The following is a 144179-nucleotide window of genomic DNA, read 5'->3' as shown; positions in this document are numbered from 1 at the left end:
CACGCGCGCGCACACACACACACACACGCAAGTGGAGGAGGGGCGGAGAGAGAGAGAAAATCCCAAACAGGCACCTTCAGCACCCTCAACCCAGGGCTCGGACCCAGGAACCATGAGATTATGACTTGAGCTGAGATTAAGAGTCAGACGCTTAACTGACTGAACCACCCAGGCACCCATCAAAAAGGTCTTATTATGACAGCCCTCTGAGATATATTAAAATCGACTCTTATTTTTTTCATTGCGAAGTTCTTCCAACAATCAATTCATGGATATTTGTGATTTCTCATGTTAGCCTCTGGTTTCTCAGAGCTCCACTTACAGACCTCTCCCTGATACAGACCTATTAAGCTGAAGATTCTTCTAAGGCAGAAATAAAAACAGCCTATGAAGCTCTCTCTCCCACATCTGGTTCAAGGGCAGTACTCACACATCCATTACTTTGACAAACTCTTGGAATATAGGTTCATCCTTTCTTCCTGCAGCCACTTCTCCTCTGGCTGTTTCCTTTCTTCCTTTGACTTCTAGGATGAGGGCCAGACCCCCGTCCACTGTATCCCCCACTCTACAAAGTCTGTAACTCTCCAAGGGGTGTGTCAGACTCTTCTCTCCCTAAGATGAGCAGAAGAGGGAAGAACCCCTCCAGGGAGGCAAGTAAACTTTCAATAAAGCAGTGTCCCTCTGTCTTCAAAATAAATAAACAAACAAACAAATGAATGAATAAATAAATAAAAAATGAACAAAACTCTTTCATATGTCCTCTGCTTGTCCAAACTCTGCCCCTTTTATATCCTCCTTGGGTGTTAGGATCTCAAGAGATCTGAGGCATGTTACTAGGAGAATATATTGGAAACCTGAATTTTGCTCTTGCCTTTTATTTTGGTGACCAATATCTATCCTACCTTTATTTTGGTGACCAAAATCTATCCTACCACTTGGCATGCTAAGTGGTCAGAGACATCAACTCTTGAATTTCATGTTCTTATCCTATACATACAGTCTCCATTTTGTGAGCTTTATTAACTTTATTAAACTCCATTTAATCTTTAGAGGGAGAAATGAGGGAAGAGATTAATGGATAGAGAAATTAGCATTGACTAAATCCTTGCCATGTCTCAGGTGTTAAGTACGTTCCCATGTATTCTTTAGCTGTTCCAGCCATCCAGTGAAAAACACTTTATCATCCCTATTATCTTCTGCTAGTGAGCAAACCAAGACTCAAAGAGGGTGTTATTTACACAGAGCGACTCTGCCAATGAGCACAGAAGCAAAGATTGGACACCTTCATCTGAGTGAACCCTAAGCCTGAGATACATGATATCTCAGTTATATCATTTTTTTATATAGAGTAAACTAAAAATTTTAAATATTTATTTATTTATTTTGGCAGAGTGCAAGTGCACATGTGTTAGCAGGGGAGGGGCAGAAAGAGAGGGAGAGCCCCATGTCAGTGCGGAGCCGCATGTGGGACTCGATCTCATGATCCCAAGATCATGACTTGAACAGAAATCAAGAGCCAGATGCTTAACCAGCTGAGCCATCCAGACACTCCCAGAATAACATAATTTAAAATATATTTCCCATCATCCTCCCCTCCCACCCCAAGGATATGCTCTGGAACCAATAAACCTGGCTCAAATCCAAGCTTTTACACTTGACTTTGGGTGAGTTAGTTAGCTTTTGTGTGCCTCAGTTCCTCATTTGTAAAAATAGGAATAACAACAATGATACCAACAATATAGAGTTTTAAATGATTACTTTAAAAAATAATTTTCACCAGCTTCACTGGGGAGCAGGTCAGTGGAGCTGTCGTGCTGCCACGATGGAATCTGATCCTATCATAGGGTTTTTATGAGGATTAAATAGGTTGATATTTGTATATTTCATGAAATAGTGGAAGAAAAGATCAAGAAAAGATCACTAGACTTTGAATCAAGATCCATGACATTTGAATTGAAGTCCTTTATTCATTAGTTAATGAATGGCTTTGGGAGAACCACCTAAACGACCTTGGTGTCTTAACTATGAAAATATTTACTTCTGGGCGCCTGGGTGGCCCAGCTGGTTGAGCGTCCAACTCTTGACTTCAGCCCAGGTCATGAACTCACAGTTCATGGGTTTGAGACCTGCTTCAGGCTCTGAGCTGACAGCACAGAACCTCCTTGGAATTCTCCCTCTCTCACTCTCTCTCTGCCCCTCTACCACTCACTCTTGTCTCTCACTCTATCTCTCAAAATAAATACATAAAATAAAAAATTAATATATATATTTTCCATTTTATTTTTAAAATATATTTATTTTTAAATAATATTTAAATATCTGATATTTAAATAAATTCTTAATATTCTATTTTAATATTTTATCGAATATTTACTTATGTAATATTTCAATAAACAATTTTTAATGATATTAAATAAATAATATTTAAGTAAGTAATTTATTTTTTTATTTTTTTTTTTTTATAATTTTTTTTTTTTCAACGTTTATTTATTTTTGGGACAGAGAGAGACAGAGCATGAACGGGGGAGGGGCAGAGAGAGAGGGAGACACAGAATCGGAAACAGGCTCCAGGCTCCGAGCCATCAGCCCAGAGCCTGACGCGGGGCTCGAACTCACGGACCGCGAGATCGTGACCTGGCTGAAGTCGGACGCTTAACCGACTGCGCCACCCAGGCGCCCCAGTAATTTATTTTTTAAAAATATACATATTTTTCTGTTTTATCAGGACAAAGTCAACTCCTGAATATGTGCTGTACAGAGTAAAAGGGTGAGCATCCTACATGCAACCAAAAGGCAAGATCAAGTTATAGGACCCCGCCCCATGGCTGCCACTCCCTGTGAGCCCAGTTCTGTACTGTCTTTTCAGTTCATGTCTTCCCAGATGGGGTCTCAGTAAAGAATACAAAGTCATGAAGGAGATGAGCTTCTGGAAAGTCTTCATACCTGAGTCTTCATACATGAGTTCTCCAAGTGATGTGGCTAGAAAAGAAGACTAAAGTGGTCCTGACTGAATATTAATTTAGCTACAACCATATACAGTGCAGTTTATAGTATAGGAAGAAAAAGGTATCTATTGTCACCCGTGAGTGGGTTACAATCTCTTGCATCAATGAAGGGATACATGGTAGGTTTAAAGAGCAAGCTTTAGAAGATTGCTCCTGAAATTAAAAATCCAGGGGCGCCTGGGTGGCGCAGTCGGTTAAGCTTCCGACTTCAGCCAGGTCACGATCTCGCGGTCCGTGAGTTCGAGCCCCGCGTCGGGCTCTGGGCTGATGGCTCAGAGCCTGGAGCCTGTTTCAGATTCTGTGCCTCCCTCTCTCTGTGACCCTCCCCCGTTCATGCTCTGTCTCTCTCTGTCTCAAAAATAAATAAACGTTGAAAAAAAAAAAATTTAAAAATCTGGAAAAAAATAAATATTGCAACACATTTACCCTAGAGAATGGTGATACTGTTCCATAGGATAGTCCTTGATATTGTTTCAAAGTTGATTTTAGAACAGCTTCCAGTTTTATTGGTCAGGAGCTAGAGCTGCTCCTTAAACTGTGCTAACAGGGTAAAGGTTTGCAGAATCAGAGAAATCTTGCAGGTTTAAGTTCCTCAAGTTACTAAGGAATATCTCAGCAGGGCAGAAACCTGATACAGAACTAGGCTTTGTTAGAAAAACCTTCCTTTGTCACTCACCAACCTTATAACTTTAAGAGTCCTTCTTCCCTTTGTCATTTTTTTTTTTGCTTCATATTACAATTAGTGATATATCTGTTATCAGACTGTGAGTTATTTCTAGCCAGAAACTCTTCTCCCTCTGAGTTTCTCAGCACCAGCAAACACTATGTCTTTCGTGTGGGATAAAATATAAATGTTTATTGAATAAGTAAAAGTACGTGTATCTTTCTATGTATATATGTATATACTCATTCTAAGATACTACCCTCCTGGGGCGCCTGGGTGGCTCAGTTGGTTGAGCGTCCGACTTTGGCTCAGGTCATGATCTCACAGCGCATGAGTTCGTGCCCCGTGTTAGGCTCTGTGCTGACCGCTCAGAGCCTGGAGCCTGCTTCGGATTCTGTGTCTCCCTCTCACTCTACCCCAACCCACTTGCATTCTGTCTCTGTCTCTCTCAAAAATAAATAAACATTTAAAAAAAAAGATACTACCTTCCTACCTATTTTCCACTGACCCTCATATATGTTTTAGTTCATATTATTCTAGGTTTTTTTATAGACTAGATTGAGCTCTATTTAGAATACACACACACACACACACACACACACTCTTTTCTCTATCTCTCTCTGTAATGCACACCTTTTCCCCAAGGAATTAATCAAAGCAAATAAATCAAAGTCCACAGAAACCAGAAAAAAATATTATAAACTTAGTCCCTAATTAATATTCATAGATCTATTGTTATATTTGATTACAAAGTCCTTTAAAATGTGTTAATTGTAACAAGTAAAGTTTTATGATCAGTAGCCTTGACTGGTTAAATGTACATTATGATCATTAAATCATACAAATCCCCAGAAACTTGATGGTGTACCTATTGGAGAAGTAACGTTGAACTAAAACCAAGGTTTCCAAGTTGATTATTTTAACCAAATTGTCCATATCAAGCACATCTCCCTTCGACAGATTTGCTGTTCATGATGGTAGAACATACATGCAAGAGACTACAATAAAAACTTACAGGAAAGTAACAATGAGTAAATTCTTCTAAAATAATCCTGTTTACAATTCTGTTGTGACTAATTCTCGCTGATAATTGATTTTGTGCTTAAATCTCAGAGGAATGTACAGTGTTTCGCAATTCTTGAAATTCTTAGTTGTTTTCAAGGAAGCAATTGTAATCAGTGGATGGGAGCTGACTGAATCTAAGGAATGATTATTCTTTACAATAGGAAAGCCCAGCAGAGTTGATACTATTTGAATGCTTCCTAAACCCTATTTGAACATTTCTCAGATTGAACTCACTATTTTCCTCCAGAAATGTGCTCTTCCTTTTATGTTTCTTGCCTCCGTCAATATATTACTTTCCTTCTAATCAACAAAGCTTGACAGTCCTGAATTAGCCTTGATTCCTTCTTTCTTGTCACCAGCCACATGTAATGGATCAATTATACTAGAAAATGCTTCCATGCCTTGCTTTTCTCCCTGCCACCGGCTCAGGCCTTTTTCTTCTTTTTCCTCCTGCAATAATCTTCTAACTGGCCATCCCCTCTCAACTACATTTTCTGTAATACCACTGGATTTATCTTTCTAAAACGCTAATGTGCTTACATTGCTTTCCAGAGAAAAACATTTTTTTTTAATAAACTGTTTTTGAAAGCACAGGTGTCTGTCTACCACTGACTGCATCTGGCCAATAGGCCTGTTATGTTTGGTCCATCGTGTGAAAAAACAAAAACCAGTGCTATGGGTCAACATTTAATAATTTGGAGAATTAATATCTGACGCTCACCGCTTTTCCTGAGAAAGAGAAACTGGCAACATCGGGGTAACCTTTTCCTGCCAGGCTGATTTGCTGTCCCCGCGTCATCTTCCAAATGTGAAGCTTCTCCATTTCCCTACAGTCCCCACTACTCCTTATTATCTCCACGTGTCCTTAGCAATGACAGCATTTCCTCAGGCGCCACTTGTCATGGCTGTTTTACTGTAGTTTATCTTATACCCAAACTCATTTCCTCGAATGTATCCTCATGCCCATCTTCTTTAGCACAGTATCCAGGGCCCCCATAAACTGGCTTCACCTTATTCTCATTTTTACCTTCCTCTGTTTCCCACCTTACGCTTTACCCATTATCAAACTGCACCCTAGTCCTAGAACAGGTCTAAGCCAGGGATACAGCATACAGGATAAGCCCAGAATGTCTGCAGGCAAACTTATTTTTATTAGTTCTGTTACTTTGGACAAATACCGAAACTTTCTGTGCCTTGGGTATTTCATTTGTAAACTAGAGACGGCAGTGACTTCCTCATATGATCGCGGTGAGGATTGAAAAGTTAATACACGTGAATACTGTCTTGTTAATACCTCATATGTACTCAGCAAATGTTTGTGAGTGTTGGTTTTCCACCAGAAGTCTTACTCGTTATCTATATTATCATCTGAATATCAAGCTGAGCGCTCTGCAAATATTCACTCGTCAGAAAAAGTTTGTCACTGAAACAAAAATGAAATCCATGGGTTTTTCTTTGCTGTACCTAGGAATTATGAGATAAATTAAAATCTTAAAAAGCGTCACGTGCGATCCATTTACTGGACAAGTTAAAAAAAATTAAGGTGGAAATGAAATATTTTTTCCAAGAACAGTTCATGTGGCAGAACAAGCACCAGCCTGTCAACATGGTGACCCTGAACTTGTGCCTCCTTCTTCCTTTGCCATATCCATGAGGGACAGCTACATTCAAATGCAGTGGGGTCCCATAGGCAGGGCTCTTAGAAAGTAAATACCTGCCTGTGCGATCACACCGCGACTAGTACTAAAGGACTCATGAGGGAGAAGACGGCAGCATCTGTAGGGCTAGGGACAATAATTTATAAAATTCAGCACTTCTTTTGTGTGGAAGATTCAGAACGCCATCATGTTTCTCTTATCCCATATCCCCTCCTTATCACTAGACCATCACTGAGAACTGCCACGTAGTATGCTCAAAACAAATACTTGCAGAATGAATAATTAAGCACAAGTAATATGCCTCATGTTAAATAGCCACAGGGAACCATTATTTCAGCCTAGAATATTTTGAGTTCCATTCTTGGCATCCTTCATTTCATTCTTTTTTTTTTTAATGTTTATTTACTTTTGAGAGAGAGAGAACAGTGTGACTAGGGGAGGGGCAGAGAGAGGGGGACGCTGAATCCGAAGCAGGCTCCAGGCTCTGAGCTGTCAGCACAGAGCCTGATGTGGGGCTCAAACCCAGGAACCGTGAGATCATGACCTCAGCCAAAGTCAAGCACCTAATCAACTGAGCCACCCAGGTGCCCTCTTTTTTTTTTTCATTTTTCTTTTTTCTTTTGTTAATGTTTTATTTATTTTTGAGAGAGTGAGAACACGAGTTGGGGAAAGGCAGAGAGGGAGACAGAATCCCAGGCCGACTCCACACTATGAGTACAGGGCCTGAGGCGGGGCTCGAACTCACCAACCCTGAGATCATGACCTGAGCCGAAACCAAGAGTTTGACGCTGAAGTAGCTAAGACACCCAGGCACCCCACCATCCTTCATTTCAACACATCTCATGATGGGTAGCTTCTCATTACTAATCCAGGCAGGTTTATTCCAATTCTACTGAACCACTTATATTTCATTCAGCATTTCTTACAATTCTGACCTTACATGATCTTCCTTCATACCTAGAAGTGTTTTCTTTGATTTCTATTCTTTCTTTCTTAAACAGAACTGAATTTTCTCATCCCCCCTGCCCCCTCTTTTAGGTTGAGGGCCTTAAGTCTTTGGTCCCAGAGCCAACCCCATCTGCATAGCTTTCGTATATTACCCCTTATAGTCTGCTCATATCTCCATTCACAGAACATGGTCTCCTTGGAGGCTCGGAAGTTGTGGCACCGTATTTTGTGGCCCCAGTACCTAGCACAGTTATCAGTAAGTTATAAACACTCAGTGGATATTTGTGGCATAAATGGGTGGAATGAAAGACACAAAAGTTCTAATGAGTGAAACTTGGAACTACAGAGATACTCAGAATATAGAATCAACAAATTGCCAGACGCACGTAACAACTCCTTGTCCAGGACCCATTGTTGCCCACTCCTAACACTTACCCTCTTGCCTTTAAACTCCACGCTGGCCACAGTAGACAGAAATGATTAATTCCCCGTAGATCTTTCTACCTGTGCCCTAGGCTATTTCTTCCACTTTCTATTATAAAGTTAGTTTGCCACTGCTCCCGATTTTCATTTTTCTAGCTCTGGGCATTGTTTCAAGACGAAAAACTTTCAATTTAGGCAGAGGTTTGTAGTTTCTCCCCAAACTAAGAGCCAGCATATGACAACAAGAGAAGGAATTTCAACAGTAGTTGGTCACGAAATAGATGTAATCTTGAGACCACATCAATATTGTCAAGCGCTCTTGTAGGCAAAGGTTGAAAAATGCATCCATGTGGGAGGTTTGGATTCAGAAGCCTAGAAGGTACAAGTTTAAAGGATCTGTGAGGAATGAAAAATTTAAAAGAAATTGGAACATCAGGGTTTGAGTACAAAATCTATTTCTTTGAAGAAGGGAGGGGAGTATGCTTTTTATTTCCAGCCTCAGACTATCTCATAAGAAAGCAAACTCAAGACTAGGTGAGAATTGTGTAGCTTCCTTCTGTCAAAACATATTGCTACTTATAGGCTTAGGATGCTGCCAATAAAACATTTCTTCAACCCTCGAGGTTCTACAAGAATAGACTCTTGGATAAGATTATTGTTAACAGCACAAGTGTTGATATAGCCACAAGTTAATAGCTACTGGCAAACAGCAGCCCTTTTTGTTCTGTATGAATAGTTCTTCCTCCACTGGTCTGCCAAACTAAGCACATTTGGTGTGTTTTCAAAGTGGCACACAGGAGGTCAATTCATTAATCATTCTCAAATAGTGGGAAACAGAGACTCCTGTCTTGGAAACCACTGGAAATGTAGCTCTTTCTGTTTTCAGTTTTAAGCTAGTAGGTGATTTTTTTCTCCTGTAAAAATTCCTTCCTTCCTTTTCTTGCTTCCTTGAGAGCTTCTACATGTCTCCCTTCTTTATGTGAGAATTCAAACTGCATCACTTTTAAGTAAACAATTGGGTGGGATTGGGAGAAAAGAGGGCATTTTTTTAAAAATCATAACTGACTCTATTCACATATAGTGTGTGAATACTTGATTAAAATTTATCTTTCCAAACTTTCGCCTGTTACGAAAGCCACTTCTGAAAGAAAGAGAAAGAAAGAAAGAAAGAAAGAAAGAAAGAAAGAAAGAAAAAGAAAGGAGGAAAGAAAGAAAGAAAGAAGAAAGAAAGGAGGAAAGAAAGAAAGAAGAAAGAAAGAAGAAAAAAAGAAAGCCACCTCTCTGGGTACACTAGTATGCTCAATGTTTACCCCTACTTACCTATCTTAGGAGGCCGGAGCATAAATGGAGATAGCTTGAAACTTCTCCCTGGTCTTTGAGTTCATCTTGCAAGCATGGGCTTGGGTGGCCGGTTGACTTGGTTGGAGGTCTGGCTCTACCTCTTGGTATGAGATGATGGATAACTTATATAACTTCTTGAAGCCTTGCCTTTCTCTTCTTTAAAATGCATATAATTATAGGAACCTACCCTCAGGGCAGTTGTGAGGCTATTTTTGATAATACATGTAAAATATTTTAGCACGGGAAGGAACGTTCTTTGTAATCTCTCTCTTCTCCACCCACGTTCCTTCCCTCCCCCCATGATTCTTTTTCTTCCTCTTCTTTCTCTTTTTCCTCTTCTCCTCACCTCCTCTTCCATTGTTCTCATTCCCCACACCTGAAACTTATCCCTTGACTCTACTTCCTTATATGAATGACACTAGGAAGCAATACTTATTTATTTTATTAGGGGCTCTAAACAGTGAAAGGCCAGGGGCTTTTTCTCCTAGCTTGAGTTCTATTTTCATTGAAAATAAACAATGCATTTTTTTTTACCCCTGAGGCATCTAACTGGAAAGGTCTCTGATTTTGGATGACACTGATGCAGCTGGCTCTTTTGTTTGATAGCGGACATCATATAGCTGAGCCTCTCGCATAACATCGGATGGAACACAAGAGGCTTTCCCTCTGCTCTCCAGATCTCTGGAAATGCACTATTTGTTTTGAAGGTCAGAGAGACTTGTGGGCAGTGATTGAATGCAGAGCGTCTAATGCTTGCCCACTTAGATTTGAGGCTTCCAAAGCTGATCAGGCAACAGAACTCTGACATTTTGTTTGTTTGCATGTGAATAGAAAACTCAAACATTGAAGTGATTTTGAGGCACTGCCCTATGTGGTCTCATCTTCCCTTATAAGCATCTCCCTCTGCAACCCCATCTTTGCTTTGAGTGTCCAGTTTGCCGGCTGTCCACAGTCTTATTCATTCCTTTACCTGAACCCACTGCAGCCCCAGCCTAATTCTTAGCACACTCACTGTTTCAAACAAAAACACAGACCAAACCAGTTGAAGAAAATAGTTTTCTTTCATTTTAGTCTATCTCATTCCAGTGCTCTCACTCCCTTCTGTAAATATCTGCTTCCCTTGTCCCCTCTCTCCTTGTATACTTGATGCATTGGCACACTTCTCAAAGTGTAATGCTTTCAGTAGATTTTTGATAGGCGTCTTTTAATAGATTTTTTTCCCAAGAAGAAACTGATTTTTTTTTCTTGGTTATATTACAACTAGTTGCTGGACTAAATGACCCAGGTCTAGCCTGGCCCAGGTACTAAGGATATCACCTGGTCCCATATCTGTAGGGGCCATTAGGACTACCAGGTGTGGCTTATCTTCTAAGCAGGAACTGGGCACCAATGTAAATACATGTCCCCACAGAGACATGATAGGTCCATATGTGACCCTAATGTCCTTTCTTATTCTTCACCTGACTTCATATTTCTCCAAACATTTCTTATATTTGCAATTAGATATTTTCCATACATAATGACTTTCTTTCCTTTTCTTGCCATTGCTCTCTAATGCTCATGTCTTCCCAAATCTATCACATTCTTTTTTCTCATGAATATTTGTGGCTTAGGTTTCTCACGGAGTCAGGTGATGAGAAAACCATTTAAGATCCATGAAAAAAATAAGCACAAAAAGAGTGGCAAGAAATGAGTACAGCTCATTCTAGAACTGAAAATGGATGATTTGATGATGCCACACACACTTGGGTCTGTCCTCTATCAATTGACCATCTCTCTGCCTAACCTTTACCACAATACCAGGCACATAGTGGGAGCCGCATATCTGATCAATGGATGACTGGATGCGTTCCTTTTCTTTCCTTAAAATCAGACCCAGACACAGGCACAGAAAAACGTTTGGCATGCATGTGATGATTTCACACTGGAGCAAGATTGGTTGACTTGGGCTAAGGATGTTAAGGGATGTTTCTATACTTGCGAATTGAATTATATACAACTTTATATATAATAGTAGTCAGGTACTTTCATACATTAAGACTAACACTTTAATGAATAGGTAAAAACAAAACAAAAAACAAAAAAACAAAAAACAACCAAAAACAAACAAACAAAAATGTGTGTCCACACAAAGTTGCAGAATTTCAGATTCAGCTCCCATGAGAACAGGGAGGTGAAGCGCTATGTTCAACCCTGGAAGCATCATCCCACAGAATTCTTTTGAATCCAGTGATGCTGGTTCAGATACCCTGGAGTTTTGGCTTTCACACTTACTAGCTGCAGGGTCTTGAGGAAGAACCTGAACCACATAGGGCCTTGGTTTGGCCATCCATATAATGGATAAGTATTAAAAACTACCTAAACTAGGTGATTGATTTGAAAAGTCCTTTGTATACTAGTGATTGATTTACTGAGCTGTTGGTTAGAATATGTAAAGCACTTAGAAAAATGCCTGGTAAATAGTAAACTCGTATTCTCTTTTGTCATTATTGGTAGCAGTGTTAACATTACTGAGCTTCATGTGTGTGTTGCTCACACAGGCAGAAGTATGCTTTGTAAATAGTTGCTGATCAATAATTAAGAAGAGCTCCAATTCATGAAATAAGTACATGACTTTATTCTTCCGGTTCACAGTAAAGTTTTTGCATCAAATTGTTGTTGTTTTTTTCATTTTCTATTTTTTCACTACTTGTAAAGATCGACATAGCCCACATTTATTTCCCAACATTTTGTTCCAAAGAATAGAAAATACCTCCTTAACTCACTGTGCTGTACACAATGCACAGAGATTGTCTTTTTCATGAGAAATCATACATTTTCTGGGTTCTTCACATGTTTTCTAATAACTGTCTTAGAAAAAACTGCCAGACTTGAGGCCATTCTTGAAGTGGGTGCAGTAAGGGATGAGGCTGGAAGGAAAATCTCCAACTGTTGCTGATTGTGTGTGGTCCTTCCTTCCCCTGGGGCCCCACCCTTCTCCTCCTGAAGACTTGCCAGTGGCATTTCACCAAGAAGGAATAATCTCCAGGGTGGCATTTTTCTCCCCAAAATGTGAGAAAAAGCATGCCTACAACAGAGGAGTTTCAGGACTGTTAACAAGGGTGACAGGTAAGGCTGGTGATTCTTATCTTCTCATTGTAAATTTCATGGATGCGTCTCTCTCCATTCTGGCATTCTTAAGTGGTGGGGCAGTGCTAAGAAAGTGTAGTTGCATTCACTCAGCCATTCATCAAACATTTACTGAGAATTCATCATGGACTAGGCAATGCAGTATAGCACTGTCGGGGGGAAAAGAATGTTACACAGTCCCATCCCTTGAAGGTAGTGGGAAAACGCAGAGTTATATGCTGAAGCACAGCAAGTAAATTTTGAAAGGCACGGTGTGCAGGGAGTACAAAAGAGTAGTTCCTGGGACAGACAAAGATGATGTACAAGAGAGGCAAAGTACTTTGAGGCAAAAGAGTGACAAATGCCAAGATGAAAAGGCCGAAGTTGTTCTTAGGGAGCAACTAGTAGAAGCTAAAGGAAAAGGCACAGGGGCGTGGCTCAGGAGACCAGGTGGAAGCAACAGGCAAGAGCCCATGGTGAAGGAGTTCACCTGGCATGCTAAAACATTTGCAAATTCCTGATACTGTGCAATGGGAAAGAATTAAAGAGATTTATTTATTTAGTTAGTTAGTTAGTTATGCAGGGAAGAAGGGCAGAGGGAGAGAGAGAGAGAGAGAGAGAGAGAGAGAGAGAGAGAGAGTTTTAAGCAGGCTCTAAGCTCAGCATGGAGCTGGACATGGGCTCTATCCCACAACCCTGGGATCATGACCTGAGCCAAAATTAAGAGTTGGATGCTCAATAGATTGAGCCACACAGGCACCCCCATTAAGGAGTTTTAAACAAGAAAAAGAGTTAATCTGTTTTGCATTCCAGAAACATGAGTCTAGCAACAGTTGTTGTTGTTGTTGTTGTTTTTCATGTTTATTTATTTTTGAGAGAGACAGAGACAGAGTGTGAGCAGGGGAGGAGCAGAGAGAAAGGGAGACAGAATCTGGAACAGGCTCCAGGCTCCGAGCTGTCAGCACAGAGCCCGATGTGGGGCTCGAACTCACAAACCGTGGGATCATGACCTGAGCCGAAGTTGGACGCTCAACCAACGGAGCCACCCAGGCACCCCTAGCCACAGTTTTAAATCTGGGTTTTATCTGTGTGTGTATGTGTTTGTGTGTGTTGGGGGAGGAGGCTGGGTAGAGTTGAGATGGGTTGATCAAATGGGAGGGTATAATAGTAATTCTACTGAGAAATGATATAGTCCTGAACTATGGGAAACCACAGAAGGATACAAAGGATGAGATGGTATAGGGTGTGAAAACAGTGTTAACAATGATCACCTGACAAATTCCTAGAAACACAAAGCCTTCAAGACTAAATAGAAGATCTGAATATGACTGTAATAACGAGATTGATGATTTTACTTATATAAGATGCATAGAGTAGTCAAAATTATAGGGACAGAAAATAGAATCATAGTTGCCAGATACTGGGGGGGGGGGGGTAGGGTGGGTATGGTAAATGGAGAATCACTGTTTAATGGATATAGAGTTCCAGTTTTTACAAGATGCAAAGAGCTATGAGGATGGTTGGGAGTGATATTTGTTCAACATTATGAGTGTATTTAAGGTCATTGAACTATACGTTTAAAATAGTGAAGACGATAAATTTAATGTTATGTGTATTTTGCCACAATAAAAAATTGGAAAAATGAAGAATGACCTGGATTCTGACCTGCACTCGCAGGTGGCTGGTGATATTCATCTTCTGATACAGAGGTGATGAGCTGGGCTGAGAGATAGTACCTTCCTTGTGCCTTTGGTCATTTTGAGAAAACACTGGAACTTTCATGCAGGCAGTCAGCATATTGGAGTTCATAGGAAGGTATTTTTCTGACATATTGGCCTTGTAATCAAATATATCCATTTTCTGCACATCTATGTGTGCACGATATTGCCACAGTAAGAAGATTCAAGGGATTAATGAATTTATAATGTAGGCAGTGCAGTACAGAGGGTAAGAAACAGATCCTTTTGCTACACTGTTGAATTTAATTTCCATCCCCATAACTGAACCCGCTATTTAACCTTGAGGAAATAGCTCTGAGAGCCTCTGTATTCTCATCTATAAAATGGGCCAAGAACACTACCTACGTCATAGCATTATTATAAAAATTTAATAAATTAATAATTGTAAAATGCTTGGACCTGTGGGTGATGTAAAGTATTAGTATTAGTAGAGATTATTATAATCAATGAGAGACACCAGGGACTGTTCGCAGTGGGAGAAAACAAGAACATTAAGAAGAGAATCCTGGGGAGCCCCAGCATTTAAAAGTAGAAGAACGAGCTGACAAAAAATTATAAAACAGAGAGACAGAGAGGAAGAACAAAGAGACCCAGCTTAATTGTGTTACTGAAGTCACTGGGGAAAACATTTTCTGCGAGTGTTTAATACGGGCTGATGCTGACACATAGCTCAGGTTTGATTAAAACTCAGGAGTGCCCTTGGATTTGTCAACATTGGTATTTTCCATGGGATGCTCAGATTTTCAGTAAGATGGCCAAGATCAGAGGGCTGAGGATGAATAAAGGATGAACAAGGATGTGAAAATGCTTGTGATGTGGTGCTCTTTCAAGAAGTTTGACAATGTGAGGAGGAGAAAGGTAGCTGGAGAAACACACAATGCAGAGAGAGTGTTTTGTTATTATTATTGGTGATCGTTGTTGTGTGAAGTTTATTTATTTATTTTGAGAGAGAGTGAGAGCAAGAACATGGGAGCAGGGGAGGGGCAGAGAAAGAGGGAGAGAAAGAATACCAAACAGGCTTCTGGCTGTCGGCGCAGATCCTAGCGTATGGCTTGACCTCATGATCATGAGATCATGACCTGAGCTGAAATCAAGAATCAGACGTTTCACAGGCTGAATCATCCAAGTGCTCTTTGTTGTTGTTTTGTTTTTTTTTTTATATGGGAGAATAATAATACACTTACAAAGCAAGCAGAAAGTAAGCTTGAAAATACACAAAAGAAAAGAAATGTATCAAACAAGTTCGTGATAAGAAAGAAATGAGGATTTTCTTTTCTTTCAATAGCACCAAAAAAAAAAAAAGCCTGGAACATCTGTTTTCCCTACACCATCTAACCCCAAACTGAATTCCTGACAAGGTCCTAACAGTCTATATTTTGAGATTTATGTTCTTCTGTGAGCAGACATCAGACTGAGGTGAATCTATACCCTTCACCTCTCCCTGTAGTCCTGTGGTTTTACTCCGTGCTGCCTAACACAGTAGCCATGAGCCTTCTGTGGTGATTTCAATTAAATTTTAAATTAAATTAAAAATTCAATCGCTCAGCTGCACTAACCACATTTCAAGACCATGTGTGTCCTGTGGTTCCTGCGTAAGGAAGCATAGGCACAGAACACTTTCCTTATCACAGATATTTCCTCTGGATGGTGCTGTTCCAGGAGACGAAAGAACCCCCATTTCTCTGTGGGATTTATCGCAGAGAGAGGACATCCTGATGTAGCTCACATCATCCTGTTGACTTTGAACCCTGTGAGCTTCCTCCCCACTGTGTGTCTTTTATTCACTTTCTCTGTGAAATCACTTTGTCTTTTAACCTCTAACAGCACCCTTGGGTGCCATTGTTCCTTTGGAAATCCTCTTCATTTGCCACAGGCCCCTCCCTTGAAGACTTCCTTGAACAGTCTCCGCCATTGACTGTGGAAAAACGATGCCAAACCGACCTCTTTTTCGAGCCCTATATTCTACCCCAGCATGTGTCCACCCTTTGTGCAGAATCTACCCCTGGGCTCCTTCCATTTTAAGTCAAAGGCAATGTGGCAAAGCAGTTCACCATGTGGACCAGCTGCCACAGCATTTTAGGTGTATGACATGGACAAGATTGGTCACCTCATGGGTAGTCACTTACCCCACTGGTGAAATGGGGATGAAAATGGTGCTTCAGTGGGTTTTATGAGGATTACGTTACACAGATCTGTCACATTCTTAGTGTGATACATCCTTAATTACACACTGTCATTCCTTACTTCCTCTCTTCCCTCATCTTTTCTTCTCTCTCTCTCTCTCTCTCTCTCTAGGTCTCTCTCTCCAGGACTATGTCAGAGGATATATTTGATTACAAGGCCAGAACCCTGAGTAAGCAGAAGTTGAAGTGTATACTGTTTTGCTACTTGTTGTACAACATAAAAGCTGGTGGGAGACAGGGGCTGGCCATGGCCCACTGGCTGCAGGACATGGCTTCTTAGCATGTCTCAGCCTTTTCCTTCATCCTGGCATGAATGCTGCTGTCATTGAGACTGATTCCTGCTGAAGAAAGAGGAAGACCTGGTGCTTGTCGAAGCAGGAAAAAGTTTTCCCCAGAAATCCCCAAGGAATCTGGAGGGTTGGCTTTCAGCTGTCCTGTCTTCAGTGCAGAGAAAGGCAGGGAACGTGGGTGAGAGTGGACTGGAGTGAAACAACGTGTAGATTCCTCCACAGTATAAAAGAGAAGTTCCTGTGTGTCCAGTTTTATTCCCATGGCACTTCTGTGACTTCATTTAATGGAAATTCTTCTCATTCTTTGAGGTATGTCTCAATGGCCATAGTAAAAATTCGAGAATCCCTTCTCCCTTCTCCCCGTTGTTCTGAGAACCTCACTCTAGCCTCTTGTATTTCCTATGTTCAATACGCGGGTGTAATGATACGTAACTGATAACTTAATTTTAGGTATGTGTCCATCTGAATATCATCATTATTAAAGCCTCTGGACTTAGCAACTCTTCATGTCTTCTTAAAAAACTCAATCAGGGGGCGCCTGGGTGGCTCCGTCAGTTAAGCGTCCGACTTCAGCTCAGGTCACGATCTCACGGTCCGTGAGTTCAAGCCCCGCGTCGGTCTCTGGGCCGATGGCTCAGAGCCTGGAGCCTGCTTCCAACTCTGTGTCTCCCTCTCTCTCTGCCCCTCCCCCATTCATGCTCTGTCTCTCTCTGTCTCAAAAATAAATAAATGTTAAAAAAAATAACAATAAAAACTAAATACTAAGGGCAAGAAAAAATTAAAAAAAACAAAAACAAAAAACAAAAACTCAATCAGTAGGTTAAAATTCAGTGTGGTTTCCCTCCATAGCTCTGACTCGGCATACTCGAGTATGTGGATTTTACATGTTAGAGACAGAGCATGCTTTTCAACATGAACCATAATACAATGGCATAAAAAGCTCTTTTCGTAAACAGATAATCAATACATTCAATTTTGTAATCATTTGTCTTCTTTAGATATTTTCTAAGTTTTCCTATCTGTGGAGTCCATTTTCAGACTAAGACCCGTGTAACTATTTTTCTATTTATTTGAACACATTCAGGCACGTTTCTGGACATATTGGATATCACATCTTGGAAAGTGTGACTATTCCTGACTATTTTTAACCTTTTCACATTTTATAGTTGTATTCATTCCCATAATTGCTTTAGTATTTAAAAAGATGAAAATATTAAGGAAAGAAAATGTATAGCTCAGAGAGGGTTTAATGCATTAAATGCTTTCTAACTTGGAGATCCTGTGAGTAATGTCAAAACTTATAGCCCATAGAGAGTTTCTTTGTAATGTCGAACATAAACATTGCCCATAAAGTCAAGACTCATGAGCAAGACACTCTGTGAAGAATGTTCAAAGACCCACCATACTTTTGACTAAGCAATACCAATGCTAAAGTTACAAACATCTGCTTAGAAGAGTTTTCCATTAAGGGCTGTTGGTTTACAAGGAAACATCGGAAGGAAATGTCACGTGTTTACTATTACATCATGCTAAAGACTTTCTACACCTCTGTTAGGCCCAAGGTACATGAGCTCAAAAACTCTTAATAAACTGTCACTGAAAGTGTCTCCACGTCATACAGGGGAGATTCCTGGAGGTTGTGTGTTGAAAGAAGGACAGCTGAGCCAGACTTGCACAATGGAAATTGTATTTTTAATTACAGTTTTAAAGTAAAGCCTGCATTGTGAGGGCCTCCAGTAAGCAATCTCTGTTGGGGGCGAGAGAAGGCAAAGAAAAACAAATCCAAATAAAGCAAAACAACTCCCAAACAAATATGATTCACAAAGCAAGTGTGAAAGGGAATGGTTCTCAGAACCATAAGTCACATATGTTAGGGCTTGTGTCTGTGCTTTGCAAGCTTCCAAAAAGGAGAATTGCTCTAGAGCAAAGTATCATATACCCAATAAAAGCGTGTATTAGACAGGAAGGCAGTGTCCCTTTCAGTGGCATATTGGTTTTTTGAGAGAAAACCATCTAATCAGTGTTATAAGCATAGCACTGGTGCTGTAAGCATGTCCCATAAAATGGGAAAGTATAGGAGAAAAGACACAGATTGTAGTTCTGATTCTGGTTCTTTTCAGTATGTGACCATGGGAGTCACTTGAGCTGTCTAAAAACTCAGTTTCATTAATTAAAAAAAAAATCCTCTGTGATATGCCAATCATGGGATTATTCCATTGTGAGAGGCAAATGCTGGCAGACGCTTACAGAAGTGCTTTGTGAAATGTAAACACTGAAATGATTATTTTGTAATCTTTTTTAACGGACTGTACAGGAAAATAAATAAGAGTTTTTGAGCAACAAAAAAAATCTGGATTTTGTACTTCAACTTTAGTTGAAATAAATGAAGAAATACTAAGTATTTTAAACAGAGAAATATTAAGTATTAAGATATTTACTACAAGATTTTGAACGCAGTTTCCAGATGTCTAAAAGATCATCTACTTTCTCAGTATTCCCTTGTGTAACCTACTGCAATTCAAAATAGTTTTCCTTTTTTGTTTGTTTCATATGTTATCTAAAACTGAGGCTACCCATGTTACAAATTTCCAAATTCTACTCTACAAAATTCCCATACTTTTCTTCATCCACTACTGTTTGTAACCTATAAATAAAAATTACTCAAGATAGGCTGGGGTGGGAACCCAGCCCACTGGCTTCCCATCCTGAAGCTATCATCAGGAACACTCATTTTTAACACAACAGAAAAGTACTTCAAAGAACCTAAGTTAAAGATACAAATAAACGAAAGGAAGTCACCACTTTCCATGTTTAAAGCTCTATTGTCTATAACTGGATTTCTTTCCAGAACCTCTGTTTGCTATCATGAGGTTACATATATTGTTATTCCAAAAAGGAATAACTCTCCTAATTTACCAAATTTATTTTAATACAATGATAAGTCCTATGAGGTACATCAGGCTTGATGCTTTTCTATAATCGAGTCTGTGCTGTCCCGTACTCTAACCACCAGGTATATATGGCTCTTTAAATTAAATTTTAAATTAATTAAAATTAAGTCAAATAAAAAACTCAGTTCTTTAATCACACTGTCAATATTTCATGTGTTCAGTGGCCGTTCATGTGTCTGGAGGGCTGCCATATTGATTACTGTTACAGAACATTTTCTTCAGTATAGGAAGTTCTATTGGGCCACCTCCTTTCCACTTGGTCCATGATGACGTCACCTTAAAAATGAATAAAGGAAAAGAAAAAAATGAATAAAGTTTCTAAACTATGACAGAAAAATCATTCCTAGTAACATAAAATTCATATCTGGGAAGAACAAGACAAACTAAATATTTGGCCCAGATTTCTGCCTTCCTCCAGATGAGATCATGTTATTCATATCTCCAAGGTGAAACAACTGGGGCCCAGAAATATCAGGTGACTGGTTCAAATTCATACTAAAAGGGTGTTAGACAGGGGACTTGAACTTGGGTCCCCTTTTCTTATTGCAATGTCTCTTTTTTAACTTCACATTGATCCTTCTCAATTCATCAGGCACCCTTAAAAGACAAAACCCAACAGGCTTCAATTTTATTGACTTTGATGATAATTCCTTGTAAAATTTAAAGCCAATAAGAAAATGTCTATGAGAACACATTCACAATAAAGCCATAAGCAAAAATACCACCTTGTTACCATGTATGATCCATAAAAAATAAATGCTAAAAGTAGCATGTGTCTATGTTCTACACACAGCAGCATATACCTTAGGTATATCATTTCACTAACACACATTTCAATAACGTACATAATATAAATTAGTATTATTATGCCAATTTCATAGATGAAGAAATGGCAACTTAAAGAGGTCAGGTAGCATCATGCCTAAATCCCCCACACTAGAAAGAAGCAGGTGTCCTAAAATTAAAATCCAGGTGTGTTTGACTGTAAAAGCTCATTTCTCCTTGCAGAGCACTTCATAGATACCCCCCTGTGAAAAATGAGCTGGGGAAAATATTCTCTAAGTTTTTATCATCTCTAACATTGCATAATGTTGTGTGTGTGTGTGTGTGTGTGTGTGTGTGACAGAACAATATTGTTTATACTGTTCATATGTCTGCTCCAATTTCCATTCTGATTGACTTATTCCAGGGAAATTAATTCATAGGACAAATTTCACAAAAGAGGAGGTTAGGGTAAAATGTAAAAGAGTGAGAATTTATCAGTTTATTAAGCGTAGATTTATCAAATATAGAGAGCAAACAGCTCCTCCTTGCTGTCTCTGCTCCTACTTGCTCTCCTTTTCTCTCTCTCTCCCTCCATCTCTCTTGTTCATACTCAACCTAATAAAGTTCAGTTTTACAAGTGTGGGTAATACTTACATCCAACAGGAGAGATGTGTTTTATGATTAGGAATGTTGGATGTAATATTCATTTTTTTTTCATTGCAAAACAAAACAATGGAAACAAATTTATTGACTGTTTCTTACGTTACAGAAATCGTGCCAGGTTTTAGCTACACAAAGATAAATCCAGCAGCATCTGTGGTGCGAGGGGCATATCCAGTATGTAACATCAGTGATGAATATAAACAATCCCAAACCAAATGATAACAACGTGGTAAAAACCCTTGAAATAAAAGGCTTTTTGGGACAAGTGTCTGTTGAGAGATTACAATCGCAATATGGATCATCATCCTGTTTATTCAAATAAATATTCATTCTACTGAAAGGGTTGCGATAGTAACAGGAATAAAACGAGTGTTCATTTCTAATATGTGTCTCATTCTATCCTGCCTCATCCTGGGTAAATGGCGAAGAGTCTACATAGAACGGTGGTGCCTTTTCACTTTGCCATATGTTTCTTACATGTACTAACCTAATGATGAGCTTCCTTTTAGAACATGGATGATTTGACTCCTACCTCATCTTATCTTGAAACACATAATGAAATGGATACATATGTTAGCAAGTGTCTGAGAACACACTGAGCGGGCCCATCATTATTCACAGAATGAAAATGTTAACATCGCTTTATGGCAATACGAAGAACGTTGCATATTAATGAAATTCTTTTATATTAAACGTTCACAGGCTGAAAAGTTGCCTCTAGCTCAGTTGATTCAAGCAACGAATGGGGTATATGATCTAGACAAACGTGCCCATCAATATCCTTATTCCTAGGCCAACTGTAAGCTGAGCATGTCTGTGCTGTTTTCCAGATGACCACCAAAAGAATTCATTCCTTTGGAACTGTTTCTCATAGTGCTGTATCTTTCAACTGATCAAATGCCTAGAGACTTGATGCTTTCAAACCATGTGGGAGCCATACATTGACATACCTTTTTCGAGCAGCTGATTAGCAGGACTTGTTATAGCCTTGCACAATTCATGCTCATAGAAAAAATCAAGAGCTAACACCACTGCCGCAGACTTTATTTCTATGTTTTCCCTATTAGATTTTCATAAGCCCATGTTACAACCAAATATTAACACCAAATACACAGTTTTAAATATTAATTTAAGAGAACTTGAGGGAAATCATATTACAACTTCTAGGACATTTAATTTAAAATGCTAAAAGAAAGTCGTTTTCCTTATATACCATGCTCATCTTTTTAGAAACAAGGGCATGCAAGCTGATTTTCATTTTTATTAAGTGATGACCTATAATTGTGGGATTCTCAGAGAGTCAGAAAGGAAAACCCACATACCGCGGGAAATGGATAAGTTCTTATTACTCAATAAGTTATTTTACTAAGGCTTGCTAATCATTTCACCCAACAACCAAAGGAATCTATTTATTTATTTATTTATTTGAACGTTTATTTATTTTTTTGGGACAGAGAGAGACAGAGCATGAACGGGGGAGGGGCAGAGAGAGAGGAAGACACAGAATCGGAAACAGGCTCCAGGCTCCGAGCCATCAGCCCAGAGCCTGACGCAGGGCTCGAACTCCCGGACCGCGAGATCGTGACCTGGCTGAAGTCGGACGCTTAACCGACTGCGCCACCCAGGCGCCCCCAAAGGAATCTATTTAAATACAATCTTCCTTTGCAATATTTTATGGATTTAAAAAGTAGTTCTCAGTATTTTCTAAGAACGAGGAAGCACTGGAAATCAGTTAAAGTCATAGTTACATTTTTTTTTAAATGGGGGGGACATTATGAGCGAGGACTGTCATTCCATTTTATTATTTATTTATTTTTATTTATGTTCTTTTACATCAGCACTTTGGTTTGGCAATATGATTTATTGTATTTTTCCAGAAATCCTTGGGAGATGCAATTATCTAGATTTTATTTCGTGATTTTTTTCTTCTTTCTTTCTTTCTTTCTTTCTTTCTTTCTTTCTTTCTTCTATTTTAGAAAACTGTTGGAGAAGTAACAAAAGCCACTGTCTCAGTTCAGAGGAAGGAAGTGAAAAGGCTGTGCGTTAAAACCCATACACAGCAGCTCTGGGGGTGAGGATGGGGCTTTAATTTGCTCTCTCCAAGTAGCCTGGCCACACAGAGCATAATCATTTTAGTCATTTCATTCCAAATCCTCAAAGCTTGTCCAAATCCACAGACACAGCTTCTTACTGCTTCAGATTGACCACTCGAAATCTCTTCCCTGTTCCCTTTCAGCTCTCCAACCTGCCAGTCATACAGAAACCACTTGCGGGTTCAAACATTATGACCTGGTGAACTAAGAGAGCATCTTTACAGTCACTTGAAAAAATCATGTCATGAGGTTAATGACCCTTGGAAGTTTAAATTACTTGGTTGCCTTAATCTTTGGAATTACTTGGTAGTGAGGGTCACTCTCTACTGGTTAATGCATTTATTTAGCCACAGTGTGGACACTCCCCACCCCCCCCCCCCACATACTAATTTTACAATAGTGAAAAGAAAACAAAATTTTTGCCAGCCTCAAATGTTGGCAAAGTGATCTATCAGACTTTAAATCAAAATCATTGATTCATGTTAGTTAATTTATTTAACTTCAACAGGGATTTGTTGATCATCTTCATCAGAATATTAAGTTTCTACCAATTAAGTAAATACTAACCAATGAATATAACAATGATAAATCCATCCAAGACTAGAGAGGAAAATAATGGTAAGGGGCTCCTTGTGGAGTTACAGTCTTAAATCATAGTTTGATTTTAAATATAGCCTCAAAAACCACAGCTCTATTTACTATAACCCCTACACTAAATGATAATGTTTTTTAAGAGAGGATATTCAAATTCATATATGTGAATTAAAATCCCATTGGAAATATTCTAGGCATTATGAAACTTTAGGTTACAAAAGGATATTTGCAACTCTCTGCTCCTTGCTTTTCCCATTATGGTGGCTTTGGTTCAAGTTCTCATTGTATTTGCAAAACTCTCCAAACACATATCTGTCTTTTGAATTTTTCCCCGTACATCCCCCTTTCATTGCAACATATGGCCACAGAATGGGCTACCTAAACTCCGTTTAATTTTATCCCCCTGCTTTAAATTCTCTGTTGCCCTTAACAAAGCCCAAGCCCCTTAGCCTGGCCCATGAGGTCACTAATAATCTGGTTTCTTCTCTGTCTCAATTGTTACCATTTGCCAACTCATGTATCTGAACAGTTCGTTTCCTATATACACAAACATACGCATGTACACATATGTATACACATGGCACTTTTCCATGCGCACATGTGTATACACACACACAAACACACAATGGATGTAGCAACTTTCTGACAACTATCAACACCAAACTAATGGAGCTATTTCAACAGAAACAATCTGAGCCAGCACAGTAGCCGTAGGCCTGCAGGTGATATGTAGGTTTTCTGGATTATTTTCTGTGAATTTTTGGTAATCAGGACTAACCTCTTGGCTGATAAAGCTTCCTTGAGGGTTTCTTGATTTGTTTTTATTTTGTATTTCATTTTAATATATCATGGAGAATGGAACAGTGGAATCTAAGGCATAGAGAAGGCCATCAGGGAATTCATTTCATGGGGATAATGAAGGTGTGTGGCCTTAATTTGTACTTCAATTTGGTGAGCCTGTAGAAAGAAATGATTTTTCTCCACATCTTTGTAAGGTTTTCTCAGCTAAATACAACATGTTAACATGTGATGGCTTTCCAGAATCTTCCTAAAGATAGTGAGAATACCCCTCTTCTCTCATTTACCTCTTCAGCCTCTTTTAGTTACTTTATAATGAGATACAGTATAATTGAATAAGAGTTAATTTGGTAAAAATTTATTCACATACACAGATGATCATTTAAGGATTATATAGGGGTCAGAATGCTGATTAGTTGATTTATATAAAAATGTGGGGGGATTATAACTGCTTTGCAGAAGATAGTCTAAAAACTCAAATGCTTTTAGCTGATATATTCTAATGCTAGCTATGAAATAAAGGACAACTGAAATAAATCAGTCACCATATCTTAGGTCTAAAACTTAAAATTATTCTTAAGTGTGTAAAATAATCAATTACTTTTTTTGTTTTAAAAGTCAACTTATTTCCTTTAGTGCCAGGAAAGCTAACATATAACAAGATGTAGTTATGTCAAGCAATATTGATAAAAGAAGCAAGCACAATCTTAGGAACGAACGCCTTGAAATTTCTATTTTAAGGTACCTAATTAAGCATTAGATTTAGCAATGTATTTTCTTGAGATTTCATTTAAAAATTATTTTAGAGACATTGTCTGGAATTCATCTCAGCATATGCTCATCTGAGGATAGTGACAACATTTCTTTTCATTATTTCTATATTTATGTATCTTACACCCTAGCTGTTTTCTATTCTTGCTTTAAACCTCTCATTTCATCCTTCAGAGTCCCAGCCATGCAGAAGTAAAATCAGGGCTTTTCTTGGAACACAAGGAATAATTTTCATGCTAGCTATTTTCCAATGTAATGTAGAGATGGGAAGAATCCACATCAGGACATACTTGCAAAACAATTTCCAAATGCATGTAACAAGGCTATATATGAGAAACAAATTTTTAAAAGAATGATACCTCGGGACACCTGGGTGGCTCAGTCCATTAGGTGTCCGATGTTGACTCCGGTCATAATCTCACAGTTCTCGAGTTTGAGCCTGGCATGGGCTCTGTGCTGACAGCTCAGAGCCTAGAGGCTGCTCTCGGATTTTGTGTCTCCCTCTCTCTCTGCCCCTCCCCTGCTCATGCTCTGTCTCTGTCTCTCTCTCAAGAATAAATAAACAGTAAAAAATTTAAAATATAAAGGAACGATACCTTTTCTAAATTGGTTGACAAACTTGTGGGGCAGTTGTGCAAGTCCTAATTCAACCTTTGGAAAGGTTTGGAAAACTCTCCTCTGCCAGATTTGTTAGCCTCACCTGTAGCAGGAGAGAAAATGTCGATCTTGCCCAATTCCACAGCCTGGTTCAAGGATAGGAACTTTATCCAGATTAGGAAAAATGGTCTTAAATTCTTGTTATTTCATTGGGGCATATTGGAGTAGTTTGACGTTATGATTAAAACCAAAACTCTTCAAAAGGAATGTGGTTGTAGGTTTCCATTGGCAATGAGAATCCCAAAAAAGGCAAAAAAGGTATTCACCAAAAATATTATAATATCTTCTGGCCTTTTGATATTGATTTTTTTCCCTCTCAAAGAGAAAGGGGATTGATTTTACAATATGCATGCATGTGTGTGTGTGTGTGTGTGTGTGTGTGTGTTAGTTTTAAGGACAAGATAATATTTGTGACCCATTTAGACATTCACATGGATAGGATAAAAGTTGGAAGGGGAATGGGTTGTTCTAAGAGAAGGAACGAGAATTACAGCCACCAAAGAACCATTTGCTATCCATTCCTATTTCCCAACTCCTTATGCCAAGCATTTTGAGAGTCAGGAACACTGGATTTGTAGTCCTTTATTACTACAAACAACCTTACAACTGGCTAAAAAAAAAAAAAACCTTGAATTATATAGGAAGTTTTAACTTGCACTCAACTCTAGAAAATCCTTGTGCACTTATCTTTGCAAAAGACACAGGAAAAATGGAAGACACATCACAGATTACGTGGGCTCCTTAATCCAATAAATATTTAACAATATTTTTTCTTTTTTAAAATCTATTTTTAAATTATTTCACTCATCAAGATATAATTTAAATAAAAAATCTGGAGTTTAAAACCTACTTAATCTTTAAAAACGGCAAAAAAATGTCAAAAATGAAAAAAAAACCTGCTTTGGAAGAAATATTATCTTTTTAAGTATCATTGATAACTTTTAGGTTTTGGTTAAAATATTTATTCAGTCTCCTAGTGTGAATTTTTAAGAGGGACACTAGAAAAAGAAACTGAAACAGAATGCTGTTTAGAATAAGGAATACATAGGGGTGCCTGGTGGCTCAGTCAGTTAAACGTCTAGCTTCAGCTCAGATCATGATCTCATGGTTGGTGGGTTTGATCCCCACATTGGGCTCTCTGCTGACAGCTCTGAGCCTGGAGCCCGCTTCAGATTCTGCTCTCTCTCTCTCTCTCTCTCTCTGCCCCTCTCTTCTTCATACTCTGTTTTTTGTCTGTCACAAAAATAAATAAACATTAAAAAAAATGCCTGGGTGGCTCAGTCGGTTAGGTGTCCAACTCTTGATTTCAGCTTCGGTCATGATCTCATGGTCAGAGCATTTGAGCGGGGAGTCAGGCTCTGCACTGCCAGTGTGGGGGCGGGGGGGTGGGGAGCGGGCAGGGGTGGGTTTCTCTATCTCTCTCCCTCTTTCTCTGCCCCTCCTGCATTCCCTACAAATAGGTGAAAAGAGAAGAAAATTATTCAAACAGGAGAAAAAATGTTACGAAAATATTGCTAAACAAAAAAAAGTGTTAGTAACAATAAAACACCACATTTCAATATCAAACACGTAGCAAATTTTTAAAAAGTTAATAACCTTAAGAGGCAAGGAAATTTACTATTACATACTTCTGGTAGTGATATAAATTCTATGGACCTATCTGGAAAGTAATTTGAAGTAGTCACTAAAAGCTTAAAAAGAGTTTCATACCCTTTAAATCAGTCACTGTATATCTAGGAATCTGTATTGAAGAAATGGCTAGAAATGTGAATAAAGATTTATGTAAGAATATATTCTTAATAAAACTCTAGTTGTAAGATTTTAGAAACACAATAAATTTCCAATAATGGATAATGACTAATAAATTATTGTGCACCCATATGATGTATGGTTGGTAGTAAAAAGGATTTTAAATATAATTTAAAAATTAAGCTTGACACTTCCATCTTCAGAGCTGAAGGCAGTCTCTGAAAGCAAACTGCCACATACGTAATTTTTCTTAAGTCATGGATAGATTATAGAAAGATGATAGGTATATGAAAGAAAGAAAAGAAAAGAGAAAGAAAGAAAGAAAGAAAGAAAGAAAGAAAGAAAGAAAGAAAGAAAGAAAAACACACAAGACAGATAGATTCCAGAAGACAAAACTTTTCCTGAGGAAGAATATAAAACAGTAGTTACAGTTTGGTGAAAGAATATTATCCCTCCAAGAGAATTCCTAAGAGAATTCTGCCGGCCTCACTTGGGATCACTCATGTGACCATAGTTGGCTGGGGATCTGGCTACTTCTGAGTGGTTAGGAGACCCTTGTACATGAATTTGGAGTTGGGGCTATCTGTCAGCTGCACCTTTCTCTCTATATGGTCTCTCATCATCAAGAATGCAAGCTTGGACTTCTCACAATAGATTCAAACAGCAGAAGTCTCAAAATGGAAGATACAAAGCCTCCTGAGGCTTTGCTCAGAAGGTACCAAACCTTGCTTCTGCATATTCTTTTGGCCAAAGCAAGTCATAGGGCAAACTCACATTTTAAGGGAGGAGAAATAGAGTCTATCTTGATGGAAGAGTTACAATATCATATTGCAAAGGGCATGCGTGCAGGAATGGAAGGAATTATTGCATCTATCTTGGAAATCTGATATATGTATAGTAATCCCCGTGTTGGTAGACTGGAATGGTATTGATGAATGATCATTGGCTGGAGTAGACCTCAGAGAAAAATTCCTCATTGTTAGGGAGAAGACCAGAATGGTAATCAAGCCACGCCATAGTTCATTCTTACAAGAGAGGTAGTTTGTTACTGGATATGGCTAAGACTTGAAGGTCCTTTGGATACAACACTGTCTAGATTTGGAGGAAAATAATTAAGCATGTTTAATGTACGCTAATATCCCTATCACCTTGAAAGACTGAGTGGTTGGTAGTAGTAAACACCATGTAGGAATCTGGAAGAACAAGATTACTATCGTCATGACAGTGGACCAATATCCACCGTGCAGGCTGTTCAGCAATGGTGTCATTTGGCCGAGATACAAAAAAAAAAAAAAAAAAAAAAAGGCACAGTGAATAATCAGATTATATAGTTCTTTCTCTCTTCACCTGGCTGGACTAAGAACTTCCCTACCACCAATCCTGGTTCTTGGAAATTCAAGCAAGATAAAGATCTTGTGTGAATGACTTTGGACTTGCTATTAATAGAGGATAAATAAGAAAGAAGATAAATTGCTAACATTTATTAAGTTTTTACCCAAATCAGACACTTTTCTAAATTCCTTAGAAATATTATCTCATTTATTCTTCTGAAAACTCCAGTGAGGTAGGTATGGTCATACCACCTCTTTCTTATCCGTATGTGCATATAATGTATGTAAATGAAATTATAAATGTTCCTTTTTGCCATATGTACTATATCACCACTTGACTGTATTGTACATGAAGACAGTACTAGATGTCTGTTCAAGAGAAGTTCATGCCAAGCAGACTCATCCTTGACTTATAGATTGCACACTGGGGTTATCTGAACCCACGGCTTCATACTTGACCTGCCTGGGTCCCCATACCATGGAACACAAAGCATCATAAATATCGCGAAGATGTGCTCATTCCTCCGTCCGTCAGGTTCATGACCTTGCCAAGTGGCACAGTGCTGGACAGAGCACTGAGGCAGAGGAAACACAGGGTGCCCTGGTTGCCTGGGACTACCTGAATGTTCATGCCTTCGTGACACTATCATTTGCCCCAAGCATCTTGTAACACAAACACCTACCTCCTTATTTGATACTATAGTTCACAGAGTACCTATACTTTTTCAAGTCAACCCCCTCAATCTAAGCCAAACTGTGCATTTGGGGGCCAGACTATGCCCTACAATATGGAAGAAAGTTGGCTGTATTAGCACTCAAGATAGAGAGGCTGCTGTGAACTTGTTTGAAAGAAGACATACGGAAATCACAGGGTACACGGCAAAGCATATATTTTATTGCTGATGTAAGGAATTTAAAAAGTGATTCTGACATTATATCCCTTTTTGGTGTGGAACCCTCCTATGATATATATTGCTCCCACTCTACTTTTATTACCAGTGGGAAAGCTGAGGCAGTGAGAAGTTAGCTCACTTTGCTGAGGTCACATAACTCATGAGGGAGGTGAGAGAATTTGAACACTCACAGAGTCTGAGTCCGGAGCCTGCACTCTCTGAAATACGTTATTTTTGGAGATGAATTTGACAGGGAATGATGATGGGTCAAATACTGGCCAGAGAATGAAGGAGAGTGAATTGTCAAGATGAATACGCCACGGTAACTTCTCCAAGATGGAAGGGGACCCGTCTGGGAGGAGAAGAACACACTGAGTTTAAGATGCCTTTAAGACATTTGAGGCATCAGGGACCCCAAATTTGACGCCAGTGAAGTTTTCTTACAAAACCACAAATGTTACATATTTGAATGACAAAGAAAAGTTTGGGCTGATTTAATATTGTATCTGGATTAATCAGAGTCGGATATGTACTTTTTAAATGCTTAACTTACTTAAACTTCAGGTTGAACAATTCATGGAGTTAAACATGCTAACTTGTGTCATGTGATGTTTTCTTCAAGTAGATTCAGTTAAAGAAGAGGCCGAAACTGCTATTTAAATCCTATTAGTGTGAGGTCTGTGCTGTAAGCTGAGTGCTTTTACTTTAGTGGAATTTCACTGTATCCGGTGTATCCTATTCCCGGCAGACACAGTCTTGCCTCCTAACTCTGTCACAACCTCTTGCATGTTATCCAGTGTCCTGTGTTGAGTTAGCAAGTGACGGGAAATCCCTCTAAAGATTACGGACTCTGGGAGTGCTGTTGCCTGACGAGAAGCTATCGAAAAGAACTGAAAGCGTATAATCCTGCTGGTTTTGTAGACAGCATTAGAGAATGAGGAACTGGCCCCCACTATGTAAACTATGAATTATAATTTTCTATCTTCATCCTTGCACATATCCCAGAGTTTAATTATACTCTGTCCATTACGAGTGCCTTGCCTGGGAATACTCCTACATCCTTTATATTGAAATATTTGTGATATTGACATCTAACATAGGTCTTGTGTATGTGTGTGTGTGTGTGTGTGTGTGGAGGGGGGGTAGGTAATAGGGAAACAGCTTTGTGGTTTCAAGATTATTTGGGAGGGCCAAGAAAGGATTGCGTTAATCTCTTTGTCATCCTCAATGTTTTCACTTCTTTCATCAGTACCTCCTGAATCCCGACTTGAAGTAAAAGAACTAGGTGAAGTGTTTGAAAGACTTCATTGAAAACAAGACAAAATAAAACACAAACAAAAAGAATGAAAACAACCCCCTCACAAAACTGTAACATATATCTTATATATATATATATATGTATGTATTATATTCACTCTTTAATCTTTTCACTGACTTCCCTGTGCGGGTGCCGATTACTGATACATTTTTTTCTTGTACTCAGAACTCCATCTCAGCATCTACTTGAAAGAAATCTACCAGTGACCATATCAAATATGATTCCAATCAAATAAAGCTTTGATGCTAAATGCTAAAAACAAACAACACAAAACAAAAGGAAACAAAAAGCCTGCAGCAGCTAAATCAGGGTATGGGAATTCCCCGCCTCCCCCTGCCCCACTGAACTATGGCAACCAGGCACCAGGCTTAGAAATCGTTCCTCCACTCCAGTCTCCTCATGACGAGTGGAAGCAGAGGTGGTCGTGACCTGCGCTCATGCTGAGCATATGGAGAGGGTCTGACTCGTGCTCTTTGCTCTATTTTGGTACTTCAGGGCTGCTCCAGGGTCAGTCACATGTAATCTCTCAAATTCACTCAAAACTTTAAATCCAAATGGTATACAATGAATGTTATAAATAACATATTTAAAATTTGCAATAAATGTTATGATTCATTCCCTAAATCCACTTCTGAAAGTCACGTCTACTTTGATTCCAAGGTAGCCTCCTTATAGGATTTGTGAAGAGAAGTTTGTAAATTAGATGAAAGCAGACTAGCTGTGTCAAAGAACAAGGCTTAGTCTGGTTAAGTAATCTCTCTTGCAACTTAATAAAACCCATTATGATGGGACTTTGGGTCTCAAAGAAAATGAAATTCTCTCAGCATTTGTGACTGACCAGCAGGCCTTTCAGATGAGCGCATATCCTTGATTAAAGGATTTAGGCCATGCTATGAGCTAAGTCGAGGGTCGCTGAGGTTTGCAGCTCAAGTGCCCTGGCTCAGAGAGATTTAGGATTTAAAATATACCATTCCAAAGCAAGTTATGTATGGTCTGCCGCAGGCGGTAGTTTTTAACTGAGGGTGATTTTGCTCCAGGAGACATTTGGCAATTCCTGAAGATCTTTTTTGGTTGTCACAACTGGTGGGTGCCAATGGCATCCAGTGGGTAGAGTCCAGGTATGTCACTAAACACCTTACCACGCAGAGAACGGCCCCCACAACAAAGAGTCATCTGACCGGAAATGTCAATAGCCTGGCTTTGGAGAAACACGGTTTTAATACCATTGTCCTGCTGATTTAACAGAATTGGCAAATCACACCAGAATGAGGCTTGGACCAGGAACTCCTAAAATGATGTTTGCTGTCATGAGTGAGTTCTTCTGACAGAGGTTCTGAAGAGCATTTTGACTTGATAACTGGGCTTGACTGCTTAGATCTTAATGCCACTTGCGTCACCTCGGCTAATTAGCTAGCACTCCTGCTCATATAAATGGAAGTTCCATGAGCACACTGGGAGAGAGAGGTTGACTCCATGATGAAATGAGGCTCGTCAAATTTGTTGTAATTAAAAACAGCTCAGATGTCTGTCCCCTGTAGAAATCTAAATGCTATTAACAGGAGTATCTATATGAAAAATAAAAATGGCATCAGATTAACTACTTTATGCTTTTTAGAAAGGTTAAAACTAAACATTAATTTTTAAAACATTGCCTCTTAGTTTCCTTCACACCTAGTATGTTTCATTAGATGCTCTCCATATTTTTTTTCCCTTTTATTAGCTGGAAAGAACATTTCACTTTGGCAACACGTCTTTGACTCCATTTCCATATTCTCCTTCAAATCTGAGGTTCAACACGATGCAAAGTTCCTATTAGATAACCATTCATACCCAGATCCTTGTATGCTACATACCCTCAGTCTTCTGGAAAATAGACTTGCATCTTCTAGACACAAAGCATGAATAACTGCTGTGATATCAGAGGTGCAAACAGAGGCATGGAAGCAGAAAAGATGATCATCCAACTCAAAGTGGTAAAAAAAAAATCTGCTAAATTCAGCGCTATTCGAACTGAATTTAGAAAGCTAAATGAATAAGGTAGAACAAGAAAGGGAGGTGGTGCAAGTAAGGAGGAATGGATACAACTAAGCATCTGAGGAAATACTGTAAGGCAGGCATTTCAACAACAAAAAAGTCCAAATATATTTTTATTTGGGCTAGTGTTCCAACCTGGATTCAAGTAGAGAAATAGTATAGCCTTACCGTTGCCTTTGGCTTCTATTAAAGAAATAAAATAAAATAAATAAATAAATAAACAAACAAACAAATAAATGAATAAAGTCATGCCTCCCTCCCCTTTCTGATTTTCCCAGGCAAAAGCTCTGTTAATACTGAAACATTTTTTTGCTTTACCTTCTAACTTTTTTTTATTTTACATCAGGGTGAAATTCATTTGAATAATATTCAAGAGGTTTCAAATTTACAGAAACTAGGATTCATTTCTGAATTAAGGTTAAACATTCTTATCTGTTCACAAAATTTTCAGATATATTCAAATTTAATTTTCTGAAACAAATACAGAGAAAAATACTCCATTCATTGAGCTAAAGAACCAGTCACCACAGCACATTCTTACAGAAGACCTTCTCCCTAATATTAAGGAGCCACTTCGGAGTCATTTATTTGCTTCCCTTACAGCCACCCAGCTGTTACTTCCATTTGTGGTCTTAGTGCTAATTGCATAATGTCCCTAATTTATACCCGCTGGTAGATCTGATCACCACATTACCTGGAGGGTAAGCTTTAATTACAGAAATTTCTGAACAAATTGTCTAAAGAGCTTGTTTAGCATGATTAAATGCAAGAGGGGTTTGCCCCCTCTTTTTTTTTTTTTTTTGAGAATGAACACTTACTTTATACTAAAACTTTGCAGATAGAAAACAACATCGGTTCTAATTAATGCCTATCAAATGAACAGCAACGTTACCCAAGAAAAGCAATTGAGTTCTGTTGTGTACAGCTGAAATATATGTGACTCAATGTTACATTTATTCAACAGCTTTTGGCATTTCTACTTCGCCTCTGTCAGAACTAACAAGGTGAAACGGCAAACTGATTGAAAAAGGATAAACTGTGAAAAGATGATACACTGATGTGCGATGCTAATTCAGCTGTGGCTTATGAAAAGAGATTAGAATCGCATGCTTTCTCACCTGCACATCTCCCGGCACTGGCACAAGCCAACATTAAATTAAACCTTCCATATTGCTAATAGGTAGCAAGATACCTTGTGAATTAATATACAGTCATTTCACATTCAACTGAAGTGCAAATGAGGTAAATATCATAATAGGATCAACAAACTTTGAGAATCTAAAAAAAACAATTAAGGTCAACTTCACTCTTTAGACGGAATACTTTGGCTTAATGTCAATGTCATAACGAAAGGCAATAAAATGTATTTGGCTGGGAGAGTTTAGAAAGCTCGGTCACTTCTTTATCAGCCTATGTGAAAAGTCTATTTTCTTAATCATCCGTCTTTTTTTTTTGGTACCTCCTCGGCTGGATCTCTGTTAGAAAATACATTAAGTTTAGAAATTGTATTCACTGTTTGAATACATAAGCAGGACATAGTAAAGTGTGATTGATTATCTGATTCTTTTGAGAAAACCTTTGAAAAGGACTATTTTTTTTTTGTATCCTCGTCACCAACTTTCTTAGTGACTATCAGCAGTGGCTGCACATTAAAATCACTTTTTAAAAATGCCACAGCTCACCCTAGACCAACCAAGTCTGATTATCTAGAGGTTTGTTGTAGACATACAATTTTTGAACAATGTTCCTCATACTTCTGATGTACAGCGAGTCTTGAAAAGCGACCAAGTGACATAATCATTGATTAAATTTCAATTTAAATAGTAATCTTTAATTGGAACTCTGGATTGAGTGTTAAATTACCAAGGTTATCATCCCATCTTGGCCACTATTTTATGAGGTGACCTCAGGCAAATCACTTAACTTCTTCCGGATCCAAGGATGGGTAATCTTTTATGTTTTTATTTAAGTTAAGGAATCAATTTTATTTTTATCATATGCCCTTTACCTCTAGTGTGCACTGCCCCAAAGAATAGAATGTACAATTTTCATGTACTTTTGTGTTCTCTTGTCATTAGGATATAATCTGTGCTGAAGTAAGTGGCAAGTAAAGAGATACTGTGCCTGATGACAGGCTCGCAGTACTTAATACAGCCTCTGCCTTTACCAATAAATGGCCTTCTCCCTTGTCCATCATGGAAACATCATGGGTATCAGTGATGTTGCAATTCTGTTTATCCAAGGGTGTAAAAGGACAATTCAATTTAGAATGAGCTGGACATGTATGAAAATTAAACACATAAATTCTTATTCATTATCTGAGCATTCATTGACTCACAGACTCACTTATGGTTTGATGAATTCAATGATTCATTCATTCATTCATTCATTCATCCAACACTTCATTCATTCATTCATTCATCCATTCATTCAAAAAGTATGTATTTGTCCGATAGCAGGTCAAGCAGTAGGCCTACAGCATCAGACGTCCCCAGTGGGACTGAACCCCTGCTGCCTATAGTGGTGACCACTCATTAATATCACACACCCTTAAATGGTTTCACTTCTTTACCTTTCGGGTTTCCCCAGATTAATGGACATTAATTCTAGGCCTTTTGGGGGAAATATTGGAAAAAATAAGTTATCCTTACTCTGGGGTTGCTCATAAAGTAGGATATTCATGCTAAACAGCAAACGGCCATTATGTCACCAGGAGGAAAGAGCTTCTTGAAATTGAGTCAATGAAGAGGAGAGTCACATGATAGAAAAAGTAAGACTGACACCATATGACATTGACTGAACCCTAGGATCTAACTATATCTGCAGCTAAATTTGTACTTTTCATATACATGAACCAACATATTCCTTTGTTTGGCTTAAATAAGGTGATTTATCATTTGCAAATACTACTCTAATATCTTGTCCCTAAAAAAGTTACATTTTTACCACTCCTTGCTTTTCACTAAAATTTATTCATTCATTCATTCTCATAAGACATAGGTTTAATATAAGACAATGACTATCTTTACTACTCATCTAAATAGTATAGCAGATCTTAAGGTGTTCTGTTAGTCAGTTCAGGTTGCCATAACAAAATATCATAGACCAGGTGGCTTAAAAAATAAACATTTATTTCCCAGTTCTGGAGTCTGAGAAGCCCAAGATCAAAGCGTGGCTCATTCACTTCATGGTGACAGCCCTCTTACTGCTTGACAGATCTCTGCTGTCTCATTGTGTTCTCACGTGGCCTTGCCTCAATGAGTGCGTGTGAAAAGAGATCTCTCTTCTTCTTCTTATATGCCCATGAATCCCATCATGAATCCCCTACCTCATGACCTCATCTAAACCTAATTAACTCCCAAAGGCTCAATCTTTAAATATCATCACAATGGGGCTTCAAAGCATGAATTTTGGGTGGACACAAACATTTAGTCCATAACAGATATTTACATAGTATCAGACATATGATGAGTTTTTTACTTTTATTTATTTTTAAATTTTTTAATGTTTATTTATTTTTGAGAGAGAGACAGAATGTGAGTGGGGGGAGGAACAGAGAGAGAGGGAGACACAGAATCCGAAGCAGGCTCCAGGCTCTGAGCTGTCAGCACAGAGCCTGATGCGGGGCTTGAACTCACGAACTGTGAGATCATGACCTGAGCTGAAGTCGGACGCTTACCGACTAAGCCACCCAGGCACCCCTATGATGAGTTTTTTAAACTCAATTTAAAAATTTCTAGGGGTGCTTACATGGCTCAGTCATTTAAGCATCTAACTCTCGATTTCCCCTCAGGTTTTGATCTCACAGTTTGTGAAATAGAGCCCTGCGTTGGGCTCTGCACTGAGCGCGGAGCCTGCTTGAGATTCATTCTCCTTCTCTCTCTGGCCCTCTCCTGCTCTCTCTCAAAATAAACAAATAAATCTTAAAAAAATAAAATAAAATAAAATTTCTATGTGCATCATGCAATGTATATATATATATATATATATGTATATAATACACACACACACACACACACATATATATTACGTATTTAACATTCCATCTTCCCTATAAAAAAAAATAATGGTCGTGAAACTACCTTACTTAAAATAGATTTAGGAAATTTGGACCCTTTCTATACATCTAAAATTAGTTTATCTAATAAATCAGGGTAAATAAATCTTTGGATTTTTTTCCATCGTTTGTAGAGTAATAATATAGATGTGATTGCAAAAGCTATGTAATTTTATGTTATTTTTTTCATTTCATATCATAAGAATTTTTCTTATTTCAAGATCTTGTCTTGGTAGTCATTAAAAAAAAATTGGTTGATATGACACTGAACTGGTGTGCCAGAGTTTACATCCGCAATTTATTTTTGAACTTTTTAACAATTACAAATGATACTGTGAAGAACAGCCCTTCAGTGTTTAGATTTGGTCACGTTCAAGATTGTTTTATTTTACTAATCAAAATATTATGAGTTTATTTGAAGCATATATTTATTCTAAAATGGTAAGTTGATTTATAGTGCAATCAATGATGTATGTTGTTCTTTATATCATCAACCCTTACCACCTATGGGTGTTATTTGTAAGATTTGCTGACTATTAAAAATACATATTCGTAGCCAATGATGGAAAAAGCATAGGAAAGTATAAAGAACTAAGTAAAAAAATCGCCGTAATTTCACCATCGTTATACCTTCTTACTGCTTTTTATACATTTGATTTTATGAAATTAGCATCATACTGAATACACATTGACTTTATTTAAAAAAAAAAAGCTCTACCAAGAGCTTTTTCCATTAAATCAATTACTTTAAAATCCATCAATAAACTATTGTGATTATTAAATTTCATAATTATGACCAAAATTAAAACATTTTTATTGGTTCGAGGCCATTTCTAAGTGTAGTTCTCACAAATGTTGCAATGAGAACTTTTCAGTGTATACTTTTAGCAACACATTTCAATAATTTATTAAAAATAAATTTTTAGGAGCACCTGGGTGGCTCATTTGGGTAAGCGTCAGACTTCAGCTCAGGTCGTGATCTGGAAGTTCATGGGTTTGAGCCCTGCACCCAGCTTCGCTCAGAAAGCTCGGTGGCAAGGGCAGGGGCAGGGGCTAGAGCCTGCTTCGGATTCTGTGTCTCCCTCTTTCTCCGTCCCGCCCCCGCTTGCACTCTGTCTCTCTCTTTCTCAAGAATTAAAACGTTAAAAAAAAACCTATACGAAAAATAAAGTTTTAGGTTTGAATTGTACAGTTGTATTCTGAATTCTTGATTTGTCAAACAGAAATTATTCAGAAAATCCTAGTATTTTTTTTTTGGACTATCACAACCAACTCAAGAGGTGGAAGAAAACAGAAAGAAAACACTCTAGTCTTGTCACTATTAAATAAAACACACGTATACACATATATTAAAATGATTTCCAAAAAACTCTTACATTAATCCTCTTTTTTTTTAGTTTTTGTTGTAAGCACTAAAAATATGTGAACATATGGACACAGAAAAATCATGAAAAATAAGCAACAGTAGTTATCAAAACAAAGCATGTCATATGTGCCTAATTATTTACCCAATAATCAGTTTTAGTGGTCATATTAGAACAAGCCATGAAATTTTAGGTAGAGCATTTGGTAGAATTTCACACACAAACTAACATGAAAATATTTCATATGACAAGTTGTCAAATCAAATTGTCTTGAAAGAGTCCCCTGTTAATCAAAACAGAGCCACTCTCAAAGCTAAGCCACTACTAAGTAGGTATTTCACAGCGTGATGACCATTGTTTTTAATTATTTCCTTGCTAACAGAATCTATATGCAAACAATTCCAGACACTAGTTAGAAGCCTCTAAAAAGACATACAGGAGTAATGGAAAAATCAGGAATCAGGTGAGACCTTTTTAGACGCAAGTGACAAACACACCATTCACTGATTTCACGTAAGAGAGAACTCTAGGAACGTTGCCAAATCCGGGCACACCTGCATCCAGGGTGTCACTTGATGTCACTGGGATCGCTTTCCTCTGTTTCTCTCTCATGCTATCCTTCCCCCCACCCGCCCCGCCCTCTTTCTCTCCATCTCTCTGTGCTCTAATTTCCTTTTTTTAAGTTTCATTCTTAGAGATTTTTTTTTCCAACAACAGCAAAAGACACAGCTATTGGCCATTTCCTTGTGATCTTATCTAAGTGAGAAAAGACATAGAGTTGTAGCAAGTGATGATTCTGGTTGGCCCAGCTAGAGTATACCAAACCCTATCTCCATGTCTGTGTATTCTTACAGGGCATATCTGAGTCATCTATTCCTAACATACCAAAGGAGATGATGTAAGGGCAGGAAAGTGGTGAGGCTATCCCTTAGCACATAGATGTAGATGATGGTTTCTAAAAAAAACAAACAAAGAAACAGAACAACGCTTTCCAGAAGAAGTGGGAAAGAACGAAATCAAGAAAGCACACATCCCTACAAAGGTATTGAGGAAAAGCAGAAAAGGGAGTTTGGGATATGTCGATTTTGGCTAGATCAGTATACAATCCTCACAGCCAAAGAGTGAGTTTATACCTGTATTATTTTTATTTTTATTTCTTTTATTTTTTAAGTTTATTTATTTGCTTTGAGAGAGAGAGAGAGAGAGAGAGAGAGAGAGAGAGAGAGAATCTCAACACAGCTGTGGGGAGCTGATGCGGGGCTTGACCTAAGAACCATGAGATCATGACCCAAGCCAAAATCTAGAGTAGGATGCCCAGCCGACTAAGCCACCCCGGTGCCCCTGTACCTATATTATTTTTAAAATAATTGTTTAAAAAGTATCTGCTCTAACTCCTACAGTATGCAATTAGCCATCCATGAATTTGACATTTTCATCAGAGGAGACTGGAGGGTAAGCACCTGCTTAAGAAATGTCTAGGAACCTGCTGAATATATCGGGACTCAAGTGCTAGTTAGCAGAAAACTACATCATTGACAGGATCTTCTGGGAACAAACTGCAGGTGCAGTGGCCCCTGAAGAGGTACAAGGAGTCCAAAGTAGGCTCAAGAGATCAACATAAAGTAGATCATCACTGTCTGACTGCTGAGTTTAGATCACAGTCATTTTTGAGGGAAAAAAGAATGCTTGAAAGAATAAAAGTGAGAATTACTAGCTGAATCCTATTGGCTCTGTTTCTCTGGAGAACATAGGCCAATACACTTAACTAGAATTAAGGAGAGTTTCAAGGAATTGACTCCATGATTGAGTGATGCTAATCACTCAGTAATTCATGAGAAATTAGGTAGACACTGATAGAGACTATGACAGAAAATTGATAACAGTTTGAACTTGAAATTTTTTTAAAAGAAATATGGAACCAAGTCTGTATGTAGAATCTCATGCTGGGCTTGGTTTCAGAGGTGGGTAAAACAAGAAAGGGAAGACAGTAAGGAAAGGAGAACAGCAGGCAGGGTAGGGCTTGAGTGGCATTTAGGACTTAGGTAGGAAAGAAAGGGGGAAATCCCAAAAGGAATACTGAAATGAGAGGATGGGTGTGGTTGAAAGAGCTGATAACAAAGAGGGCTGGAGCTAGATGGAACAGTGAGGCATAAAGTTTGTCTTTGGAATCAAGGCCAGCACATATATATATAGAGAGAGAGAGAGAGAGAGGGAGAGAGAGTAAATCTCAAACAAGGTCTGCACTATCAGCACAGAGCAGGACATGGGACTTGAACTCACGAACCGCGAGATAATAACCTGAGCCGAAATCTAGAGTTGGGCACTTAACTGACTAAGCCACTCAGGTACCCGCGTTCTCTCATTTTCAAGAGTCCTCCATGCTCCAGATATTTTTTGACATCTTCCTTTTTCTCTCATAATGTACCTGCTCCTCATCTTCCATTCATTCAGGGTCCTACTTCCTACCAAAATAATAAAATCACAAATAGACTCTAAGAAATTATAGGTGCCCTTCAGTTGGAACCTCTATGCATTGCCTTAGACCATATTTCAATGGACTTCAGCCATCATTTACCGAGTATCTACTAAATGCTAGGTACCTTGCCCGGCACCATGGGAGAGATGAGAAAGACAGAATTTGGGTCTCCAGGAAGTTAGGTGTAGAGATCAGAGTAAGGGCACAAGCTAATGTGATAAGGGATCATTTCAGGGTTGCAATGATGAGAAAGTAGTGATTGATTTTGCCAGGGAGAATCAGAGATGGCTGTATGGAGAAGCTGACATCTGTAAAGGAGGATCTGGAGTGGGGAAAGGATATATTAACTAAAGAGAAAAACATAAGCAAAGCAGACAAAACAGAAAGTGCTGGGTCTTCAGGAGAGTCTGCAGGTGACATTAACCGTGGGTAGGACAGGTCCGCTAAGCTGGTGGAGAAGTCATTGAGGCAACTTGTCAGTGACCCCTTTAAACACATGGAATCTAAAGTGGCAATCCTTTAAAATACTTGAGATAGTTTCTTCCTGCAAAAACTAGATACATAATAGGGTCAGCCAACTCTCTGTAATGTTTTAGGCCTTTCCACAACTCTTCTATTAGAACATGAAATCAGCCATAGAAAATATGGAAATAAACAGCAATGGCTGTGTGCCAGTAAAACTTTATTTACAAAACTAATCAGCTATTCTCCAATTTGAAGACCTCTTAATTCTGTTAAGACAATAGTTAGATTAGAAACTTCTGCACCGGAGAGGGAGAAAATGGTCTAATATTGCAGAGCCATAATTCAGGCCAAAAGGCAGCATGTCTATCTGTTTGCTTGATATACGCACATGCCCAAGACTTTTAATGTCCTTAAGGTAATTTTTCGTAATATTTCAATTTATATTTAATAAAATCAATGTGCTAATTTTTCCCAACTTGCAAACACAACTTTCCATACATTTTTAGTTAAAAAGGATTAGCCAGACCTTGACAGCAATAAGAGGTTTCAAGCCCTCTCTCAAAGTTTTCTTTTCTGTCTTATCTTCCCCTGTGGCAAACCTAGAAAATACTTTGCAATAAAAAGTCGATTTCCCTATGTTACAGATGGCCCAGATTTGCCTTGTATTCCCTGATGCATTTACCACTTTCTTTCTTTTCTTTTTTTCTTCCTTTCTTTTTTCTTTCTCTTTCTCTTTTTCTTTTTCTTTCTCTTTCTTTCTTTCTTTCTCTTTCTTTCTTTCTTTCTTTCTTTCTTTCTTTCTCTTCCTTTCATCTTTTCTTCCTTTCTTCCTTTACCTTTTTTTTTTTCAATTTGTACAGGATGACAAAGAAGGAAAAAAAACAGAACTTTCTGAGTAAGAAGGTGTAAGAAGGTTGAGTGGCAAAGAGATCAATGTAGTTTTCCCTAGAGCTTCCTGGGCAAAGCAAAGAAAATGCAGATAAGTGGGTTTGCTTGTCAGATACCAATTCACGTTGTGTCTACACAATGCTAGCATAGCTGGGAACACTGGCTTGATTTTTTTCTTCCACTTATTCAAATAACTACTTTAACACATTTTCCCACTCAATTGACCTTTGTTAGAGGTTGTAAAGATGCAGCCTGATGAAGCACCTTTGAGACCATTTTTTTTTTTCATCCTTTGCTTTTGTCCAAACAATGGCAAACAACTAAGGGCTTTATTTATTCTTTTTGTCCCCTGTGACTTTCGTTTTCATTTAGATGTTACAATATTTTCTACAGTTTCCTTATCTCTCTTCCAACTGCTACTTTCCCCAAAATAGTCTCACTTGAGATTTAGTCATGACTCTCTGTGTTAGCCACACGAATTCTATATCCCACTTCATTTAGTTGTTGATTTGCTGATTTTCCCAAGTGCAAAACATCTGAATGATTAAACCTCCTTTTTAGGATACTACTCTGTTCAGTTTTCTCACTAGTTTTGAAAGTGTCGTCAGATTAAAATGCGTAGGTAAATTGAGGATACTGATGGTCATGGTGAACTTCGCAAATTTAAAAAGTTTATCTAGAAATTCTTGGTACTTAAGGAAGAATATAATATAACTTTCTAATGTATGAATGACACATTACTTAAACTTTCCACAAAAGGGTTACATCTTATTTTGAGCAATATTATTTTTTAAAATGTTAAATTATTATAAATTAATATGCTATAGACATATGGTCAACCAGAACATCATTTTCCCCAGCTACTACATATGGAAAAAGAGTTTTCCTGAAATATATATATTTGCCTTTTCCACTGATCTCCTTATTAGCAAGCAGATAATCAATCTCCTTCCTTGTACTACCATTTTGTGGGTTAATTAAAGAGCTAGTAGCCTTATTCAAGGTCATTACTTCAGAGTGCCTTCTGAATTTCCCTATTCATCTCTTTCCTTTGTGTTCCCTTTGTGATTTAGATATAATCCATCCTGGCATTTCTATTTTAATGATGTGTTTATGGGTTTCCATAATCCTTAAGTGGTGAACTTTTCAAAAGCCAGGGTCATGTTTATTAATTTTTGAACTTTTGGTGCCTAGAACTGCAGCTGGCAACCTGGAGGTAATTATTTCCAAATGCATACATGTCTAGTACAGTGCACTGGTCAGACTATTAACATTTCCCAGTCTTTGGGGACAGTTATTAGAATTTGGCCCTTGGGTTACAAGGTAAATTTACCCTTAGGATACAGATAGGTAAATGGGAGAAGCGAAGCTATTTCTACAATGGAAAGGTGCTCCGCAGTTGCCATATTGTCATTTGAGAGGCTGGGCTTGTCCTAGCTTCATTATTTATTATTCGTTATTTATTGTTTATTATTTATTATTTCTGTGCAGAGGAGAAGTCCTTCAAATCTTGATCCACTCTACCGCAGGTTGTAAGTGGAGAGCTACAGGTTGATAGGTTTCTTAACCAGCTCACCACTGATTTAATTCCTGAACGTGGACAACGTGAGCTTAATTATCTTGAAACCTTTCAAAAGATGCTGACATTCTATGATGGAAGACAGCTACTCCTATACATAACTGACCTTTCAGAAGAGAAAGAATGCAATTCACATTAGTACTGTATATTTTGCCAACAGATTTACTTTTTTTTTAAGTTTTTATTTTATTTCTAGTTAGTTAACATACAGTGTTATATTAGTTTTGGTTGTACAATACAGTGATCCAACAATTCCATACATCACCTGGTGCTCATCACAAGTGCACTCCTTAAACCTTATCACCTAGTACTGGCTAGTTAGGAGGGAATATACCTTCGTAGCCAAGAGCAAAGAATCAGACAGTGTGAGTTCTGAGTTCAAATCTTGACTCTTACTCTTAACAAGTACGTGCCCTCTGGGTGCTAGTAATGTAAAGTGACTTGGTAAAATAAATCAATACCTGGACGATACGGTGTTGTCAAGATTCAATGTGACATAATCACAAAATAGCCACTGAGTGCTCAACATGGCTTCAAAGGAGAACAAGAGGACAGATAAAGTCTTTCTCATCAAGGAGCCTATGGCCCATTTACCCTCTAGAGTTAATACATTTAAAGACTGAGGATAGTGCTAGACATGAAGTAATCATTTTGCTGTTATTAGTATAATGAATAAATCACCCTATACTCCAACCATGCATTACAGATTACTCTTATATCACAAGTCTCTGATAGTCAATGGAAATCTGCACTGCTAAAATTTCGTATTGTTTTCTGAAAGGGGATGTGGCCAGAGGCTGCAGACATCTTGGACTTCAGGCCTAGGGAGAATTAAAATGCCAGAAAATATTAGCAAAATCAACCCCCATCCTCATAACTTACTGACAATTTTTTTTCCCTGGTTTCATCGTCTTCCTTTCATCTGTACTTCCCCATCAGCAGGTCCTCACCAACCATGGGTGGGAGGATATCCTTTGGAGGAAGCATGTGGAACAAGGTGTGGTATTGCACTTTCCTTATTTGGCAAAGAGGTTCAGTTTGTGTTTTTGAGGTTGATGGGAAGCAATACTGTACTTCATAACTTTGTCTCATCTTTCTCTTAATGGTTCTGAACAGGTCAACTGATATGCATAGTGTCTGATTGAAAAGAGGCTTTATTTGGCCCAGACATGAAGACTCCCAATGTTCCCTTAGTCTTCAAGGCATAAACAATTAAATATTTGGAATGTGTACCTTACAATAAAAAAATAAATAAATGGAATAATCTTTTATTGGTAAACAATTAATAGCCTACTAAAAGTTAAGCTAGAATGTCATCTTCTGATTTTCGTAGAGGGACAAAGTTTTATTTTGGACTTTTAAGATTTTCCAGTAGAGCCGGAATAATTATAGAATATATTTTGGAAGTAATATATTCAGGAATAAAATAATTCAACATGCAATAATTCAACTTGATAAATAGGTTAATTGTAAAAATGCCTGGTATGTAGATCTTTTCCCACCAAGACTTTTGAAATTTTAGAAAAACTCACAGTATTTATGTTTGTCACTTAAAGAATTTAAGGGGATTATTAATATTCAGTAACACGTACTAATTTCCTTTGAGGGGATATAATTTAGTGGCTATAAAATAAGCATTGGCATTGAAACTCAACAAACTTAGTTTAAATCTGGCTCTTCCCACTAACTTGTTATGTGACTTTAGAGAAATGATTTGATTTTGATTTTTCTTATCTGAAACATAGGACTGATGATATTGAATGCTTTAGTAGTACAATTAAGCGTTCCACAAAGATGATGTAGGGCAAAGGAATTAGACTGTATGACGACTATCTGAGAAGATTTTTTAAAAATAACAAAATACCTACACCTCTAATCCCTGACTTTCTGATATAATTGGTTTTGGGTGAGGCTGGGACATCAGTGTACATATATTTGTTTGCTTGTTTGTTTGTTTGTTTGTTTGTTGAAATCCAGATAGACATAGCCCCTACCCTTTATGGAGTGAGCATCATAGTAGATGAGATAGATGATGTAAGTAATGAAATAAATTGAATATGAGATTTGGAGTCAGACATATTTGTTATGACTTATACTACCTGTGTGTCCTTGGATAATAACTTAATTTCCCCCAGTCTCAACTTCCACGTTATATGAAGTAGGCACTAAAGTTAATGCATTTAACTTTAGCACAGTGATTTAGGACCACCAGATAGTAGGTGTCCCCTAAATAGTATCATTCGGCATAACTAAAAACTGTTATTGCTTATAGTTTTGCCTCAAAAAGATGCTATGGCTCTGATTCTCTGGGTCTACAAATACTTAATCACCGCAACTATAATATTTAAGGATGTATAATATAACTTTCCAAGGTTAAGAAAGGGCCTCAAAGGTTAAGAAAAATCACATTTCTATCTCATTAGTGTTGTCTGTGGCGGCAGGGGATAGGGGGGCACAGTTCTAGGCTTCTTTCCTGTTCCAACCCACTATGAGAAGGAAAGCTGATAAAAGCAGATAAAAAAGAGCCAGCCAGATGTCCGAGGCCAGATACTCCCCTTGCACCCTTTTGGTTTCTATAATCTTGCTTGCCTCTTGATTAGCCAACTGCCCACTTAGCGCAACCGATAAGTGCCACCTCCCTTGGGCCTTTTTTTTTTTCCTTGGGCCCTGCGATCTTGCCCACCTGTGAAGCCGATAGAAAGTTTCCAAGTATCCGGACACTGGCCAGGCATAAAACTAGGCCAGCGCCAGGGCTGGGAGCTCAACCTTTGGAGGTGACTTCGCTGGCCAGCACAGGTGCAGAATACAGTCTTTTCTGATTCTCCCAGTACGTGTCACTTGTCTCTTCCAAAGCGCCGAGTATTTGCTCTAACAACTACCACTATTGTCTGTACATGTTTATTTAAAATATATCCATCAATCATGTTCATAATTGATCTATATTTCAACATTCAGATGCAGCTAACAGCATCTTTTTTTATGATTTTATTTTAATGACCGTTGTGTATGTTTTAGGCTTCCACCTTACATCGTGTTGTATGTAATGATGTGTCAGAAATGTTGGTAAGCATGGAGAAAAACATGACCCAGCAGATGCCGTTACCCATACCAATGTCAGTTCAAGTTCTACTTTATTTCCGCCTAATACTGATAAACCTAGGGGCATCCTTATATAGGCTCTTGGTTCTTAATTAAAATATCACATTGCCTAGAGAAAAAAAATCTACTTTTCCATGTTTTTATCCTTTTATACAGAGTTCCAGAACGTTAAGATTATAGCTCTTGGCCTAAGAGTTTAACCTCATAGAAGCAGAGGGTGATTTTCACCATATCAAATCTGGTATTTATCATTTTTGGCAGGTTCCAGTTGCCAATGAAATTTCCTGGAAAATATGAAAGAAAGACATTGGCATATAAAGCACTCCTGATTTATGGTACAAGACCCTGGTTTTGAAATTATCCTGAGGGACAGTTTGGCTTAATTTTTATTTTTCTCTTGATTTTATACCTGAATGTGGTTAAGATAAACACTTTAATTGGAACAATTAATTAAAAATTAAGGACATGTTTACTCTGTATGAAGGCATAATTAAAGGTAAATTCCTCAGTTCTTTTCCTTTTTTCAGGTTCTTTCGTTTTGGCCCAAATCAGAGCATATGTATAAATCCTAAAAGAAGCCTCTTGATCGTGAAAATATAAGATATGATTATGAAATATGAAGCCTATTCCCAAACCTTTACATAACATTCAGAATTGCAATTCACCTTCAAGCAAGCTAAGAAACAGTCCTCCACCCCTGTTTCAGAAATCACATTCTGCTGGCCTTAATTTCCTAACAGTGGAAGTTGATGTTCACAGGTAGGGATTGACTAATCATTTCACCCAGAGTCCCACTTTTATGTTATTTTCCGCCTAGACGAGACCTTTCCTAAATTACATTTGCATTGAGGATTATTCTTCCGGGAGTACCATATTCATTATATAGCTACTATTGTGTTCAATCGCATTAAACCTAGAACGAACTCAGTACTCTCTGCCACCTGGGCATAAACCATTTGTTCAGTCTCAGTGTTTCACCCACATTATTTTCTCCTGGAGCCAGATACACTGAAAGTGCTCCATGCATTCATTATCTTGTGCCATGGCATACATCCTTCCCCTTGTTTGGAAGGGCCCTCCTCCTGCTCTATACCTAGGCAGACCAGTTAAAATGCCAGTTCCACACGGCCTTCTCTGATCATGAATTACTATAAATTTTCTTTTCCTTTGATTTTGTTATTTTTTTCTTGACCTTTAAATTAACCTTTACTGTTTAGTCTGTATTGTTACATTGTGTCATGTGTCTGCTTTGTTTCTCTTCAATTACGTTGCAAATTACTAGCAATACTTTTTCTCCTAAACGCACAAGAACACAAAACCTTTCTGTTTTTAATGTTTATTTATTTATTTGAAAGACAGAGAGGGAGACAGAGATCACAAGTGAGGGAGTGGTAAAAAGAGAGGGAAGGAGAGAATCCCAAGCAGGCTCCACACTGTCAGCACAGAGCCTGACACCAAGCTCGATCCCATGAACCACAAGATTATGACCTGAACTGAAATCAGGAGTCGGACACTCAATCAACTGAGTCGCCCAGGCATCCCCATAACTTTTCTTTTTCAACAGACTTTTATCAAGCGCTGCCAGGAACTCTGCTAGATATTCAGGACGCCTCAGAGAATAGAGTGTGCCCATTTGCAAAGATGTAAGTATTGCTGCTTTCTTTTCATAATTTGCTCAATTTTAGAAGAATGAAAGGTTGGGATAAGTTTTAATAGGCAAGTAATTATGACACATCCAATGACGTATTCAGTTCACTATCAGTGAGTCTTATCAGTTTGGCTTATTGTTAGAAATCCCTGGAGGGAAGGAGGAAATCAAATTAATAGTTACAGAACAACACACATTTATGTAGTCCTTTTCATCTAAATTTCACAGTGGATCTTGAAAGTTACTTAACCTCTTAGAGACTGCCTTTTAGTAAAGTAAAAAGATAAATGTATCAGAGAGTAGATGGCCTACCAGAAAAGTCTTGGTTTATCTGTCCATATCATTGAAAGTAATTTATTATTCAAGGACAAATGACATCTATGTTTTCTGAAGCCAAGTTGTCTGGAATATTTGGCATGAGGAAGAGGTTTTGACTCAAACAAAACACAAATTACCCTCTCAGTAAGTTGACCACAATTTTGTTTGAACATTGGTATATTGTTTTCCAGTAATTCTCTAATTCTCTGCTACCTCCTGGGAATCCTACAATTCCATCCAATTCTGACACTACTGGGAGTTATAGCAGACCACAGAGGTAAAGGGTGAATTCAGTCCCACAAGACTTCCCTCACTTCACATGCCAGCCACAGGGTCCCCAAGCTACCTGAACTTCTGCCCGGCTGACTATAAATTCTGAAGTTCCTTTGACCCACTCACCTTCTCCAGGCATGATAATTCACTAGAGTGATTCATAGAACTCAGGAATGCTCTGTACTTACAATTATAATTTTATTATGAAGGATGCAACTCAGGAAATGCCAACTGGAAGAAATCTGTAAGGCAAGGCATGTGTATATGGGTAGGTGGAGGGACATGTAGGGCTTCTGTGCCAAATTCTGGCATTCTACCCTCCCAGCACATTAAAGTGTTCACCAACGTAGAAGCCTCCCAGCCTTCTTTGTTCAAATGTTTCTACTGAAGTTTCAAGATGATAGCATGACTAATTGAATCATTAGCCATTGAGTGACTGAACTCAATCTCCCGAGTCTCTGCCCTCCTCAGAATCAGGGCTGATAGTTCCAACCTTCTAATCAGATGGTTGGTTTTTCTGGAAACCAGTCCCATTCCAAAGGTTTCTAGGGACCCAACAAGGGTCATCTTATTTGCATAAACCCAGGTATAGTCAAAACGGATCCATTATGAGTGAAAAAAGATATTCCTGTCACTCAGGGAATTCCAAGTGTATTAGGAGATCTGTGCCAGTAATCAAGACAAATGCATATATATATATATATATATATATATATATATATATGTATATATATTTTTTTTATCATACTACAGTTGGAAATACTAAGGGGCTTATAAACCAATGGCTGGGCCTCTCTGCTAATTTAATTGATGTGATTTAATTGATCTGTATTAGAGCCTCATCATGGGCATTTTTTTAAAAGATGTCCAGGTAATTCTAATGTTCTCCTAGGGTTGAAAATACTCTTTAAATATGGTGGGAATGGGACTATTACATATTTGATAGTCAATTGTCAAGTATTTGTTGAACTATACCCCATGTGCTATGCTAGATGCTTAGGAGGTAACGGTAAACTAGACATGCTCCTTTTCAAATGGAGCTTTAGTCCAATAGGAAAGTCAGAAATTACATATATATGGCAAATAGAATGGAGTTGGGGAGGTGAGGAAGTGAGGGGTAGGGCCAGAGGGGCTTCTTTAAAGAAAAGAGATTGATGGGAAATCTGTAAGAGTGAATAAGCGTCAAAGAAAAGCAAGGGGATTGTTTTTTTCTTCTTCTTTTAACATTTTTTTAGTTTATGTATTTATTTTTGAGGAAGAGACACAGAAAGTGAGCGAGGGAGGGTCAGAGAGAGAGGGAGAGAGAGAACCTCAAGCAGGCTACACACGGTCAGCATGGAGCCCAATGTGGGGCAAGAGGATTGCTTTTCTTGGCACTCACTTCTCAAAGTGAAGTTCATGGGAATAGTAGCATCAGCATCACCTAAGAGTTGTTAAAAATACAGAATATCAAGCCCATCGAATTAGAATCTACATTGTTCCCACATGAGCCTATGCAAAATCAAGTTGGAGAAGTCCAGCTTTTGGCACATCCCCAAAAGGAACTGCTTATAAATTCCTCAATGAGATCCCTAAAGCAGACTTGCTTCCTGTCCTTAAGAGAACTAATCATACAAATATTCCTATAATTCCATAAGCTACCCTAGGAACTTACCAATAAAATTCTTTTGCTTAAAATAGTAAGATTCACATTCTATTGTCTCTAAGAAAAGTACTTACGTAACATACAAGAGATTCCGTTCCCAAATTGCCAGGAAACAATGACTGAAACCGAAATTATGTCTCACATTTTAAATTCAATATTCAATAATATATTTCTAGCATCTCAAACATGATCTGAAATATTGTTCCTTCCCTTCATAATTTAATGCATATATAGTTTAAAACCAATTAGTTTTGACTGATACTCAGAATTTTGTGCTTTTGGTTAGCTAAAAAGTTTGTATCTTTTCTTCAAATGTTTAGTTTATGAGACTGATTACCTATTTACTTAGGAGTTAATTACCTATTGTTGTGCAAAACACCCCCAAAGTAATAGCTTAAGACAACACTATCTCACATTTTTCTTGGCTAGGCTCAGGAATGACTTAATTGGGTCATTTTTGCCCAGGGTACCTTCTGAGATTGCAGTCAAGATGCTGACTAGAGAATTGTAGTCATGTGAAGGCTTGCCTGGGGTTGAAGGATCTGATTCCAAGAAGGCTCACACCTATGGCTGACAGGTCAGTGCTGGTTGTTGGCAAGAGGCCTTAGTTACTCACCACATGGACTTCTCCATAAGTGTTCTTGAATATCCTTATGTCATGGATGCTGAGAAGTGATCCACGTGATCGAGGCAGAAGCTACAACATTTTTCTTGAGCTATCCTTGCAAGTCATTCTCTGTCATTTCTGCAATATCCTACTGATTGCTAGGTCAGCCTTATTCAGTGGAGATGAGGGAGACCCATGGAGATGTGACGTGACTACCAGAGGAGAGAACCACTGGGATATTCTTAGAGGCTAGCTAACACAAAGTTCATATTTCACACTGTTTCACATTTATGCTTCCAACTACTGTTTTTTTTAATAATGAGAACCAAATGTAATCTATCAAACATCCTCGAAAGATAGGGACTTCCTTGAAACTGACAGTTGCAATACTGTATGATGGGTATTTTAATATATATAATAATGATGATAATATAATATCTGACATTAATACATAATAATATATAGCAAGCACTATTCTAAAAGGCTTTTCTATATGTAAATGAAGTTAATCTTCACAACAAATCTCCGAGGTAGATACTATTTTTCTCCTTACTTGTAGAGAGTCACAGGGAGATTAAGGAAGCAGTGTTGTTATTTTCTCTCCTAACTGTCTATATTAAAATTCCTAACTACTATGACTAAATGCATGGATGGTGGAAACAAAGGATTAATGACTAACAATGAGGATGGTAAGAATATGGAATGTTTGAGACTAAGGATCATTTCTATTTACCGAGATCCAGTGTGGGAGAGCAAGTGTGCAGGTACAAGAAATGAAAAGAGCATAGTTTTAGCCTTCAGGATATTTGAAATATAGCCAATTAAAGAGGAAACAATTAGAAACGTTATTATTTTGTGTCATTTTGTAAAATGTTCAACAAATCATGACACATGTTTTTAGATTAGTTTATTCAACAAACATAATTGAATACCTACTGTATGCTAGGCACTGTTGAAGGACCTGTGATACAGCAGTGAATCAAACAAACAAAAATTCCTTCCTGCATGGAAGTTATGTTCTACTGGGAAAGAGACAAACATTAAGCCAGATAAATTAGTAAAGTACACGTAGATTGCATATTGATAAGAGCTAAGGACAAGAACTAAGCAAAGAAGAGGGATAAGAAATGTCAATGTGGGGGAAAGGGAAGCAACAGAAATCCAGGGAAGATTTTACTGGGCAGGCGACTGTTGAATGAATGTCCTGAAGATGTGAGAGAGCTAAATCTGGAGGAAAAGCATTTCAGGCAGAGGGAACAGTAAGCACAAAGCCTCAGAGGCATGCATAAGGAGAACAAATCTGAGGAACGACAAGAAATGGTCAGTGGGATTAGAACAGAGCAAATATCAAGGAAGAAATGAGAAATTCATTTAGAGAGTTAAGTGTGGGGGAGTAAGCACAGATCATGTAAGACATTGAAGGTTGTCAGAACTTACTGTGACCATTTGGGCTGCTGGGCTGAGAATATATGGAAAGAAAACAAAGGTAGAAGCAATAAACCCATTTTACCACTGTAAAGTGGTGGTTATGCTTGGTCCAAGATGGTAGCAGGGGGATATCAAGAGGGATATTGGGAAATGGTAGAGTATGTCATGGAAGGAATGGAATACCCAATTCAAGATAGCTCACCTAAAAACAAACAAACAAACAAAAAACATAATCATGATATTTAAGGGAGTAAATTAAAGGAATGAGGTCAACAGCTATGAACCAGTGGCATCCTGATAGGAGAATCAGTATTCATTTAAGATTGCTGTTTGATGGCTTTGGAAACTACCCAAGCCAGCTACCTACAAAAAGAAGCTTATTTTTAAGAAGGGAATTTTTATGTCCTACTGAGTTACTGCCATGAATTTCAGAAATATAAAGATTTTAAAAAGAAAAGGGTACTCTGAAGGTTTAGAAGAATGTTCTTTTAAAAAAATATATGCTAACTGACTGATGATCAAAGAAAGACTTGGCAAATTCTCCTGGCAGTCAAATAAAAAGAAAAAGAAAAGATCAAAGAATTGATTTGTTAAATAAGGTAAACTTATTCCTAGTATTTCCAACTAGCTATTTACAGACACATATTCAAATGTCAAACCAAAATTAAAATGGATATCAATATTTTCTCTCTAGAACACAAGCAAACATAATGTATGGGACAAAAGAATGTGTTTCAATAGCACACAGTCCTGGAGTTGTGAGAGATTCAGTGCCTGACTTTGACATCTCCATAATGGTGAAAAAAAAATATCTTACTAGTTGGGGAGGTTAGACTCTTCCAAAATGATCATTTCCTCTACAAACATTTGATCGTCTGTGAACCAAATGCTAATGAATTATTTCAAACACTTTTTAAATGCTTTTCCTCTTTCGACATATGCAATCAATAAGTCTAAAATGGGATAGCATTCTAAAATTGAGTATTCTAGACCTGGAAAGAATCACAGAGATAATTTAATCCATCTTCCTTTACCCCCCACCCATTTGACAGATGAGAGTAGATAGAAGTGAAGTAATTTGCTTAATGTCACATGACTAGAGCATTCCAGTGTTGGTACTGAGAAGCAGAGAACTCTATCAATATTTATGTCTTTATCTTACTCTTTTATAACCACAGCTCTGAAAAATTAATTTGTGGTGTTTTTTTCATTAAATCATGGAAAATGCATATGTTTCCATTTGGACTCACATCAGAGTCTATCCACAGTTCTGTAGGACAGGTGAAAGGGAAATGTGTGAGGATGTCATTTCCTTCTCCTGTTATGGAAGGGTAAATCCAAGGCCACCTCACCCTTGCAGTGTGAGACAGACAAGTCTGTTTCTTTTACACTTGTATCCCCAATGCCACACAGAACGTGGGGTATACAAGATACTCAGTACAATGTTGTTAAATTAATGAGTAGATTTTTTTTTTAATTTTAGAAAGAGAGAGAAAGAATACTTACACGTGACCCAGGGGTAGGGGCAGAGGGAGAGAAAGAGAGAATCTCAAGCAGGCGCCATGCTCAGCACACTGCTCCATGTGGGGCTCAATCCAAAGATACTGGGATCATGACCTGAGCCAAAATAGACAGTTGGACGTTCAACCAACTGAACCACCCAGGCGCCTGCCCCATGAGTAGATTTTTCTTTCCTTGATGTCACCTGAACCTGGAAACCCAGCAGAGGGTAAATCACAGGAATTAAACAGGAGCTGTAACTTTCAGTGCCGTCTGGATGACAAATCTATCTTGGTTGAGGTAGGAGTGGAGGCTTTGAAAGGAAGACCTCAGTGATGGTACTTGACTCTACCTTAGCCTAGACTAAGACACAAGGAAAGGAAAAGATAAAGGACATGTGGCGAAAGCTTCCTTCAGATGTAAGAAGAGAGGAAAGTGAGTGCAGATAAGAAGGAATAAATGAAACGATATGGGAAGAAAATCGAACCCAAGTTGCTACCTCTTTTAACATTGCCTGTAAGGTGCTTTCCTTCTGTGGTACGTAGGTTAAAAGCTCCTTTTGAGGCCAGTGTCTTCTGAAATTCTGGTTCTTATGAAACTCTACATACTAAGCCATGCTCCTAATCCTTCAGTTAGTCATAACACTCTAAACCATCAATTTCAAGAAGTGAAAAGGTAGTATGATGTGTGCCCTCCACCAACGCAACGGGAACATATACAGACAGGTTATTTGCCACTATAGGTACACAACAGCAATTTTTTGTTTTCAAAATAAAATTTTCAAATAGTGAGTGGTAAGACTTCAAAATCTTTTCACTATGCCAAAGCATTCACTTTAAAGTTTGATGCAAAGGGAGGTCATACCATAGCTGCATGACTGCCTTTAAGGGTATTGCCAGAATGCAGTTGACCTTTGGAATGTTTAGCGATCATCTACATCCTTCTGTCCCACAGTGGACAGGTAATAATTTACAGCCAAATAAGTGACTAGAATGGAGTCCTTTTTATTTTTGTTTATTTATTTTTTATTTTAGACAGAGAGAGTGCAAGCAGGGGAGAGGGACAGAGAGATGGCTGAGCATGGAGCCACCCACGGGGCTTGATCCCAGGACCCTGGAATCATAACCTGAGCCAAGTCAAGAGTCAGACGTTCAACCAACTGGGCCACCCAATTGTCCCTGAGTCCTTTTTAAAAATGAAATTTTTAAAAGTTAAAATCAAATGTTATGGACTGTCCAAGCTCAGCTCATTTTCAATCAAAAGAGAAACATCTGTAGTCACTAACTTGAAACTCTTGAGCACACACAAGGATGTGTGCACAAATATACGCAAAGATGTGTCCTTAGAGTGGTCAACTGCTTACCTTTGTGCTTACTTCTTCTTTGCCTAGATCCAGCCCTAGGACATGGCACTTGCTTTGAGTGCAAAATTTAAGGGGAGAAGAAAGTCATCAATCAAGATAAGAATCAGTAACATTGCTGTTCTGAGCCACTATAAGGAATCTGAAGTAAAAGAAAAAAATCTGTAAACCTGATCCTGTTTTTATTTAAAATGTAGAGATTTTCTTCATTATGGAGTTTTTGCATTACATTCATTTTTTTAAATTTTGTATTTAAATATTGTTTATTTTGATTGTTGAATTTTTTAATTAAAGCATAATTGACTTAAAAGATATTATTAAGTTCAGATAATGATAACTAGATGTCCAATGGGGATCATTTATAATGTACAAAAATATCAAGTCACTGTGGTGCACACCTGATTACTGAGTTTTTGATATGTCTTAAGTTTTGCCCCTAAAGCAAGTGCCTCATCCATCTCATATACCTTACCCTGGTATCAACCCCACCTCATCGATTCTGCTTTATCAAAGACAATGCAAGAATCATTCATTCTATGATTTCAATTCCTCCCTCAATGAACAGTAAGAATGTTCAGCCCCTGAATGACACCTCCAGAAGTATAGCCATATGGAATTTTAGAAGGGCAATGGATAAGCTAAGAAAAGCTTGCAGTGTAGCAGTATGAACATCTAAGGTTTATTAATGGCCTTGAGGATCAAAGAGTATTTCCATGTTCTGAACTTGAGTCTACTTTATCACATACACCCAAGAACACATCTGAACATATGCAATGATGAAGAACCTCACAGCCCATTCTAATGGAGATCTATTAGAATGTTCTACATACTAAGCCATATTGGACTCTTTTTTTCCTAACATGTTACACTTCGGTTCACGTTGAGTTCCTTGAGCTATTCTTGAACAAGACTAATCCTAACTTCACTCAAATGGACTCTTTTAAAATATAAAGGCTCACAAAAATGGCCTCCTCTTAAAGCAATTAATTTTCCCATTGGACGTTTATCCTAGAAGATAATTATTATTAATTTTTTTTTATTAAATGTTGTTTTGGAACTTGAATTCTATGGAAATAAGAAGGAACATCTTAGTTACCGTAACCATCATAATTCAGTGCTCATATTGTTTTGTAAGGGTGTTGATCTTCTCAACCCTGGCTGGCCGTCAGAATCTTCTGATGGAATTTAAATAATGTGAGTGTTTGGAACTAACATTTCAGAAATTTGCCTCTTCACATCTAGGGTGGAGCCCAGGCATCCTTGTTCTTTAGAAGCTCCCTAAGAAATGTAAATGTTCAGGTACAGCTGAAAACCACAGCAGTCTACCACTCCTGAAAAGAGCATCCACTCCTCCTGACTTCCTCCAAATCAAGCAAGGAAAACTGCAGGCTAAAATATGTTATTCACTTTAAAAAAGCAAGTCCTTTCTTTGCTTTTAAGCTTCTGCAGAAAATGGCAATGATTGTATTATTGTCGAAAAGAGATGATCTGGGGTTGACTATTTTTCCTGGATTGCTGGTGGGGTAGAAAAATTAGTTAAATACGGTGGTCCCCTGAAGCACTATGTGACAGCTGTTCTAGAAGCCAGAGAAATCTCAGTGAATTTTCTAGATTTTAACTCAGGGAAAACATTTAATTTTCTTGCGAAACACTGTAATTAAAGATAACAGCAATGACACTTCACATCAAACATTTTGCGCTTGTGTTGCTATCTCTTTGAGGCCTCATGAACACTCCATGATAACAGGAAATAAATGTATCAATGTATGTATCTACTAACTCCAGTGACCTGTCCATACAATTCTGGGGCCAGCTATAGAAGACAAGCATTCTAATATTAATATTATCCTTTTAATTTAATAAGAGCTACCATAATCATATCAGTCTCCATGAAGTATGCTATAAAGTATTTTACTGGTTTAAAAAATATATATTAATTCCAAACAGGAGAGTTAAAAAAAATACTACAAATGAACCAGATTTACATGATCTAATATTTCTGTTGGACTTTTAATTTGGCTAAAAGATAAGACATTTTTCTAATTATTAGTTTAGAATAAACATTCATTGGCTTAATGAAATTTTACTGAACCTGATGAACAGTTGCTTTCCAACACAAAAGCTGAGTCCTGCAGTAAGGCAGAAAAGCATGTGTGGTCCTGCAGGCTGTTTATTTGGGCAGAATCAGGAGCACTTTTAAGTCTGGCTCTATTCCCTATGTTTTAAACTGTTTTCCATTTATAAGCACATAATGGCCACGAGGAAATAACTTCAAGTTTTGTACGCTACTCTGAATTGGTTCTTTCATGAGAAGATACCCTGGATTTGAGACCATGTCTTTAATGGAGAATAATTTCGATCGTAAGATCTATTATGAGCAAGGATCACATGCCAAACATTGTGCGAAGAACGCTGGATTCACAGATGAATAAGACATAGCACTTATTCTCATGTGTCTTTTTTCTAAGTCCCACAGAGATGACTGTTGTATGATGGCGCTAATCAATGTCACCTTCAGGGGCTCCTGACTGCAGCTTAGATTCTTACGTGGATCGTCAACAGCCCCTCTGATCGTATAGAATGAGACCGAAGCCAGAGAACGGTGGTGTCCAAAGCAGAGTATCCTAAGGCTTGAGCACTGATCACTTTAAATGTTTCAATGCTGTGTACGTTAGCCTATCTCATGTGGTGGTTTTGTTTTGAGTTCATAAAAATTAATAAAATTAATAGCCATTACATATCTATATCTATATCTATATCTATCTATATCTAGTTATATATTTTAGGGGTGCTTGGGTGGTTTCGTGGCTCCGTCAGTTGAGCGTCTGACTTGATTTTGGCTCAGGTCATGATCCCATGGTCATAGGATCGGGTCCCATACCAGGTTGTGTGTGGAGCCTGCTTGGGATTCTCTCTCTCCCTCTGCCCCTTTCCCTGCTTGCACTCTCTCTTTCTCAAATAAAATAAAAATTAAAAATTAAAAAATGAGAGCAATATCTAAATTTTAGCACAAGAAGTATTGCTATCCTGCTTTCTAAATAATGAATTGATTCAATAAACCCCACCATTTGTTAAATAATGTCAGGAGCTTTATGCATAGGAATTAACCAATGTAGGATATATTTATTTATTCAGAACTGATTTTTTTTTGTAAATCTCTTTCTGAACTTGCTAGACTGTGTTAAACAGATTATTGTTGATTTGAGCCCTTTGAGTCATAATCGAGTTTCATTGTAAATGCCAAGTTTGACCACTCCTCTTGAGCTTTCAGAAATTGCACATTGCCTACTCCATCTATAAAATTATCAGTAAGGGGAGCAAAAAGGAGATATAAAATGTGAAACATTTTCACAGAAACCCACCATGCTATAGTTGTCCAGCATGTCATGTTGGATTCATTTCAACAAAAAACGGCTTTCACAGAATGCCCACCAGACATGTTGCCACAGGCTGTTTTACCATCTGTAGTATTAAAGAGTATCCATTATGGGTGCCTTGGGGCTAATCTTTCAGAATTGATTACAAAGTGTTCATGATACATTACCTCAAATGGAATTATTGGCTTTAATTAAAACAAATAAAACAAAACAAAGCAAATCCCTCCATATAGTAGCTTTAGTAAAGCAGAAACAAAGAGTAGATCATGCTATACAGACTTTACATCTGGATTTAAAGAACACACACGCATATTCGCTTATGATAGATATCCGTTAACAGAATTCCTTTGACTAAATAATGGTTGTAGAAAATTTATGCATAATGTAATCTACTCTAGATACCACTTTCTCCTTGATTTATTTATGCAAAAAGTCACATCTCAAAATCCATAAGCATCCAGCTCATAAAAAAGGAATGATGAGGTCTCTCCTCTTTCTTCAAGTTTGGCATTTAGATGCAGTTGAACATACACGGAACATAGTAAGCATGTTCTGCAAACCTATGTTATGAATACATTGATTTCATCTAATTTAGGAACCAGAGAGTAAAGATCATGAAGATACTTTAAATCATTTCCTTAGTTGTAACACCTTTCCCTTAGGTGTCCTGATCAGTAGCTATTTAAGCAAATTTTCATTGTTATAAATTGAGGTAATTTTTTATAAGCCTTCAATAGCTGGAAATACCAATGTGATTTTACAGCCAGTGTTTGGAATCCTATGTTTAGATACTCACAAGCACGAATCAATCATTACATGGCTTCCAACGTAATTATTCCAGTACTTTCTCTTTTAAGCAGTCTTTCAACTCCTCAAAAAGCACGATTCTGAAAAACATATTCTCAGCCTCAAATGACAAATTATGTTCCAATATGTTATCAAGAGGAAATGGAATAACTATTATGCAAATTGGATGCTTAATTGCTGCCCTCTCTTACTCAGAAAAGCTTGATTTGGAACCAATCCCAGAGGTCATTTAGTCACAGAGTCCTCTCCTATCCCAAGAAGCCATAACACATACCCTACGAAGCTTAGCCCAAGTCCATACATGTGACACATTGAACTAAATGTCTCCAACGGAACCCTGAATGGCCGGAACATCTGTGGGACAATTTTGTTGGGTCCTTCTACGATCGGACATTCCTAAATGCAGGCAAGCTCTTCTTGTTGAGGTGAACATTTATTGTGCCTCTGTCCACCCGATGCCCACTACCTTTTCCCAATAGTGAAAAATTTTTCTCTCCCATCAGTGTCTGCAGTCTTGGTGCAAACAGGCTAAAACACTCTTCACTCCAGAGGCCACAGCCGGTGTTCCTCAGCAGATGCTTCCTCTCCCAGCCCCAAGGACAGTCATGTGATGTGACCATCCCCAGACTTTAAATCTTGTGAAGAGCGGAACGCAGATGAGCTAGCAAGGCCAAGGACTGAAGGTTGCAGAGCCACTGCGGTGCCAGGATGCTGGTCAGATGGCTTCAGCCGGGCTTTGCTGCTGGCCTCCGGATTGCCTTGCCTCCGGCCCCTTGCTAAGTCAGTCTCTCCTGGTCGTTTCATTTTTTGTTACTCTTGATATTTTTCTCATTAATTTTGTTTGTTTAAGGCAACCAGAGTCTGTCTCGATTACCTGCCAGAAAAGAACTCTGCCATCAAAATTGCCAGCAATTTCCCCCTTTGATCCTAAATTTACTTTCCAGAATTGGTCCAAATTCGCAAATCCTGCTTTTAAGTGGAAAACCCTACTTTCTTCCTTATTCTTGTCAAACACATAAACTTCCTACTACTGTGACTTCGATTATTTAAATTTTAGGTCTTAGACAACTCTGATCACATTTCTTCTTTGGGGATTTGATCCCTATAGAATTTGTGATTAAGGAAATCTCATGAGACTAATTCCTAGGTGTTTGTGTGTGTGTGTGTGTGTGTGTGTGTGTGTGTTGTGTGTGATGTGTGTGTGTATCGTGTGTGTTGTGTATGTGTTGTGTGCATATGTGTTGTGTATCTGTGTGTGTGTGTGTTTTCTTTTACAGGAGAGATGAGCTTGTTTCAGTGCTATTACCTTCATAACCATGTGTGACCATATTTAGCTAATTGCAGACTAAATTTACAACTTTAATCTTTGACCATTACATTTTGTTTAATGAATTACATCTATTAATTTAGCAGCTACTTCTTATGATTTAGATGAAATATATTATTTCTCCCAAATCTTCATCAAATTTACTGATAAAAATATTGAGTAGACTGGATCCTTGTGGTAAATTGCCAACAAAGTATTTTAATGTGATTTAATAGTCAATGGCTTTTTGATGAAGTTGTTTTTTTTTTAATTTTTTTTCAACGTTTATTTATTTTTGGGACAGAGAGAGACAGAGCATGAATGGGGGAGGGGTAGAGAGAGAGGGAGACACAGAATCGGAAACAGGCTCCAGGCTCCGAGCCATCAGCCCAGAGCCCGACGCGGGGCTCGAACTCACAGACCATGAGATCGTGACCTGGCTGAAGTCGGACGCTTAACTGCGCCACCCAGGCGCCCTTTGATGAAGTTGTTTTAAAACCTTTGAATTACTTGGGGCGTCTGGGTGGCTCAGTCTGTTAAGCGTCTGACTTCGGCTCAGGTCATGATCTTCTGGTTCATGAATTTGAGCCCCTCTTTCAGGCTCTGTGCTGACAGCTCAGAGCCTGGAGCTTGCTTCGAATTCTGTGTCTCCCTCTCTCTCTGTCTCTCTGCCCCTCCCCTGTTCAAACTATGTCTCTCTCTCTGTCTCTGTCTCTGTTTCTGTATCTCTCTCTCTCTATCAAAAATAAACATTAAAAAAACCACTTTGAATTACTTAACATACCTAACCATTTAACCAAATCTAAATATCTATCTACAAATCTATTGCATTTTAATTCACTCCCTATTTCCCTACAATTCTTCCATAAGTTACAAAATATTCTCTTTAACTAATTAGTAGCATTATAATTCATGGGAAATGCAGCATAGTAACTTCATCACAGATATAACATACATATATATAAATGAATCAAGTTTCAGAAACAAGATTTATCCTTGCTATATGCAATATATTATGTTAGTTTCTATTCTGTTCTATAGTATTATTTTTTTAAGCTAGTCATATAAGATTGATGGGTTATACCAATATCAATATCAAGTTCTTGGCTGTGATATTGTACAATAGTTACATAAGATGTTACTATTGGGAAACATTTGATAAATAGTATGAGAGATCTCTTTTGTTTTTTGTTTTTTTTTTTTTTTTTTTTACAACAGCCTTTGAATAAATAAATAAAAGCTAGTCATGACCTACTAAATTTAGATTGGGATCCACCAATGATTCATCAACAGAAATTTATAAGATATTGACAGACACTAACAGAAACATTAATAGCGACATTAACAAAATAGTAATGAATAAAACAAGGGTGTCATCAATATTTTTCAATATTATAGTAAGAGTTTTAGTCGCTGAGGTGCCTTGGTGGCTCAGCTGGTTCAGAGTCTGACTGTTGATTTTGGCTCAGGTCATGATCCAAGGGTCATGGAATCAAGCCCTACATCAGGCTCCACATGCAGAATGTGGAGCCTGCTTAAGATTCTCTCTCTCCCTCTGCCCCTCTTGCCTGCTTGCGTTCTTTCTCTCCCTCTCAAAAAAATAAAAAATAAAATAAAATAAAAAAAAGACTTGGTCACTGAAATACATGTAGAAACAGGAAGTATTATTGATAACAAGACAAAACTACTATCATTTTCAAGTTATAAGAATACTTATATGGAAAAGTGTTAAAATACAATTGCAAAATTGGCAAGAGTCAGAAAAGGATGATTCACAGAAGAAAATAATAACTAAAAAGATACACTTGTTTAATCTTACTATAAATAAAATAAGATATTGGTCTTTGCTTTTAAATAAACGCATTTAAGAAAATTCAGTAAATTTAATATTTCTGTGACAGGCAGGTATGACCTCAAGCTGCAGTTATTAGCAGAAATTGATGCAAGACTTTTAGAAAGAAATAGTAAAAGTATTAATTTATATAACTTTAGCTCATATTCTTTTTCTCAGTATATATCTGCTTATACTCTAAGAACATAAACAACTTGGGGAAGGATTTATCTAATAACTGTGTTTCACAGTTAAAGTTGTAAATTAATAAACAAATAAATGAAGCTTTGGCCTGAATGTCCAACACTAGGATGTTGTTTAAATACACTTATGGATGGATTATATTTGGCTTAAATAACGCCTTCCACTAAGAGTATATAGTAACAGGAAAATAACAAAATGTGCTAGAAGCCGAGCTATCCCAGCCTGAGTGGCAGGGCCCGGGCTGTGGACAGATTGGTGACCACAGGGTGGCCTGCTGACAGTGAAGCTTCTTGTACTCCCGCTTTTAGGTAATTTGGCCTTAAAACTACCTGGGGTATTGTGTGTTGGGGAATGGCCCTTGGCAGGCCCTCTGGGAAAGGAAACATTAGGAAGAAAATAAAGTTCCGCAAGAAATTGTGCGGCCTTACGTTTAGCCCTTGCCATCCCCTATGGAGACTCCTCTACTTACAGGAAAGATAGCCTCATACCTTTGCCAGCAAAGAGGGCCTGTAAAGGAGAGACCTATGGATTTGAAAGCCCCACTCTGGCAACTAAGGAATGCATCTCTGGGCACAGGTGACTCCAACCCCTAGCCCACCTGGCCCCCCCGAGGCATTCCAGATGACGACTGAACCTAGTTCGGTTAAGCTACATAATGGTTCATTGGTTCCTAGGTGCATTGTCTCTCTGAGAATGTATGAGGCATGGGTTTCTAAGGCTTTTTCCGCCCCTCTGTGGCACCTCGGACCTAGGCAAACACATTGTTCTTCTGGCCTCATGTGGTTAGGAGGTCATGTCCCTGTAACTGTTCCACTTGAGGTGTTGAGAAATGAAGGGCCTTTCACGAGCACAGCAAAGCAAATGCTTTGTAGATTATAGATAAACGCAGATGCATAACGGAATAACGTAAGAAATTAACCTATAATCAAAAGGTATGCGGGAAAGTTAGGGGAAAATCACCATGTTATTTCTTAAAGGTCGTTTATACATAGGAACATTTTCAAAATTAGGTAATGTTAGAAAAACATAGTTGACGTATGCTACAAGGAAATCACTAGTGTATATAATGCCACGTTTACTGCAATAAATCGGCCAGTTCAATACACTGCTGTTGTCTGTGTCTATTTTTATTTTTGTTTTAGTTTTTTATTTTAGTTTTTTACTTTCTAGTTTTTTATTTTCATTTTCTTTTATTTTCACTGACGCCGTTCTTCCTTCGGGAACCCCTGGTTGCTAGAGCTGGTCTCTGGCAAAAATGGAATATTGAATGAAGAGGAGGGAATTTATTAAAGTGTTAGTTATTATTTCTGGGCAAAGGTTGATGCATGTCCGCATCCTCTTCTTGAAGGACACCAGCCACAATAGATTAAGGCCTACTTCAATGACCCTTTTTAAAGTAGATTACCTCTTTAAAGACCCTATTTCCAAACACAGTTCATTCTGAGGTAGTACGGAATAGGGTTTCATCATATGAATTTGGGGAACATCATTCAGTCCATAACAGTGCTCTAGAAGATCAAATGGTGCCATACATGCCCGAGCCAGTCGCCTCCTACAGAAATAAATTGCCATGGCTCATAATGAGAGAAGGTAGGTTAGTTGTCTCCCCTTGATATCAAAGCACGAAAGCTGCTGTGGCTCATTAAGCTGGGAGATTTGCTGTCTGGGGTCACAGCAGACCTGCTGTGATAGACTGCCCATCAGATTCCATAGATCTGACGGCATGAACTGATGGGGAAGAAAGCTGATATACAGGCTTCAATATGTCCTTTTAGGAAAGATCCGTCAATGCGTTATCGTTCATGTATGTCTTTCTTTGAGATCCCAAAGAATCTGCCTAACTGGACTGGTTCCATATTTATTAGATTTTTAATGAGAAAAACTATCACAACGAAGAACTCTGACTGTTAGGGACAAGTCACCCCCACAGGAAAACTATGACCTTGCTTAGTAGATAAAGACACAGCTTAGGAAAATTCTGTCAGCAACACGCAAAGTAAGGGTTTCCACACGTGAATGGTTAGCCTGCCTATAAACACCTTAGCTGTCCACCAGGATTCATCCTTAGGATTCTGGAAGAGCCCATGGTACTGTATATCACTTGAGTTACATAGACATAAAGAGTACTGAGTACACCAGCAAAAGAACTACTCCAATGCTCCCAAATCTTTTTAACCCCTATCCTTTCAGGAGAATGTCTGTGATATACAGATATATATCTTTATTGTTAAATACTATACAGAGAGTAGTGCCTTTATGCATTAAGCACATTATAATGTATACAAAACTAGAAACTATGAATACTTTTTATTTTTTTTTAATTTGTTCATTCTTTAGAGAAAGAGTGAGAACATACGCTGGGGAGGGGAAGAGAGAGAGGGAGACAGAGAATCTGAAGCAGGCTCAGCACTGTCAGTGCAACCCAACATGGGGCTCGAACCCATGAACTGTGAGATCATGACCTGAGCTGAAGTCAGACGTTCGACTGATTGAGCCACCAAGGTGCCCCTAGAAATTAAGAATATTAAAAGGTTATGAACAGGTACACTCAAACAGAAATTCTAATCCTTAGTTCCTTAAACTCTGTGGTCAACTTGGGGTGTATACAATCCATTTTAGGGTTCTCTGATCCATATGCATAATACCATATTACAGGTGGTCAGTGCTTAAAGATATTTTTCCCCATTGTTGACAATCTACCTAGAAATTCCAAGAAAGAACTTCCCATAAATGGTAGGCATGGGTCCTTTTATCTTTGTTTCTTTCCTCACAAGTTAAAATAGTATTCAGTTGTATCAGTGAAACAGAAGATAGTATATGGCATTGCTGTCATGTTGAATCTCTGCTTTAAAAATATTTAGTCAGTTTAGGGGTGTCTGGGGGGCTCAGTCAGTTAAGTATCCAACTTCGGCTCAAGTCATGATCTCACAATTTGTAGGTTTGAGCCCCTCATTAGGGACTGTGCTGATAGCTCAGAGCCTGGAGCCTGTTTCAGATCCTGTGTCTCCCTCTCTCTCTCTCTGCTCCCTTGTGCGCTCAATCTCTGCCCCCCCCTTTCAAAAATAAATAAACATTAAAAAAATAAAAATTAAAAATATTGAGTCAGTTTAAATGGATACATTGTAGGATGATCCTAAGAAGACATTTTCTTAACTTTTCTTATGATTCCTAATTAGGGGAGCATTTGCACACTTTTTGTTACAAAACGCGAGGTCTCAAGGTGCATGTCACAAAAAGCCCATTTCCAAATCACACAATATATTCTATCCTAATTAATTCCTTTTTTAAAATGAGGCAAAATTGGTGGCTTATAACATTCGGCTTATGAACACGTTGGTCTCCCCTTTGGATTTTATGTTTGATTTTTATTTGATTTCTGGCATGTGAATTTTTTTTTCCATTGTAGTGTTTTGGTTGTTTCTCAGATATGCAACACTAGCAATAATCTGACTACATCTATTTTTCCAAAGGCCTATGTGTGTCTCCCCAGCCGGTGAGTCACATCTCAATGCTGAACAGAAATTCTGATAAATCAGTCTGCAGCAGCATTTTTTTGCCCAAAAAGAAGGAACTGAACCCTCTGGAGAGGCAAAGACCCTCCTTAAACCCAGCCTTTCCCTGGCCTGATTTGAGCCTCGACCCAAGGAATACACCACTATTCACACATTCATGGAAGAGGAGATTTTTAACTTTCAGCTGATAGAACAGTTCGGGAAGTCAGAATAGAAGAGAGCTATTTGGTATACCAAAATACCAAAAGAGGTATTTGTATAGCAGGCAATCTGGCCACAGATGTATCACTAGCCATTAACTTTTGGTATCGGCAGTTCTATGAAATGAGCTTTCTCTCTCTCAGTGCCATGACTAATTTAATTTGTTAAATCAGGATGGAAGACTATTTCAGGTGAAATAAAACCAATTCTTGGCAATAACATTTCACTGCAGTGTACTCGTATAATTTAGTATTTATTTCAAATTCCATTTACTACAGCAGCACACATGCAAAAGTTAATGCCATACATATACTTTACAGTCTAAGTGCCTTTGACAAATATATGTCATATTTGTCTTTTTAACACCAACACTGACAATTTGTAAAGTAGCTGATGTAATATAACAGTAACACCTTCACATCCATACAGTCATGAGTAGAAGTATAAAAGAAGAAAAAAATGTTTCAGTGGTGTCTGGATGGCTCAGTCAGCTAAGCATCTGACTTCAGCTCAGGTCATGATCTCACGGTTCATGAGTTCAAGCCCTGCGTTGGGCTGTGTGCTGACAGCTCAAAGCCTGGAGCCTGCTTTGGATTCTGTGCCTCCCTCTCTCTCTCTGTTCTTCCTCTGCTTATGCTCTCTCTCTCTCTTTCTCTCAAAAATAAATAAATAAAAATTTTAAAGAAAAAAAAATTGATGTTTGTTAATTTGCTTCCCAACACCTTACTCAGATTTTCCAAGAAGTTGGTAAAACTCTAGTGTATAAAATAGACCCATCTGTGTGCAAAGAACAGATGCACTCAAATTAGCATAGGCAACAGGGATTATCGTAAGGCTACAAGGAGATGTAACCGATGCTGTACAGCCTTACTTGAGAAGCCAGGAAGGACAGGGCCTGAATTAGATCAGGGCACAGAATTTTACTCTGGAACTTTGCCGTTAAATTGACTCAGCTACTTGTCTGATCCACACTATCAGTTTCCAGTTGTCAAATTCAGTTTGCCCTTCCAGTCTATATACAGAGGGAATATGATTTACTTAGCTCCTATTTTTACAGCCTGCCGGTAAGTACCCACTGCACTGTGGGTCATTAAGTCAATGGAATTGCACAAAACAGAGCACTAGGGGACATGTTAGGTACAAGATGAGGTTGAGAGTTGTTGGAGCACAGATTGGTTCATCTAGGACACCTAGTTTCCTGAACTAACCATCTGGTGGGCTGGATCCAACCAATAATTCAACTCCACCAGGATCCAAGAATTTGGGTTCTAACTTCATTGGGGAAAAACATACCAACATGGTGACCCCCATGCCTTTCCTAGTGAGTCTGTTCCAATCTTAACCTGTCTCTAGACACACATCCTTCTTGTTGCCATCTTGATGCACACAGTTAATGGTCCATGTCATTGTCAGTTTCTCCTCTACATATTCTCCTAGAGCAGCTGGTTTGGGCTTAGCCACTTCACTAGGTCATTGAAATACAGATGTTTACAGCTTATCAGCCTGGAGAAGTTATTCCCCAGGAGGGGGGATTTGTTTCCCACGGGACATTTAATGATGTGTAAAAACATTTTTCATCGTCACAGCTGAGTGGGCGCTACTGATATTTATCGAGTGGGGCCCAGGATGCTGCCAAACATCCTGCCACACAGAGAACAGCTCCTACAACAGAACATTATCAAGCCCCAAATGTCAATAGTGCTGAGATTGAGAAACTTTAGTCTAGAGGCATTCTGAGACTCACATCCCAGGAAAATATACAGGCAGGCTAATTTTGAACAGACTGGTCTCTGCATTAGAGCACAACTTATGACTGGAAGGAAACCGCCACTGTGAACATCCACTCTCGCAGGATTGGCCATCCAAGATGACTGTTACACTATGTTGCATTCCTTGCCTAAATATTAAGGCTCTACTGCACCTGCATGCACAGACTCTGATGCAATTGAGGTCTTAAGGATTTCTCTTGCCCTTTGCTCTGCCAAAGGTCAGTGAGCAAAGCAGAGTATCCAGTTCTACCTCTCCCCAAACCCCTTCCCTGTGGCATCCATAGAAGCTTAGAAGCCTGCATGCAAACAAGACTCTTCATGCCCAGTTAAGAGCTTACAGATCAAGCTCTCATTAATCCTCAGTTACTTCAGTGACCTTAGGGAAGCTTACTCCCTAAGGAGTAACTGGATCTTCACTTGTGCTTGGAATTCAAGGAGTGGATCAATCTAGGGAGGAGCTAACACTGTTTTGGGATGTTAGCCATAGGCCAGACCCTCTGTTGGTTTGGAGGAAATAGTAAAATTGAAACATCTAGCCTTTCATTGATTATAGAATTGTGCCTCTCACATAAAATTTGCGTTCACACTCATGAATGTAACCTTCCCCTTATGCCAATGGTGGCACGCAATGCCAGGCTATCTGGTGCTCATTAAGTATTTACCAAACGTGTGAATTGTTCTCAACTCTTTACTCTTCCCCAATACAGACGAAGGACACATTCACATTCCCACACTCCCATTAATAACAATAACATGGCTATGATTAAGTAGATGTGCAGTGGGTTGTATTCAAATACTCACTGAGTGGGAAGAAAAAGAGGAGAAGTGTGCGAGAATTTGACGAACTCGATCCAGTATATCGGATTCTCCAGACCTCCAGTTGAAAGTGACCACTGTATGCTTTTTTTTTTACCAATATCTCACGCAGTGAAGTATTTACTAGATTCCAAAGCACCTTCAACTTTCCTTCTGCCTCAATACCTAGTGGATCTTTTGCTCATGAGTTTTTCTAAAATTAGAATTACAATAGCAAAGTAATAGCCAGCGATTCTGAGGGTTTATTGGGTACCCAGCACTATCGACGAGTCTGTGTATCCACGAGGTAGCTACTGTTACTTTCCCTATAATGCAGATGAAACAACTGAGGCACCGGAAGCTCTTGTGAGGTTGGACACTGACAGACTACCTCTAGAGACTGAGTTCCCCTATGTCTACCCAGATCACTTCCGTTCCAGTTTGATCCTCCTTTATTAATCCAGTTAGTTATATGTCTCAGGGATCTGCTCCTCAATTCACAGCATTACTCCCTACATTTTGGAAATCCATTGTGCCCTTGTTTATGGTTTCTCTGCTGTGCTGGTGTTGCATACTTGAATTTGTGCACAGGTGTTGAAGAGCGTGATCTCCCACGCTCACTTCATCTTCCTTTATCTTTCTAGTTCTACCACTTTCCTGACCACCAGCAGATATTCAAAATCCTGTTGCTTGTATTCAATATTGACAAATAATCAAATGGATTTCAGATGGGCAAAAAATAATTTTAACCATATTCCAGGTGAGATGTTGTATTTTTTGTAATGTTTAATTTTCTAACACTAGAGACCTGAAGATCTGCCCTATATCATCACCCAGAATTTGCCACCAGGAGCAGTGAGCCCAGCCAGTCCAGGTGACGTGGAGAGGAGTGATGGACCCACTCATTGGGGGTTGGCCAGCGTGCAAGAACCCTTTCCTCTAGGGTTCTTTCCTCTGATTCACACCACTAACCCTTCACCTTTCCCTCTGCTTCTCCAGATTTCCCCCTCTTATTATAGTCATAGCCATCATTGAAAAGGGACAATTTCAGAGAATTTTCTCAAAGACAGCAGCAACAACCCCCCTTTCCCATCTGCTCTATATCACTCTCCTGTTCCTATAACAATTAATGTTACTTTTTTTATTATCGTGTTTTATGCTCCAAAATGCTTTGCTGAAGTTCCTTCCCAGAGTTTCCTGCTTATGAGGATGGCATATGTATTTCACTGACTTTATTTCTAAGAAAATTAAGATAGTTAATAAAAACTAAGTGTTTTGAAAACACTGTTAAAAGGAATATGTTGGTGCCATGGGTGTGTGCTCCTATGTGTCTTTTGGAATCATGTCAAATAGGTGTGTGGTTACCAATAGATATGTGACTTATGGGGCACCTGGTAGCCCACTCGGTCAAGTGTCTGACTCTTGGTTTTGGCTCAGGTTGTGATATCACTGTTCATGAGATCGAGCTCCATATCGGGCTCTGCATTGACAGTGTGAAGGCTGCTTGGGATTCTCTCTCCCCCTCTCTCTCTGATCATCCCCCTGCTTGCACACACCCTCTCTCTCTCGCTCCCCAAATAAATACATAAACATTAAATAAATAAATAAATAAATAAATAACTCATGAATACTAGGGACAGTAAGATCTCCACAAGTCACATATGTGATATGCCATCCACACACACTCATTGTGTCCTCGTTTACTTGATGTTTCCAACAATTTTCTTCTGAAAGCTAAGTACCACACGTTAAAACTCTTATATTACACAGTCAAAGGTCCTCTACCTGCCTGAATGACAAGATATGCTTGAAGGAGATGAGATGCTGATATAATGCATAATTTACTTAGTTAATGACAGAGAGCAAAGATAACCCCACTAATGTGATGTTTCTAACAAAAACAAACGTTGCAAATACAATCAAATGACTAGAGGATGAAGCAGCTGTGTAACCAAGCTTGGGGAAGGCCAAATATACAGAACTTTGGGTCTAAATGTTGGCCACCATATGCAAATTTTACAGCTTGCTCTTCCTGAAGAAGAAATTTTGTGCATGATTTAAATGTCATAAACATTTTACAAGTCTTCCCTAGCACCAGATTTCCTGTTCTGGGAGTTAAAGGGCAAGTGTAAACCTGAGAACATGCTCTACATATGTATGACAGACATAAAAAACACACAGAGTGACCTTTACAAACATATCAAGATGACCATGTCTATCCTGAAGAGAAAAAGTGCCAGATTGAATCCACATTTGATGGAGTCACTGATATTTAATCTGTACCTCTGAAAACATAGTAGTCTGTTTTATAGTTATATGGATAATTGTCTCAGGTCTGTGAGTTACCTCAACTTTTTACCATTCAGACTGTCTTCTCTGTCTCTCTCTTTCTTTTTAATTCCTAACCCAGAAATACAATAAGACACACAGTTTATCCAGAGAGTATAAATTCTTTTCTAATTAGTTTCTAATATACTACATTGATATGGTTATGTTTACAGGTTGACTATGACCTGCACAGTGTAATTGCAGAAGCCAGTCATTTAAAATGTTTCCAGCCTTCAAATGACATGATCAAGTTTATATTACCTGCCTACAGGTTTGGAAAACCAGGAAGAGGGAGAATATGAGTGAGAGGGAGGCCACCTGGAAGGTTGTAGTAGGAAGAAAAGACTGAATGCTGGATGGGAAGCAGATTATGTTTTCTTTGCAGCTTTGTCTGGGGCCAGACAGAAGTATAAATACCAAATAAATGCATTTTCAATTTTTCCTTCCTTTTTTGTCTTCCAGCCTGAAAGAAACTTCCCAAATGGTTTATTTATCCACAAAGTAAAAGGCAAGCTCTATGAGCCATAAACAGACACAAAAGTTTAAAACCTGAGATATAAACTTGGACTTTTTTTTTTTATTTCAGATTAAGGTCTAAGCTGATTTATTAGCAACAGTCGTTTGATCCACTCAGGAAAATTAAAAGTTGCAAGTGAATAAATCTTGATGTGCCAGGACAAAATCCAACCTATCTGAGGTGGCATTCTTGTGCTTTCTGGTGCTTTTACTGATGTCCTGGAAACTCCATTCTCAACCTGGAATTGGAGAAAGCAGCAGAAAACATACAGCCTGTAAACATGGACCATGACCTCATAATTGCACCATTTTGAATACCCGGAAATTAGGTTGAATTTGGATGGCTGATATTTAGAATGATCTTTTGCCTTCCACTAATTCTAAAATTTGTTTAGTGTTTATTTGTTTTCAACACACAGAGAATGAATGGGGGAGGAGCAGAGAGAGAGGGAGACACGGAATCCAAAGCAGACTCCAGGCTCTGAGCTGTCACCACAGAGCCCATCACTGGGCTCAAACCCACGAACTGTGAGAGCATGACCTGAGCCGAAGTCAGAGGCGCAACCGCATGAGCCACCCAGGTGCCCTTCCACTAATTCTAAAGGAGGTGGTCACCATAGAAAGGAAAGCTGTCATGCACTGCTCATCGGTTTTATATTCAGAAATCTCCACCATAAAAGAATATTTTCTTCTCTGCTTCAAATCGGAGCCCAAAGAATGTAAATCTTAAACATGCCGGAACTTGAGAATTAAGCTCTTACATATTTGGATACTCAAGTTATTTATTTTTGTAAGAAACGTTTTACAAGGCTCCTTTTTAATGTCTGAGCCAGTAGCACAGCCTTCTGTGTATTGAGAAGTTACAAGCCTAAGAGAAGCATTGTTCCAGCACACTAAATGAATTAAGATCATCAGACATGCCCCAAGACCACTGTGGAATCTAATATTTAACATCAGGAAAGTTTATTTTTCCATGTATCCTTTTTCCAATTACTGTATATTCTAACTCTGCCCCTTCATGTAACATTATGTAAAGAATCCTCTACTAAAGTCATGGCAATAAACTCGAGTGCTTCTGGTCTACCTTACAGGAGATACACACCCTACACATGTTATTCATTTCAAGTGCATTTCATCTGTGGTTGCTGTCACTGGGGCTAGATAACAGATATAAGAGCAGGGAAAATAATATGATGCAGAAGATTTTATTAATATTATTATTTTATCTGCATTTTTAATCCAGCTTGCCAGAATGTTTTTCATGTCTGGTGAAAAAGGACACTGTAATACTATCACTGGGCAATCGGTTAATAGCAAACGTCAAGGATATGTAATTCATCTGCTTTGATAACTTGGTTCATGGAGTTTTAGAAACTACTCTGAAAATTAGCTATAATCCTCTTGGAAAAAAAGATGTGATTATATGAGAGAAAGGAATTTTCCCACTGCATATGGCTACTTGTTTAAGGATAATTATATAATATTCTGAAATTGCATTCTCTTAAAAATTTGAGTAAAATATTAAGTATGAGGCTTTATTAGAATCCCAAAGTTTATTGTTTCTGTGCTGGGCCAAACTTTATTCCGAACTCTCTCTGCACCTAACTGTGAACTTTTTCAGATTTTATTGTAGGACCTGCATTTTTGCATCTCCTCTTTGTCTTGTTGGGTGATATTTTTAAAACAATATGTCTTATTTTGTCTTTTGTCTGCCACATTAGAAGACTGCAAGATCACTATAAAGCAATATATATATATATATATATATATATATATATATTACTGGGCACCCAAAACACCTGAGACTAAGTATATTTTATCATCCTATTTTTCACATTGGACAACACAGCGCTCCTTCTGTTTATTTCTTGATTGTTCACCACCAATCGCTTCCTAGAATTTTCCTTAGACCCTGGCATATACTAAGTGGTCAGTACATGTTTATCAGGTTGAATCACTGTTGAGTTTTTATTCATTTTGTGGTATACCCATCAGCATAAAAAGAATTCCAGTAGTCTCATGCATTTTAAGTTTACATTTAGTTACTCTTTTTAGGTAGTAACTTACTTAACTGGTCAAAGCTGGTCTAATCGTAAGTAATAATCTTCTGAACTATTCATAGCATTTGTTTCTCAAGATAGACTGGAATGTGTTACTTTATTTCATTGCACGTTTTGTTTCTTTATTTAAATATTGGTCTTCATCCATATTCTATTGCTTATGCTGAAAGAGACAATGCAGTAGTATCAGTGATGAGTTATTAAAATACAAAGGTTGAACAGAGTAGGATTGCTTGACAGACAGTACAGGGACCTTTCTTCCCAAATAAATTAATTACATTAATTAATCCTATAAACCAACTTAGATGCTCATATAAAGAAATGTATGGTAAACTACGTTGCTTGTTATTCACATGACCCACGATTTCTCAGTTCTGCTGACTTATGTATTTTCTTTCTTTAGCTCCTAGAAGTGGCAGGTGGGTATGCTGACACAAGAGGCAATGAAAAAAAAATTAAAAATGAAAGAAATTGGCTTAATATGCCTGAGTTGATAAAGTGAAAATGTTGATGTTGATAATGTTTACTCAATCGCATACTACAAATTATTATTAGATGAGACTTCCTATATCAAATAGAAGAGAACATCTTCTAGATCTATACCATCTATATCTATATTTATACCTATAGTGTGATTTATAAAGTAAATGCCATTGAATTGTTATGTCTTTGTCTCCATATTGAATTGTGTTCCTGTTAAAGACTGGTGGTACCCGTCACTCGGATTCTGGGAGCTGACTCTTATGGTTATGCCATAAAGATGATACTTTATGAGTTTGGCATAATGCATGCAGTAAGTCTTAGGTGTACTGGGACTATGCTAAATTCATTATTTTTTCACTACGGCACGGCAAAATGCATTTTAGTTCCCATCCAAGTTATTTATGTCTTAAAATTAGATGTAATCTTTTCAAAGAGTGAAATATTGGGGCAGAAAAGACCAGATGTAGCATTTTCAGCTTTCCATTTGTGCAGTGTGTGCTGGGACCCAGGGACCTCAGCAGTACAATTAAGGCTGTATTGATCTGCTCCTGTCATTACATTGTAGACAGACCGACTGGGGGTCTGCAGTTTACACATTTATGTGACTTCACCTGGTTTGGGGTTGTTTTTAAGTGAATCTAGAGTTTCAAAAAGGTGTAAAATTGACACTCTCTGAGGTCCTCCAGGCTTCTGTGAAATAGTAGTAAAGGAAGTGCCTGGCTAGTGCCGAGCACTAACAGGAGATCAAGGCAGGATAGCAGGGAGGCAAAGGACCAGGCCCTGAGGGCAGAGCACTAGTGCAGCCCCTTCCAGAACCTAGTCTCCATGTTTGCAGATGGTAATGAGAACTGCCATCCCCTTAGCTCTTACTCCTCACTAGGCTCTGTGCTAAAATGCCCTATATCCACACTTTCCTTTTACTCCTCACAGTAAACCTAAACAATATGCACTGCAATCCTCATCTTGCAGATGAGGAAACTGAGGCACAGCTGAGTAAATAATGTGCTTCCTGCCACATAGCTACCAAAGGACAGAGCTGACGTTCACATCTGGCCCTACGCTTAAAGACGGTCCTTTCATCTGCTACCCACCAAGTTCACTGTTTCCCAAATAAAGCACTTGATTCAACCTGTTTCTCTGGGATTTCAGGCCATTTTATTCCTTTAACAAATAGACAACATTACCAAAGAAGCCTTGGTCTTAGTGTGTTTGATAAGTCTCCTCTTGAAAGCTCAGTTTTCATATTTTTAATTTCACTTGACTATAGGCAAATGGGTCTCAACCCAACCCAAGTCAATGTCGTAGTCCTTCCTCCACTGTGGACCATGGGATTTGACTTTCAGCCATCACAAATGCCAAAAATCAAGTTTGGATTTCTTGTTACTTTTTTTTTTAATTTTAATTTTATTATTTTCCTCTTGTCACTTTTTAAACACAAAGTATTGTTTTCTGTAAGACTTAATAGAAATTCTACAGTGTAACTAGAATACAAAGATGGGTCAAGTGGAAGGCAATACTGCTCAGCTATCTAGAGAGATCTGTGGGACCTCCCCCAAAGACCCCTTCTCCTGCCACTGTTATCATCATCATCATCATCATCTATATTTCTTCTCCATTAAGTGTCACCAGAGAAGACAGTTACGGAGATGGAGCTATTGTCTATGTTCAGGAATTAGATCAGTTGGAGTCTGAATTCTGACTTAACGCTCTCAACTCTGGGTTTTGCAACAATTAACCTCTTTAAGCCTCAGTTATCCTATCTTTAAACAGGAATGATAATTATACCAGAGGGCCAACTGTTTCATTTGGTATCTCAGGTTTGTAACTGCAGCAGACTCAAATGGTGCTGCCATTTGAGAGAATCCTGCTCTCCCTACATTGCCAATATAAGCATGTGAAACAGTTGTTTCTCTGATTACCATTGGTAAGGAAGAGATCTGTGGAAGTCAGTGGGTGGCTAGACTACAAGAGAAAAGTCTGGAATTATTTGAACTATTCATTGGTTGTTATAAGTGGTTGGAAGAGAAAACAAAACATGCCAGGAGTTGAGCTCATAGGGAACACAGATGACCTTTATCCCACTGTTCTTGGTCCTAGGGACCATGGTTATCAGCAATGAGAGATGCTCAAAGTCAAACACAGGTCTGATGTTCATGACATGGTCCATGCTGAAACAGATCAGCTCTTTAGCAACTCATTCTAAAGACTTACCTAGACACAAGATTCATCCCCAGAGTAAAGTAGCTTCCATGAAAGATGCTTTTGAGGTAATACATTCAATTCACTTAGGCATCCTGCCAACCAGACACATTCCAGTTCCCAAATCACGCTTGTAGAAGGGTGGAGCCCAGTTATCAAATAGCCGCAAATTATAACTTGTTCATAAGCAGACTGTGTTACCAGAAGAGCGAAGTCTGTCCTGTAAATTCCTTTTTGTCATTCGCAGCAAATCTCCTTCGCTGAGGCTTCTCCTGTCAAACCAGTCTCTGGAGAACTGCCCAACCATCAACATTGGCATTCATCCTATAACCCCTTTGTTCTCAAAATGAACACCTCTTTGAAGACAATAAAACCTCAAATTCAAATATCATCATAAATTGTTAAAGAAATAAAAGAAGTAAGTCCATGTGAATATAAACAGCTATTGAAAAGGTAAGAGGTAGGGGCACTTGGGTGGCTCAGTCGGTTAAGCGTCCGACTTCAGCCAGGTCACGATCTCGCGGTCCGTGAGTTCGAGCCCCGCGTCGGGCTCTGCGCTGATGGCTCAGAGCCTGGAGCCTGTTTCCGATTCTGTGTCTCCCTCTCTCTCTGCCCCTCCCCCATTCATGCTCTGTCTCTCTCTGTCCCAAAAATAAATAAACCTTGAAAAGTTAACAGGCAACAACACATATTATTTTCCAGCCAAAAAACAGTGACTAAATGGGAAGATTTTCATGAGGTGCTCTAATTTAAGTGAGCTGGTCCAGAAGATGCATGAAAGGATTAATATTACTCCAAAAGAGTTGAGATGAGTAGTTCTTAACTCCTTTTTACTTTCACATAATGCTTATAATATAATTGTATCACTTTCCTATTTCTGCTGTAGCAAATTACTGCAACTCTACAGCTGAAAAACAACGCAAGTTTATTATCTTACAATTCTAGAGGTCAGAAGTGCTAAAACCGAAGTGTTGGCGGGACTGAATTCTTTCTGGAGGCTCTATGGGAGAATCCATTTCTTTGCCTTTTTACCAGCTTCTAGAGGTTGCCCATATCCTGGGTGCTTGACCCCTTCCTTCATCTCCAAAGCTTATCAGTACAACCTCTGATTCTGTCATTAAATCTCCTGTCTCTGTGGTTCTCTGGCCTGCCTCTTCTGATGACTCTGCAATTGCATCAAATCCACCTGAATAATCCAAGATGTCCTGACCACAAGTTCCTTAACCTAATTATATTTACAAAGTCCTTTTTGTCATGTAAGGTGATGTATGCACAAGTTCCAAGGATTAGGATGTAGACCTTTCTGGAGGACCATTATCTTGCCTACCATACTAGTCATACCTATTGAGCACTTACAAGTCATATCTTCCTTCCATTTAAAAGTATTGAATATCTCTCGTAGTGTGAGCAATTTGTTAGGTTTTAGTAACACAAAAATGAATAAGACTTTATGCCTACCCATAACAATAAGAAAAATATCTAGTACTTATTAAGCTCTTGATACGTGCCAGACGCTCTGGGCATTTAATTCTTTTAATCTCCTGTCACGTCTATGATGTTGGCTCTACTCCTTCTCCCATTGTATAGCTCAGAAGCCTGAGTCACTAAGAAGTAATTTCCCAATTTAAACTGGTAGTAAGAGGTAAAACTAGGATCTCAACCTAGGCAACATATCCCCAGGGCTGTCATTTATCTACTTTGCTGCTAGCCAGCCTTCTTTATAGTTCAATATCTACTTCTTGTCAGTATAAATCATTCAGACTTCAGCTAATTTTAAGAACAGTTTCTGGCACATAGTACATACTCTGTAAATCATAACGATGGCAATGATGATGATGGTGACATTAGTGATGATAATGAAGTCGAAGAACAAATTGGCTACCTTTATTAGGGAAAGGTTTGGCTAAAGAAAGCTTGAGCTCTAATGTTCACCTACTCATTAGCACTGCCGGGATATTACATCCAAATACAGAAGGATCAAATAAAGGGGAGTTCCAGAAGACAGTTACTGATGAAGAAGAAGGAGAGTAGCCCAATTCCAGGTTGCCATTTATCCAGGTTGTCTCCTATCTGCTCTTGGAACGAACAGTGTATTTGTTCTATGGCTTCCCTAATTATGAACCAGTTAAGGAAATGATGGATAACTACTGCCTCTTTCCAATAGCGCAAGATAGGTGGGCCAGGACCCTACGCAAAGGGGTGTGACAAATACACAGCCTGGCATCTGCCATTAACAACATAATCTCAGCTCTCAACTCAGTAAACCCAGCCAATCTTTTAAACTGTCTTGTGATTAGATTTACTCTAAATTATGCCCTCTCTCAGATGTCCAAATTCAGGAAATTCTGCATCTCACAGTTGAGCTAAATATATTGAAGAGCATGAATTAACATCTCAGTTTATTAAGAGCAACAGAAGAAAATGTCCATAAATTTAAACTCAATCATAATAACCGGATTTCTATTTACCATCCTGGGAGGTATCGTTTTATAAACAGGGAAGGAAAGAAAATCATTTTAGTGGCTACCATAACAAAATGGGCCTCCACAGGGATCAGCCCCAGTATTTTGCTTACCTAATTATTTTGTTCATTTTCTCAACCACCCTCACCCCCACCACTCTATCATTCCAAAGATTCTGGATCTTAAGCCTGAGTTTTATTTCAAGCATATGATTACATTGGCTTTCTTTTTGCTATATTCATTTTTATTTGTGAGTCTACTAAAATGAAGAATATTTAAGCCTTTGTACACAGGTATTGAATCAAGCCTAACTCTAACAACTTACAGAGAAGATGATGCTGAAAATCACCTTTTCTAATCATATTTCCAGGTCAAATGCATGCTGGAGAAGCATTTGGGTAACCATGATAGTTGTACAAGGCTTATATCAGAAAACCTTAAAGCTTGTAACAACTAGTTTGAGAGATTTGGGGACACAGCTCTGAAAAAACCTTTCAAGAAAATTTGGCATTCATTCACTCAACGTTTGTTTAGTGAGTGAATGTTATTAGTGACAGTATGCTATGGGAGTGGATACATCTATGGTGGAGTGCAGGTGAAAACAGAGAATGTCAGAGAAGCCACCTAATGTCACATAAAAGCTAGTTTTTAATATGTAATTTTAAAGAGGGGTGGATGAGCGAAGGAGAGGAAGGGAAAAGAACTTCTAGGCCAATAAAATATCAGGAATGAAAGAGTGGGAAACAGCAGGGGTTGGCAAGGATCTTGAGAGTTGTGAATTTTGGAACTTCCTTCGGTAGGTAATGGGGTGCTACACTCAGGAAACTCATTAGACATGAGAGAGAAAGCAAGATAAAAGGGTTCTGTCTTTGTTGATCTTTAGCTCCTTGCATTCTAGAGATGTAATGAGCAACCATACGAAAGTCAGTTGTTGTTGCTGCAACAAATTATCATAAACTTGGTAATCTTTAAAGAATACAAACATCTCACAGTTCTGAAGGTCAGAAGTCTGACAGTTTCAGTCTCACTGGGCTAGAACCAAGTGTCAACAGGGGCGGTGTTCCCATCTGCAGGCTGAGGGGGAGACTACATCCCCTTGTCTTTTAAAGCATCTAGAAGCTGCCTGTTTCCCTCAGTTTGTGACTGCCTTCCTCTATCTACGAATCCAGCCTCACTTCTTTGGTTGTCCTCTTCTGCCTCCCTCTTCTAAGGATCTATTTGATTATATTGGGTTCTCTCAGATGATCTCTTTATTTTAAGATCAGCTGATTAGCAACCTTAATTCCACCTGCAAACTTAATTCCCTTCTGCCATATTCCATAAGGTACCAACACATTCCATGGATTAAGACAGGGCATCTTGGGGGACAGATGGAGGTGGTGGCATTATTTTGCTTATCAGTCAGGAAAGGCACTGATGTGAAAGACTGATAGAGAAGCAGACTATGAGCATTCTGGGGTTATAATACTTTGTATATGTTTATTGGAATTCTATGAAAATTTGTGATTTAAAAAGCTTGGGCTTTTAATTGATCACCAACTCCAAGTGAGCCAATAGTTTGTTCAGGAAATACCTTAGGCTTTGGGAATGATGTCGGCCACATTCTGCCAGGACACCCCCTGCCTGTGAGACACTGGGCTAAGCTCTTCAGAAGTCAATCTCTTTAAAATTCACAAGGACCAACTTCTTTTTTTTTTCTTTAATGTAGGGGGACACTATGGCTGAGTGTTCAGCTTGTCCCAAGCAGGAGGAGAAAATGTCTGATTCCAGAGAACTTGAGCTTAATGTTATCTGTTTTCCTTGTCTGAAAGAAAGTCAAGAATTAGAATGACCAGCCAGAGGAATTGTGCAAGAGCAGTATATTGTCAAACTCTTTAGGTCTTTACAAAAGTATCTTTCTGAAACAAACAAACAAACAAACAAACCAAACAAAACCTAAACTACCAAAGTATAGAATTATTTTTGAGAATACCTGCAACATTTGTTTTCCCCTCTTTACTGAGTCATTCCTATTAGCAAAAACATATGCTATATGTTCTCATATCTTAACAAACATGTTGTGATTGCACTGCCCCCATCCAGCTTACTCTACTCCACATTAAGAAAAAAAAATTCTTTTAATGAATTATCTATACTTTCTGTGTACAGCTCCTCTCCTCTCATTGCTCCCTTTCAAATATCGCCATCGCAACTAGACCAGTGCCCCTACTATGGTCACTAAACTGCTCTTGTGAATGTCACCTATGACTAGGGTGACCAGACAGGTTACTACTCAAACTGCAACACATTTGACAGTGAAAATAGTGCCATTAACAATGATATCTGGATCATAGGCAAGTATCCAGGTGGCCACTGGAAAACTCCATGTCTTAGATAGGGTTCAGTAGAAGCAGATGCTGAGAGCTCCATGCAGAAAGTTCATGGAGGAGTACTCCAGGAGACACGAAATGTACGAAAGTGAGGAAGGCAAGATTAGGCAGAGGGGAAAGCTGACTTACCATGTAAGTAAAAGTGAGGTTCAGCCCATCTTTGTAAGAAAGCTATGAATCTGGATTGAACCTTCATAGCGTTTCCAAGTTAAGGTGAAGGAACTAGACTTTGTACCCTCATATCAGAGGGAGGTTGGGGCCTAACATTAGGTGAGGAGGTTTCCCATACAGGGACAATTTCAGTGAGAGACGCAGCTACAAGCCACAAGCAGCTGATATTCCCAGTGGCTAGGAGATGCTCATGTCAGCCCTGAAGAGGGGATCTGGGTGGCACACCTTATTATCTACTACAGGAAGTTATAGATTCATCCTACCAATGTCGGCCATTTTGTAAATCATGATCAAGTAAATGTCAGTTCTCATCTTATTGGACCTATCAGCTCCTTTGACATAGGTGGTCAGTCCCTCTTTCTTGAAATGCATTATATTCTTCTTTTCCAGATATCACCTCCACCTGGTTTTCCTATTCTCTCACGAGGCTCTTTTCAGTCTCTGGGTCTTATGCCTCTTAATTTCTTTGATTAGTGACCTCTGGTATGGCACAGAACTGTCTTCTCACTAGACTAGCTCCCCAAGTCAGGGTCTGCAACGATTACTGGAAGGAAAAGTCCTGACCATCGCCTGTTGTGGAAAGTAAAGTTTTATTGGAATACAGTAACACTCACTCATTTTGGGTATGACTGCTTTTGTGCTACAACCACAAATGCATAGATGTAACAAAGATCAATGGCCCATGAAGCCAAAAATATTTCCTATCCTGTCTTTTACAGAGGAAAGTTGGCTGATTATTGCCCTAGAGGATCTGATCTCATCTCTAAGAAAAGAGTGTCTCCTTTAGGTCTTCGCAAATTTCACGTTTACAGTGAGTTTCCTTCTGCCCTCACCGCATGCACATACCTCATATATTCGCTGTATCTCTTCCACGTTTTAATTTTTCTTTCTTATCCCTATCTGTATTAGTCAGGGTTCTCCAGAGAAACAGAACCAATAGGATGTGTATAGATATATATAGAAAGAGTGTGTGGGAGAGAGAGACTTATTTTAAGGAATTGGCTCATGCAATTATGGAGGATGGCAAGTCTAAAATCTTCAGGGTGGGCTGGCAGGCTGAAGAACCAGGGAAGAGCTGATATTGCAGTTCAAGTCCAAAGGCCATCTGCTACAGAATTCTTTCCTGTTTGGGGAAGTCAGCTGATTGGATGAGATACAGCCACATTATAAAGGATGATCTACTTTATTCAAAGTTCACTGATTTAAATGTTACTTGTATCCACAAATATCCTCACAGAAACATCCAGGTTAATGTTTGACCAAATATCTAGACACCGTGGCTCGGCGCAATGGACACATAAATTAACTATCACATTATCTAACATATTTGTATATTTAAATATCATCTCCCACCTCTAACTTAACAATGAGTTCCATGCGGAAGAGATTTTTGTTTGTTTTGTTCACAGTCACATATCCCAATGGCCTACAGATGTTGCCCAGCACATCGTTGGTGTTCAACATATATTTGTTGATTAAACAAATGGCGTTCAATACCACACACATGACCCTCAGGTTTATATATTTAGCCTAGACCTTGCCCTGAGCTCAAATAAGTATATCCAATGACCTCACATGCATCTCCTCTTGGATTTATAAGAAACCCCAATATGCCATGCTCAAAACTGAACTCATGATCTTTTTCCTGACACCTCCCCATCTCACACACCCATCTCCGTCAATGAGTCCTTCTCTGAGCCCCCGATTTAAAATAGCAAGTCCTCTTTCTCTCTATCTCTGCTTTTTTTCCCTCCGTCATACTTACCATGATCTAATGTGCTTTCTATTATATTCATTTACTTATTTGTAGCCAGTCACCCCCACCTCATAAAAAAGTTAATTGGAGGCACAGATGTCTTTCTTGTTTTCTTCCCTGTCTTTTCCTTTTTATTTTTTTTTAATTTTTTGAAAACTTTTTTTTGCAATTTACTGCTATGTCCCCAGTCTCTAAAACAATGTTTGGTGCATTTTATAGAAGTATGTATGTCAAATCCTAATACATAAAATGAACAGAAAGTTGTTACTCTAGTTAAAGAGCCAGTGAGTGAATGGAAATAATGCCACACTACCACCCACCTGTTCCAAAAACATCTTGGTGGAACTAGGGACACTTTAGTATATCCTGATCCCCAGGTCTATCGAAAGCTCCACCATTCAATGTGTAAATCACATTACAATGCACCCATACTCCACAGTAAACATAATTTTTAGCTGTAAAATTAGACTTTGAAATTAATTGGCCATGAGTAACTGCGAAAAGTTGATTTTGACTTCTCATCAATCATAACCTTTTTTTTCCCCCCCTGGGAATGTTTAAGGAATGAGGAAATTCTAGCCTATAAACTGTTTTCAATTATAATGATACAATCAGAGATACTAAATTCATAATTTAATGTAGCTGATAAAAATGCCTTGTAAAGTAGGCATTTAATAAAATGTTTATGTCAAACCAATTTTATAATTCTTGTATTTTTGAGCCAATATGTTTCATTTTCAGAATTTGTTGTTGTTGTTGTTGTTGGCCTATGGCGCTTAGGTGTAAAACATTCTGCCCAGAACCATAATAGCAAAGGACATTTCAAAATACACTTGAATAGGGAGACGTTAGTGTTTCAGGAGTCTGGAAAAGTAAGTTGGAGTCAGCATGCAGAGGCCTTTTATTTTCTTGTTTTGTTTTGTTTTGTTTTGTTTTGTTTTGTTTTGTTTTGCAGAGACCATTTAATGCCAAGATTGCTCCCCCAGACCCCTCTTGGGCATTAATGGCACATGGAGGCAGCGATTTGACTGACTCTACATGAGGTGGACTCCACAGGCGATCCTTGTGCCAGAGATCCCACTGGGCTGGCTGGAACTTCCTCGGAGGTACACTGTGGTCAGTGGCTGTTTCCAAACAACTTTTCTTCCTTCCCTCTCTTCTTTCTCAGGTGTCAGACCTACAATGGTCAAAAGGTTTTCTTGCCTCCTCCTGCTCTGTCTCACCTTTATCTTTCCAAGGCATCGCTTGAATGCATTTCATATTCTGTATATATCTGTGGCCCCGTATCTGCTTCCTATAGGACCCTGCTGTCAGAGGGGCATGACCTAAGGTCCTTCGCTTGGCTTGGAAATCATCATACAGCTGACCGATAATGCCAATCCAAGCTGGTTCCTCGATGTTTCCCATGCAAACTTTTCAGGCAGGCAGTCTCCTGCTTTTGCTGGCAAAGCTGCCTCTAATACATGCTTCATTTATTTAGGCCTTAGCTCCTATCTTACTCTTTGTATTCTGTGATTCCATGCATTCAAATCCTAGCACCGTATCTCAAAATTCAATTTAATCTCACAGACTTTGTGAATCCCGAGGATATTTATAAAATAGCCAGAATTCTACTGCATTTAGAGGAAAAACCTCATAGCCCATCTCTTAAATATTTCAAGTTTATTTAATTTTAACATTCTCAAGGTCAATTGATAAACTTTTTATATACTGTTCCTCTCTTATGAGCTAGTAGCTTTCTGGGTACATAGCAGATTTAATTTTTTTTGGTGGTGGTGGTGATTCATACCTATGAACCAACAGTTGAAATTCTTCAAAAATAACTGAAAGAGGCTAGTCTAATAGCAGCTACTATCAGACCTAACAGTAAAAAGCTGGACCTCAGGGCTCATAAGGAAACAGTTGTGTTTCTAATTAAATTTCAGACTTGATTGGAGGTTGTGCTGGGATTCGGTTATAATGAGAAGTCTGGACACCAAGAGGAAGTGTAATATAAAAGTGGCTTTACCATACAGATCACATGATATATATATATATATATATATATATATATATATATATATCTCACTTATCTTACCTACAACCATGACCTAAGTAGTTTTATTAACTGCTCTATTAACACGAACTATTCTGTGGAGGAAGGGAGAAACAAAAACAGCCCTTGGCTTATATTTTTTCAAAGTCACGATTTATTTAATGAGTTTGAAATAGGATCTTTCTCAGGAAGTAATCTTGACAAACATATGCTTATCTCCTCTTGACAGCAACAATAAATGGAGAGTCAAGAAGGCAAGGATTAGAAAGAAGAGACATTAGTGAGTGAGGTATGTGTGTGTCTGTGCAAGCCTGGGTCTACCAGCTTGAGCCCATGAACTAGAAATGACTTGGCTGGGCAAAGTCAGATGTATCACTACTAAAGAAATTAGAGGCTTCTCTCTTTTGTGAGTCCTATTTGCCTTCTGGAGGGCATTTGACTCAAGAAGACAGCATTTATTGGACCCATGGGAAAAGAAAACAGACAGTGTTTGAAAACCTGGCACCCGACGTCATGAGAGCCATCTCTTCTCCTGGAGGTGGACAAGGCAAGGGTCGGGAAACATGTCTCCCTCAAGTAAAGAGAGATCATGACACTGGAAGAACACAAATAAATTTCAGGGAAACAGTTTAGGTGTTTCACTTCCTGATGGTTGGTCGTTCCTTCTCTTTTTAAGTTGGGAACAAAGTGCCAAGGAAAAGAAAAGAATTATGAAAGAGATTGTTCTGCCCATTCATGATATCATGCCGATTCATAAAAATTTAGTATAATGCCTTTAAGAGTCATTTTTAAATGTTTTATTGTTTTTGAGAGAGAGAGTGAGCACGGGAGGGTGAGAGAGCGAAGGGGACAGAGGATCCAAAGTGGGCTCCTTGCTGACAGCAGAGAGCCCGATGCGGGGCTCAAACTCACCAACGATGAGATCATGACCTGAGCCGAAGTCACACACTTAACTGACTGAAACACCCAGGCGCCCGGAGAGTCATTTTTAAAGTCACCACCATCTTTTTTGTTTGGCAAAGCCAGTTCAGAGGCAATAAGGATAAATGGCATTCCCTACCAATCTTATTTATTTTTTAATGTGGTCGTTCTGCTTTATATTTTCAAAGCCTGCTAATGACAAGTCTCTGTTTCCCAAACAGAATATTTTACTTTAATGTGAATTTCTATCAAAAACCAATAGCAGAATTACTTTTTAAGATGATCTTATTTACCTACATATATATAAAATCTCATCATCCAAACACTTCTTTTAATGTTATCAAACGGAAAGGAAACTTTTTGAATCTTGACTATAATGTGTTGGAGGCTCAATTCATTGCAATAACACAATAGCAGCAATTCAATTCTGTCTCTTCTTTGCCCACATAGCATTCACTAATTCAAGGATTAGATTCAGGTAGGAATAAGAGAGTTCAGGATATATCTTTAGGATCACCACAGTGACTGAAGATGTTTACTTAGAAATTATTGTCAGGGAGCCTGTGTGGCTCAGTCGGTCCAGTGTCCAACTCTTGATCTCAGCTGTGGTCATGATCTCACAGTTCATGAGATCAGGCCTCTTTGAGCTATGCACTGACAGTGTGAATCTTGCTTGGGATTCTCTCTCTCTCCCTCTCTCTCTGCCCCTCCCCTGTGCATACACACTCTCTTCCCCTTTCTTTCTCTCAAAATAAATAAGCACTGAAGTAAAAGAAAAAGTCAAGTCCAGCAAGCAGGGGTCCACACCCCTCTATTTGCAGAAAGCAGAAATGAAAGCATTCTTATCATTCACAAAAGGTTTTCCCTTAGTGACTGTTTTGCCAAAGCAGTTACATACATTGAGCAAATCTTGCCCCACCTTCTAGCAGAAACTGGTTAGGTCTCCTCTTTTGCTTTGTTAGAACTTAAGGTGATTGAATTAGGTCTTCTGTTGACCTCATAAGTCATGGAGCTTTAATGTTTTATATATATCCTTCAATTTACAGTGTCAGCTTATATTTTTAAGTATTTAAATCCTAAATTTGAACCAGTATCATCAACGCTAACTAGTTTGAACTAATACTCCAGAATAAATAAGCAGTTGGGTATCTGAAAATAGAACAAAAAAATCAGAAAAGAGTGTTCCTTAAAAATCACAACAGCATCTTATAAAATGTCCTGCTTAGGTAATAAATGCAATGCAAGATCGTGCAAGCTATATGTAATCTTCACGAAATGTATCCTAGGTGGTGATTGAGAAATAATTTCGTTTTACTACAATAGTTGGTAAGCTATTTTCTTTTTACATGTTTGACTTTAAAATAAAATAAATACATCATGCTAAAATGATATCTCTCAGGGGTTCCTGGGTGGCTCAGTCAGTTGAGCGTCTGACTCACGATTTTAGCTCAGGTCATGATCTCGCGGTTTGTGGGATGGAGCTGGGATCAAGGCCTACATCAGGCTCCACTTTAAGCATGGAGCCTGCTTGAGATTCTCTCTCACTCTCTCCCCCTGCCTGTCTCTCCCTCTCTCTCTAGAATAAAAACTAAAGGAAATAAAATTAAATTAAAAATACAAAGGATAAAATGATATCTCTGAGAAAATGCATTTTTTGAAACATTTAACTAGGTAAGTTTTACCAAGAAAATGATATGCCTATAAAAATAAGGATACAGGGGCACCTGGGTGGCGCAGTCGGTTGGGCGTCCGACTTCAGCCAGGTCACGATCTCGCGGTCCGTGAGTTCGAGCCCCGCGTCAGGCTCTGGGCTGATGGCTCGGAGCCTGGAGCCTGTTTCCGATTCTGTGTCTCCCTCTCTCTCTGACCCTCCCCCGTTCATGCTCTGTCTCTCTCTGTCCCAAAAATAAATAAATGTTGAAAAAAAGAATTAAAAAAAAAAATAAGGATACAACAACAATAACAACAACAACAAAATTGAGGCCGGAATACAAAAGAATGCAATGCAGTTTTCTAGAATATCCAGATCTTAGAGGTAGGGATAGTTAGATCCTAGTAGCCGGCTGCTAGAAAAGGAAACAAACAGCTGGTGTGTGGCATGTTACCTGAGGGTCCCAGCACCCTTCTGCTCTGGGCGAATAGCTCCCAAAGTCTCGGCCAGAAGCCGAGCCATGCTCCGGACTAACTCAAATAGCACTTTCAGAATTTTGATATATCTGCCAAAGTAAGCTGCCAATTAGCATTTATGAGAGTCACACAAGTATTTCTACCACTGTATCCCATTCCCCTAAAAGGTGTTAATTCATTCGGGCTACTGGGTAGGACAATTCAAATACTGTCTGGGAGAAGAGATTAATCTTTTAATCCTTTCTAAATGATTCACCAACCTAACTTTGGTAATTCTAATTTAACAGACATAACTGGCTTAATCTTCATTTCTATTAAAGGTACCCTGGGAACATACGCCTCAAACCTCACTGTACAGTCACCTCCTTATCCCTGGGCTGAGTGTGGGAGACGAAGTAAGACCCAGAGGTACGAGGATAGGGAGGACGGAGTGAGAAAAAGACACATCCCAGTGGTTCTTAAATATTTAGTGTGACTCAGAATCACTCAAGGGTGCTTAAAAATGAAGAATCTGGTGTCTGACACCCAGTCATTCTGATTTGGAAGGTCAAGGGTAGCACTGGGTTTAGGGATCCGAATATCTAACAAGGACTCTTGGTAATTCTGGTGCCAGGGGTCTGGGAGCCATCCCTGGAAGAGTTCAGCTTTATGTAAATGAAGGCTGTGCTCCCTTGCCTCACCCTGGCTTCTGTTTAAGAATAACCTTTGAGTTAGAGAAGCTATAAAGTGATCATGAAGTTCTCGAAGACAGTAGGTAGTTGACTCACCTTCCATCCCATGGGTACTAATTGACATTTATCCTCAGCAGAGTAACTTCGTGGCACACATATTTAATGACAGCACAAGCCTGTGGTTATAAGCTTCATAAATGGAACTCTACACAGCAGTGGTGGCCTTTTATTTATATACTCATTTCAAAGGGAAGTCAGAGCAGTTAGCTGTGTGCAGTCTATTTACTAAACAGCGTTTAAACGATGGGCGTAGACAGAGATTCTCTCAGCTTAATGTCTATCAGATGATTAAAACAGTTTCCAGTTAAATTCCTGCTCACAACGTACCAAGCAAAACCGTAATACCCTTAAAATAATGAGGGTACGGCATGTGCTTAATTTATTCCAAACATTGCAAGATTTTCACATTAGCATTAATGGCTTGCTTATAGTGGAACCCTAGAGGCCACATAAAATAATAGGAGGCTCAAAAGTTGTAGCTAAAAAGGAAGTGTTAAAAAAAAAGTGTGCATACTCTTTGTGGTGTGTTCCACCAAAAGATTGTGGTTCAATGTTCACATTGTTCTCTCCAGACAGTACTAATTTGTTTCCAATTAAAAGAAAATGGATTGCAAATGACTTCACAGAGCAGCTCGGTCAAAGAAATAAGGCCTGGTTTATAATGATGCCTCAGGAGCAGGGCTGCTGCTGTAGGGCACAAATCTAGGCCTCATTGAACAGAGTAGCCGTGTCTGAAAAGAAGAGTTTGAGTTGTTCTCGTCCTGGAATTTATTGTGCTGTTTAAGCTAATTAGTATGCTTGGTTTAGGTAGTTTGCAGAAGCTTATAGCTCTTTGTGCAGAACAGAGATTAATAAACTTGCATTGCAGTTTATTTTGAGTAATTCTTAATGTTTACCCTCATTTTTAATAGTATAAAGCTTTTTAACCCCTTGTCAGGGGAAGGTAATTGTTTCCTTATGATCTTCAGCTCTTTGATATCTGGACAATGAGTTATGAAGCAAGCAAATGATGAAGTAAGGGAGACAGGGAGAAAGGAAGTGTTCTCATTGATAAAAGACACTGAAGACTTGTGACCCCCTCTAACCCCTGACAAGTAAAAGTTGGAAAATGTTTCTCATGCCTATGTTTTGCATTGAAGTCTAGGAAGCAACAGACATATGGCTATTACCAAAAGGAAAAGGAAATGCTCTTGCAATTCACAAATTGAGACACGTATACGAAAGCTTAGCCCACATGCATTTTCTTCACCTCCCTTATACAGTTGGGAAGAACTGGGGCATTGGTAATTGTTAATTCGAAGCCCAGAATTCCTATGCTCATACTCTAGGGAGAATATGGATCTCCAAGGTATGATTGTGTCTATGTGGACTTAATTAGCCCTATGCATTAGGAACTACTGGTCAAAGTAATGTCTTTGAAAGAAGAAGTGGCTTGTTTCTAATAAGAACAATCCATTGAACTGGGTCAAATACTGGAATGCAATGAACTCAAATAGTTATTCCCTTGAGCTCTGACTTGCTATCAGTGAGGATTGTGCTCATAGCTAACGAAACAAATCCCAGCTCAAATTTATTTATTTATTTATTTATTTATTTATTTATTTAGAGAGGGAGATTGTTGAAACAAAAGGATTTATTGAAGGAGAGAGGGCATGCTACTTGGCTTATATAAGTTTCAATGAATAAGGATCTTCATCTTCTGAATCTTTAAAGATGGTTACACCTAATGTATACTCAACATCCACACGTACATCTCAATCTTCTTTTACAATCATTTTTCTAAAAGTTCTACTTGTTTAGAAAAAAAAATATTTAAAGCTCGGAAACAAGGCAAAAGGTAAGTGGCCTATCTTTTCGATGTTATATACGAGGATGGACCTGCCCAAGGCCCCTGTTTCCTGATTCGATTTTCTATTTCATGAGGCTACATATTTACATGCAGATTTTTGTCCAATAGAGAAGCAAAAAAAAAAAAAAAAAAAAAATTGTTTGCTACAAAGTTAGTCCCAAAGTCACGGCTTATTGCCTTATTGGACAATAACTGATTTTGTACCTAATTGAGTAACCTTATCCTAATGTTTCTCTATTAGATGGATTATAAGTGTCTAGATCAAAAAAAAAAAAAAAACCTATTTAAACTGATCTTAATATCTTACCAGTTCCCTTCTTAACTAAAGGGTTGAGTAAAATCTTCCACAAGGGCACACAGTTTGTTTCACACTTGGGTGAGAGTCGTGATTTTACGGGATTGTCTGTGTTGGTTTCCAGGTAAAATTTATATATTTGGCACCACAGGTACACACAGCCAGGAGGAAGGCTGACAGAAGACTCTATTGGCAACACAAAGAAAGCAGATGTATAATGAATTTAAAATAGGCGCGCCTGGGTGGCGCAGTCGGTTGGGCGTCCGACTTCAGCCAGGTCACGATCTCGCGGTCCGTGAGTTCGAGCCCCGCCTCAGGCTCTGGGCTGATGGCTCAGAGCCTGGAGCCTGTTTCCGATTCTGTGTCTCCCTCTCTCTCTGCCCCTCCCCCGTTCATGCTCTGTCTCTCTCTGTCCCCAAAATAAATAAACGTTGAAAAAAAAATTTAAAATAAAATGAACAGGAGTAATAAAGTACTTGGACCACTCACTATATGCCTGGCAGCATTCTAAGGAAGTACTGTGAAAGGCTCATACCTTATAGGTCCACAGACTCAACTCAGGGAAACAAATATCGTCCCTGACTCTGGAAATATTTTGTCAGCGGCGTCACAATAAACGGTGATCAGCTTCAATAAGCACACTAGGTCTCAGGAATTAAGACTATCTATCCTGAGTTGGGAAGCAGGCCCCTTGTGGTGTTTGAACTACGATTTAGAGCTCAGCTGTCCATTCCTGTATCTCCTATATCCTCTATCTGCTGGTAACACAAGGAAAGGGAGTCTGCTGGTCCTCATGGGCCAAATACGATAGCAATTTAAAATGTCACCCTCTCACCTTCTACGTTTTCCCTGGCCTCAGTCAGTCCATAACGGAATCAATTTATTTAATAATTTTATGTGTGGAAGAGAGAAATATAGTCATTGCGGTTTTAAAATGGGGATGTCAGAGTGAAATAACTTCCCCAGGGCTGCCTCTTCCACAGCAAAAGCCAAATCAAGATTAGACCTGAGACCGTCTCAGTTTTAAACCTAATTTCTGTAGAGAAATTACCATGACAGTGCTTTAAACCCAGAAGGCTGTGAGCAGTCTAGCTGAAGGTTGAGCATCGGTGGAGTTGTTATTTTCAAAACTTGTGTGAGAAACACAATTTTCTGAGGTAACAGACAGTCCTTGCAACAGGTAGCACTGGAGACAGATGAACGGACAAAACTGAGAGGAGAAAGTCAAGGGCATATTCAAAATGTGTTGTAAAGAATAATGCAGGATTAGAATCGCTTTTGGGCCTTTTGGCTAAGATCAAGTGAAGAATAATGCTGGAGTAGAGACACTTAAAAATGTCCAATGTACAGCTGAGACTGAAATCAGAGACATTCGAAAAGATCCTTATTATGACTATTATTATTTTTAAACTCCCAGTGTTAGGTTTTGCTCAGCGATTATCCCTGTATAACCTGTGGGAAGACTGGCAGAATGATCAGCCTTGGGATTTCTGGGTTAGAGAAAAAAACAAAAAACAAAAAACAAAAAAAACAAAAACCCTTCAAGACATCTGATGGATCATCTGGTTTATTTTTTCTTCCCCTTTTTTGGTACTTCTTTACCCCTATGGTGCACAGTGAGGGGTCGAAATGCAGCCAAAGGAGAGGAAACAAACAATCTGGGTCCCCTTTGAATTCTTAAGGAAGAGCTAATTTACAAATGTGGGCCTGAAGATAGTCATGTTTCCTTAGGTTGTTTTTTAAATTTCAGTATGAGCACATTGTAATATTTTGAATTTTTGTAAAAACATTTCCATCAGGGAAAGCCTCATTTGTCAGTTTGAGAAACAGCATTCACACTGAGGTCGGAATTGAATACAAGATTTTCATTAGAGAGAGAGAAATGGACAGCTTCTCTTCTCTCCTTCCTTGAACAGCAGACTGAGATCCAGAAAGGTTCACAGCTGAATGGATTCCATTGCCTTCTTAGTGGCTAAGGGAATACTAAAAATGAGATCTTTCTCTTTTCACCACATTGCAGTACCTGAATTTTTCATTGCGTGGTTGAAAATAAACCACAACTAACAGGTAGTTACTTCAGAATGGAAGCACAGACATTTAGGAAGTTTCCTTTTTCTTCATTATGGTGAAATATGTTATTACTCTTTGCGTTATAATAGATAAATCTTCAGAACTTTATGTGAATATGGCTTGTGATAAAGATCAGTCTGAAATATTGTCAAAGACAAGATAAACATGTTGCTATTCACAGGTAATAATATAAATGTATGTTCTAGAGTCCCTGAACCTCCATGTGTTTAATTCTACAGGTGATAAAGTGAACCAGTTTTCCTCTAGGTTCTTTTTTTTCCACAAAGAAAGTTTTAGGAAATGTTTGAGAATCTTTTATATTGCCAGACAAAACTATTTTGGGCAAAAGAAATAGAACTCTTCTTTGGGTTCACTGAGTAAGGCTTCTCAGCTTTAGAGAAATTGTACAAGAAATGAGCAAAGTCATTCTGATGGGAGGAAAATAAAAATAAAAACAAAAACAAAAAACAACAACCACTAGAATGTAAGAAAAGGCTCAAAGGAAAAAGGCTGGAAAATGAGAGAAGTTTGTGCCATATCAGAGCAGCTAAAAATAAGAAAACAAGGAGGCATTGTGTCCTGGGTTAAATGGTGACCTTCTTCTCTCCCAAAGATAGGCCCACATTATAAATCCCTGGAACCTAGGAGGGTTACCTTATATAACAAAAGGTGGGATTAAGTTGAGGATTTTGAGAGAAAGAGCTTTATCCTAGATTATCTGGGTGGCCATAAATGGAATCAGATGCCTCCTTATATATAAGAAAGGCTTACCAAAGAGAAGACAAAGAAGAGGAAAAGGCACTGTGGCCACAAGCCAAAAAATGCCTAGAGCCACCAGAAGCCCAGAGAGGCAAGGAAAGTTTCTCCTCTTAGAGCCTGCAGAGAGACTGTGGTCCTGCCCATGCTTTGATGTCAGACTTCTGGCCTCCAGAACTGTGAAAGGATGAGTGAATTTCTGTATTTTTAAGCCATCCAGTTTGTATCGTTTGTTTTAACGGTCACAGGAAACTAATACAGACTGGAAGAAATTTGAGTCTGTATTCTGTTCCTCTTTGGTCTCAATGCTTTCTTAAAAAAAAAAAATGGGATACCTCAGTATTTTGGGTGTGACCAGGTGTAAAGGTATCTCCCTCTCCCTCCCTATAAGGCTAAGTCTCTAGAAACTTTTATCAATGGATGAGTCAATCGCTTCTCAGCCTTTTGGCTAAGATCAAGTGTATCAATGGATGAGTCAACTACTGAGACCTACATAACAACCTTGTTTACTGAGCTTTATCTGAAAACCTAGCATAAAGGCCCCAGCCCCAACATCTTCCTTTGTCTTTAGCTGGAGGTGGTATTTAAGGTGGTGGCTTGGGCCATTTGGGGGAGTCACTCAGTTTTTCTCCGTATCTTTCATGTATACAGGAGGTATACATGTTATTAAACTTGATTGTTTTTGTCCTGTTAATCTGTGTCTTACTACAGGTGGGTCTCAGCCAAGAACCTAGAATAGTAAAGGGGAAATTATTTTTTTCTCCCTTGCACCATGTTCTGGGGTATTTATGTCTTCTGGTAATAGCTACGATCTGGTATGATTATAGTTGGCACGTGTGTTGAACAAGTTGGTGAGAAGAATATAAATAACAGCTGAAGTAGCAACAATCATAATATTTATTGAGTGCCTCTCTATCAGTCTCTTAGCAAGGAACACAATTTATGCCAAATGGTTCAAACTAAGAAACTTTAAGGCCCACACCACCGCCAGAGGCACGGTCGGAGCTGGAGAAACAAAAAGGCAAATAAATGAGGAATGATGCTATGTCCCGAGACAACAAATTACAGACACTAATTGCCATCCAGAAGGTTGGAAGGACACAGAGAGGAAGGAGTGTTGAAAGAGCCCAGGACAACGGGAATCATGGAGGAAGGACTTCCTGTAAGGGGCTAATGTAAGAAGAAAAGCACACTACTGTGGATCTCCTCTACTCTATTTCTCTACAACACTACTTTCTTCCTGACCCCATATATGTGGGTTTTCCACACATCAAGGATTCTGTGACACCAGCGGGCCATTCTACAGTTTAACTAAATTCTGATGCAATTTACCTGGAGATAAAGTCAGATCCCACAGGCTAAGGGCTCAGCCTAAAGAGCCCTAAAGAGCCTAAAGACCGCCTCTTTCCTCCAGCCTCAGATGCCAATCTCTGTGTTGTTACATGTGCTCCTCACTAATTGCCTATACATCAGAGATCCCCACAATTCTCTCTGCAGGTTCTATTAATTTGCTAGAGTGACTCACAGTACAGAAAAACAGTTGATGTACCGGATTACCAGTTATTATAAAGTAAGAAAACTCAGGAACAGCCAGATGGAAGATAAACAGGGCAAGTGGGAAAATGTGGAGAAGCTTCCTCACTGTCTCTGGGTATGCTGCTACTCTCCAATTTCCACATGCTCACCAACCCGGAAGATCTCTGAACCCCATCGTTTTGAATTTTTATGGAGGCTTCATTACATAGGCATGAGTGATTGAATCATTGGCCATTGGAGATTCATTCAGTCTCCAGGGTCCTACCCCTCTCGGAGGAGGTAAGGGGGGTAGGAATGAATGTTCCAACTCGCCAATCATATGCTTGGTTCTCCAGGTAACTAGCCCCCATCCTTAGGAGACCTAAGGGCTTTCCAAAAGTCACCTGATTAAGGTAAAGTCAGGTATGGTTGAAAGAGGTTTGTTATTCATAACAAAGGATACCTTTATCTCTCTCATCCCTTAGAAAGTTCCAAGGGTTTTAGGAGTTCTGTCCCCAGAATAGGGGTGAAAACCAGATATATATTTCTTATTATAAATCACAATATCAATCAATCAAGCAATCAATCCATCAATAAATAAATCACAATATCGCAAATATATATTCTTGGGGAAATGTAGCTAGCTATTGAAAGAAATGTAGCACCGAGGCAGGAATTAAGTTGGAAGGAAATGTTTCATCCTCTTTCTTCCTGGCCTCTGATCAGGCCCACCAAAGAGCCAGGTAGTGTAGTTCATATTGGTTGGGCTCCCAGGGCACAGAGCCAGGCACAGAGGGACAGAGAGGGAAGGCGTGAAAATGGAGAATGGCTAGGTCCCTACTTTGAACCAGATATGTAATAAACCCCTTGGAAAATTGTGCCCTAGACCTTATTATAACCCCAAAGATATGTATTCGTCATTGCATATTTAGTTGAGTGCTAAAACTTTGAGGAGATCATGTATCAAAGTGGCTTAATCTCCTGCACATTCCTCTTGGCTCCCTCTCCTCTTCTGTACTGGCCTTTTGACTCTTCAGGTGGATGCTCCCATTCCTGGCCCCTGATCTTACTGTTTGCTCTTCTCAGCACGCCCTTCCCTTCCCTCAGAAGTCTGTATGGCTCACTCCTTCCCCTCAAGTTCTGTTCAAGTGTCCTCTTCTCAGCCCATCTTCCCCATCTCCCTTCACTCCAGCTGCCTTTTCTTTATGGCCCTTGACTCCACTCCACGTCTCAGGTTGCATTCGCTCGGGTGTCCCCTGTTATCCTCATCACTTCATAAGTGCCTCATGAGTGAGACTCGCACAGCGGGGTATTTCAGCGTCTGACACGGAGGTGCTCAGTAAGTGTCGCCCGAATGAGTGATAATGGGGCACGCTTGGGGTCCGAGCCTGTGAACGAGTGTGATTCTGAAGCCCCCGGTCTGTCCATGGGAATGGGATCTAAATGGGCTGTGTGCCCCATTCGACAACGAGGGAAAAGCTCAGGATCCGCAAGCCTAGCGAAGCCCCATCTTTAAAGAGGTGAGTGGAATCCATCATAGAGATAACATAATAAGGAAGAACAACGGCTTTTGGATGCAGATGAACCAGATCCAAAGAAATGGACTAGAATTTTGTTTCATAAGCTCCCCCCCCCCCCACACACACACACACATACGAGCACACACGTATCACCACTCCCCACGGGCTCTCCTTCCTTTTCCAGACGAAAAGCTGACATGTGCGTAACAGATGCCACACGTTCGTATCCGGACCGGGCAGAGAAGCCGATGATGTATCCACACTGTGTACCCAGATGGGGGCTTTGACACCATCCCGAGCCGTGTGTGCAGATCTTCCAGCAGCACCGAGGTGCCTGTGAGGCCTCTCCCTGAAGCACTTCTCACTTCTAGTTCCCCAGAAAGAGAAGCCGCCTGGGGATGTCAACCAAAGTGCTGCTATAAATAACAGTGTGGAGACAGAGGAGGTTCAGGCAGTACCAGACTCGTTCTCAACGGGTTGCTTGCCTTTGGAGGGTGCATGTCCCCCCTCTTCAGCCCTTTTTGGGGGTACTTGTCACATAAAATGTCACACAGCACATCATAGAACTAAAAACGTTTGCCAAGAGGCACTCCTAGCTTCAAGGGGAAGGGACCTGTTTTCCCTTACACTCTTTAAGCAAGCTAAGGATTATTAGCTGGCAGAAAGATAGATGTGGCCGCTCTGGAGGATGTGGACGTGGGTTATTCCATGTGCCAGCTGACCACAAGGCTAATTTGTGGAGGGAAGGAAGGGTTTTAGAGGCTAAGTGGCAAAGCCTTCAACTGTCTGCGATTACTTCTCAGTGCCTGGATGGCTTAATAATTACATTTAATAATTACTAAGGAAGAAGCACCCTGATCATAGGAGTTAGGGTGGGAGGGAGGAAGGTTTTTGCCTTTCCCATCTCGATCTTCCTTAGGTGGGGCCCTGTTCCTTGTCTTCAATCACGTAGAGTCCTTGGCTGGACCACGATGACCGACCCTGGATGTTAGGCTCGCAGAAGCTTGCCCTGAGGACACTGCTTTTGTCCGAAGGCATTCCTTCCTGTTGAATTTCTTCTTAAATGTCTTTTACTACTTTTTGCTTAAAACCCTCTCTATAGTAGACAGGTTGGCACCCACCTTGGGGTCCGGGGTGGTGCAGAATGGGACTCGCCTCGCTGCAATCACTGAGTACCCTGCGGTCCACACTACCTCCTCATTGGAAGCATTGGTGACCTTCTCAATAATCCTAAATTTGCGACTATAACACTTTGGGCACCCGGAGAACAAACTCATGTCCAGCCTCATTCAGAATACAGCTTTTTGTTTTGTTTTGTTTTTTGGGTTTTTTTACACATAGCTGTGTGCAAGCCAGAGCCAACCTTTATTTTGTTTTGTTTTGTTTTTTAATATTCATTTATTTTTGGGAAAGAGAGAATGTGAGCCAAGGAGGGGCAGAGAGAGAGGGGGGGGAGGACAGAAGATTCAAAGCAGGCTCCGTGCTGACAGCAGAGAGCCTGATGTAGGGCTCGAACTCCTGAACTGTGAGATCATGACCTGAGCTGAAGTTGGAAGTTCAACTGACTGAGCCAGCCAGATGCCCTGTGCCAGAGCCAATGTTAGTGTTGGTGGTGGCTGTCCCCTCTCATACTTCCTCTCTGTGCGGTGGGTAGGGCTTTCTCTTGTCCCTGCTTGGGGCTCTGGTGTCACATGCCTGCCAGGATCCTTATTGTTCTATGTGGCCTCCAGGACTCATTTGTTCTGTACTCTCTATAACATTTGCACTGGACACGATGCTACCAGGTCTCTGGGGATGATGCAGACTGGCAAAGGTTATGCCCATGCCCTTGTCTGCTGTCCCTGTTGGATCATCCAGCTCCGAAGTTTCTTCTCCCAAAGGCAAACCTCAACTTTTCTTCTGTCTCCTTTCCTTTTTGTGACTTCAACATTTACTTTTTTTTTTTTTTTTAATGCTGAAAACAAAAAGTTTTCTTTTGTAAGGGAGTTTTAAGAGTCAGCTTAAAGGCAGTGTCATTACGTGTCTTGTAGAGAAAACAAAAAAGCTCTATCAAGTAGTGAGAACAATTTTGTTTATTCTTTTAGAAGCAAAGAAATTCTAGGGTTGTAACAAAATGATTAATCCGGGAAAACAGCATTGTTCAGGTGGGGTGATTTCAAATGTGTATTGTGCATTTAGAGAACCTGACTTGGAACCACAGATCGCCACTTACTGGCTGTTTAACTTTGAGTTGTTTAGCTCCCTAAGACTTGGCATCTTGTATAACAAACAGACTGCTAACAGTGGTTTTTAAGGCATAAAATTATTAGCAAGAAGACCATCAACACTTAGCAGGGTGCTTCACATGTGGTAAGTAGTCAGTGGGTGTTAGCAGTTATTATTAAGAATTTGGGGTTTGCATTATAATTGAAATATGAACTTCAAAATAAGAATTTATAGTCACATCGTTGAAAGTTTGCAAACTGTGATATCAAGAAGGGGTTTTGTGTCTGTCTTTGAATATAGAAAGCACATTTAGTGTTCAAAAATTCTGAACCTCACTCTGAACGTTATCATTGCATTATTTCCATCTAAAATGCAAGCATGCTGAGAAGAATCATATCAGTTTAAGACGCAGGCTGTGGCACAAGCATTTCTAACATTTTCTGATGCCACTGTACCCGCATTAAGGCTGCGAGTCATGTAACTGCATTTACACTGGGCAGATTCTGCTAAGGATAGAGCATAAATGAAAATAAAGTACAATTTTTCACTCCCTCTTCATTCTTAAATCCTACTAATGTCAGCGAGAATTATGTATTATAGAAAAGGAAGAAAAAATCGATTATTTCAGTCTACTGCTCTGTAACTTTTTGTACCCTGCAATATTAGAATTCTTTCCTTTTATTTTTTTTTAAATTTTTTTTTAACATTTATTTATTTTTGAGACAGAGAGAGACAGAGCATGAACGGGGGGAGGGCCAGAGAGAGAGGGAGACACAGAATCCGAAGCAGGCTCCAGGCTCTGAGCTGTCAGCACAGAGCCTGATGCGGGGCTCGAACTCACGGACCGTGAGATCGTGACCTGAGCGAAGTCGGACGCTCAACCGACTGAGCCACCCAGGCGCCCCTAGAATTCTTTCCTTTTAATATCCTTCTCTAAGCACACAGTAGGTGTTCAATGCATGCCCAGTAGATAAATGAGAACCTAACGCACCTAAATGAATGCTGGCCATATGTACCTTAGCTTATGACCATCACTGTCAGTTATGAAGGTGGGGATGAAAAAACCATCTTTCACATCCCCTGCATTCTGTTTTGATTTCTGATTTCTGGCCCAATCTGTAGTATATTACACAAACACACACACACACACACACACACACACACACACACTTTTTAACGCAGCACACGCATAACCTTGGCACGTGGAAATGATCACAAACCCTAGTCTTGAAAAAAACAATTCTAAATTGATATGACTAGGTCTGTCCTATATCCACTGTATTAACTTTAGCATGAATCATATGTGGCGAGGATATAATGCATGATATTGATTTTGATATTTTTCCCCTCTAGGCTGTGTCTTAGTTCCTGCCTTGATCTTAAAAGTAAGATAGATGTTAGGCATTATTATCTAGCAGAAGGAGCAAAAAATCAATTTTATCTCCTGGCACCTCATTCCCTTTCCCTGCAATGGCCAGGCAGTAATGTAGGAACACCTGTAAGCTCATGTTTACTTATTAAAGGGTGTGATGCTGATCTTTGCTGGGAATCCACTAGCCTAGGCTTTTTGCTATTGTATCCACTGCATATTTTCGGGTGATAAATATATAATGAGTATGGGAACCAATTAACTTGCTTTATCATAGCAATAGTCATTTCGAAAGAGCATCTCTGTAAAGGTGAACTAATATTTCAAAAAAAATTTTTATTTTGAAATAATTTTAGATTTACATAATGTTGCAAAGATAGTACAAAGAGCTTCCACATGCTCTTTACCCAGTGTTGTCCATTAATATGCTTTCTCTGCTCTAGGATCTAATCCAATATACTACATTGTATTAAAATACTTTTTTTTTTCTTTTTTTTTTTGGAGAAATATATATATATATTTGCTAATGGCAAGAATGTAAATGTAACTGAACACTACATCATAGAGGTCTTTTTTGATTCGTTACATTTTTTTTAAGGTTGCCAGAAAAGGAAAGATATTCGGTGAGCCTCTCAATAGTCTAATGAAATGATTTCCATCTTTACTGTCAAGACACACAGCGGCACGTTGATCAGTGGAGGGATATATTCACAAGCAAAGTACTGTTAATTGCAAAGTGCGATACTTTATTGTATTGAAGTTTGTGACAAGTGTATGTATTCATAAACTGAACTGAATGAAAGGTTATTCTAATTGCAACACTACTCTCACTTGCATTGTGAACGCTTTTTAGAGTGACGAAAGGAGGTAGTGTTATAACTATGAGCTCCAAATTGCTCTTAAAGTTACTTCTTAGGTGCTTTATCCTCACTTTCTTCACCTTTGGAATGGGGTATATATCCCCCACACCATCTCTAGCTTAATAGAAACCAAGATCTTTGGAATAAGAATAATGGCTGCATCAGTGTCCAATATCTTGGAGAACTAATTCAAAAACTATTATCAGCTGTTTCAATCGTCTTGTTGCTCAAGGTTTGACTGTCACTCACTTAGATGTTCTCTAGAGCTTTGGGACTCTGGTAACACATAACATGCTCTATAGGAAATTTGCTATAAAATCCCACCTTCTCTTTACTTGTGTTTTGTGTTAAGGACCACTTTTGGTGCCATTGTCCTCCTTGAAATATACAAATGTGTTTATGTTTGCCATGGTACTGCCCCCAAATTTGTCCATTCATTCATCAACATTGTCTAAAGTGGTTCAGACACTGTGCTAGACATTGGGGAAAAGAAAGTTAATAAAACATAGCTCTTTTTCTTATTTACCTTATAGCCTAGTGGAGCTGATAATATTAAATCGATAGGAGGTCTAAAACAGTTATATATAAAAGTTATGTTCTACACTCTAAGTGCCTAATTCTGCTGAGTGAAATAAAAGACGCCTTCACTATGGAGGCAATGTTTTGCGGTTGTTGTTGTTGCTGTTGTTGTTTTGAGAGATAGAGAGAGGAGCAGAAGAGAGTCAGAGAAAGAGGGAGAGGGAGAGTCTTAAGCAGGCTGCAATCCCAGAAGGGAGCCAGACATTATGAGGGCTCGATGTCACATCCTTATGACCACCTGTGAACTCACGACCTGAGCCAAAATCAAGAGTTGGATGCTTACCCAACTGAGCCACCCAGACGCCCCAGTAGGTAAGGTTTTAAATGAGTTCCAGAGGATAAATAAGTAATGCCCAGAAGGCTAATTAGTGGGAGAGAGCGACAAGGTGATTTTAAGCAGAACCATGTGCTGAAGTATGTGTTTTCATACAGAATGATCTTTTTAGAGAAATTCAAGTACTTTGGAAGGGCTGAAGTGTGGAACATTGTGTGAGAGAATAGCAATGAGATCAGAAATTACACCTGTTAGGACTGGGGCATTAATGTCTCTCTGATCTAAGCAAGAGATGATGGGGTTTGAACCGAAAGTAGAGTCAAGGGTAAAAGAGAACATGAGATGGATTCCAGAAACAAATGGGAGGGGGAGCTGCTTGGGAATGAGAGCAGAGTCAGAGCTGAAGAAGACGCCCAGATTTCTGATGCAATGTACATTGCTTGTGGGTAACACAGAAACAGAGATGCAGGAACAATTTAGTGCCTTGTACATGTATTGGGAGGACAGAGAAGGTAATGTGCTCCATCTGAATATGATATTGAAGTTTCTATTTGATATCCACTTTAAAGTAAACGGTAGGAAGTCCAAGAGAGAGAGAGGTGAATAGGAGAAATTGATTTGAAACCTGGCAACATTAGGTGAGCATCGAAGCCATTGCTTGGACTCAAGGGAAGACAAGAAAAGGGCAAATGGAGGTAAGACTACATTTAATAAGTGGACAGAGAAATAAGACCTCAGGCACGAGAATGAGATGGAAAAGACTAGAGTGGTAGGTATAAAGGCCTGAAGGTGATATGAGCGTGTCAGATAAGATGAGAGAAAATCTTGAGATGAACAGGGTTACTAGGATCCGATGTGACCAACAGGTCAAGAGTGATGTCAAGCGGTTTGAGTACAACAGGAGCCAGTTTACAATAGGTGAAAGACTGAATGAAAAGGCAAGCAACCAGGTACAGAGAGGATAGATTACACCTTCCAGAAGCTTGGATGTGGAGAAAGCTAGAGCAAAACATGAAGCTAGAAATACACAAATCTTATGAACAAATTCTTTATTCTTTAACTTCATTTTTTCTTCCTCTTCCTCCTCCTCTTCCTCCCCTTCCTCCTTCTCCTCCTCTTTTCTTCTTCTCCTTTTGGTTTGTTTGCTTTTGTTTGCTAATAAAATAGGAAACGATTTTGTTTATATGATAAGGGGGATCTTCCTGTGGAGAAGGAAAGGTTGGAGATACAGAAAAGAGAGAATCACTGATGGAGAGAATTCCCCAAAAGGTCTGAAGATGGTGTTAATCTAGATCAGAAGTGAAAAGACTCGGGGAGCAATGTGATCCCCATCCTCACATATTTGATAAGAGGAGGTAAAGAAAAGAAATACTGTGATGTTTGTGAGGGGTTCAGGGAAGGGAGAAGGTAGTTCTGAATGATGATTTCCATTTTCTCTATAATTTTTTTTTTAATTTTTTTTCAACGTTTATTTTATTTTTGGGACAGAGAGAGACAGAGCACGAACGGGGGAGGGGTAGAGAGCGAGGGAGACACAGAATCGGAAACAGGCTCCAGGCTCTGAACCATCAGCCCAGAGCCCGACGCGGGGCTCGAACTCACGGACAGTGAGATCGTGACCTGGCTGAAGTCGGACGCTTAACCGACTGCGCCACCCAGGCGCCCCAATTTTCTCTATAATTTAGAAGGTATGTTTACATGTGGAGCACAACATGGGCAAGTGTTGGACCAGTGGTAGATGAGCTCAATGAACGCTCAGGATACATGCCAGAGAGAAAGGGAGAAGGAGATTCCCAAGAGACATTGGAGATCTAGCAAAAGTGGAGCCTGTATAAGGGTCAGAGTCTAGATTATATATATATTATATATATGTATATATTATATATATTTATTTACATATGTATTTATATCTATATTACAAATAATAAGTGTATATAAATAAATGTTTATAACAATGTACACATATATATATATATATATATATTTTTTTTTTTTTTTTTTCCCACCAGTCAGGACATAGCAGGAAGGAAGGCAGATGCAGGACTGGATCAAAATTAAGGAATTTCTAAGATGTGAACAGTGGAAAGTAGCAGCAAAATTCAGTGCGCTTTGTTATTAAGGGCATAAATACAGGGCTGGCCCATGGGAACCTGAAGAGATAGAAAAGGTAATAAATCCAGGAGAAGGTAAACGGGTTGTAATAAAAGGAAGAGGGTCAAGTGGGTGGACAATCGAGCCTGAATTAAATGATGGGATTGAGTCCATGATTGAGAGATAACTGAGGCTAATTACTCTAATATGCTATGTGTTCTTGCGATTTACCTTGCAAAGTTGTCAACCTTTTAACAATAGTACAGGAATTTTACTGTACTGTATACTCTCTCATGTGCTTTACCCTCTTATGAGAAAGAAGCAATATTAAAAAAAACAAAAAACAAAAAAAAACACCTCTTCCTATTATTACTCTCCAGGAATAGTGTGGAGGAGTGAGGTCAATGGCAGAAACCTCCTGAGAATGAGCATGTGACTATTTATTGCCTCGTTGGATGAAAACCCAATTTCATCTTCTATCAAAGATCAAACTACTGCTATTTTATGGTAAACATAGAAACTGCCTTAGAGAAAATTGCTATTTTAACAGGTGCAGTCTTATATTCAATAGTGATTTAAAAATTGGCTTCATAACTAATATTGTGCTCACAGTACCCATTTAAATAATTTCCTTGGATGTACTCTCATACATTAACATCATTAAAGGGTATGCGTACATTATGTTTAATCACAAGGTATTCATAAAAACATCTCTGCCCAGATAAACTTTTACCACTTAATATACTTTCTCTTGTTTGCTTTTATTGCCGATCAAGTTATCATAGAGACAAATAATTTGAATTTTTCTACCTGAGAAAAAGAGCTACCGCGATGCTTTCTGAAGTTTGGTATCATTACTACTAGATGACAAAGAACAGCTCGTCACTCATTTAAGAGATACTTATCCAACATCTGCCAAGTACAGCAGGGCTTTGTACTAGATCATGTGCAAAGCGTCTATTTACAGTCCAAGGGAATTACTCTGCTATAACTAGCCCGTAAGTGATAGAAGTAACAACAGGAGTGATTCACTTATTCATGATAAGGTAACACACCCTAGAATGCACGTGTGTTCTACAAGAGCAGGGACTTTGCCTGTTTCGTTCATCACTCTTTCCCCAGAGCTTCAGATACGAGATGGGTAAAGCCTGATGCAGCATGAAACCCTGAGAGGTATTTGCAGGAGCACAGAGTCTGAGCATGGATCCTGCAGATACAAGGGTTGGGTATCTTCAGATTCTACCTTCTACGGTGGATGCAGAGGATCACATCCATATAAGCAAGTCACATACCTAAAGCAGGCTACTTCACCTGGGTCTCAGATCTCAAGGGTTCTTGAATTTAGATGGGAGGCTTACTTCTTTATTTCCTCTGACTTCTGATTGAAAGTTGGCATTTCCTTCCTTAGGAATGTAAGAAACAAACCAAAAACGTGTGAGTTTGTCATCAATAGAAAATTATAGTTAAGAAAAGGACGGCATTACAGTTATTACAGGTTCTCAAAATATCATAGTGCTCATTACCAATTTGCAAATGATGGTATTTATTAGACTCACTACTAGATATTGTATTCTTAATGACAAAAATAAAGAACTCGTATTACCACAGCAACAATCTAGTTCAAAAATACGTAATTGGATTACTCTATAATTGGTTTCCTTTGCAATTCTGTAGAATTTATTTTATGCTCTTAAAAGCATTACTCCAAGAAGTGATATTGAGATACAGAGTTTGCCAAGATGGCTGCAGTTCCTCCCATCCTTGTTGGCACATTCCTTTACGCTGTGGCTTTATCTCTTCTCCCATCAAGAGGCAGATTTTTTATTCCCTTTGAGTCCATCTGGACTAGTGACTTGCTTTGACCAAGAGAAAGTTGCAGGTGTTCTGTGCTTTCTGAGTCTTGTCTTGAGAAACTTGGCAGCATCTGTTTTCATTCCCTTGCCACCTGCTTCCCTCCATGTGTAGACACCATGGCTAATCCTCTCTAGGATGGGAAACCATGTGGGCATCTTGGTCAGCACCAACACCAGACATATAAGTAAGGACATTTCTTACCATCTCGTGTCAGTTGAACTTCTTGGCAACTACCTTTGATAAGGGACCCCGGGAGAGGCCAGAAGGAGGTCTGCTGGCCTAGTGCAGCCCAGATTGCCAACCCACATCACCTTGAGCAAATGAATGAGTATTTTGGGGGCTGCTACATGTTGGGATGATTTGTTCCACTGCACTACTCAGCTGAAACAGGGTGGGCTCCATCTGACTGCAGAATGTGTCCATGGCCTCCCAAATTAAGAACTCACACCTTAAACAAATGCGATGTACCCAGTCCTCTGCCTCTATGCTCAATGTGTCAGAACATAGATTGCTTGTCAGTTGGGTACCTCTGCTTCAGATATGTTTCCTTAAAAATATTTCCTTGGTTTTTTGTTTAGGAATTCACACACACACACACACACACACAAAGCTATTAAAGTGATTACATTTTGTTGGGTATTAAGGTCTTGAGGTGTAGATTTTTTTTAACTTTTTCAATGGTTTGAAATTTTTATCGATAATTTAAAAGTCTACCTCTTTTGAAAATAGTTCTTTAATTTATGGCATAAGGACTTTATTTTCGATATTCTATTAACTTTAGGTCTATAATAAAAATTATTTCACAGAGCTGTAAGTTCTTAACATGGAAATGAAATTTAAAAAATGTATATTAAACAATATTTCCATGTCTGGTAAGAGACACTGAGAAGGATCAGCTGGAGTTAGGATTCGTGGGGGACAAGGCAAGAATATATATATATATATATATATATATATATGCAATTTATTCAAAGTTGCTGAGAAATTAAATTAAATGGAAACTGAAAGGTACTCACTGAATCAAAGGAACTGAAGGTCATTGGCAATCTTAAGAAGAGCTTCCGTGGAGTGTTGTAATGGAACACAGAGTGCAGTTCACTGAGGTACAAAGGGGGTATAAGAGCATGGGCATGGCAAGTGCACTCAGCTATTTCCAGAAATTTGGCTATAGATAACAATTATAAGTAGTATTTAAAACATTTGCCAGATCTCAGATGGTCTGCATTGGTGCTTTATGTGCACTGACTTCTTCAACCCCTGTAAGATCCCTATGAAGCAGGAATTATGTGTATATTCTTTCAAGAAGAGAAAACTGAGGCTCAGAGAAGTTCAGTTTCTACTCCTGGTCACCCATATGGTAAATGGCAAAATCAGGGTTTGGTCCCATGTCAATCTGGTTTCAGAATCTGTGTTTAAAGCACGTCCTTGTCTCTGTTGCTTGTGAAGGTGGGGTAGAGAATACGGTAGAGAAGAAGACTGAAGGTTGAGGAATAGTGTTCGTTTTTTCACTTCCTAAAGAAGCAAGAGATTTGCACTTCTCTTGCTCCTGATAAGAAGCTATCCAGCACACATGGGACACCTGGGCGGCTCAGTCGGTTACGTGTCCCACTCTGGATTTCAGCTCAGGTCATGATCTCACCGTTCGATCTCACCGAATTGAGCCCTGCTTTGGGCTCTGTGTGACGCCTGCTTGGGATCCTCTCTCTCCCTCTCCCTCTGCCCCCCTCCCCCAAAATAAATAAACTTAAAAAAAGTTATCAGCCACACAGAGGAAGGAATCATGAGTTTGCTGTGGGGATGATCATTAGGTAGGGTGAGTCTCCTGAGAGGTGGAAGAGATGTGAGCAAAGCGCCCACAGGATGGGGCTGAGCTTGTAGAGTAAGAGAGAAATCTCCACTGGACGGCAGATGAAGGTACAATGAGAGCGGATGTAGGCAGGTTTGGACTTCTTAGTACAGAAGGCAAAGTAGTTGCCTTTTTAAAAAATTTCTTGCAAAGAAAGTTATAAAGTCATCTGCTAAATGTGGGGAGGTAGATGAGGTGTTTCAAGAGTGCAGAAAAAGTTTAAAGTCATTATTGAAAGAGGAACGGCCAGCTGATGGGAAGCATGGTAGGATTCTAAGCAGTTTGGAGCCCAGTTGGAGGTTGGACCCTGATTTTATAGAAGTATCAAAGTGCTTCCTTGCGAGGTTTCCTCTGCTTCCACTCCACAGTGTGGCATTGACTTCAAGAGGTCAAAGTTTAATTCATCCAGGATGGATGTTTTCCCAAGCATGTACAATGAAGGGTCAAAGAGGCTGGAGGATTTAAGAAATTGGTAAGAGAAGGATTGGAATGACGCTGGATATGGAGAAGCGACTGGAGGGCCTGAAGGACAGAATGTGGAGCAGTTTGCAGGCCAAAGAACATGACCAGCAGAAATGAAGCATGGTCCAGAAGGTTGGGATTATAGAGTTGGAGCCATTTCAAGGTGTGGTGAGTTTCAGCGGGCAACACAGAAGGAGAGGCCATGGGAGAGGAGAGTGTCTGAGGGGCAAGGTGTTGATGTGTTTCTCATGTTGATTCAAAAGCCAGAGTTGAGTCTACAGCCATACCACCCTGAACCACCCGATCTCGTCCGAAAGCCAGAGTTGAAGACAGGCAGCCAGACAACAAAGATTGCAATGCGTGAGGCATAATTTACAAGAGCCAGAAGATGACAACAGTGAGGAAGGATAGAGGGGGCATGTAGCGAGGGGTGAGAATTTCTCTATCAGAAGTAAGAATAAATGCCTAGAATAGAAAAAGATGACACTGACTTTCCATCCAACATACCTAAGTTTCCACTGGATAAAATACAGGAGAAGCCATGTGGATTTAAGGAGAGTCAGTTTTAGTTGAAGTGTGGAGGTAGCAGATAGTGAGGAGTTTTCTGGTGGGTGTTCCTAAGTCCTTGATAAAAGGATTTTGAAGAAAAAGGAAGTGTGGGAGGGTGAATCAAAGCAAGAAAGCTCAGTGCATCACAGGACTAGAAGTCAGGTGAGTACAGATAACTGGATGGGCTTATACCATTTTTTTTTAACGTTTATTTATTTTTTGAGAGAGAGAGAGAGAGAGAGAGAGAGAGACAGAATCTGAAGCAGGCTCCAGGCTCTGAGCTGCCAGCACAGAGCCTGACACGGGGATTGAACTCACGAACCTCAAGATCATGACCTGAGCCGAAGTCGGACGCTTAGCAGACTGAGCCACCCAGGCGATGGATTGGCAAGGATTGTGAGGAAGAGTTTAGTCCAGTCTTCTCTAGAAACTGTAGTTTCTCTCATAGAATTAAGCTCTGATCTGAAAGAGAAGGAACCCTGATGGCTGTATTGTCGGACTGGGCATTTCATTTCAAGCTGAGATACAGTGTGCGTGGTGGCCGTGATGTCGGTGGACAGCAAGAAGCAGGCAAGCTCAGGTCACCAGACCTTCCATGTGCGGCAAGACTTCCAGGCCAGCAACTGAATGATCCTTATGTCAGGGCTTTGCCTAGCGATGGTTGGTGTCCCGTTGGTACTCCAAGGAACCTGGGGGCCCACGGCTGTGTAACACTGTATTACCACAAACACCCTTCCTGTCCTCCACTTATGTACATCGATAATTAATTTAATCAGCATACATTTCCAGAAGTGAAATTTCAACGTCAAAGGAAAGGAATAATTTGGGGGGTTTTGGTGTCTATTACAAACGCCCAAGCATGAGGTTTCTACTACTTTCCATCCCCACTTGCATTAAAAGAGAGCACTCTACTCTCTCTTCTTTACGCGAACTTTCAAAAGCTTAAAATCACTGCAGCGTAAACGGTAAACCTTGGCATCCAGCTATTAATTTACTTTGCCTTTTTAGATTACTGACACTCTGAAAAAGGACCATTTGTATTGCTTTTGTCTGTATCAATGGTTCCTTTGCATTCTTTGCCCATCCTCCTAGAGAGGCTTCCGTCTTTCTTCTTCCTAAGACCTCTTTACATAAATATTAACACTCTGCTTTCTATATTGCAAATGTATACCCGATATGCTGTTTACCTATTTTTCTTTTATAGTGTTGACTAACAGCTAGTTTACATCTTTACTATCAAAAAAGAAAACCATTATGTATTTGCTCCCTCAACTTCATTCTCGGGCTTTGTTCGGTCTGTGGGAGCGTGGACCGTTGCTTTAGAATTTAATTCAGCAGAGGTGACGTGGATGCTTCCCCAGGTTGTCTGTACAGAAGAGCGTCTAACAGGGAGTAGGCAGCTGCTTTCTCAGCAACCCGCTGCTAGCACATCCTTGGATTTGAGGTGCCGAGGCCAGAATCGGGTTTGAGATCATCGTCGTCCGCTTTGAATGTAATAGGCATTTGGCAAAATGTGAAGAGCTGTTGACCTTGATAAAGCCTTTTCAGTAGAGCAGTCACAGAAGCCTATTTGAGTGGGAGGCAGTGAAAAGCAGCCGGCTCAGGTCACCTGACCTTCCACGTAAGATAGGACTTCCATGCCAGCATGTGAAGACATAGGAAGAAAATATAGCTCTCGAGGAGCTTTCCTGTGACGAGGAGCTAAGAAATAGCTAGTAGCTGGAGAAGGATGTGTGAACAGGGAGAGTCTGGTTTTGGCCCATCCAGACTCCCACACCTACACCGTCATATCCCCAGTTATTTTTAAAAACCCGGGTTAATAAGATCTGTCTACATTAAAGGATAGTACTAGTTGGGTTTTTTTGTTTGTTTGTTTGTTTGTTTGTTTGTTTTAAGTTTGCTGTATTTATTTTTGAGAGAGAGAGAGCGTGAACAGGGGAGGGGCAGAGAGAGAGAGAGGGAGAGAGAGAATCCCAAGCAGGCTCCAACCGTCAGTGTGCAGCCTGATGCGGGGCTTGAGTTCACGAACTATGAGATCATGACCTGAGCTGAAGTCAGACGCTTCAGCTGAGCCACCCAGGTGCCCCAACTATAGCACAAGTTTTGTTCCACCATCAACTATTGGTTAATTTAATGATTTTCAGATATCTTAAATATCTTAATATCTTAAAGTCAATCATTTTCAAGTTCTTTTATAATCTACTTTTCTCAATGTGTCCCCAAAGATTAGTTGACAACAACATTAATGATTTAGCGCAAGATTTTTTTGTTTTGCTCTGTTTTTATTTAAAAAAATTTTTTTTAATTTTTATTTAGCTTTGAAGGAGAGAGACAGAGCGTGAGTGGGGGAGGGGCAGAGAGCGAGGGAGACACAGAATCCGAAGCAGGCTCCAGGCTCTGAGCTGTCAGCACAGAGCCCGACAAGGGACTGGAACTCACAAACCGTGAGATCATGACCTGAGCCAAAGTCGGATGCTTAACCGACTGAGCCACCCAGGCACCCCTGCTTTGTTTTGTTTTTAATTTTTGCTATAAACCACTGTCTTAAACATTCTAATGAAATGTAGAAGGTGTGATACTCATTCTAAATATCACCCAGGAGTGCTTCAGTGGTTCAGTTTGATCCTTGGCTTCAGAAACTTATACTATAAGAGGGAAAATGTATCAACTACTGATGCTAAGACAGCATGGCTACCGATATCTCCTCATTTTTCCGGCAACAATATTCGGTGGACTATAAATGTTTGTTAAAAGAATGCAACTGCGTCTCCTAAAATGATGCATTTAGACCTCTTCACCCCTTTGCAACTGCATTTCCCTGACTTGATCTTACACTATCCAGGTCACTTTGCCTTATTATTGGCTCAGGATTTGTAAATCTCTTCCAGATGACCAGCTTGCTACAGTAAAAGCCACTTCAGCAAATCTGCTGTGTATTGTACTAGATATTGCAGAGAGGTAACATCCTGAGTGTACATTCTGACCGAAGTATCAGATGAATCAGGAAAAAAAAAAAGATTGAAAGAGAGAGAAAGAAAAAGAAAAAAAAATAGATATTGAGATTATTACCATGGTAGAGGAATATTTACTTTGTGGGAAGACTATAGGTGAGAGAGATTCAAGAATTATGTTGATATTGAACCATAAGCTCTTTGTGTGCTTTGTGTTCATGTGTTGTACTTTGGGGAAGCCTGGAACCATTCTGATCTTCTATCTAGACAGATTCCACAAAGCTCCATACAAGTGGCAACTGATATAAATCACCTCACCTCATGGGGCACCTCCATGGCTCAGTCGGTTAAGTGACCGACTTCGGCTCGGGTCATGATCTCACAGCTCATGGGTTTGAGCCCCGCATCAGGCTCTGTACTGATAGCTCAGAACCTGGAGCCTGCTTCAGATTCTGTGTCCTCCTCTCTCTCTGCCCCTCCCGCCTCGTGTTCTGTCTCTCAGAAATAAATAAACGTTAAAAAAAATAACAAATAACCTCAGCTCTGGCCATATCAAAAGTCCTACACTCAATCCATTCCTACTTCTTAGGGTCTCATCTTCATTTGTGACCTCTTGGCTTAGTTTTTCTTCTCCCGGCTTTACACAAGTCCCTTATACCTAAGGAAGATTTTGACTTAGCAGTTTGATCCTTGCTATGCTCTAAAATGTAACCAATTTTGTCCTCTCTTCCTCTTTGCTTGTGACTATTCCAAGTCCTTTCTACAAAGATCACCTCTAACCCCCAAGCACAAGTCTGGCTTTAACCCATTTGACTGATTCTCCTAATGTACTCTTACGCCCAAACTAAAAAGAAGATTCAGCAGTTAGTTATTCGAACTTATCTTGATAGTATTTAAAAATAAGGAGACACAGTCAGAAAAGATTTGATGAGTAGATGCAAATAAAAGGCATGTTTCAAAACTGCGTATAATGCTCAGGAAGCGGTGTATGTGTGTGAGGACGGTGGAGATGGAAAAATGTGGGGAGCATAGAAAGGAGATGGGCTGCCAAGGATCTGGGAATCAGTCTTCTCAGAGAGGCTGGAATTCAGACAGGGTCAGAAACTCAGCTCATCCATTGCCTGAGCTGAGATTAAACTTTTGCAACAAGTGTTTGAATTCTCTTTAACTACCAACCTAACGAGTTCTCTTGCCTCATCCTTACCAGACCACAAGGAGGGAATTGAGCCATTGGTAAGTTCAGTCAAATACTCCACGTTCTTTTGGTGTGAAGGATATCGCAGAAACATGACGTTGATAAAGCAACGCGCAAAATAAAGTTGAGGTTCAGCAACACTGCTTCAGAGTGGCACTGACAGAATATAATGAAAGCGGAAAGAACTTTTCATCTTCAAACAGGAAAAGATTGCTTTCAGTGAAAGAGGGAGTAACGTTTGTGAACGAAGTCTCGCTCGCGTTGGAGGTCTCCAAATCTAAAATAAGATATATTTTTCCTTAGAAAACTGTATGCAACTGCTGTTTAGTAACCCTAGGTCTGGGCTAATAAGAATTCATTCCCAGAGTATATTATACAAAATGAGGCAGATCGATTTCTTTTCCAGGATGTGCACACACACACATATTATTGTTTGTGGGCTAGGCCCCCCTCTACTCAGGCTTAATGAATCAGCAAGGAGAGAATCTGAGTTCCTAAAGTTGTGTGATAAATCCAGCATACACCTTGTATTGATGAAAAACAAATGTTTCTCCCTCCATGTTAGTCCACGCGGCGTTCTTCAATTCTTAAAGGAACTGTGAATTTTGGAAGAACCTCTGTGAAAAGGTAACGACTTACAGTTTAACAGACTAAAACATATGTTAATCTCTTTGCAGTTAAGTATTTGGCTGTTTAACAAAGAGAGAGAGAGAGAGAGAGAGAGAGAGAGAGAGAAAATAGAAATAACTACAAATTTAACTCTTACCATGGTAAATACATGAGAAATGAATTTTCCAAATAAATAAGGCAAATCCTTTTGGAGCAGAAATGAACTAATTAACAGCTAACTAATTAGCTAATTAACATTTACCAGGCCACATAGTAGGCCTGTTTATAATTATTATCTTATTTACAAGCTACCGCAATCACCTCCAGTTGGATATTATCACATGGATGTTACAGTTAAGGAAATCTGGCTCCAAAATATTAAGCGAGCTACTATTATGCAGCTATTAAACCCTATGTATTCACGAGAAATATTAATTATTTTAATGGTATCATTCAACGTTGCATTTTACACTTTAATTTCATTAAAAGAGAAGATAAATATGATTTAACTTGTTTTTGATGACTCAACCCATCAGTTCAAGGAGCAGTTTTTATGGTGCTCATAAAGCACTGATGCAGAGGCAAGGGGTGTGTTAGAGGTAAATGCCTGGTTTTGTTCTGAAGTGTTAAAACTTGACCTCAATGGATTTTCCCTTTCTTCCTCTTCTATCAGAAGACTGGCTGCCACTTTGCTTGGCTTTCGAAACATCGGCCACTAGCAATGCCGTCCATCTTCCCCGAAAATTTTCTTTCTAATTTCCCATACACTAGGACAGCAGAAAAATAAGTGCATTGAATTGTGTATCAGAAGCAAGGATCAAAAAAGATCCTGAGTAAGCAAGAGGACAGAAGTCTCCGTGGCCACAATGCATGAATACCCTCAGAGATCCCTTTCTTTGCTTCTTAGTTAAATTTTGCCAAATGTGGCCCCTGGATAAATTAGGTTTTATAAACCAACTCAAATTATACCTCTTTCACTTGGCCTTCCAATCTCATTCTCTCTCTCCCCGCCCTTTCCTTCACTTCCCTTTTCCTTCTATATTTTCCCCCTTTATCCTTTATATTTTGCACATACATCTCAGTAAGCACCACATCTTACTTTGTCTTTGAGCCCCCGTATGGTAGATTGTGTTGTTCATCTTGTATTTGCCATGGAACTACAACTCAATAAATGTGAATCCTTTTAAATCTTCAGTGTCCTTTCATCTCTGAACGTTAGTGAGGACATCATTGACGTCAAAGAAGGCAACTGTATCTCCCTCAACAAAACGGTAATGCCTACTATCTATTGGGTTTCTCCACCAACCAGCAAACTACATACATCTCATTTAATCTGCACAGTAAAATGGCAAGGTGGGTGCTGCTATTACCATTTTAGAGGTGAGGAGGGTAGGTTCAGAGGTTAAATAAGTTGCAAGATATCTTTATAGGTTGTAGGGGCTGGGATGGGATTCAAAGGCAGGGCTGTCGATTGTTTTCTTGTACCAGACTATACGCATACACATACACACACCCATGCACATAAACATGCACGCACATGCAGATTTAGTACATGAATGTGCATACATATGAGGAAATATTATATATGTAATAATGTATATTATGCATTTATAATATGTCTATGTCTCTGTATGGAAATAGATATATATGTATTTATGATTTTAAGTAGAAAGAAAGGAGAAGAGAAAAAGAAAAGAAAAAAGAAATAAAACAGAAGAAAAGAGAAGAAAAGAAAACAAAATTAGTATAGCCCTACACATTGTCTTGAAGACAGTCTAGAGACATAACCTCTCGTACAGTAGATTCAGTTTCCAGGATGGCAGAGGATAGACTGCTGGGCATGTATGTGTCTTGAAAGGCTAATGAATCTTTGAAGCATACCCTCTCTGAAAAGAGCAAGTCAGCTCAGGTTGAAAAGGTGTTCCACATATCATCCTTGAAAAACAAATGATTGAAGAAGAGGTGGGAAGAAATAAGGAAGAGAATAACATTTCAAATTGGACTTTGACTTTATTAATGGAGATGCTCTTTTACGGGACCGTCTTTTTCCTCTCCTCCTCCCCTGCTGGGACCTCCCCCTCCTACTCCTCCATCTCCCCTCCCACTGCTTTTTCTCCTTCTTCATTCCTGATAATTTTCTCTGTCTTCTCATCCAGTGACCCCTGTGGAGGTATAGAGGAGATAATGTATAGAAAAACCTCAGGTTTGCTATCATCGTGCAGAAAAATGTGTTGTCCCAACCCAATCCCAAAAGTTAAATGAAATGTAGGAACAACAAAATCTTCTGAGATTTCTCTGAGTCTATATGTGCCCGTAACAAATTATACGCAAATTCAGTGTCTGCTGGGGAGAAAGTATACCTACTGCATATCAACCAAGTCCACATCTTCTCTCCACTCCCATTTCTCCTGCCTTTATAGAGACCCTCTTTGCCATCCTTCATCAGAATTAATGTACCGGTGTCTCACCTTGTTCCTCTTTCTGTCTTTATGCCTCCTTCAAACCATTCTCAAACTTAATGGTTTCCACATCTTTTTTGAGCACTCAATTCATCAATTAAAAAATGCATGTATAGGGTCACCCGGGTGGCCTTGAGCATCCAACTCTTGACTTCAGCTCAGGTCATGATCCCAGGGTCATGGGACTGAGCCCCACATTGGGCTCTGCATTGAGCATAGGGTTTCTTAAGATTCTGTCTCTCCCTCCGCCCCTCTATAACCAACCCCCTTTCTATAAAATAAAATGTAAATGCGTGTACACTCACAAATGTATGTCAATTTAAAATTGAATATGTACTACTGAATTTATTATAGAATGTTTGAAAAATAGACAATTTAAAAAGAACAATATAAGTATATATAGATAGAAGTTCTAAACTTTTCTTCCCATACACCAAGCACATGCCCCACTTGGAGACTCCCTTATCTACATTCTTCTAAATGGTTTTTCTGGTGTGTTGAAAGTCCTTTCCTGGCAACTTAAATCCCTTGAATAATATCTCAATCCTTAATATGTTTAATGTGTTTTTTCATGACATGGCCTCATCCATCAGGTGTCATCTTGGGTTATTCTCTCCTATACTTATGTCTTACTAATACAAAATTATTTGTGATGTTTTAAAAACAAATCATGAAATTACATGCATCTATATACTTAAAACCATTTTCCTGTGCATTGAATATGTTTCCCTCCAGTTATTTATTTAAAAAAAATAATAAATTGGGGTGCCTGGGTGGAGCATTCAGTTGAGCGTCCGACTTCGGCTCAGGTCATGATCTCATAGTCTGTGAGTTTGAGCTCCGTGTCGGGCAGGCTCTGTGCTGACAGCTCAGATCCTGGAGCCTGCTTCAGATTCTGTGTCTCCCTCCCTCTCTGCCCCTCCCCTGCTTGCGCTCTGTCTCTGTCTCTGTCTCTCTCAAAAATAAATAAACAATAAAAAAACTTAAAAAAATAATAAAAACAAATACATGCAAAATTTAGTCTCGATAACAACTTACCCTCTGCAGGAAGCCTTCCCTTAGGATCCCTGCTTCTCTGTGTTAGCCTTGTCCTGTATGACCTTGGTTCCCAAAATGAGGAAGACCCTTACCAGGTGAGGAAGATAATCAATTTGGATGTGGAAAACGATAGAAATTTATGTTGACTGCTATCTCATCTTTTTAATGTTGTAATGCATTTTATTATAGATATGTGTATCTTTACATATACGCTAGATATACTTCATAGATAAATATCGTGTGTATATATATATATATATATATACACACACACAAGGGCAGCATTCATTTTAAATATATTAAGGATAAACTCAGCTTATTGACTTTTATTGCTGTTCTTATCATACAGAAGAATAAGTTGTAGATTTACAAGTGTATCTTCTCCAGTTTTTATTTTTAAATTTTTGTGGTCCCAGAAGACAAAGCACTTCTTGGTCGGGTATATATTTAATATACATATGTTTATTTGAATAAAGAAGGCATAATTTAATATGTCATGTCTCTTCATTATTCTCTACCACATATTTATTGTGCCAACAACTTTAGTCTAACAAATGTAATATCTTTGAGGGTCTATTGAAGTGGAATATTAACAATATATGACTTTTTCCCCTACAATCACTACAGAATCGGATATACGTGTAAATGAATGATACACCTATGTCACTATGGAGTGACTCGGATAGTAGGGTAAATATGACCTAATCTCTAAATTATTATTTACATTTTTTGTGTTCTCTTATCCATCTCATATTTTTGTATCCCGTTAAAGAATCAGATAAATGTTAGGAATGCATTTATACCAAAGGACCCATCTGGCCTGTTGGAAATGAAAGTTTAAAAGCAGCTTTTTCTGGAACTTTAATTTGGTTAAAAAAATCAATATGATAATACAAGACACGACTGCTTTAGGAACTGAGTTTTTAAAACTTTATCTATTCTCTCACATTTCTTCTTCTCAAATTTATTAGTGGAGGAAGGCTCATGATTGAATTTCACCCATAAGGATTATAATGGAACACTTGAAAATTTGTCAAAATTGAGTTTTTAACATCTTAGGAAACAAAATAAAATATTGTTTTTATTCTTGTTAATTCTAGAGAGAATCCAGTGTAATATAATGCAATTTAGAATTGGGGTAGTAGGTATTCCTCAACAAACTCCCTTCTTTGTTCTTTGACTTTGAGTTTAAGTATTCCATGGTCTTTTCATTTGACATTTGTTAAAGAGATCTAGTCAAGTGAGGACTAAAATGAGCAAGTTAAAGAAATCCAGCACCATGGATTAATTATGTTCGTTTTCAAAAAATGTATTCATTGAAGTGAAGAACACAGATATTTTAAAAAATATATATATACCAATCCTTCTCCAATGCTGTAAGAATAAAGGTTTTGAAGTTCCAATGTTCTTAATTTGACAGGAATGAAGTGCCCCTATTTCTAATTCTAGTACATTCATTCACCTGCATAAAGATTTGCTCCTTGCATTCCGCACACCATGAATATAAGCACTAACCATTATTTGTACCAACAGACTGACATTACATTTTTCCAAGTTCAGGTTGTGAGAACAATAATTTTTCTCTCCACTTGGAAAAGATAGCTGGCTTACTAAGCATCTTGTTATGATTCCATTTTGGCCTTTCATATAGAAATAATGTATGATTTGAACTACTAATTTGTTGATTTCAATAATCATTTCCCCTTCCTTTTGCTGGTATTTTCCAGTATAAGAAAAAAATACGACACATTTATAATACCTTTTTGAACAGAATTTAATTTTCTCAGGTAAGTCATAGAAAGTCATCAAACCCATCAATAAAATATAATAAGTTTAATTGTAAAACATAGTTTAGGTGGCTTTCTTTCAGGGAACTAATTATATCACTAAAACAACTCAATATCTCTTTACACTGGAAATTGGTTCTATGCTAGGTATTATGAGATATGAGGTATGGACATCTTGAAATTTATCTGAAAAGTTTTATTATTACTGAGGTTCCATCAGGATGCCAGATTAGGGTAGCTAAATTCAGAAAGAAAATGTAAGGCTTCTATTTAAATTTGAATGTCAGATAAACAAATACTTTTTTTTAGTTTAAGTATGTCTCATGCAACATTTGGAACATACTTTTATTTAAAAATATTTACTGTTTTCTGCTCTTTCAAATATTACTTTTTTGTAGGTCCCATCTTCATTTGTTATTGTTTTCCTCCCGTATTTGCTAAAAAAAACCCTACTTTTCATATTTCCTTTGAAAAAGAGCATTGAAAATTAAATATTTTTACTTTGTTCATCTATCAATGTGCCCTTAGTCTATTTAATTGGTCATACTTGTTTAATAATTTGATTAGATTGAGATTTCTAGGTTGAAAATCATTCTCCTAGATTTTAAAGGCATTACTCGTAGTCTTCTTCATCCCAAAGTTGCTGTTGTCCAAAGCTGTTATGATTTTGTCACTGAGTTTAAAACAGCTGTATATGAATATCTCACTAGTCCTTAATTTTGAAAAAGTTGTACATACAAATTTTCTAGTCACCCATTTGGAAAAGATAGTTAAAACCATGAAAGTATGGAGTTACTAAGGTGCTGAGAACAAACTTTAGTGGCATATTTATAGATATGGTCAGGGGGAAGAAGAAGAAAGAAGAAAGAGAAGAGCAGTAGAAGAGGCAGATTATTGGCTGTGAAACAAAGAAGGGAAAGTTTCAAAAAGATAAGTGTCAGTAGTGCTACTGGATGGGTATTTCATGTATTTTACCACCAGTAAGATATTAATAACATGACTGATAGTAACTAGGATAATGCTGTGAATGGAAGATCTACATAAAGAATCTGTTGGGGTGCCTGGGTGGCTCAGTCGGTTAAGTGTTTGACTCTGGATTTGGGCTCAGGTCATGATCTCACGCTTCATGAGTTTGAGCCCCACATCCAGCTCCATGCTGGCAGTGTGGAGCTTGCTTGGGATTCTCTCTTTCAAAGTAAATAAATTAAAATTTAAAAAAAATCTGAAACATCCCTGGACTGAGTCTCAAAAGAATTGAATTCTACCTCCTAAATTTCTGGATGCCCTTGGGGAAATCCTAAATCTCCAATCTCCTGCTGCTTATCTATAATATGAGAGGACTGGACTCCATGACTTTAGATGTCCCTCAGGCTTGTATTTTATGCACTCTGATGTGCACATGTGGGAGCACATTTGAGTCTTTAAACAGCCCTATGCAGACAGTGCGACAGGAATTTCTTTCCTTTCTTATAGTATTCATCCTTCCCTTTCTTAATCGTTTTGTAGATGACAAAGCAACTGAGTCTAATAGATGGTTTTGAACCCGAGCCATATTTAGAACCAAGGGTCTCATCTAGGCAAGTCATAGGTTTTTCTGTTATATGGCATCAAGTATCTAATACACAATATATCAATATACCTTTGAAGCAAATTCATGAATGTTTCTGCCAAAGCCTAAATCTGTGTTCATTGATTCTCAAAGTGTTGATTTCATGAGGCCAGGAACAACTTAATAAAGTTATGTGAACTGTTAAAGCCCTGTCTTCTGGGTTATAGTCAAGACCAAGATTAACAGAGTGCTTAACTGGAAGGTACAGTATGTCTAAAGCTGCTCATTTTCCACTTGTTGTTTCTCCTTTTTAATTAGGAATTACTAGGTTAACTTTAGCATTATCACATTAGTTTGCTGTGACTTTGTTAACCTCAGAGAACACAACGATGTATTACACTCTTTGCATCCAAAGTATTCCTGCCCATAATCCTCTAATATCTAAATGTTAAGATGTGTGATTCAAATGTGAATCTTACATAAGATTGTTGCAAAAGCAGATAGATAGAAAGCATGTTGCCCGTTTGTTGTCTTTTTAGATATTACAGTAACCAATCATTTTTATCACTGAGCTGCATTCCACCATCTTCAACGTTGAATATTTTTTGGATGAGGCGAAACATAAATCAAAACATTTTATCCTTTATGGCACACAGAACTGTTAAGAACTTCAGCTGGCCTTAGCTTTTACTTGTAAGTCAATACAGATATGTGTTGGGGAATAAAATGTCAAACGACAGTGAGTGGCCATGGTACTTTAGATGGGAGACAATCTTGAGTTTTTTGTTTTGTTTGTTTTATTTTAATTTTTAACATATTATTATTATTATTATTATTAGAGATAGCATGTGAGCAGGGGAGAGAAGCAGAGGGAGAGAGAGAGAATCTTAAGCAGGCTCCACACTCAGCATGGAGCCTGACATGTGGCTTGACCCCATGTCAAGAGTTTGACTCTCAACTGACTGAGCCACCCAGGCGCCTCTGCTTGTTTGTTTTAGTTAGATTCAGCCAGGTGTACTGAAAATAATGACAAATCTAATAAGTGACCATTGGTTTATATAGACTCCTTCAAATATTACGTATTTTTTATTTACAGTTTTGATCTACTGGTGTCTAATGTCAGTTTATAAAATAAGCGACACACGATAGGAGCAGGCAGTGGAGTGGAGTCCGTTTCTCTGGTCAGCTGTCTTGATTGTTATATCCCAATGTTCATTACATCCAATGTAAAACATCAGCAACCAATCTCTGCATCTGTTTTGGTAGGCAAATCGTTCTCTGGCCCAAAGCAGACAACTCCATTTGTTTTTAGACTCAGCTAACCAACTGTAATTTATTGAATTCTTCCAAATATAGAGTACTGGAAAATAGCAGAAATGAAGCCCTTTACTGGGGCACCGTTCAGCATTATGGGGAGAGAGAACTGAAAAACTAACGGTTCTCTCTATCCCAACAGGATGTAGCAATGCCTTGTCCTACACTTAGAGCATTTTACTGTAATTAACAGCTTATCCTCCTCACTGCATTCCAACTTCCAAAATAAAAATAAAGCATAGAGACCCTCTAGTTTTACTATAATCCTACTTTGTTAGACTGAGATATTATATCATAAGAGTTTATGGGAAAATGAGAGCTTTTCATTTTTCTGTAACCAGACATTTGTTTTACTCTATTCCAGTAAGCAGACTGTCCACTAGATGTTCATTGACCATCAACCATGACAGTGACCTCTAGATCAGAGAGAAAATCAACATGCAGAGAAGTTCCAAATCTTCCATACATCATCTTACATATATTGAGCAAATAAGGAACTCATTCATCTTCTCAGAAGTCCCTAGCTACAATATTTTCCGGTATCTTACTGGGTTTACCTGAAATAAAAGGCCTTTGTTTTTAACATTTTTTTTTATTTTGTTTTAATTTATCAGGATCTTTGTTTGGAACTCAAGAATCATGGTATTTCATTTCTCTGTTTACTTCTAGGGATGTAGTGAATACATTGACTTCCAACCTCTTCAGTTCCTGAGAAAGCAACTCTTATACATAATAAAAGGTAATTGTATAAATAAATAAACTGCATAAATTGTGAGTTTATTCCTTCTGATCATTTTTCTGGCTTCATTTGAACACATCCCACATTTTATTTAAAATAATAAGTAAGATTGGGTTAGATGTCTGTGATAGATTGTTATTACTTTTGATGCTTCATTACATAACAGTTTCTACTAAGGATATTTATTATAAACTGCCATTCAGTTTCAAGACTCTAAAATAATTCACTTATATGCTTTTATTGATTAAATTAGTTATATGTAGCATATTTCAACAGTAATGCCTTATATTTGGTGAGAGGTTTACAGTTTATAAAGCATTTTTATGTGCATTAACTCATCAGATTGATGCTGACATATCTCCCATCTTTACCAGATACGGAATTCCTTTTAATAGAAAGGTTGAAAGTAGGGTGTGAAGTTGAATTCAGAAACTAGGAAGGGAAAAGCTGGCAGGAGATTTGCTAGAAAAAATGCAGAGTCAGCTACAGATGAAGGGCAGACAAAGCAGGAAGGACCAAGTCCAAATAGGAACTAACATGGGAATCAGAAATCAAAGGCGCGATCTGAGGTCAAAGTTGACAATGTTCAAAGATGAGGCAAGGTTGACTCTCACACTCATTAAGCACATGTCTCTGGGGACTGCTGGCTTAAACCACAGAGACCTCAGTTTCCTTATCTGCAAAATGTCAATGACACCAATTATGTTTATCTCATACTATTGCTGTCAGTGTGCTTGGGGAGAGAATAATTAAAAAATAAATAAATAACTACCGGCATTAAAGTTTCTCTGTGGAAAGACTGACCTGGTTGTAGAGAAAGTCCTGAAGTGGCTGCTTTCATGCTACCTGGTGGAGTCCTCAGGGAATGATCTAGAATCAGATGAACAAAGAAGAGAGAGTTGCATGGCTTTGAAAAGGACTTTAACAGTCTTTGAGGATAAAGAGTAGAGATAAGAAAGAAGGCAGAGGTTACGGAGGAAAGAGAGGAAGGATGAGGACCCCAGAGAGGATAAGCCTAAAAGAAAAAGCAGCCCCAAGATACTTTGGTGGTAATATCACTGAAGGATTTCTAGAAAATGATGTAAAATATTAGATTTTAAACTTTTTATGGTTCAGCGATTTAAAGCTCTTATGTTGTCCTGATCTCAGGAGCCTGATATACACATTTCTGTTTATAGAGGTGTTCTATTTGAGACATAAAGGAGTCAGAAGAACTTTCAATATGGGTCTGTGCATGCAAACACTGGAATAATATATTAGCAAAGTAATTTTCAGCCAGACGTGAGTTTGAGGGAGAAAAGGTCCTGTAAGTATTTTGTAGTTATTACCAAAGATGCTGTGTCATCTACTAGAAGGAGGATGAGTTTTAACATAAGATTTATTTTGACTCAGGGTGACCTCAGTGAGCATCTTGGTTAATTGATATAAAAGATACAAAGTTCTTTCACTACCTCTGGTATATAATAAATGACAGCAATCATTTCTGATTTATATTGAAGTGATTTCTGTGTATAGAAAACATTTTGTTTTGCAGAAAATTAAAGTCGTAACCATTCTGAAAAGTCAGATCCCTAAAACTAACATTTGGTACTCACAACAGCTCTGTAGCATAAGTATTTTTTGCCTATGTGTTACAAAGCAAAGTGATTCTCCAGATTCCCAGATCTTGGGTAGCAGAACAAACCAGACTAGAGTCTCCTAATTCTTACTTCTTCTTGGACATCAGGGATATCCGAAAAATGTCTTATCACGCATATGATATCGCAGTCATTTCTAGAAGCTAAACAGTCATAATAGTGTAGGAACTGAGTGATTTAACTCTTATGAAAATAAGTATGCTGTAGTTTTATTTGTGCCAATACAGAAATATAAAATAAAGCCAATGTTTAACCATCAGACAGTAGCTTTCACAGTACTTGTTAACTACAGGTTAATCAAAATAACGAAACCAGTTAGGTGATATCCTTAATCCAGACTGACAGTGATGTTTATATTGGTGAGGGGTTTCTGAGAATATTTGCTTGTGTGTTCCTGTGTCTTAGGGACACAAGGATTCTCTGTGGGTTTTTACCGGACTTTCATCTTTAAAAAACATTAGATTTTCTTAAATTGGTTGAGATTGCCTCATTAAAGTAGTAGAACCTCAGATTCCCTAAGGGTCGTTCAGTCATAACAATGTATCGTTATTTTATTAAAGTTATATCCAAGCGAATGCTGGGTAGCTTTTCAGTTATTCACTTTTTGAAAAATGGAAAACATGAAATTCAGACATTAATTCAAATGTTTATTTTCAGAACAATTACCTGAAAAAATCATATATTGTTTGAGGACCAATGCAAACAAAAATAACTTAATTAGAAAGCAGCATGGAATGCTATTTAAGTGGCTTTTATTTATGTAGTTGTATTACACAAAATTGCCTTTCACTTCAGCCATCATTTTGTTTGTCTAAATTTATTTTTTTGTTTGTTTGTAGAATTCATGAATTTGATCTTTATCCCAACTGTGAGTTAGGGCCTATCTGTTAAACACCTTGTCCCCATTCAAAATCAGAATGATATTCCCGTGTTATTTTGCATTCGAGACGGTTGCAGGAACTAGATTCCATTAAAAAGTGCACAGCGATGTAAAACTAAGACATGATAATTATGCTGCTAATAATGATGCGTGCAATAATAATATTAATGGCATATGCATGGTAGCATTTGTAAGCTACACTCCAGATGTGAAAAAGCAGAAAGCGTGACTCTTTAACCTTGCAATGAGTAGCAAGTGAGAGGGCAAAATCTTTCACAAGCTGCCAGCTCTCATCTTTAAATGGAGGGCCATTTACGTGGCATCAGCAGCGATGACTGTGGTTTTTGCTTTCTACTGGGAAGGATGAGAGGGTTGTGCTTAGCTTGTTGATTAAGTCAACAAAGAAACCTGCCTCTTAGAATTCAAAACATTCAAATACAAGCAATCGTGCACTCTTCCCTAAATATCCAGGATCACTTCTTTATGGGTGAAAAAAAGATTATAGAGGTTTTATTTTTTTAATAAAGTAGTGATTAAGTGGAATAGGGAAGCATTGTTTTGACAAATAATAGACTAGATGCTGAATTTTGATGCTTTTTGCAAAAAGCCACATTCACATTATAATTTTTTGTGTCCACATTCTCCGTTACCCTGGCTTCTAGTGTGTTTAAATGAGGCTGATGTAGACTAATTTCCCTGCAGGGGTTTATGGCTTTGGCTAAATTCCCAATGGGATATACTTTATCTGATTATATGTATTTCTTTTGCATTTAAAGAAAATATGGAATCTTTCACTTCCTGTTTTGTTGTACTATGAACAGTCATAACAGGTCTACATAGAGGTGGCTGTTTTTAATGCATGTGAATTAATACCCATAATCATAGGCATTCTGAAACTTTTTAGTATCAAAGCAATTATTGAGGTTGATTTGAAATGAAAATCACGAAAAATATTTTAAACACACTGCATGATTTCTCAGAATTGAGAATAAAGCTAGTTCATAAGTTCCAAAAACTAATGAAAAAAATGAAAGGAGAATATACCTTTTAAATATTACCCTAAAATAATTATAATGGCAACTACTAAAATTACAAAACCTCAGCTCTCTGTACTTCTTGGATATGACATAAAGGAATAGCATTTCTGATGAGCTTGGAGTTTATTTACTTTATAGACAAAAAAAAGGTGAAAAAAGTAAATTTGAGATTTTCTAAAATGTATTATGTACTATTCTTTTTCTGTTTTAAAAATGTTTAATATTTATTTTATTTTTGAAAGAGAAAGAGACAGAGCATGAACAGGGGAGCAGCAGTGAGAGAGGGAGACACAGGATCCAAAGCAGGCTCCAGGCCAGCTGTCAGCACAGAGCCCGATACAGGACTTGAACTCATGAACGGTGAGAACGTGACCTGAGCCAAAGTCAGTGCTTAACCAACTGAGCCACCCATGCACCCCTCTTCTTTCTTATTTACATTTGTTAACACTCGATTCTGCTTTAACACCAATGCCCATTAAGGCTTGCATGCTATTTTTATCCCTGGGCTCAGTCATTCAAAAACTGTATGTTAGTTAGTTCGATGCACTGCCGTTGGCAGTGGGGATAGAATAGTGACCCAGGTAACATGGTTACACCTTCATAATCATACAGTCTAGCAGGAGGTTGGATACTAATTATATAAATTTAGTAATCACATATCTTTAGTAATTACATATATGATTAATGAAAAAGAAACAAAAAGGTTTGATTTCTCTGCTTTTAAAATAGCTTCTCCATTATTCATATTTTTCTGTATTTTTTTTTTGTCTCCTGCCTATAGTGTGTTTCTTTCCTCTGAATTTTAAGATCTAATTCCTCTATGCTTAGACATTAAAAAGTAGACAAAGGTGCTATGCAGGTTTTGCTAGAGAATAAAAGTAAAATGCAAACCTGATCATGGTACCGTCATATATAACAGCACTCAATAGTTTTCCATTATTGTCATATGTATTCAAAATTTTTAACGTAGCGCAAAAGACCCTTCATGGTGTGGGTCCAGCTTCTTTTTTCCAGGCTCAGTTTTCAACATTTCTTGTATTCCGTGCTTCCATTTTCCTGACTCTCTTTCATACACTAGTGTGCTTTGCTCTGTTGTCACTTAATGATCTTTGACCATAATCGTCTTTTGCTGAAATGCTCCATTGTTCCACATCCAAACCCTCTCCCAACCTTGCAAGTTCCCTCTTCTCTTTCCTGACTGACTGTTCCCTTTATCCTTTATATCCTCAGATCACGATCTTAATGTCACATTTTCTATAAAGTCTTTTGACTCATCCCCCATTGTTCGTGTCCAGTTAGTTGATCCTCCTGTGTGTTTCCTTGCACCCTATTACTGAACTCTCGTGGTCTTTTTAACTTATACGGCACTGTTTCCACTACTAAATTGAAAGTTATATGGAAAGACGTACCAAATCTGGTTCAAAGACCTACCTCCATCCCTGGCTATGTGCTTAGCACATAATAGCACTCCATAACTGCTTCTGAAATTGAAACGTCAGAAAATCTAGGGTGATATTATCTTATTTATAATTATATTTTCCACTGTCAAGCCCGGAGTGGGTATTCACTTAATATTTATTGGCTGCATGAATATGGAAGCCTATCGGCAGTAAAGATCTTTGGGAGTTCTCTTTGAATAATTTAGAGGGAATATGATGCCTGTCATCTCATGGTGGTCAGCAACTTGGGTACATTTCTTATAAAGCTCTGCATTCCTGGCTGTGTTATATTATAGGCGAGGAAGAAAGGGGCAATAGAAAGAGAACTTAATTTTTTGTATACCTGCAAATGACACATAATTTGATGTATGATTTTGCAGATGTTAACTCTCGTAATCTTCCGAATAGCCTTGTGAGGTAGGAACTTGGTTATGTAGATGAAGACATTAGTGCCCAGTTGGATTAAGTGGCATAGTTGAGATTCTCATCCACGTCATTTCACCAAAAATGCAGAATCTCTTCCTACTATGTCTAACTGCTGGTTAACTGTGCTCCTGAAGACAAAGCCATTGTAGAACATTGGCAAGAGTAGGAATTATTTTCCATAAAGAAGGCTGGCGATCAGAGAACAGTCTTAAGAATAAAAATTAATGATGTATTTTAATGTACCCTGGTTGTCTTAGTCTGTTCAGACTTCTCTAATAAAATACCATAGACTGGGTGGCTTACAAACAAAAATATGTCTCACAGTTCTGGTGACTGTGTCGTCCAAGATCGAGGTGCCAACAGATTCGGTATCTGGGGAGGGCCTACTTCCTGATTCACGGAAGACTGTCTTGTCATTATAACCTCACACGACAGAAGGAGCAAGAGAGTTCTCTGTGGTCTCCTTTATACGGGTAACACTATCATTCATTAGGGCTCTGCCCTCATGGCATAATCATCCCCCAAAGGCCTCACTCCCAAATATCATCATATTAGGAGTCAGGAGTTAATACATGGATTTTGAGGGTACCCAAACACTCAGTCTATGGCAGTGGTCATTTGAGAGGCCATGACGAAGATTGCTTCATGATGCATGGGCATCTCAGGTCCAGGGTATTATCCTAACCTATTACAACATGACAAGAGCAACAGATTTACAGTTGGCAAATCTACATACCAAATCTCCGCTATGCATGTCATATTAACATTCATAAACTCTTTTCTGCAGTTTCTTCCCCAATTATTATTCATGATTTTCGAGTGTCTCTCTGTGTGTGTCCGAAGTGAACTCCTGGTGGCTAAGAGCTGAAGGGAGCTCATCTGAGTGTCCTCAGGGCCTAACACATAGTCTGGCCCCTACATCAGGCCTAATAACTTTTATGGAATGAAATACAATTCCAAGAGCTTAATCCTCACAGAAACTCTTCTCCATGTCCTGATTACACAGGCAGGTGCTCTGATCCCAGGTTGCCACTTGCAGAAGCAGAAAAACTGTGAGTTGAGTGACTTTGGTAAAGGCCCAGAACTTCTACCAGGGCAGGCTGCATTCCAGAATAAATTTTACATACTTGCCCAAGATTTCCCTGCTGAACTTAAAAAAAATGGTTTCTAGACTGATAAGATTAAGAAAACAGGGGCTCCTCGGTGGCTCAGTTGGCTAAGCATCCACCTTTGTCTCAGCTCATGATCCTGTGGCCCGTGGGTTCGAGCACCACATCAGGCTCTGTGCTGACAACTCAGAGCCTGGGGCCTGCTTCGGATTCTGTGTCTCCCTCTCTCTTTCTCTCTGCCCCTTCTACTCATGCTCTGCCTCTCTCTCTCTCTCTCTCTCTCTCTCCTGCCAAAAAAAAAACATTAGGGAGGAAGGGAATGAGGAAGGGAAGAAAGAAAGAAAGAAAGAAAGAAAGAAAGAAAGAAAGAAAGAAAGGGAAAGAGGGAGAAAGAGAGGGAAGGTTGGAGGGAGGGAGGGAGGAAGATGGAAAGAAAGGAAGGAAGAGAGAAAGAAAGAGAGAAAGGATTGCATTCAAACAAGCAACTACAATTGGTTACTTCACAAAAGCTATGTAGATGTAGAATTGCCTTTCATTGGCATCTTGAAAACAACTAGCTGCCAAATTTAACAGATATTCTTAGTATCTTCAGAGTCTTCTCTGGGCATTGTCACATCCTTAGATATCAATAAAACCGATAAATCAAAAAGGAAGTTACCTTTCTAGATAAAAGGGCCTCGCAATCCTATATCTCAACCTTTTTGACCCAGAACATAGTGAAGGAAAGTCATGCCGTACTTGAGCATCTTAAAAACTACTAAGGAATTCCAGTGTTCTTTTATGGCTGCTGAGCGTGTGGCTAAAATAAAAATAACCACTAACCTGAAAACTCAGAAAGCCCTTTTTACTAGATTTTGAAAAAGCTTGCATTAGTTTGAGAATGCCAGGCCTGTGTAAGCAGAGGGCAACAAGTTTCGCTCCCTCTGTGCCACAGGCATGGTTTTATTTCATTCAATGTGAGAAATGAGATGACAGAATCTAGGGCCACACAGGTCTCCCAATAGCTTGTTTCATCTGAGAGGAGTATGTTCAGTTAGCAATAGGAACATGTAGATCCTTGGCGTGCTAGAAATGCCGTGGCTCAAGGCTGGTGTGCTGGACATTCCATTGCCAGAGTTGGCAGGCTAGAGCAAACTGAGAGGGGAAAAGAGTCCCCAAAGGAGTGTTGTAGCAAAATAGGGCTCTCTTATCAGTGGCCTTTTTATTCCTTACCTGATTTTACTGTTATCCAATACCCAATAGTAAGGATTTTAAAACTTTTAAAGCTATTGGAATATTGATACTTAGACTTGCCTGCCATACTCAAGACCTTTCTGTGTCTAAGCTTGCAAAATATGCCAATGGGATTTTGGAAGCTTTTCTTTTCCCCCCACCCTTCTGCCATCCTCTCGCAAAGGTTTTCAGTCTCATCCAAAGGGAGCTGTTATTTTTGGTACCAACCTTCTCTTTCTAAAGTAACTTTTTGAAGATTTTAAATGTAAATGAATCACATAGGTTGGTATAAGCAGATAGGTTACATTTCTCTCCAAAATAAATAGCACAAATGAGATTAACGGATAAAAGCGTTTGGTTTACATTGACTGTGGATGACATCTGGTCCAAAATGCTTAAAACTAATCCCAGCCACCAGCCATCTGACAGATTCTCACAAGTTCTTCTCTTCTAATTCAAAATTTCCCTTTATTGGCAGAAACTTTGGAAACAACTCTTTGGAATGAATTTCTATGAACGGCTTGGCATGTTTGTGAATGGTGTTTAGTGAATGGGGAAACTATATGCGTATAATACACTGCACCTGTTATGAGCAGGCTTAAAAATATCACCAAGAGCAGCGTGTGATATAAAAAAGCAATTTTACTGAATAGGACTGAATCTTGATAAGAAGTATTAATATTTACAATAAGGAAAACCTGATCCAGCAGGTGTTAGTATATTAAATGGAGTTAATTCATACATGTCTAGCAATAGATCGTCTTCAAATGTATCACTTCAGATAAAATGGGCTCTTTCTCTAAGGCCAGAAACCAATTGATATCCTATAGTTGGATTTTAGATCTAATATTGTCAAATAATACTGATAGTGTCTATAAATAAAGGAGAATAGTTAGCTTTTCTTTCAATTAAAGATGGGTGATTGATGTTATTCCACAGGAAATGAATACATTAGTGGGAATTTGCCCCATAGCTATGTCACATGATGTCCTCTATGTTGTTCTAAATTAAAGATGCATTTTATCACAAACTTAAAAGCCTTTTATACAACACAGCATTTATCTCTTGCAGATATGGATGTGTAGCTCCAAAAGAAAAATGATTACCTATGGACAATTTCACTGTGTCCTAGTTGATCCTAATTCCGGAATGTTCTTCAGATCACTGCTCTTCTCTCAATCCTCACTTCTACTCTATAAGCTCAGGCTTTGAATCATTTCAAAAGGATTACACCAACAGCTTTCCTCTTCGGGCCTGCCAAAATACTCTTTCTAAATTCAAATTTTGTCCTTCCCTGCTTTATATCCTTCAATGGCTCCTTCAGTATCTCCAGGGGAATATCTGGACTTTTTACCCTTTGGTTTTGGAACAATAAGTTTCCCTCAAAGACGCCTATGTTCTCATTCACGGAACCTGTGAATATGTTACTTTCCATTGCATTACGGACTTTGCTGCTGTGATTAAGAATCTCGAGATGATAACATTATCCTGAATTATCCCAGTGGATCCAATGTAATCACAAAGATCCTTATAAGAAAGAGGCAATAAGGACAACAAACAGACCAAAAAAAAAAAGTAATGTGACAATGAAACTAGAGTTTGGAGTGATGCACCTTCAAGATGGGGGAAAGAGATTGAAGCCAAGGAATGCAGGAAGCTTCTAGAAGCTAGGAAAAATAAGGAGATGAATTCTCTTCTGAAGCTGTCAGAAGGAATGAAGCCCTGTTTATACCTTGATTTTAGACCTCTGACCTCCAGAACTGTAAGAGCATAAATTCATGTAGTCTTAAGCCACTAACTTGGGGGTAATTTGTTACAGCAGCAATAGGAAACTAATACAATGTCTAACTAAGGACTGGCACATAATAAGTGCCTGATGAATAATTAATACAGAAATAAATGAGTAAATGAATTAATAGTTATTAAGTCTTGTTTCTTTATGTTTTTGCCTCCATCTTTGTGTATTACGTATCGAATGGTAATCTGGCGACTAGGATTACAGTGATATCTAGAGGCTTCCATCATTAGAAAACTTTGTTTCCAAACCTCAATGTGAATACTTCATGTGGAAATTCCAGATTATTTATTTCCCACAGAGGTGTACAAAGCCTATCTATACAGGGTTGTTGTTAAGGAGGCACCCTCTGGAGTCAGTTGGCCCGCATTCAAATCCTGACTCCATTGCTAACTGGCTGTATGACACTATACAAGGTTTTTATCCAAATGTTGTGTTAGCTTCCTCATCTACTTAAGCATTCCTGCTTACGCATTCTGTAAAGATTAAGTGAAATAAAATATATAAAGAATGTGATCAGGTATCTGACCTATATTAAGGGCTTAATGAATTTTAACTGTTATCATTAGTGTAGGGTTTATTCTACAGGACTCTAATCACAGATAGAAATATTGAAACATTTTCGTTGTCAAAAGTGTTAAGTTTGCTGGACTTATTCAGCAAACATTTCAGCTGGGTTTGCCTTCATGTAATCTCTTCACAGTTGCTTATGAGTAGGTCCTATTCTGATATGTTATTCAGTAATAAAAGTTATATGATTTTAGCTTTCACAATTTACCAGTGGCATGCAGCAAAACATAAATATTTTCTCAGTCGTGTATGTATGTGTAATTTTTATGACTTGAATTATTCAAAGAAGAAAAAGTTGGGTGAATACCGAAACCGGTGTTCATATCTAGCCTATTATCTCTGACCATACATATTGACAATGCAGTATTTTTGAATAAGTCACTGACTGTTTAAGTGGAAAATGAAACATTTGATAATCACAAAGATTTCAAGCAAGGAATTTTATACAGACAGCTTTTCATTTCATGAATACCGTGAGACAAGATTTTTATTATTGTTTTGACCGAGTGTTTATGAGTTTGAGCTTGGCAGTTTTCCTGGCCATTGTTCTGGTTCTGATTGAAAACCTGGAATTCATCTGCTTTACATGAATTGTTCTACTCAAACACAACAGACTCTAAAGTATTTGATTTTACTGGCTTAGGTCATTCACAGTGCTGTTGGTGGCAGTGTATGGTGACATAAAATGAACACGTGATTAACTTTTACTAAGTTACAGGCATTGAGAATGAAGTGGAAACCATCATATACATTTCTCAGGTTCAATTGGTTAAAGAAGACCTCATAAAAACATCTGGAGGTTGTTCTGTTTGATTTTTCTTTCAAAAAATATTTTTAAGAAATGTATCATAAGCCCTAATATATTATGTGCATATTTATATTCATATAAAAAAAAAGAGTGATCGTTCTCTTGATCACATTGTCAAATAAGAGAGAGATACATCTAAACTTTCCATGGCTTTCTAGGATAAAATCATTTTTTAAACTTTATACATGGAGGAGTTAAGTACTTTCTGACATTCGATACCATATCATATTAGCAATGGCTACTATATCTTTATATATATATAGATATAGATATAGATATATCTATATATATATATCTGTTAACAAGTAGTTTATCATTACCAAATATTTTTTATCTACACATTTATTTATTTTTCATTCATTCATTCAATCAGCCATTTAATTATTGGTTAAACAATTTTCAGGCACTATTTTTTCCAGCTTCGCACCAGATGTTAGCTATACATTGGCAGTAATATACAACCTTGAACTCAAAGATTAATATATAGTATATAGTTCCCTTTTTACTTCATTACTAAAAGAATTGTCATTGCCATGTAAATTCTACTTTCGCTGCACTGAGTTAATGTGGGTACAAGAGAAATCATTTAGAAAAAAACTTGGATTCGAGTAATTTTAGGGTTTGTGATCTATTGGAGACAAATTATGAAAAATATTTAACTCTGTGTGTTCTGTATATTGTGAGAATATATTTATCAAAACACCAAGATGGTTGAAGAAGCAAATATTGTTCCAGTTGTCATGTTAACCAGCTTGAAATATATTTTGATCATAGTTTTATCAGCATAAAAATATTCAGTGTCTCCCTATTTCATAGAAGATAAAATCAATTAAATTCAATAAACATTTATAACATACATTATGTGTAAGGCATTGTGCTAAGTGTTATATGCTATAGCTCATGAATCATAGCAGAACTTTCAATGTACACACAAAAATTTGAGAGAAGCAGCATAAAAATGTTTTGTATTTTCAAATTATTTTTGCCTGGAAAAATCTGGAAAAGCATCTTAGTAACATGGCCATTCTGGATAATTGGTATTTTGATGTCGGAGAGAGTAAAATGTAGTAGATAGTATTATGGTAGAATGCACTCACTGCCTCTCCCTGATGGGCTGGCACATAGATAATAATTATAGCTCTAAGTCCATTGGTCAGATTTCCTCAAATAACTTGCTCTGGTTAATAAAGTGTGCACCATTTCCAAGGAGAAGCTTTAAGAGTCAGCGCACACAAAAAAGAGGTTAGAGAGGGAGGAAGCCAAAACAAAAGAGACTCTTAAAAACTGAGAACAAACTGAGGGTTGATGGGGGGTGGGGGTGGGGAGGTGGGTGATGGGTATTGAGGAGGGCACCTGTTGGGATGAGCACTGGGTGTTGTATGGAAACCAATTTGACAACAATTTTCATATTAAAAATATAAGAAAAATTAAAAAAAATTAAAAAAAGAGTCAACACATGGTCCCATTATCTCTCTTCTCCTTCTGCCAAGAGACTATTGTGTTCTAGATAATAATAGCTGGTCCATTAGCCTTGTTCAGAGGATGTAATGGACATGAAGCAAAACCACAGGCAAATGAATGTGAGTGAGAAATAAACCTTCATTGTTTTCAAGCATTAGCATTTGGAGCTATTCGTTACTAGAGCAAAATTGTAGTTTAAGCTGACTGATAGCAGCGACAGGACATCCTGGATGATGACACCAAAAAACAAAAAAAGCAAGCACAAAGACAAAAAATTAAGCAGGATTTGTGAGTGGTTACAGAAATAATACATTTGATTTGAGAACAAAGTGAATAAGGAAAGATGTGCATAGAAATGTAATTTCTAGGGGTGTCTGGGTGCCTCAGTCGGTGAGGCGATAGACTTCAGCTCAGATCATGATATTTCCGTTCCCGAGTTCAAGCCTCGCATCAGGCTCTGCTCTGACAGCTCAGAGCCTGAAGCCTGCTTCAGATTCAGTGTCTCCCTCTCTCTCTGCCCTTCCCCCCACTTGTGCTCTGTCTCTCTCTCTCAAAAATAAATAAACAATAAAAAATTAAAAAGAAATGCAATTTCTATCAGTACTATAGAGGACCTTATTTATGATCTTGGATGCTGGAATTAGTAGTAGCTAACACCTAACTTAATACACAATAGGTAAATACCAGATGTTTTGATTGGAAAGATGGCTTATTTGAACTGTATTTAAAGGAACATTCTGGGGCACTTGGGTTGCTCAGTCAGTTAAACGTCTACTCTCAGTTTCAGCTCAGGTCATGATCTCAGGGTTTTGTGCGTTCAAGCCCTGCATTGGGCTCTGCGCCGAGAGAAGATTCTTTCTCTCTCTCCCTCTCTGCCCCTCCCCCTCTCAGACTGTCTCTGTTAACTCTCAAAATAAATAAATAAACTTTAAAAAATATAAATAAATAAATAAATAAATAAAGGAACATTCCTTCAACACCTTAATATAGAAGTCACTGGAGTAGAGAGGAATGAGAAGTAGATGTCTGGAAAGACCATTCATTGGCTGTATTTATTGATCATCAACAAAATAAAAACAGAAAGAAGATGCCAAGTTGATTGATTCTGGAGGCCCGGATTGCTGGGAGGTTGGTGGATCCTTTGGTGGAAATAGCTAAGCTGGACAAGAAAGAGTTTCTAAGAGGAGGATAGATTAGATGCCAATTATTGTGAACTTAAAATAGAAATATGATTGAGAGATGGAAATGTCCAATGTACAGCTGGAAATCTCAGTTTGGAACTGAGCAGAGATCTTGCAGCTAAAGATAGTGACTTGAAAGCTGAAACACTGGTTAACTATGAAATACCTGAGGTAGATATTTGAGGTAAAGGTTTGCAGTTGAAAATTTGATGGGTTAAGGGCACCTGGGTGGCTCAGTCAGTTAAGCTCCTGACTTCGGCTGAGGTCATGATCTCACAGTTTGTGGGATCGAGCCCTGCGTTGGACTCTGGATGATAACTCTGAGTTGGGTGCTTGCTTGGGATTCTGTGTCTCCCTGTCTCTCTGCCCATCCCCTGCTTGCTGTCTGTCTCTCTCTCTCTGTCTCTCAAATATAAATCAACATTAAAAAATAATTTTGGTGGGTTTGAGTGGGATGGGGAAGAAGTGTATCTAAAAAATTGTCAGAGGAGCAAAAGAAAATAGTTGTCAGAGGACAATAAAAAATAGAACTCCTCTTCGTTAGCCTCTCATTTGGGAAACCAAGTGATAGAGCTTAAAGAACATGGCTTGCTACCATTTGGGTTCTAACATTCACGACCTTTGTGATCTGAACAACACATTTTACTTGTCCGTCAGTTTTATCATCTGTAAAATGGAGAAAATAAATTGCACCTTGGTTGAAACAATTTGCAGAGAATTAGATGGCATGACTTACTGAAGCATACCTCACTGTGCTTGGCGCATAGAAGGGACCCACTGCTAATTCTTATCTCTAGCATTATTATCCAGGACTTCTATATGTCAACTCATTGTACCAACAGTGATCTAGTGATCTTACATATGTATCTGAATCTTGTTGAAATCCCTTTAGAAGACCCAGTTCAAATCTCATCTGCCCTACAAAATATTTCCTGACATACTAGCTTCCTGCAAATTGCTGCATCATCTATTGTCTTAGTCATGAGGCTCACAAATTTTTATGTCCTGATTTTTTCCAGACTGCAAGTCACTTGAAAATAGATATTGTTTCACATATTTTGATTTCCAGTACCTCACATAGTGGTCTGCTTACAGTGGAAACTTATAAAAGAAATATCTTATTGATATTTTTTAATACAATGGCTGTTCTCTCATATAACCCAAAGGGGATCGGTAGTTAAAGAATTTTAAAAGATTGTTACAGGTGAAACGTATCAAATATAACATGTACACCTTACAATTTATGTCAACTTTAAAGAACACATGCAGAGGGTCTGGAAAAATATCCCTCAGCAAATAAATCCTAGCATGGGTGGTATTAATCTCCCCTGTGTGTCTACACATGCTTGCTGACTTTGAGCACCTAGGACTAAAGTATATGGAGATGATATCTTCGGTGTCACTTGGGCTCACAACTTCAGCATGACTGTCGACTCCTCACTTTTTCCTAATCCCTGCCCCGTATCTAATCATCACACACTTGATTATTTTCCAAGTCAGCATTCGTTATCCTAATATAGACACGTGTTAACCTAGCTCTAAGACCATCACCATTGCAAAGTGATGAGTCTCCCCAATTCCAGTATCTCTTTTTTCACTCTCAGCACTGAGGGTTTTGTAATCGTTCAGTATTAGAGTTGATACATCTCCTTAACTCTTCTTCATTTTTCCTGCTTTGAGAACTGGACCTGATACACTAACATGTTCCTACTGTGTGTTTTTGGAGTTGGAACCAGAGATGGTTAGTTGTTCCAGTGCAGACTCCTCACCCAAATGAAGGCTACCAAGTAACCACCCCCCTCAATATATTCAAAATTGGACAAAATGGCACTGCAATAGTGATCACTGGTGGCTGTCACTTGCACCAATGAAGACTGTCAGTGGAGATGACCAAATCTGTCTAGTTCTTATTCATCCCTAAGCTTAGCTTTTCAAATCTTCTATTTTCCCCTCCCAAGGTAGCTAGAGAGTGTCTACTACTTGCAACCCGAAGAATACTAAGCATTTGTTTATGCTGAATAATATTTGCATAATTTTAGTTATGTTATTCTCAACCAAAGGGTTAAATGACTTTATGGTTATCCATTTTCAAAATTTCAAGCCCTTAGCCTGAATATTGAGACCTTCCATTGTCTTTTTAAAGCTATATTGTGACCTTATTCCCTTCACTCTCTTTCACACATTTCCTATAATTATTACCATGTGTGAGTCTAATATGACCCCATAGAAATGTTGCTAAGAGTGTAGGTTTTGGCATCACGTTGTTAAATCCAAACCTTGGTTTTCCAATTTAGTGAGTGACCTTTACAAGCTACTTCAATTTCCTGTGTTTCACTTTCTTAATCTCTAAAATAGAGATAATAATGATGGTACATATTCATCATGTCATTGTAAGTATCAAGTAGTTAATATTCACAAAGAGCTTAGATTAAACCCAGTACAATGTTCGAGATTAAAAAAAAATGTAACTAGGATTATTATTTGTTGTTCCTGAATTATACTTGGTATTTTACCAATCTCTGAATTACCTCCTGCTATTCTCTATTTCCACAAAGCAGTGATATCTATTGATCAAACCCAGCTCAAAGGACACTGTCTCCAAAGAATCTCCCTAAGGCCCTGAAGCTAAGTGAGTTTCCTTCTAAGGTATTCCCATAGTATGTCATCATAGTACGTTCTCATTTCCAGCTCTGGAACAATGCCCACATTCTACCTTGCTCTATAGTTATATATGTATATGCCTTGTTTTTTGCTATTATAAACACAGAGGAAATCATCTGGATGAGTGAAACGTTTTATGTTCTACACACTTAGCATAATGCACAAACTTAGCCTCAAAAGAAATCTTTGCTAAGAGAATAACAAGAAAGAAATATTTCGTATCTTTTCTCATTCTCACCATGTTAAAAAAAGTGTATAAATAGGATCCACTTTTGACAAAGGAAGGAAATCGTTTGTTCAAGTATACCTGGATATTTAGTAACAGATCGGGGGTTAGAGATACGGTGCAGATATCATCTTCCAGTCCATTTTTCTCTACCTCATTCCATTTCTGAGCTTGGCCTTCTGGCCAGCTAACAGCACACACGTTTAGGTGGTAAGGAATCGAGGAAGCAGCAGTTATTGTGATCAGTTTCCATCCTTGAGTATAAATTTACAATTTTAAGTGTGAATTAGAATACACTCTTTAGAAGCCTGTGAAAAATAATGTGTCCTGAAAAGAAAAATTGAAAATAAGTTTGTGCTTTTCTTTTTCATGTTGAAAGCTAATTAAGTGTTCCTCTTTAACTCTGCTTTCGGGTGCCCCAAGTTTGGGCACTTGGTGAAAGGCATGTTCAAGTCGATGGGAGATCAATAGAAGCTATGCTGACCTGTTCCGCTGTGTCCATTAGTTCAGTTGCTTAGTATCTCAGATGTAAAGAGATTCACAGGTCACAATTGAAACTGGGGAACAGGATGATAATGGGGAAGCATGGTCTGTACCCACTCAACATTCAAATTGCTGTGATACTTTCCTTTGCTGTGCACTCGAATCAGTTCAGCTTAATAAGAAACTAACGGAATTTAAGATCTCTTTGGCTCCTCAGCTGATGTTTCCTCTAATAAATCTTCTCTGTGTTTGTATTGGGCAAAACAAAAGTCTGAAAGGAGTACTCCATTCTCCTTTATTACATTTGATTTAAGTATTATTGAGGATACATTTTGAAGTAAGAGGAAACATGATAGATCCATATCTCACTGCTCCCAGATGCAGGCATTGATAAGAAAAGAAGAAATCATAACCATAAACTAGGGCTGAATTAAAATTTATAATTTCATTAAATATATACAAACAGATGACAATGTTGAGCTTTGCCCTTGATTAGCCCAGTTCAACAGGAAGATGACTCTTGTATCTTCAGTGTCTGTTAATGTTTTCTTATGATTGAGTTGCTAGAAATGTTTCCTTTCAGAGTTCCACTAACTTTATGTAAGAATAGGACTTTAAAATATTTCTTATTGTTTCCTTTCTTTTTCATAACCCCTAATTTATTATGACTACAATATCATCATACTGGGGGATGTCTATGCGGATCACATTTTATAGGTCACATTTCTGTTTTGAATTCAAAAATGTTAGCTGTGCAATTGTGGAAGCAATGGGAAGGCTGGAATCATTTTGTTATGACAGAGCCATGACTTCCTCCTTAAATTATGATTGAACACTTTTATATTCCGCAGATATCATTACTGTGTGACAGTCATTTCTAATTGATACAGATCAGAACTGGAATTACCTCAATCCTTGGGCAGAGGGACTCTTGCTAAGAGGAAAGAGGAGATGCCCTGCTAGAACAGGTGCAGAGGAGGGAGATATTAAAGATACTAAGGTTCTACCTCTGTAACCCCCACTTCAGATTTCTTTTTCCTGGGTCACCGCAAGTTAGAATCAATCACCTCCATTGTATCTAGCACTGGAATGAATAGAATTGAATTTCCTCATTCTTATCTTGCGGCAGTGCTTTATAAGGATAATTACTGAATACACAATTTTATGATGGCCTGCTTAACTGTAACCCTGAAGTCTAGATGCAATATATAGATATGGAAAAAATATATCACAAAGGCCCAGAGCCTAAAGAGTGTCAAGCAGAGACAATGTATGTAATTCACTAAATTTCATCAAAGAGTTGTGTGGGTCACAATCACAATTATTTCCATTTTCCTTGGAAAATTATTCGGTGCTTAATTACAGATACAGTTTGGTATGTGGTCTATGGCAAGATAAGGAGTGACACAGAGTGATATGGGTAAATATGGACAAAGCCAGTACAGGTTTCTCGGGCCAGATGACATATTTGTTGGCCAAATTAGTTTGGAAAACTTTTTGCGAGGGAAGAGTCATAAGATTTTAAATTTTTGGATCTCTAAGCTAGGAGATCATTTCAGAAGACTCTGTGAAGCCAGCAGCATATGCTTTTTAATTCTTTCTTTAAAAAAGACCACTCTATCTATGCTTCTCAGAAACACACACCCACACATTCAACAAATAGGTCTTGGATTTGTTCTGTTAATACTGACAGAAGAATGGTATTGCATAAATAAACCAAAGCATCCTGATCCCAGACAGCATAAACTAATCATGGATCCTGCCAGATCCGGTATATAAATAAATAAAAGCCATCGGAACAGCAAGCTAATGTTCAGCGAGATATAATCAAACCTTGGAATTAAAGTTTTAAAAAAATTACATTGCCCTCAGGAAGATTTATAAGCAGAAATAGATTTCCTTCAGGCAAATTTATAGGGAGAAAAAAAGACTCTTCTTAAGGCTGAATGGTGGGAGTCACCACATTTAGGAATTTGCTGCAACCATGGTTCCTAAACTATGGGGACCTTTTAAAAATCCAGATTCCTTGGGCACTCCTGAGACTAACTGCTCAGTCCTGAACTCCAGATTCCTCTATAAATAGCCTATTTGACAGTTCCACGTATAAATCCAATAAACCTCTCAGCCTTAGCAGCTCTAAAAGAGAATTCCTACTCATCCTCTAGTCCCTATTACCAAATACACCTCCCAAACTTGTTTATTACTCAGGGTGTCTGTCTTTGTTAAAAAGTACAAGCATTCACCTTATTGTTTATTCTGATAACTGAAAATTGCGTCCTGTATGTTTCTCAAACCTCTCACCCAATGTACCACCTAAATGTGCACCTCCAGCTTCAAAACCTATCCAAACCCAACTATTTCAAACCATCTCCACTGCCAACACCCTAGCTGAAGCCACCAATTTATCTTTCCTGGAATGCTGAACTCCTAACTGGTCTCCCTCCTTCCAGGATCCATCACGGAAGGTCCCAGAGGATGTCTCTGCCCATATCTGCAACCTCACTTCCTATAGAGCTGCACTTCACTCTTGAGATTCCAGGAAAAAAAAAGGACCACGTTGCCCATCCCCAAACATGCCAAGAAGAAGCCTTTGTAGTGGGTGCTTTCTTTTCTTGGGATGTCTTTCCCAGAGGCCCACATGGCTTGCTCCTTGACTTCATTTAGCTCTCTGCTCAAACATCACTCCAAGATGCTCTGACTTACTGTCTCTCACCATTTTCTACTTCTTGGTCTGATTTATTTACACTCTACCAGTTACCACTACTTGAAATGATTTTACTTGTTTTTCTGTTTGGCTGGTTGTTTTGGTCTCTCATTAAAATTTAGGCACGGTGAGGTCTGGGACTTTGTCTGGTTCACTGTCGTATTCACGGAATCAGGAATAGTTCTTCACTTATAGCAGAAACATAACAATTACTTGTATTTTATAAAAATTCCCCCAGTGATTTGCATTCAAACAGGTTGCAAAGCACTGATATATAGTCACTAAATAATTATTCTGTGTCTTCAAGAGTGATCTAGAAAGCATAGGCTGCTATTTTGTATGATATTCTTAATATGTGTATTGCTTAAGACTATCTTAGAAGATGGGTGCCTGGGTGGCTCAGTTGGTGAAGTGACCTACTTTGACTCAGGTCATGATCTCATGGTCCACAGGTTCGAGCCCTACATACGGCTCTGTGCTGACAGCTCAGAGCGTGGAGCCTGCTTCGGATTCTCTGTGTCTCCTGTCTCTCTTCCCTTCCCCTGCCCACACTCTGTCTCTCTCAAAAATAAATAAACATTAAAAAAAAGACTATCCATAAAGAGGGTGTTAGTTTTTATTTTATTGCTTATGATACAAAGGTATCCTTCCATCAAGAGCATAAATATTTTATTTTCTCTTATTGGAATATTAATTGTTGGAAAGAAGAGACACAGACCTGAACTGAGTGACTGTTGGCCAAACATCTCTTCTTTTCAGATAATTGACAATATAACTCACTTTGGAGATGTAGTGAGTGGAAGGATAAAGGGGCTCAGACCACTAGGGGTTTAAATCTTGATTCTTTCCTGTGATCTCTGTCATGTAGTCTTGTTTCTTAATCCTCTGTTTGTCCATCTATAAAGTAAGACTATTAAACAGAGCTCTCAGGGTTATTCTGATGATCAAAATATATATGTAAATATTCACTTATTTATTTTAAGTAAAAGGTTCCTGGGCCACATTCCTGACCCCACTTATACACACACATACACACACACACACACACACACACACACGTCTTCAACTGATACCTGAAAGGCAGGTCGTATGCTGGGTTCCTCCAGC

The sequence above is a fragment of the Prionailurus bengalensis genome, chromosome B3 (genome assembly GCF_016509475.1).
Source record: "Prionailurus bengalensis isolate Pbe53 chromosome B3, Fcat_Pben_1.1_paternal_pri, whole genome shotgun sequence".
Lineage (NCBI taxonomy): Eukaryota > Metazoa > Chordata > Mammalia > Carnivora > Felidae > Prionailurus > Prionailurus bengalensis.
The sequence above is the reverse complement of the archived record's forward strand: the minus strand, read 5'-3'. Positions refer to the sequence as shown.